At 38.6% G+C, this 130,886-nt stretch overlaps 4 protein-coding genes and 1 long non-coding RNA gene across 7 annotated transcripts; 3 read left to right on the top strand and 2 right to left on the bottom strand.

The window, feature by feature from the left end:
• Positions 1 to 10,367: 10,367 nt before the first annotated feature.
• On the bottom strand, positions 10,368 to 82,631 carry LOC122979577. Its single transcript, XR_006402879.1, has 3 exons — positions 82,454 to 82,631; positions 82,107 to 82,251; positions 10,368 to 11,114 (listed from the first exon to the last, which is right to left on the bottom strand). It is a non-coding gene; the product is annotated as an uncharacterized LOC122979577 (long non-coding RNA).
• On the top strand, positions 55,943 to 84,484 carry chs1 (chitin synthase 1). The gene is made up of 35 exons (XM_044347126.1): positions 55,943 to 56,364; positions 56,547 to 56,639; positions 59,992 to 60,127; positions 61,927 to 62,112; positions 62,958 to 63,159; positions 64,192 to 64,352; positions 64,661 to 64,736; positions 65,288 to 65,406; positions 66,652 to 66,829; positions 67,158 to 67,254; positions 67,560 to 67,656; positions 67,910 to 68,031; positions 68,522 to 68,617; positions 69,043 to 69,207; positions 69,320 to 69,467; positions 69,966 to 70,031; positions 70,127 to 70,302; positions 70,488 to 70,546; positions 70,905 to 71,105; positions 71,234 to 71,402; positions 71,643 to 71,758; positions 71,970 to 72,149; positions 72,267 to 72,371; positions 72,467 to 72,584; positions 73,628 to 73,709; positions 73,800 to 74,035; positions 74,385 to 74,503; positions 74,668 to 74,749; positions 76,342 to 76,495; positions 76,777 to 76,881; positions 77,064 to 77,174; positions 79,424 to 79,561; positions 79,714 to 79,793; positions 80,381 to 80,447; positions 83,131 to 84,484. Exons 2-35 carry the CDS (start codon positions 56,593 to 56,595, stop codon positions 83,206 to 83,208), a joined length of 4,272 nt encoding a protein of 1,423 aa, XP_044203061.1. The 5' UTR covers positions 55,943 to 56,364; positions 56,547 to 56,592; the 3' UTR covers positions 83,209 to 84,484.
• A 561-nt stretch (positions 84,485 to 85,045) lies between these two features.
• On the bottom strand, positions 85,046 to 94,882 carry ddx21 (DEAD (Asp-Glu-Ala-Asp) box helicase 21). Its single transcript, XM_044347113.1, has 16 exons — positions 94,711 to 94,882; positions 92,436 to 92,669; positions 92,098 to 92,238; positions 91,888 to 91,963; positions 91,269 to 91,447; positions 91,045 to 91,162; positions 90,651 to 90,836; positions 90,287 to 90,432; positions 89,748 to 89,897; positions 89,301 to 89,462; positions 88,838 to 88,957; positions 88,422 to 88,495; positions 87,986 to 88,145; positions 87,633 to 87,767; positions 86,361 to 86,405; positions 85,046 to 86,163 (listed from the first exon to the last, which is right to left on the bottom strand). Exons 1-16 carry the CDS (start codon positions 94,792 to 94,794, stop codon positions 85,900 to 85,902), a joined length of 2,274 nt encoding a protein of 757 aa, XP_044203048.1. The 5' UTR covers positions 94,795 to 94,882; the 3' UTR covers positions 85,046 to 85,899.
• An 8,047-nt stretch (positions 94,883 to 102,929) lies between these two features.
• On the top strand, positions 102,930 to 104,825 carry LOC122979563. Its single transcript, XM_044347109.1, has 2 exons — positions 102,930 to 103,365; positions 103,705 to 104,825. Exons 1-2 carry the CDS (start codon positions 102,930 to 102,932, stop codon positions 104,217 to 104,219), a joined length of 951 nt encoding a protein of 316 aa, XP_044203044.1. The 3' UTR covers positions 104,220 to 104,825.
• Positions 104,826 to 117,893: 13,068 nt separating this feature from the next.
• LOC122979543 (globoside alpha-1,3-N-acetylgalactosaminyltransferase 1-like) lies at positions 117,894 to 129,802 on the top strand. Of its 3 annotated transcripts, XM_044347087.1 has the most exons (12): positions 117,894 to 118,105; positions 119,907 to 120,040; positions 123,473 to 123,514; positions 123,767 to 123,889; positions 124,218 to 124,250; positions 124,518 to 124,652; positions 124,857 to 124,965; positions 128,322 to 128,435; positions 128,697 to 128,813; positions 129,025 to 129,155; positions 129,362 to 129,439; positions 129,536 to 129,802. In XM_044347087.1, exons 2-12 carry the CDS (start codon positions 119,976 to 119,978, stop codon positions 129,681 to 129,683), a joined length of 1,095 nt encoding a protein of 364 aa, XP_044203022.1. In that variant the 5' UTR covers positions 117,894 to 118,105; positions 119,907 to 119,975; the 3' UTR covers positions 129,684 to 129,802. The 3 variants fall into 3 exon arrangements, with proteins under 3 accessions (XP_044203022.1, XP_044203005.1, XP_044203011.1); XM_044347070.1 differs by lacking the exon at positions 119,907 to 120,040; XM_044347076.1 differs by lacking the exon at positions 117,894 to 118,105 and having other exon boundaries at positions 119,839 to 120,040.
• Positions 129,803 to 130,886: the final 1,084 nt, after the last annotated feature.

The following is a 130,886-nucleotide window of genomic DNA, read 5'->3' as shown; positions in this document are numbered from 1 at the left end:
AGTCTTTTAAAAATAGTTTTTCATCCAAGTTTGAGATAAACAAAGTTTTTTGGTTTTTTTTGCATTTCCTTATGCTTTCTGTCTCTGTTTAATGTGTATTAAAACGTGTATTTGACTCAGTATTCACACCTCTTCTGTATGTCTAATTCCCTCTGTTTTGTGTACCTACAGTGAATTTGGATTGGGCACATAGCTCTGTTTTAATTAGCTCATCCACAGGAACAGTGTGTGTGTGTGTATGTGTGTGTATGTGTGTGTTTGTGTGTGTGTGATATTAGTATGCCAGGCAGAGGGACAGACAGCTAGTTCCAATATCTTGTTGTTTGGCATTGATTCAATGTCAGTTAATTGTCACCATGTGCATGTACTTGTACGTGTGTGTGTGTCAGTGGAGGCTGGTCCATAGAGGCAGAAGAGGTTGATCCTCTTCTATTTTTTGAGAGGCAAAAGGGAGATCAAAATATAAAAAAGAATATTTGGTTGAAGTAAACCATTACAAATCTCAATATTATTTATAAAGTATTTTTTCTCTCTTCTTTGGAAAAAAAACATTACTAAAATTCTGTTTAAAATGCTTCAACAGCGACACCTGCAGGGCGGGAGGAGAAAGGGCAGTGTGTGAAGTGGAGGGGGGGGGGCGGGGGGTGGGGGGCAATTGGTGGAGGTGGAGTGGGGGACAGGGGAGGACAGGTGCCTGCTGACCTCCACAGGGCGGGATCTCTTACATTGGACTTAATTTAATTTTTTTTCATGCTAATCTGTGATTGGCCATGACACATTAAATGACGCTCCAAGGAAGGCTGTCCTCTCTAACCAATCAACAACCAGAATACAATATTGACATCAAGTTGGTCCAATGATAGTTTCCAGATTTCATCTTTAATTCTCTCCACTGTAAGGCAGAGTAGCAGCAGTAGATAGCTCCTTGCGTTAGCCAATGCAACAGCTGGCTTGTTGTAACAGCCTGAGGGACTCTTTATACATCCATGGAAGGACTGTTAAGGACTGTTGTTAAGCTAGCGGGAGAAATGATCTGGATTGTGCAGCGCAGCAGCAGCAGGACACTGCCGGGGAGGCTGGAGAGAGAAGCAACCAGGAGAGTTAGCTTGTTTGTCACTGTTGCTAATGATATCAGACTGGTTAAGCAGCAGCCATGAAGTTCTGTAAACTAACAAACAAGATGACCAACAGTCACAAATGGACATTATGACATGAATACTTCATCTCCATGATAGAGAGAAGAAGACGTCAGATAACAGTCAGATACAGCTTCTCTCTCACTGTCTCTTTGGTCGCTAATTTCATCTCTGATGGTTAAATGTCTCTGTGTGGCTGTTGTGTGAATTTATCTCCTTAACAAGAATGCAGCAGAGATAATATAATATGTTGTGGGTAACGTTAGTTTGCTTGTTGAAGTTACAGTGAGCTGTCTGGACTCACTCATTCATTGTTTTTAATTGAGTGGTTGTTCAGTCACCTGTTGATGTTGTGTGATTAGTGAATGAGTGCAGGAGGTCTGGCTGCTTGCTTCTGACAGTTTCTTTAGTTCGTTTTTAAGATGAGCTGTATATTGAGTAATAAGCTTAAAGTAACTGGAATAACAAGTGTTAACTAGTGGTGTAACTGATCGTAGTTGATCCGTGATCCATATGGATCGCCCCCCACAGTTCGGCGGGCATATGAACTGCGCATTAATTGCAAAATTTAAGGTCTCATTTAAGACAAAGTAAACAAACTGCTGTAAGTACAAGTCATGGACAGACAGCATGTCGCTAACGTTAACAGGGATTTTGAAGAGCAACGATCAAACCAGCATCTAACGGGTCCGATGTGACATTTGAGTTATGTTTACCTGCTGTTTAATGTAAGTTATATTTGTCTCCCCCTTTTTTTTCGCTGATCCTAATAATTATCTGATCCGTGACTCAAATCTGTGATACAATCCGAACTGTGAGTTTTGTGTTCATGTTAACACCCCTAGTGTTAACATGTCAACTTTGTAGACTATATTTTGTATGTCATGCACATAGATCAGAGTGTGTAAGTCATGTATTTGATACATGCATTAATACTTTCTGATGTGAACCAACACTTTTAGGTCTGTGAATGTTTTTAGTGTTCAGTCTTTCTTGTATTCAGCACTGATCTGTACCTGTATCACATTATAAGCTTTGTGCTACTTTATATATTTCTGTATACTAAGAAAATATATAGGAAACACATGTAAATCATGTGATATGTTGTCTGTTTTTGATGAGAACATAAATTTGTTGTCACAAAGAACAATACTATAAATTTGAATTTCACTTTGTTGGTAAAATGACACATTTGATCCACTCCGTGGCTAAAATGAGCTCTTCTTTGTTTAGAGACAATATGTATATGCTAAATGTCTTTAAAGAAGCAGCCTTTTCACCACTCAAGCAAATTGTTTTATTGGCATATAAAATTGCCCCCCACCCCTCCGATTTCATCAGGTGGGACAATGATATAGTTTGATGCGGTTTGTTGTAAGATTCCATGTTGGTTTTCCTCCTGTCCTCCCCAATTTTTTGAGTCACCAGCCGCCACTGGTGTGTGTGTGTATGTGTGCGTGTGCATTCGGGTCTAAATGTCCTCGTAAGAATAAAAACATTTTAAAAATCTGTGAAAACAGAGACATTTAATCAGTACTCACTTTGAAAGGGGGATGAAAATAAGTCACTAGAATGTCCTGTTTGTCACTGTGAGTGTGTTTATTTCTGTAGTTGTATGTGTGCGTGTATATGTACGTGTATATGTGTGTGTGTATGTGTGCGTGTGAGTGATTAAACAAGAGCTTCATAGTCCCAGTGGGAGTCTAAGATCAAGTTCTCAGACATGTTATTCTCAACCATGTGTGTGAGAGAGAGAGAGAGAAAGTGTGCCAGAAATGTCTTTTGTACAGTCTCCTCTAGAGTGTAGTTAACAATATATCATTTATATAAGCACTAGCTTCGTTTTATGGGAATTATCATCACAGTTGGACATTTGGACGTTTCTTGGCTGAAACAACCTGTTGATGAATGGGCTGAATTTATGTTTTCTCTCTGTCTGAGGTTTTGATTTAAAAAAAAATAAAAAATTTTTTTTAAAAAACAGAGTTTGGCAGCTAAGTGTGTGTAAAGATGGTAAATACTAGAGTATGACAGACTACGAATGTCTGTGAGTTGTTACACAGCCATTCAATAAGTGGAAGATGTTCACCAACTATTAACATAATATTTATTATATACTCAAATCCAAAATTGAGATTTTAAAATGCATTCCTGGTTGTGTCTTTAATTATGAATTAGGCCTCTCACTTACTGTAGGCTAAATTTGTTAATCAAGGGCATTAATCTCCAAGATGGTTTTGATAGTATTCTTCCTCTTCCTATTATTATTATTATGTACTTAGTACAAGTGGTAATTACAGAAACAACCAGTTTAATGTGGTGATTAGTACAAGAATAACTAAACATGAGCAATTATATGACCTAATTATATTGTACTAAACTGAGATTTTTTTTTTTTTTTACCTTTTGACCAAGCTGCTATTATTAAATAAAGATAATCACCAGTGTCATAAAAAATTCTGTTTAATCAACTTCCTCTCCAAACCTTTTCCCCCTCTTTATGCTGCGTGGGTCTTTTATTTGCACTTCACTTCATGTCTTAAGATACCTGACTTTTTATGACATTTTTAAGTGACATTTCCAGACAATCAATAATTAGTTGTGTGTTGGAATTTAAAGTGCGACATCACATTTAAAAGGCTGGCAACCATCTGGGGTTTGGGGTTTGACAAAATAAATTATTTGCCGCCCTCCGTCTGTCTTTCCAGATGTCTGTCTGCCCTTTAATTTTCTTTTGCTCTGTCATGTGTGTGTGTGTGTTTAACTCTTCAATTACTAAATGTAGCTGCTGGTCCCCCCGCAGACCGAAAAGCTTCGTTTGTAGCCACGTTCAGGGTCTCTTTAATGAAGGATCCAACGGGGAAATCATATGTTCAATGTTTTACATGCGTTTGTTTAAACTGAGAAGAAGAGCTTAATATAGAAGCCGCCGTCATACATTCTGTCATTATAAAACAAGCTTATGATGGTGAAAAAAAATCAATCTGGAAAAAAAATAGCTGATAAAAATTGAAGGAAACATATGTGGAAACATGCGCGCACACGCACACACACACACACACACACACACACAGATTGGAGATAAATCGTAGATGATAAGCAGCGGTTGCTTCAATCATAAACCGCTTAAACGTACCATCATCATATTCATCAACATGCACAATTCTCACACAATCACGCTTTCACTTAAATCCCTTTATTTCCAGGTTGACAGCCTGCGTGTATGGCAGGGGAATACAGATAAAGATAACACCATCAAACACACACACACACACACACACACACGGAATATAAAAGGCACACTATGTAACAGCCAACGATACATCCATGGTAAGGAAAAAGCATAGAAAATACACAGGAACAAAACGCACACATACGATTATCAGAAATTTTAGGACTGCTATAAACCATTTTCTTCTTTGTGGCAAAGCGGGAAAAAATCTGAAAAATGTGTGTATGTGTATGAGAGAGGGAGAGACTGAGTGGGAAATACACAGGGACAGGCACTGAGAAAGAGAGAGGGAGGAGAAGTGCACACAGAGAAGCTATTGATAAACAGAGTAACAGTAACGCTCCCACCAAAGGAGGAAAATGTTAACACTTTCTTCTCTATCTATCTATCTATCCATCTATCTATCCATCTATCTGCCTGAACAGCATCATCAACCTCCTCATAATGCATCTCGATCACAAAATTACCACCAGCATAGACCTGCTGGGCTGCTGACACACAGCATCAATCCAACAACCACTGAGACAACTGCTCCTCTGTGTGAGTGTGACTCCACAAAATCATGTTTCACTGTGAGCATGGGATTTCCTCTCTGTATGCCCTGCAGATGAAATTTCACCCCATCTCTCCCTCTCTCTGTGAGTCTCTGCTAATTTTGGAGACACTAACACAGGTTATTTAGTTCCTTGAGCCAAGATTTGTCTTAAACCAACTGTGTCTGTATCAAATCCTATGTCTCTGGTTTAAATGATCAATGATTTATTTTTGAACTAGTTCTGTTTATTTAGAAGAATCTGCACAGCATGGAGGCCCAAAAAATGAGCATGTTCTCCAGATGTAATGTTGTGCACAAGTTGGTGGGTACTGCTGCTGCACACTCTCTCTCACGCACAGACACGCGCACACACAACCACGCACACAAATCCTGCGCGTGCACATACGGAGGCAAGCTCTCATTCTCTCTTTTACACTCTTTATCTCTCTCGGTATCTCAAACACGCACACACAAAAAGGACACACGCACCCAGAGCTGCCAGCGTGCGCATCACACACACATATTCACGTAACTCTCTCCCTCTCTCTCGTACACACACACACACACACACACACACACACACACACAAACGTCCGCAGCAAGAGAGCGGTACCAATTAACCACCTTTCTTTCCATCTCACTCTCGCGCGCGCACACAAGCAAAAACACCGACCTGCGAATATTCTGATCCCCTCCGACACACGCGCACACACATAGGCTACGTAGCCTATACATACGCAAGCGCGCGGGCACGCACGCACACAAACATACATACACACACATACACAAATCGAAAACCTCCAAAACTCACCCTTGGACGGGGAGAAATCCCCGACGAGGAGCCCCAGCAGGAGGAGAAGCGGGAGGTCGCGTCTTAGCCTGCCCGTTTTCTTCACATTCAGCCTCCTCCTCATCAGCAGCATCTCCGGCGCTCCCAAATCCGTCATTTTGCTGTTAAATAAATCCAAGCTGGCTTAATTTTAAAGCCTTCTCCCCACCTTGCCGCTCTGCTTGGCTGAAGGAAGCGGAGGGGGGTAAAAGAGGACGGCCGCCCCCCCTCCTCCTTTTTCTTTCGTTTTTATATAAGAAAAAACTAAAAGAAAAAAATAGGCTACATACAACCGTAAATCAATCACGGATATCCCACACACACATGTCCATGTTAACGTTTGGACAGGATAACCGGTGACGGGTTGACGGTCTGAGATCGGGCAACACGCCACTGGTGTGAGCGGTCATAGCAGAGACCGGAGGACCGGAGCAGAGAGAGACAGAGAGATGAAGAGATTCAGTGAAGGAGAGGAGAGAGATGGTTGGTAGGTCCGCACAGCACAGCGAGCAAGCGACGACTGAGAGAGGGAGAGAGGGGGGAGAGAGAGAGAGGGAGAGAGAGGCAGCATGGGAGAGAGAGACAGACGCAAAGAGAGAGGGGGGGGAGAAAGAGAGAGTAGTCAGAGAAGTAGAGGAGAAGGAGGAAAAGTGGAGGATAGTGAGGAAGGAAGGAAAAGCGGAGAGGGGGGGAGAAAGAGTGGATGGAGGCGGGAGAAAAGAGAGGGATTGAAAGAGGAAATCCGGCAATGGAGAGAAAGAAGGAGAAAGGGAGGGAAAATGATGTAGACGAGATGGAGGGGGGAGAAAGAGAGACATTTCAGGAAAAGTAGGGGGAGGAGAGAAGTATAAAAGGAGATAGGTAGGAGAAAAGAACAATGTCAAGGAAGACAAGGGGAGGTGGAGCAAGGAGTGATGGATGAAAGGAAAGAGGCACGAGGAAGGAGAGAGGGATATCAGGAAAAGGAGAAAAGGGGGGAGGAGGGATAAAAGAGAGGATGATTTCTAGAAAGAGACAAAGATAGAAGGAATAATGGAAGAAGGATGGCAGGAAGACTTCAGGAAAAACTAAGTGAGGTGAGAAGAGGTGGAGAGAGAGATTTCAAGAAAGGAAAAAGGAGGAGAGAAGGAGTAAAGAGGAGTGAGAGGAAAGGTGGGGGGAGACAAAAAGAGGAGGAAAGAGGAGGAGGAGAACAGGAAAAAACAGGTGAAGAAGGGAAGGAAGAAATGAGGGAGAGAGAGGTTTCAAAGGAGAGGGAAAAGAGGGATGAAAAGAGAAATGAGAAGAAAATTATTTTAGGGAGAAAAGACCAATTTTAGGAAAGAGGTGGATAGAAAAGGAAGACAAGAGTGAATAGGAACAAGAAACAGACAGGAGAAAGAGGGATGTGTGAATGAAAGAAGGTGACATACCAAAGTAGAAAAATAGAAAAAAAGAGGTAAAACAGAGAAGAGGGAAGAAAGAAGGAGGGAGGAGGAGAGAAAGAAAGAGATGGAGTCATAAAGTTGTGGAGAGGAAGTGAAGAAATTGGGGAAAAGAAAGGAAGAGGAAATGAATGAGATGGGTGAGAAAGGCTATGAAAAAAGAGAGGGAACTAAGAAAAAGTGAAGGGTTGGGGGAAGGTGAGAGGGAGAAGGGGGGCAGAGATAGAGGAAGGGAGAAAAGAAGAGAAAGAAGGAAAGAGGAAAAACATTGTGAGGGAGTGAGATGAAAAAAGAAAGAGAAAAGGGAGGCAAAAACACACACTCTCTCTCTCTCTCTCACACACACACACACACACACACACACACACTTCCAAGCACATTTTTAGACTATTTGATTTGAGGTCACATGATGTTAAACAAAAAAAAAAAAAAAGTCCTCATACTCAGTACCTCTTGCCAATCAATCTCAGTGCCATATAAACACCACTCTGATTTTCAATCCCAGTGTGTGTGTGTATGTGTGTGCGTACCCCAAATGGAGCCACGAGCCAGTTATTGATCCCCGGGTCCCTGGTGGCATGTGCAGAGGATCACGCTAACAAGATTACAACGCTACAAACTCGACGTGGAGACTTAGCCCACTGAGCCACAGAGACGACCGGCAGCGGCAACATTTAGAGGCAAATGCAAATTACACATGTCACTCCAAATTGGGCCATTACAATATTTCACAGCAGGTGCCACCCGACACTTCCACATCATGAAAAGAAGGAACGGCAAATAAGCTGGTGAGTGAGTGGGCGCCCAGACTGTGAAAACGGGCAAAGCTTTTGTGACATCCCCCATAGGTCTGTGGGAATTTCTTTTCCGAGTTTAGATTAAAAGCTACCACTTGTTGCAATCTTGGCGGTTACAGAGGCCAATCAGGCAAACACACTGCACCTTTTTCTTTAGCTTAACGGATGTTTAAAGTACTTTTTCAAATCATTTCCACAAAAACAAAGCATATGGAATGTGCTGTACAAAAAAAAAAACATTTTATATTTTGAAATTGTCACTGTTTTAAGGGATTTTGAGCTGCAATTTGTGGTATTCCATCTTAAACTAATTCTTGGTCGAGGCCAACAAATTAATCTCCTGGGGAAGATTTTTTTTTTACTAAACAGATCCGCATTTATAAATTGGAATAATAAGAATACACTCGTGCTGTTAGCTGCTACAGTATGAGATGAAAAACACAGAATTTGAGTTAATCCTCATATTGCTTCAGACCCCTTAATAGCCCCTTGGGTCCTTAGACCACATGTTACAGGATTTATAGGCTACAGCAGCTTGTTTTTGCTTATAGTTTTTCATAATAGATTTGTTGCTAATCTCCCACCATGTTAACCCACACTGATTTTGTTCCACTTGGCAACTTTCATCCTCCTTGTACGAACAGTTAACCATCTCCACTTTGATATCGAAGCCTGTGTGTGTCAATGTGTGTGTGTGTGTGTGTCACATGGGTTTATACAGTATGTGTGTGCCTGGGTGTCGTGCTGCATGTGTTAGTATGAGTGTGTGTCGTGTGTGTTTCAGTGAGTGGCAGTGTGTGTGTGTGTGTGTGTGTGTGTGTGTGTGTGTGGGTTGAGCCATTTCACAGCATTACTGTGAGTCATCCATCAAGCTGGTAGCTCTCTGTGCATTGGGCTAGTTTAGTCATTTTATATATATTTATAAAAAAAACATTTTTTACATGTTCTGGTGGGAGTCTTCATAACAGCATACGCTCCTAAAAAGACTCGTCGTTTTCAACCCAGACAAGAGGGTCGTTTGACACAACACACATCTGCTGCTGCTCTTCAACAGACAGACAGGCAGGCAGGCTGGGAGACACACAGATAGATGGATATATGGAGATATATTGTAGATAGATAAGCATTTATAAAAGACAGAGAAAGACAGATAGATAGATAGATAGATAGATAGATAGATAGATAGATAGATAGATAGATAGATAGATAGATGTAACATTGCTAAAAAACATTAGTCATCCAATCAAACAGCAAGTCTATAAGCCAGCCAGATACTAAGAGAGAGCGTTTATTCAGCACCATGGACAGCTCCTTTCTATAGCTCAGTGTAGTAATGCTGCCATCTACTGGTCATATATAGACTGCAGGAGAAAGACAACAGAGAGAGGAGGGAAAGGGAAAAAAAGGGAAATAGCGATAGTGGAAGCTGAAGTTTAATTCCACACTGCTGACCTTGAATCAGTGGAGAATGAATCAGAATACTATACAATGAACCGTTATTTCTCGGTAGAGTCAGTGATGTGCATCCTCCACAGTCCAAAGGCGTAACTGCATAAACAAATTTGAATCTGAGATCTTTCACCCTGTTGTTGAAACACTGCCATATGAGCATGAACTGAGCTAAATGTGGCAGAGTTGATCTTCTGTGGCCCGAGCTACAGTGATCTCTCGTTTTTCCTTTTGCCATTCACATCCATGGCAAAAATCACCAGCACAGCACACAGCGATCATGTGGTTGCTCAGAAGCCATCTAGGTTTGTACTGTAGCTTGGGGCTGGCTCTGATGTATGTAGTACTCTGAAGAACATCTCTTCAGAAGTGTAAAAGTGCAGTTTCACCGAATAAGAGTCATAACACCCTTGAGGATGGTCTTTGCAGTAATTATGGGAACAGCAGTAATGCAGTTAGACATGAAGTGCAGCCAAGAATAGTATAATGCTATAATATCAGCTGGAACAATGACAATGTAGACATCTAACTCTGTATTGCTGTAGGTGTTGGACAAATATAAAGTCATTAACCAAGGAAACCCTAAACAGTTCCCTTTGATAAATACTGTATATGCACTGAGAACTAATGAAATCATCAGAGGTATTGATGTTTTCTACTTTATTCTGAATACACAAGAGTGGAAAAGGAGGTGCTCTCATTCACCCTTTCTTGCAAGGAGCTGCCTTACAGCAGAGTGTGGAGGATAAATAAATTGCAAACCAGTGTCTGCACTGACATTAATTGAAAACAAAAGTTGTTTTTTTTAAAGAAAATATTGCCTACCACTGCAGATATATTTGTTTGTTTTGTTTTTGACCTCATTATGCGAAAACTGAAAGTACACCCAGAACCGAAACTGTATGCTTCTTTAATGATTCTTATAAGGAAAAAAAAAGATTGGTGACTTTGATAATGGTGTTTGCAACTTTTTCATATGAGCTGTGCCCATTTTTTCACCATATATTCATCTTTTTAAAAAGAGAACATTCTTGTACCTGAAGGTTACACAAAGCAAGACTTACATTCATTGCTAAAAGTAAAACCTTTATTCAACTCCTGACAGCAGTAAATATGGGTTACAGGTTTATTTTTAAAGACTGCAGGCCCTCACTCCAATTATTTCAAAGACTCATAATTACAGAGGACCAATTTGAAAACTAATTAAGTAACAGATTGTCTCGTAACTGTCTTGTGATCAATAGTGTATTAGGTATGTAACACTAACACTCTGGTAATGGTCACATAAGTGGTTAATTATGGCCTATAATGTCAAGGGTTAGCAATCATCAGTCGAAGGCACCAGCAATGTTTTTTTCCTGACAATTGTTTCCTTCAAATCTCCCAGAAGGACAGAGGTTGCATTTCCACTGGAGACCTCTGTTTTCTTCTCTTCTCCTCTTCAGTGGAAAAGAAGCTGTTGTGTGTCCCCGACAGCTTTAAAGTTTAGCATGTTTTCAAGCTCAGAATACAGATGGCTGGAAGTTAAAATATTTCAACTTTTAGCGTAACAGTGCTCTGCTTCAAATGGATTTTCAAAGTCTCTGAGCAACAGCAGGAGCCACATTCGGCACTCGGCCCAACATCTGTTTAGAGCTACTGGAGGATGCGCGGGGTAACTGAGGATGAGTCGATGATGCCAACATATCCCACAATTCCTTGCTTTGTGTCGTCTGCATTGGAACAGAGTAGTCAGAATAAACAGCAAAGCATTACATTTCAACAATTAAGGTATTTTGCCAGTTGAAAAACAGTAAATTGTATTTAACAGTTAGTAGAAGTACTGAAGTTAGACAATAAATGTCTTTACTTTTATCATTCTCACTAAAAAGAAAACACCAGCTCCTGCACCAATGCCACTATTCAATGTAATTTTTATCTTTAGTGGTCGTCTTTTCATCTATGTCATGCTGCCTAAGTCAGTGGTAGAAATATTAGCTTTCTTAGTAGAAGTGCTCAATTTCATCAAGCAAATAATAGAAGGAACGCAAACAGTACTCTTGGCGATCTTTATTCAAACAGAGAAACAAAGGCAGGGCAGCTGAGTTTTTCTGAGACTGTTGTAATCACCCTCTGACAACAGCTCAGAAAAAATTTATACTGTATCTATTATTTATGGTCCCATGTTCCATTGCCCTTCAACACCCTGTAGTCCTCCAGAGTGCACACTCTTAATGTCACTTCAAATCACCAATTTAGAGGTCTGCAGTGACCACAGTAATCAATTACTGCATTTAGTGAGTAATTGGCAAAGCAATGCATTACCTCAGTGTTAGTCCACATTGTCTACTGTGTTTTTAAACGGTCATATGAACCATTATACCTACCTTTTTCTTCAACACTTCCATGCTTCCAGCTTTAATTCTTGGCAGCTAACAGCTATCCTCGCTGCTAGCTTTTACCAATCAGCAAACAATACTGATATTCCTTTCACTGCTTAGTGCTTGTTAGGGAGTATGAATACTATACTGCAGGGCTGTAACTAAAACTATTTTTATTATCAATAAGTCAGATGATTATTTTCTTGACTTTTGATTGTTTAGTCTATTGAATGTAGGAAAATAGTACAAGCTACCTGTCCAAGGTTACATCTTCAAATGTCTTGTTTTTTCTGACCAAATGTTCAAAATCTAAAAATATTCAACAAATAACAATAAAAAACAGAGTAAGGCTGCAAATCCTCATGTTTAAGAAGCTGTAACCAACAAATGTTTGGAAATTTGGTTTAAAAATGACTAAAATTATTCTGGATTTTGACTAAAATGAAATTCAATCATCAAAATAGTTTTCCATAAATATGTTATGTTACCCTTCCTTGTACCATTATGGTGATTGTCATGGCATCTTCATTTCATTTAGTTTACCTGCCAGAAACCTAGATGCCTGACTGAAGAATTCACTATTGTTTAAAATGAAAAAGAGCAATAGCTAAACCATGTCAGAGATTTTACAGTTCAACAGGACTGTTGTCAACAGCACCCAATCGTAATGAACTCTGGGTTCAACTACAGGTTGCACTGTAAGATCTGTTCACGATTAGTAGCCAAATGACAAAAGCGCTATTATAGGCCTGGGTCCCAGGTTCAAAAATCTTTTTTTACTGTGTTTGAATCCCGAGGAGAAGTTAGCTCCAGTATTTCTCACTGAGTCAGGGTCAATGGAGGAGAGCCTTAATTGAATCAACTTGAGTCCCCACAGGTCAAGAAAACCAGCACATTTTAATGAGCGCAGGTCTCAAGGTAAGACACATATTTATTCAACTTGACAGAAAAACTTTTAAGACGCCTCATTCATATGAGAACAGAATGTTGAACTACTTTGCTGTGCTGGACCATACCCAAGATGTCTTCTTGTGTCTTCCCATACAAACACAAGGCCTCTGGAGGTGAATTGTTTTCTGTGGTGTGTATATTTGTGTGTGCGCGTGTGCCTCGATGTGAGCTAATAAAGAACACACCTGTTTTTCAAGACAGCTGAAAGCCAAACATGATGCCTTTTAGAGAAAATGACAGAAAAGGGGAGATAATATAGGAGACAGGGAGGCAACAAGACAAAAACAGACAAAAAGAGTTGGGAAAATAAATAGATAGAGACTGAATTTGAGACAAAGATCATTGTGACAAGGATTGAACTAGGATTTCACATTGAGACATTAAAAAGAAATGATGGAAGCTGGAGAGACAGAGATGTACATGACAAGGGATGGTGAGGGTAGAGGGAAGGAGGAGGAGGAGGAGAAATTAAAGAGGAAAGAAAAAGAGAAGAGGGAGGAAAAGATATGTGAAGAAGATGAGGAGAATGGAAAAAGAAGTCCCCTGTGGTTCCAGAAAGTTCTCAACAAAAACATCTGGCTTCCTGATTAAAACTTCAGCTCTCTGTCTCTTTTACTTTTTCTTCTCTCCAGCAATAAAATGAGTCCATGGTGACTTATCAACCTTGGAGACACCTGTTGATTTTAAATCCCACATAAACTCCTTAATTAGCTGAAGGAAGGAATTACAGCCAGGTTTGAAGTTCTGGTCCTTTTCTGACACTTGCAGTTGAATTATTGTTGCCCTGTAGGTGTAGTTTATGAGATTTGAATGTTCTAATATTTCATGTTCTACATTTAACTGGGCGAATATGATGGCTTGGTATGCAGTTTGCATGTATCCTGACCTGCTAAATCAATCAAAACTGTAATGTCACTCAATGCGAATTCACTTAAATAAAACATACATGCAATATGAGATATGATTGGTTGCCAGGAAGGAAGATAAAAAATAGTTAATGAAAGGGAGAAACAATCTATAAGGATAAAGGGAAACATAATTGAGAGAATGAGAGGATTGGAGGATGGAGAAGGTGAAGCATAATGGCTCAGATGAGGTGCAGATTATGAAATAGGTCAGAGAAGGAGAAGTGGGGAAACAGTGAGGTGTAGAACAAAGCATATACAAAGAAGAGGAGGAGAGGAATAAACGCCAAGTTTGTGAACATATACAAGTCCCTCCCAAAGCTAGCAACCAAAGAGACAACTCTCTCTCCATGATGTTGGCAAGAGACACACCCTGAACTGGCTCCATTGATAATGAATGGGAGACCGTGGCAGCATCCGGAGAGTTGTTTGAAGGGACATTGGCACATTTTCTCATTCTGAGCCATTTGCACCAACACTGGGGAGAAAATAGGGGTGTAGAAAAAAATAGGTGTAGAAAAGCAGGAGAGTAGGACGGGAGAGGAACTTGCGAATTAGGATGCCACTGAGTTGCTACGGGAGGGAGTGAGGCGGAAAGGGAGAAGGGGGTGGAAAGGGTAAACAGATTGGGAGGAGGTGGTGATGATAATGATGAAAGCTGTGTGAGCGTGAGGGCTGGTGGGAAGGAGAGAGGTACTGTAAAGAGGAAAAGTGGAAAGGGATGCAGGGGAGTGTGGGGGGGGTGGTAATGATGATGGTAAGGGTTGATGAGATGTGGTTAAATGAGAAATTATTTACAAGACGAGGAGGGAAGGAGAAGGAGCAAGGAGCTATTTCCATGATGATCTGGGTTTAAACGTGGAGGAGGAGAGTAGAGAAAGTACTTGACAAAAGAGAAGAGGACGATGGAGGAATGGAGGGAAGGAGCTGGAGGAGGGGGAGCGAGCAAGCAAGGGAAGAGAAGAGGATAGACGAGGTGTATGAGTACACAGAACGTGCTATTGACTGAAGGCTTTCCCCGTTAATTGCATATTCCCTGTGATTGCACTGTGAATTGCTGTGCTGAATGAGAATAACTTTCTCTCACTCTTTTCTTTCAGACAGAGAGAGAGAGAGAGAGAGAGAGAGAGAAACAGGTATAAGTCAGAAATGAAGTTAAAGACACAAGGGGACAGAATATATAGAAAAGGGTAGTTAGAGAAATAGAAAAGGTAAACTGATATATAGAAATCTATGTTTAAGCAAGGAAGATGATTGTGTGGAGATAAAGCAAGAAAGGAAAGAAAGACAGAACTTAATATGACTTGATATGGACTCCACAAAGAGTAGTTGTTACCAAGGGAATAACTAATGAAGATCACAATAAACACGATTTTCATATTAACCTTCATCAAAGAACTCCTTTAATAAATCTGGTCCTTTTCTGGTGCATCTTTTATATTAAAATGGCAACCATGTCTCCTACAAAATGATTAAATAGTAATAAGTTGCTTTCCCAAATCAGCATGTTAAGAAACATAACACTTAATAACTTCCTAGATTATGTTCACTTGCAATTAAAGATGTGCCAGTATGCCTTTTTACTATATACCATGGTGTAGGTGTGGGCAATAAGGCAAAAATATCATATCACAATTTTTTTCAGGCAGGATCACAATCCACGATCTTAAAACAATTCTTTTCCTTGTTGGTTTTTAAGACTATTTTGCAAGTCACTGAACAGTACTCAAAATTCAAGATTCATAAAACTTTATTGTCTAGGTTAGGGGCTCACAAACACTATAAAAACATACACCCATGAAAGACTCACATAACATTACATTAACACACAAACAATTCCATAAATAAATAAGAGCAAGTCTGCAAAGCTGCATTAAACAGTAGGAACAGTCTATTTGGCCTTGTTTAAAATGGATATTGCAGTGTGAAACACTACAACCAAACTAATTTCACAGCTGAAAACGAACAGTTGATGTTTTATAGAGGCATTACTGTGTTGTTTCGGATAACTAGCAGGATGTGCACCATTAAAAAAAAAGGCACTAACACAGTACACCAGAGCTGACATCACTCTAGCTTGCTGTTTACGTAGCACAAAATCATCAAATCAGTTTTGGCTCCTGATGTGAACAGTGCAGATAGTTTGCTCTGCTGTGAGCTCGTTTTTATCTGAGATCCTTGTCACTGAAGGTCATTTCCTCCAGCAGATTGGAGATGTGGTACGAAGTGCTCACCATGTCAGTGCTGTCACCCACTAGCCTCCTGCTAACAGACTGTGCTCTATCACAGAGCTGAACTGATACAATGTGCACTGTAGCACGATACTAACAATCTCTCTGTAAAGGCACATTGTGGAGACATTTTAATCATTCACGATCTAATATCATTACATTGCACACCCCTACCATGGTGAAACATTTTGCCGGTATCAATACCACCAACCCTTTCCACTGCCACCATTACCGTGATTATCGCTGTTTTCAGAGGACACTGTGAACACAGAGCAGCACTGCTGTCTTCATTAACAGTTTGATTTTGTTTAGCCACAAGGAAAGAGCTTTCTACTGGTCACACAGAGGCAGAATAACTACAGCACCGAGAACTTGGCTCCTATCTGTCCAGCTCTGGCTACTCTGGACATGACTTTCTATAATAATATCAACTGTCAATCCACTGAAACACAACAAGTTTAGTGTTTAGTTGTAATGTTCAGTGAGACTGAGAGCTGCATTTTACCTGACTGACAAACTCCCTGCGTCAAGATCGCACACATCACGTTCTTCCTGTTCAGCTTCAGCTCTGCTGGTGTTTGTTAGTAGTGATATGGAGAGGCTGTGTAGCAGCAATCAGCGCTAGCGGTCTGAGCCAACAAAACTCTCTGCCTTTTAAAAATGTATTTAAATGTTAACACTCGACAGATAAAACTTACTACAAAGTTCTTGCACTCTTGCAATCAATTCATGAATTTTCAAAATATGGACAGGTGTGTACAAGAGACACAGATGCTGAGCTGAATTTAAAGTGATTTCCAGTCAACAACCTACTTTTGTTTACAGTTTAAATTGTTTTTGATTGATTTTATTTCTTATGAGTCCAACAAAGCTGCAATATACAGACCACTGTTCAAAGGATAAAATTCCAGGTGATCATGGTGTAATTTAACTATATTTTAGCACCAATAGTAGGATTTCAGAAAACTAATGATTAATGTGATAATGTAATTTATTGTGATATTTTTACCTACAATAATTGTAGCATCAAAACTTGTTACTGGCACACCCCTGCTTGCAGTGTTCCACTCTTCCAGGAGGAGCAACATTTCTATACCACAGAGAAGTACCAGGAAGAAGTTGGAGACCGTAGAGTGCTTCCTGAGTCCCATGGTTTTTAGGCTACTAAAACACTTGACATTACCATAAAAACTTTATTCATGCCTTAGTTGTCACATGCAAATATGAAAAACAAATGAAAAGGTTGACAGTGACCATTTTGAGATACGTTCAGAATGAACACTTGGTGTTGTGAACAGTCTGCAGATATGTGAATATAAAGATTTTCTTGTTATTTTGGTTTAAAAAACATGATTTGGAGGCATCACGTTTCCTAAAAAAAGTATTTGCAACTTAATAAAAACTGCAACTTAGCTGTATGAATGTGATTGCGAGGAAGGTCTTAAAAAGTGACACCTTGACAGTGGAATTTAGACAGCAGTCTAAGTAACTATTAAAAAGTGTTAATGATCTTTCATAATGTTTCCAAAAATAATAGATGGAGGTCAGAGGTCATGCTCAGTTACAGACCAGCACTGCCTGGAGCCAATCCTGACTCTGAATCCATTTCTCACTAGTTGAAGGGCACTCACTGCACTCACCGCACTCACTGCACCACCCTTATTTACTTATTCAAGAAATATCTTTAATAATAACTAAAGTAAAGTAGAGAATATAACGGCGAACCAACTCTGCTCTCTAAAGAAGAGAATTGTTTACATGCCCTACAAAGATGCCTGGCTGCTTTAAAACTGCAAACATTAAAAATACATTTCAGAGACAAAGATAGAAACCTTTCCACAGTTTTGGAAATTCCAGCCCTTCAAGGTTTGTTAGATCTTAATAATACAAGTTATATCATCAATAAGTCCTAGGGAATATGTAGAGGTGAATGCTTCTGAACTTTAGTAGTAGGTAGGTAGTTTGAAGAACTTGTTTCACCTTAATGTGATCTGTATGATTTAGGTATTCATTAAAGAAACTATGTCAATTGATTGTTATGTAATTGTAGATACTGTAGTCTTTTAGTAGACATTCTGTACTTTTTCATTTGTTTGCTAATATTCATTGTCGTACAGTGGTGTCTCGAGTGTTCTATTGTAGCCTTCCTCAGTAGAGTTCTCTGTCTGAGGACAGAGAGTAGACAAGGTAGGAGTGAATAGAATAACAGCATCCCTGTGTTCCCTATGAGATGGGAAACAAATTATCTGGAGATTAAAATATATGCACTAAACTAGTGTTGCACAGTATAGCGATACTAGAAAGGTATTGCAATACCATGTCCACAGCTTGTTGACAAAGCAGACGCACAGGGCAAAATATGGCTTTAGTTCTCTTACATAGCCGGCAGTCAGGGCAAACCCACGGACGCAACAAAACCTGTCTGTAAAAGATGTTTCAAACCCACGCAGACACAACCAACTTGGCAAAGTGTCTCGCACAGACATGCCGACCTGTTCAAGGAGTTCAAAGAGCGACAGGTTACCAAATGTGATAGATAACATAATTACATGCCCTCACATACAGGTCAAACAAGTGTGATTTATTTTGTGACAAGCAAACTTTTTACAACATAAGATTTTGATCTGGCTTTCGCTTTTAAGCTAACTTACTATTACTAACTTACTATTACTTAGTAATAGAAGTTACTAACTACTTACTAACTTCTATTATTAAGCTGGACAACGTGTTATTAGTTAGTGATTTTAACCTGCACATCAATGATGAAACTAACTGTGTAGCCACTGAATTTCTTAATATTATCGAGTCTTTTAATTTCAAGCAACATGTTTCCGGCGCCACTCACATGGATGGTCATACTTTAGACCTCGTTTTTATGCTGAGACTAGATATTGATCATATCCGTTGTGAGGACCTACTGATCAGTGATCATAAATATATTTTCTTTGATTTCTCTATAAATGTTGACCTTTTGTGTCCTAAATGAACTTTGCGTTCCCACATCATTACTCAGTACAGTTGATCAGTTCTTAGTGCAATTTGCAGTGACATTAATACTAATCTTAACAACGTAGAGTTTTTAGTGCAGTCTTCTTATGAGCATTGCTCCACATTGCTGGATAAAGTGGCACCTTTGACGGTTACTAGGGCTACCTGTAACACTTCTCCGTGGATGACCAACACTGTCCACTGCCTGGCTGTCTAGGCAAGAAGTGCATCGCCTATATCTCAAAGATCTCTGATACTCTTTTAATGCACTAGTAAAGGAAGCCCAGACTGCTTACTTTGCTAACTTAATTTCTTCTTTAAAAAGAAATCCTAAGATTTTATTCAACATATATAAATAACATTATTTCACTACCATTCTCTACATTACCTTGTTTCTCTATCCATGATTGTAAGTTCCTTACCTTCTTTGTTGATAAGGTAATGACTATTAGGTCCAGTATTCACCCTGGGACTTGCCCATCCAACTCTAGCCTCTTTCTATCTCCTACTGTTCTGGACTCTTTCCAGCCTATCAGCTTACAAGATCTAATAGATTTGATTAGGAAAATGAAGCTATCCTCTAACCCTCTGGATATGATACCATCTTCTCTATTTTCAAAAGTTTTGCCAATTATTGGCCCGCTGTATCAGCTATTGTTAATTCTTCCTTGTTATCAAGATGTGTCCCTTCCTATTTTAAGCATGCTACTATCCAGCCCATATTAAAGAAAACTAACTGAGAGTCTGCTTTGTCCAAGAACTATAGGCCTATATCTAAGCTCCCATTTTTGTCGAAAATTTTAGAGAAGGTTGCAGCCAATCAAATCACTACTGTGTTGGAGAGACACAATATTTATTATAAGTTTCAATATGTTTTGATGGTCCACCAGCCCAAAAACGTATTTTTTGACAGTCCACCAGGATTTGTCACAGTATGCCCGATGGCCAGTACACCACTGGCTGTAACCTACTGTTGCAGCTGTAAAACAGTGGATAAGTTGTTTTGAGTGTCACACAACCCCTGCAAAATGACTTCTATCAGTTTCACTATCAGAATTTGATCCATTCGGTCCGATAACATTTGGAAAGTCTAGAAGAGCCGCACGATTAATGGTCAAACGGCCAGTGCAGGAATGCCGTGCCCAACATGATATTTAAAAACTCCATAAACTGGTGAAGTACAGAGAGATTTATCTGACGGTGATAGGCTTAATCAGCATTGTCTGAACTAATTTGGCAAGGGCTTGAATGTAACAGATGTTCATTTATATGTAAAATTCCACACTGCAGGTTTAAGAAATATTAGTAAACTGAGATCTGTAGTTTCAACTGCTGAACTAGAGATGCTTATACATACCTTTATCCCATCTCCCATTGACTACCGTAACGCGCTTTTCTCCTCACTTAGAATGTCTCCTCTTGATTGTCATCAGACAATGCAGAATGCTGCCACAAGACAACTCACTAAGTCAAATAGACGGTCTCACATTACCCCTATGCTTAAATCTCTTCACTGGCTCCCTGTTGTGCATAGGATCCAGTTAAAAATTCTCATTCTTACTTACAGAGCATTGCACATGCTCTCTTCGGTCAAATATGCTAAATTTGCTGTCTGTCCCATGCACCCGCCTTAAGACCCATGGTGATCGAGCTTTTGAGGCCGTAGCACCTAAACTATGGAATGCTCTGCCCGCACCCTTACGGTCTGCTGATTCTGTGGATTCTTATAAAAGCAGGAAAAGATATACCTTTTTAGACAGGCATTTCTGTCAAAAATAGCCAGGATAACCACTGACAATGCCTCTAACAACAAAAAGGTATTTGAGAGCTACACCTGGATACCATGTTTTGGCCATAACCTTCATTTGGCTGTAGGCAAGGCTATAGGCCTGGACTGTGTCTCAATATGCTTGTCCAGGCTCTGGAAAACCTTGTCTGCCTTTTCCAGGTCAAACAAAATGATGAGGAGCTTAAAGGAGAAACAGAAAGACCTTGAAGCTAACTTAGCAAAAGCTCAGAGATGGCAACACTAGAAATTGTTAGAGATGTCCTGGCCCCACTAAGCAGCTTCACAAATGCATTAAGTGGAGAGAAGGACCCCACGTTGTCTTCTGTGCTGCCTCTGAAATAGAAAATATTTTCCTGTCTGAAAGTGAAGGATGGAGAAAGGACTCTTTCATGTGACATGAAAGACAAATTAAGAACAGACTTCAGAGCAAGATATGAAAGCAGACTGCTGGACACTGACACTGTCCTTAACACTGTGAGGTTCCTCAACCCAAGATTTAAGGACACTTTTGTTACCATGGTGGAAAAGGTGAAGGCAATACCTCTCTCCATGACAGCCAAAGAAGCAGGTCCAAGCAGCAGAGTGGCAGCAACAGGAAGATCAAGGAGGGGCAAAAAAAGAAAATCAGCCTGCTGTCCACCATCAAGCTTGAAAAGAGGGAGGAGTCAGGAGAGGTTGGTAGGGCTGAGGGGGGGACGAGTCATTCCACATCCCATGCTGACCAACTTACAAGTGAATTCTTGTTGTACAAACAAATGCAAGAGATAAGTGCTTCTGAAGACCCACTAACCTAAAGAACCATGCAGCCACCCTGCCAACTCTTGCACATTTTGCCAGACAGCTTGAGGCTGCGCGTGTTCAGCACATCAGGCATTATCGGCATTCCTAAGCCGTATTCACATATGAACTCCAGACAATGTCCAGAAAATCAGGTCCGGACATTTTCCCAGAGTTGCCCTTTCAGACATGCAGCACACAGTAGGAGATCGTCTGTGTCAGAGGCGTTCTCACCTACAGGAAATACTCTGTTTGGTTTAGGTGAGGGGTGCAGAAGGCATGACGCAAAAAGTATGTTGCAGTTCCGGGTAATGTCCAGAAAATTTCAGGGTTGCAGTGCATGACTGAGGAGCACGCTTGTTTTCCTGAAGAACCGAAGAACCTAAAAACCTTGAAGTGGCCAAATAATTGTTCGGGTAATAGGTTAGAGAGAGAATAAGAAAGAAAAATAGAAAACACATGTAGTTTTCACATACACGTTCTGTGACAAAAATCTTTCTATGTGAACCAATTTTCATTTTTTAAACATTGCTATAAAGCTCAGCACTTGCAACAGAATAATTTTTTGCTAAAACATGTTCAATGGCTATATAGCTCAGCAGCTGTGACAAAATATATTTTTATTTATTCATTTTGAATAAATAAAACTAACAGTAACTTTTTAAAGTTTAAACTGTCAAAATATTTTCTTTTTAATTAATGAAAAAACAAATCATTTTGCTGTAAGTTCCATGTTCTGACATCTAATATATTGTTCCATTACTTTTTCTGATGTTTATTTGCTGTGGTGTCATTACAGTATCAGTATTGAGATATTTAGGCAGGTATCGTATCGAAGTCACAATTTTGGTATTGTGACAACACTACACAGGACACTGGTGATACGGCTTGTGATCAACTCCTGTTTTGTACAGGTCTGAAAGGATCCTGAAATCCCTTGGGAAATGATGGCTTACAAGCCATCAGTAACACTGACAGGGGAGATTAATATCCAGCTCTTCAGGTCAGGGGAGATGGATGAGTCAACAAAACACTGAATTTATTTTTAACCCAAACCATGATCTTTTGCTAAACCTAACCAAGTGGATTGTGTGCCTAAACCTAACCAAACATTAATAATAGTGATAGTTATTTTACAACAGTGAAGAACAGTTTTGGAAGGCACAGACAAAAGATGTCATCCTGCCAATAGGTGCATCAGATCAGAAGACCTGTGTTTCTTCTGGAGTGCATGGACCAACAACGTATTTTGTCATTTGATTTGGAGGAGTTGTTTGAGGGTCTGTGTAAAAATAAAACTACTACATAATGATGGGGGGTGGGGGTTGATGTAATGAAATATAATATACAAATGTACCTCAGAACCCCCACTTGCAGCTGCTATGAACCACCATAATGCAATTGTTTAATTTTAAATCCTGACATGAAAACTCATGTTTTGTCCTCAGGAAGTAAACTGCTTATAATTATAATTTTCTTTGCCTGTATAACAGCATAAGAACATCTAGCTCATGAACTATTGACAGATGAAAAAAAAAGCATCTCCTACATGTTTTTTATAAGACTGTTACAAAACTCATGAGGAAAAGCAAACACAGTTGTGTGAGAGTAGATCTATGGTATAATCACTCAATCATCCGCTTTGTGAAAGAAACATCTGCCTCCGAAAGTATTCAGGCGTCAGAAAACACCAGGTGCTCTGTGTTGTGGAAAGCAATTTATGCCCATGAATATCTCCAGTAGGGCTGGGCGAAATGGACAAAATCAAATATCACAATATTTTTCACCAAACCCCTCGATATTGATATTGCAACAATATTGTAGGGATTACTATTGGTGCTTTCACTAAATATATACACGATGAAATTTTTGATAAATAATCATCAGTAATATGGATATAACGGATAAGTGAGTAAAAGCAAATAATAGAACAGTCTGGGAAGTTCAGAAAATTACATCACTTTCATGTAATGCAGCCTTTAAAACAAGGGAAATACAACACTTTTGCCATAGCACGATATTACGATATTCAAAATCTAAGAGGATATCTAGTCTCATATCACCATTAAGATATAATATTGACATATTGCCCAGCACTAATCTCCGGTATGATTTCAACACATCACCTACCACTTTCTTTTGTCCTCCAAGCATTTGTACCATCACTGAATTAAAATACTTAAGCCCGCAGAAGATGGATGATTTGTGATTTTATTTGTGATAATGATTTAGGATATCGGATTATGATATGCTCTCACTCATGCACACACAAACACATAATCAATATACACAACTCGAAAAACGGTGCTGAAAGAATTGGATAGATTTCAACATGCAGATGGCAACACAGATCAAGTTCTTTTTCTTTCCTGTGGATGTGCTTTAGAGGAAATTAAGTTCAGCCAGAGTTTAAAATGTTTGACCCTGCGGTTTCAGTATATGAAACTTAATCAAATAGTATGTGACCCAGCAGTAATAGCCATTTGAAAATATTTGACCCTTATTAAATAGTATCTAACCAAAGTTTAGATGTGTGTGTGCTGTTCTGTCTCTGCCTGTTTTAGTCGATCACCCAGATGATCTGTGTCTGCCTCTCTTTAATATGCCTGCATGAACACACACACACACACACACACACACACTACACAGCTCGTACAGATATACACAGCCATGCACCTACAGTACATGCTTGTATATCCTGACATGACAGGCACCAACACACACACATACACATACACACAAACACACGGACACACACTTGTCTCTGGGATCAATTTCAATTCTCCAGTTAGGGAACAAATCAGTAGACAGCCTTTCATCTCCTCAGCCTCTCTTACTCTTCCTCTACACTGCCCACTTCTCTCTATTGATCTCTGTCACTCTCTTCGTTTCTGTGTCCCTCCTTCTCCTCCTCCACCCTCTTTTTCAATAATCCTCTTTTTTTGCATGTTTATTTTCTCTCCATCTCTTATTCTTCCTCTACATTGCCTTGATCTGTAACTATTTGTTGAGGTCTCTCTCCATCCGTCTCCCTCAATATCTGCTCTCTGCCTGGTTTTCTGTCCCCCCCAGGTGCCTCGCCTTTTACCTCTCTGTGTTCTCACGGTCTCTACCCACCTACCTCTCACCTCAACACACACACACACACACATTAAATGAAGTTAATTTCCAATGCATGAAAAGCTATTGACCCTCTACAGAGGTTGCACACACCGTCAATTTGTATCGAACAGAGAATATCTGTATGCTTGTCTGACTGTTTCTTTGATCAACTGTCTACCAATCCTGCAGCATGTCTGCCTGACTTGAGCAAGCATCGCATCGTCTTACTCCTGATGATGGAAGTGGAATTTATTTACCTAAGCTAATCCCTGAATGTTTTTCTCTTTTTGTATAATTTCTGGTGATAAACTGTCATTGCTGTGACGTTCATGCACAGCAAATCCTTTAGATCACCCATTAGTCAGCACGGGTAACATACAGTGATGTCTTTTTATATGGACTTTCTGTTGCTCATGTTTAAATTTTTGTGGGAACCAAACTTCCTCTTCTTCTGTGGATGTCATAAATAAAACCTTCAAATGAGGATCTCCTAATAAGGAGCAAAAGGCCTCCTCCTTTAATGAACACAGACTTCATAAATGAACTTCATATAAAAGTGACACAACATCTGAATGCAGCATGAAATGTTAACAGTTAAGACACATCAGTTGTTTGAAGTCTTTCTAAAAAATTAATAACAACTGTGCAGGCCCGGGCTTTGTTTTTCGAAGATAAGGAAATGCAGCCAATGATGTGTGTGTTTGTGTGAGTGCGTGTGCATGCATGTGTGTATGACTGACAGAGTGAGACACAGAGAGAAAGAGAAGTGACAAGAGAGGGACATAAAGAAAAATGATGATGGAAAGAGGGTTATGGTAGTGTGCTGCTGACCCTTTGGAAGACTTGTTGATGAGACACCAAAACATAAAACAAAATATCCGTCATGATACTTTCAACTTAGATAATATCAGTATTACAGGTTGCTGGAGTAATTAAGAGTCTGTGTATGCCTGTACTCAATGCTAATGCTGCAATTTTGACCCACCCCAACATAATTTATCCCCGATTCACCCTTCCCAACAATCGGAGGAGAAATCTGGTCTGGGACCTTGGTTGGTACTGATGTTCAGCCCAGATTATCTGGTAATGTGAGGCTTTACAGATCCAATCTTAAACCTTCAGAATTGCTCGCAGACTCATCTGGGCCGCCCTGATAATTTCTAACATGTTTGATATTTAGGAGTTAAAATCTGGATGATTACATCACTAATTTCTGAGTGGGACCACAATAGCCAATGAGAGAGACAAGTCTACAAGGAGACAGAAGTGTTACAAACCAAAGTTAGTCCCTGAGCAGCTGATGGTGTTGCCAAGCAACAGTAAACATTATAGCCCTTGAGGCTAACGTTAGCTAGCATACTAGTTGACAGATATTAAAAGTGACAGTTAAAATCTTACCTCCAGTTCTTGCTGAAGAACAGACAACCCGTGTTGACCGCGTCTCCCCAACCATTTTTTTCATCCAGAGTCGCTTTGCCTTCTGCTTTTGTTTTTTCTCACTGCAAAGCATTACTAAAGCAAGTTGTTGCACCATGTCAGTCACCATTTTGTGAACATATGCTTCCCCATGAGGTCACATGAGATCAGGGTGCATTGATCCCTCTAGCACAATAATCTTAATAATATCCTGTCGTGTGTGATATGCCATTATTTTCAAATCTCGTAGTGTATGCATGAGATTTAGAATACACTAATTTAGTATGCATAGATTTAGCACAATTAGAGAGATGTGAGTGAAGTAACACAATTTCAAAATCAATTGGGATTTTAAAACTCCTCTAGTCTGAGCCCGGCTTTAAACATAGTCAAAGTTCCAAAACTTGAGGAGAACGTATGTAAAAGTGCCACCTTTAAGTCAGAAGCCAGGGGTTCAACCTGCTCTGATCGTTTCTCTACTTCTCTATCGAACAGATGTCAGATTGTCACAAATGGCCATCCATTCTGTTGTCTTTGTTGCTATGTTGTCCACGTGCATATTTCGGATCGGATTCAGGCTTGAATATGTACCAACGTGTATTTGAGAAGTTTATATTTCAAGTAAAGAACAAGAAAAAGAAACAAAATCAGACTACTACTGTTTGTTGAGGCCTACATAGCCTCTGGAGAAGGCACAAGTCTTCCAAGGGGCAGCTTCCAGGAGCTAACCAATCAGAATAGAGTGGGCTCATCGGGAGGGGGTAGGGGGGTGCTGAAGGGCTGCATAAAGGGCCAGTATAAGATAAATAAAGAGTTTTTGAACTGTAAAACATGCAAAAGATATTCCAGTACAGCACCAGAATAAAAATATAGATCTGGAAATGTGCATGTTAGGTCCTCTTTAACACTAAACAGTGACTGAAGGCATATAGTCACTTGGGTACTTCAAAGGATATTATAGTTGTCTGTGAACAGGTTTGTAAAAATGTGATTTTATCATGTTTTATTCAGAAAACTGTGTTCTTGGTTAATAAACTCCACATAGCCCCTTGAAAAGTATTGCTTCACATTGCTTTTATAGTGCCTTTGGCAGTCAATAAAAATGAACGCCTGAATTATCTGAATCTGTTTATGCAGTCGAAACCGCAACAGCTCTTAACTTTAAGTTTGTGTGTTTCATTTTATTTTTGTCCTTGTGAATGCTTCATTGTCTGGTTGGATGATGAAAAGTAATCACAGTGACTTCAGCGTATGGCAACATCAAGTGCATACAGTCTTTTGTGTGTTCTAGCCTCTGTTTTCATCTCTGTGTCTGTACCTTTGTTTATTCTTTAGTTTGCTCATTTATTCCTTGTTTACTGCAATTAGGACTTCAACTAACAATTATTGTCACTATTGATTAATCTGTCAGCTATTTTTAGGATAAATAATTTATTTAATTCAACAATCTTATCACAATTTTCCAGAGCCCAAGGTAATGTTTTCAAATTACATTTTGTTTCGTCCAACCAACAGTCCAAAACCCAGCATACAGTGACATCAGTTTACAGTGATATTAAACAGAGTAAAGCGGCAAATTCTTACATTTGAGAAGCAGCAAATGTTTGGCACTTTTGCCTAACAAATTACTTAAATAATTAATTGATTATATATTATCAATTACTATTAATTATGGTTGACTGTCTGGTCGATTAATTGGCTAATTACTTAAGTGCTATGTGCAATGCAAATGAAAAGTTTAGAAATCACAAAAAGCATGCATTAGGAACACTGTTGGATCCAACAATCTGATACAGTAACAACAATCTCCAACAATCTGTCTTTTAGACACTGAACCTGCATTACGATAATTTCGAAAAATACCATTGTGTCACCAAATCAACTAAATTCAACACACAAGTATGATTCAATACAAAGGATTAAATACGTTTTTCAGATTTTTTATTGTTTTCACAGTGTCACGCTGACACTTAAAGACAAAATATTCAGCATGAGTGTTTTTACTGAGCCATGATTATCTTTGGTGCTCATTGTTCCTGCCACTCATAGCTAAAATAGGTTTTGTAAGACCAGATGAGGAGACCTGGGTTACAATGGAGCTGAAAACAGTTTAAGCAGATTAAAAAGTATAATCTAACATGGGTCGATACACCATCATACTGATCAATATGAGACACGGCTAACTAACCTCCTTAACCTCCTTTGGAGCCTGCTACAATCATGTTCCTATCTGATCTTTTTCTATTTATTAGAAAGCAATTTACACTCTCATATGAAACGGATAGTCAATGGGCAAGAAGTCACCGGTGTAATGAAGCACAAGGTCATACAAAGTGGCTTTCAGTGGGAAGATAAGAGGTATGTTTCCACAATATGGAAAAGAGCAGTGCTCCAATGCATTTGTGAGAAGGGCTGTGATGGTGTATTGACCCTTTTACAGGTTATCACTGAGCTGAATGGAAAGAAATTATCATGCAGTGTCGGGTGTGTGATGGTGGTTGGGTTACAGTACAACTTTACAGCAGGTTGGAAGCATGTGAATCAAATCTTACAATGCAGCGAGTTGACATTCACTTCAAGACATGATGAAGCCTCCATAGGCACAAAAAAAAAACAAAAAGTGAAATTCTCACCTCTCGTCTTCTTTTCATGGACTTTTTAATGATGTAATCAATAACAATCCCTATTTCCTGGAAAGAATTTCAAAACACTAGGTCTGTAGTTTTCTTGGTGCATCTTTCATATCCTCACTGCTAATTATCAAACATTTAGAAAGGGGCCTTCAGCAGTCCCTGCTGGGTTAGACTAATGGCCCGTGTGCATGAAGTATGACAGCCTTCTAAATTAAACCCTTTGTCCAAAGCAGGTCAGCCTCAGAGGTAACCATGTGCTGTCTTGGCCTAAAAAAGCTTGAAGTTTGATATCCATAAAAAAAAACCCCATTAAATACAATATAATCACACTGACTGGCATGTGTGTGTACTGAATGAGATGCTAGTTGCAAATTTATTTTGGCCAAGGGTTGCCAAGCAATTATGACTAGAAAATGAATTCCCTTGTAAGTCCCAATCCTGTTTTCTCCTGTCCCTCACACCATTGTCAAAATACAGCAAACACACAATGGCCCAGTTCAGCTGTTAGACGAAAAGGGCAGACAGTTCATATGTGACAGGGCTTGTCCAGGAGGATTCTCTGAGCAGATCTTAACTCCTTGTCTATGAGAGAAATGCATTGTTGGTGGATGGTAAATACATCTGCTTTCTGCTCTTTTAATGTTCTGCTCATCAAGATTTTAGCACTAAACACAAAGTACAGCTGAGGATGATGCGATTGGTTTTGCAGGTATTTAGACATAAACCAAAGTATTGCACAAATTGAAAATTTGACCCGGATTAAAAATCAGTACATCAAAGTTATTACCATTCATTCTGAGAGGGAAATGAATGTCTGCACCATATTATACAGCGATGAATCTGATAGCTGTTGAGACATTTCACTCAGAACCACAAATGTAAACCTCATGGTGGCGCTAAAGGAAAAGTCAGGAAAATTTTGAGCCAATCTATTAGAAGTTGGGATATTTCACAGTGTAAGTGAAAACTTTGACTTGCAGGTGGCGCTAGTGACCAAAGAGATGGAACGACCAACAAACAGATGGACCAACGAACTGACATGGGCCGAATTATCCTATATCAACATTCTTACCATAGTGACAGGGTTGTAAAATCAAGGTGTAATATGATCACTTAATTAATGATCACAATATTCAATCTGTGTTTCTGAATTTTACTGTCTATGATGTATGCTCCATACTGTACCACCTTCCTAAGGTTCACTGGTGGCTCCAAAGACCTTTATTTGTGCCTCTCTAAAATTACAAAATAGATTGCAAAGAGCACTTAGTAACAAAGTTCATGAAAATCAATGAAGCACAGCAAAGATATTTATAAGATCTCCAATACCTTTTAATGCTCAGTGAAATCCAGACTGAATTGTTCTCATATTGGCACACATCTGACTGAAATTCGTTTACGCATATGAGCCACGCTGCCCCTCTCTCTGTCTTTGTTCCACACTCTTTCCTTTCCTCTCTTCTCACACTTTTCCTTCCTCTTCCCGTCTTTCTCTATATCCCCCAATCTCACGTGTACATAAAATTTCAAAATAAATAAGTAAAAAATGCATATAATCTAAGATAATAAAAAGCCACCCTTAGAATGTTGACTGAGACTTGATTGGATACTGCAGTGCAGTGACTTAGATAAAGCTCAAACAACCAAATCAAATGTTGTAGATTAAACTTTGCAGACACTCTGCCTCTCTCCTCTCTCTCTTTCCCCCTTCTTCCTCCCTGCATTTCTCTCTCTCTCGCTCTCTTCTGGTGGTAAAGGCATATGTGTTGAGAGATGGTAATAAATGCTGTGCTGTGTGCATGTGTTTTGGTATGGGGTACTTATTAAAGTATATTGAGTTATAAAATATAACTCGCATCTCATGGTTCCAGGTAAGTTTCCTATAGTAAAATACATGCTCCCAATTAACACTAGAACTGCCTCATGTTTTTCAATTGTACATTACTATGTTTTAATATAATATTCATGTCCCCCAGTCTTTGACTTTTCCTAAAATAATGTTGTGTAGCAGCCCCTATTGTTAAAAATAGTGAAGGTGAATCCAGATTTAAAACACAGGCGTTTATACCTATAACCTTCACTGTGTAAAATTTACCCATATATGAAGGGCATTTATTTTCATACAGTTTATGTTTAAACATTGTAAGTTGCTAGGGAACAGCGTTCGTTGGAGTGTGTGATCTGACAACTATGTCAAGTCATAATTAGATTATAAAAAGAGCAGAGGAGACTTGCATGGTGAAGGCACAATGCAAGCAAAAATAAAACCTTCGCCAGGTGCCTGAAGTGCAGGCAAGATGACTTAGCATACTCACAAATGTTCATTGTGTGTAAAACCTACTTTATTTCATTGATGAGTCATTCATTTTTGTTTTGCCATGTTCCATTTATTGTTTATAGGCTTTTTAGTCTAATTTGCCTGTTGCCTTACTCTGTTTTCATGAATGGAACACCAAAACAGAAATATATATTTGTGTTATGATTTTATAAATAAAAACAGCGTTACCTCAAGTTTCTCAGTGATGCTCTCTCATTCACACATTGTTAAAATGATAAAATTAATAACTGATTGGGTGAAATTGTGTGCTTGACTTCATAATGTCAATTATGTTGCGACATTAAATCACCCATAAGTGGTTGTTTATTGTTATTATTGAGGCTCATTATTGTCTATTTAGGGTATTTAGGCTACTTTGGTAATTTATATAACATGGGTTATCTAATTATGTGATGAATGTCATTTTATAATAATATCCCACCATCCAAATGTGCAAATATTTTCTTCTGTTACCCATTTTCGGTGTTATTTTTGACTGAACTATACTGATGGCCATGCAAAGCGATTCACGTTCTTAAAGATACTTAAGATTATAAAACAAGAAGACCAAAACACAGGTGATGATTAAACAAACTAATGTGACTTTAGACATTTCTTTGTGAAGACAATGCCTTAATACAATTTAATCTTAGAAATGCGGTAGTCAGGTGCAAATTTTACCCATTGGCGGTTTTAGGTATATGGCGACCCTTGGTGGCTCTAGCGTTACAACCTAACCAACCTAACAACCTTAAACAATGGGCAATTGTACAAACAGAGAGAAGAACTTAAATAATATATTTTTTAAAAAAGAGGGGGGGGGGGGGGGGGGGGGGGGGGTATCTGTTCCATTTCAGACTATATCTATTAATCTGCTACCATTCCAAGCTGAGAGAACTATACATGTGCTGGAGGTAAATCAAAAGATTTCCCCTCTTTAACAATGATCCTCCTGCTGTGTGAATCCAGTCTGCTTAAGACGTAGGGAGGTTTCTTAGTGGTGATGGATCCCCCTCAACATATAGACTAGGTGTGTAAGGAATATCTTGGCCTATTATCTGCCTTATATTTTCATGAATAGCACACCATAAAGTCTGTACTTTGGGACATTCCCATAGGAAATGACTAAGTGTACCATGGTCATCCCCACATCTCCAGCAAGTCAGGCTATCTCAAAGTTTAACTCCATGCAGTCTTGTCAGTGTCCAATATACTCTATTAATTATTTTAAATTGTACTAATTGAATTCTAATATCGTGCACCATCTTTTTTGAGTTACGCAGAATCATTTTCCATTCCGTATCGATAAAAGTCTGATTCAGGTCGACCTCTCAGGTCTTTTTTGAAGCCTCTCCCTGGTCTGTTATTAGCATTGAATAATATTTTGATGCCTCACGTCCTACTCTAAAAGTGGTTAATATTGCTTTAAGGGGGTCCAACTCTGTTAGCAGATTGGGGTAAGACCCTAAAATTGTCAGTAATAAGTGTCTGATTTGAAGATACTTCCAGAAATAGTTATGTGGAAGATCATTTTGTTCTCTGAGTTTTGTGAAACTTTTCACTGTGTTTCCCTTGTATAGGTCCTTCAGAGCCAGGATACCTTTTTCTGCCCACAGCTTCCAGAGAAATATCTTTTATTAATGAGGAGTCTCGGATTTAACCAAATGCTTGAAGATGGGTTAAGGTAAAAGTTAAATTTGAAAATAAAGGACAATCTCTTCCAAACCCATCATCGGTGAAGAAATAGGGGATAATCACTAACAGCCTCGGGTAATTGAGCAGTAGTAAAGTATACCGGACGAAGGCTGTCACAGAGATAGTTCTCTATTCGGAATCAGGGTGAGGCTCCCTCAGGGGGTAGGCAAGGTGTCTCATACTAAAAGCATAATAGTAGAGCAATATATTTTGAATGCTGATCCACTTGCCTCTGCAACTTTTTCAAAACCAAGTCTAGGTCATTTGTTGTTCCATTAAAATTGATTACATAGTTTGTCAAATTGTTTGGAATATTTCAGTGGGATCTTAACTGGGAGGCCTTGTAGGAGATAATTAAATTTAGGGGCACAATTCATCTTGAGAATATTGGCCCTTCCCCATAGAGATGAGTTTAGAGGGTTCCACCTTTCTATGTCTTTCTTGAACTTATCCAAAGAGGGACTATATTCACACTAATCAGATCTTTAATAATGGGGGGAAACGTTATACCTAAATAAATAATTCCGTTTTTAGGCCATTGGAATGTACACACCCGTAACAGGGCAGTAAGTTGTCAAAGGGAGAGCTTTAGACTTTGTCCAACTGACCCTATATCCTGAAAGTCTTGAGAGTGATCCTATAATATCAAAGAGGACAGGCTGCAAGACAAAAATCAGAATATCATCTGCATATAGCATGATTTTATGAGCTGTCTCTCCTATTTGTATCCCTAGAAAATCGTGAGCCTTACAGATGGCAGTGGCTACAGTTCCAAAGGCCAAAGCAAAAAGGAGCAGGGACAGAGAATCACCCTGTGCAGTACCTCTGCATAAATCAAAATTATGGGAGATGATACCACTAGTAAGAACTGATGCTTTGGGGTTAGCATAGTGAAGCCAAATCCAGCTAATGAATTTTTGACTAAATCCATATTGTTTATATTGCACTCAACTATCGAACGCCTTCTCCACGTCCAATGAGATTGCTGCCATAGGACAGTTGTCACTATGAGAAGACCACATAATCAATGGCACCTTGATGCATGGGCTTACGGGGCTTAAGCCCTAAGCCCACCAGGGGCCACCAGGGACATAAGCTAGAAAATGATCTAAAAACAATAAACAACAACAACAACAATAACAAGACCGTAAACATGATGTAGGAGAGTAAAAGCTACCTGTAATGCGGCGACAAACATCATCAGGAATGAATCCTCTCACTGTGCTTCAACCTTGTGAAAAATGTGATTTACGTCATTATGTCGTGTTTGAACATGGTGGTGCAGTACCATACAGCATCACAAGTTTTCATCCAGCTCAATGTCTAGCTGCGTTTACTTGTCAAAGTAAAGACATCGAAAGGGACAACAAAAATATCACATGGACTTGGAGGAGGACTTTGTGGTAGAAGTGATTCAGTTTCCGGAGTTTGTGTGCAATGAAATAAACACATCGGCAGTTGAACTGCTCAAAATCTTGAGGTGAAGAAAATCGCAGAGTAAAGACATAGCTCTACACCTTTTTCTTACCATTCCAGTCACCAACGCAAGCGGAGAGCAATCTTTCTCTAAACTTTCCTTTGTTAAAAGTAGACTGCGGTCAACTATGCAGCAAGAAAGACTGTACATACGCCCTGTACATAATATTGAGAAGACCCCTGATATTGTCCGCAAAGCTTCTTGAACAAATAAAACCGACTTGATCAGGGTGGATTATACTTGTTATAATATTATCAAACCAAGATTTTTGAAAAGATCTTTCAGTTTTGTCCAAGAAAGGAAATAGGTCTGTAACTTTTACAGTCAGAAGCCAGTTTACCTCTTTGAGAATAAGATAAATTAGAGCCTCATTCAGAGTGGGTGGTAAGGTGCCCTTCTCCATTGCTTCCTCAAACATACTTAATAACACTGGAGAGATTTCATCAACGTAGGTCTTATAAAACTCAGTTGTAAAGCTGTCTAAGCCTGGAGCACGCCCACTTCGCAAATTTTTAATGGTCTCTTTAAGTTCCTCTATCGTAATAGGCATATCTAGCAGCTCAGACTGCTCTTCGGACAAGAAGGGGAGAGTTAAACTGGTGAGAAATGAAGAAATCTCCTGAGAGTCTGCCTGCAGTTCTAATTTGTATAGGTTTTTATAGTAGTTTCTAAATATTTCATTAATTGAAGTAGAACTGGACTGTAGAATGCAACCTTTGTCTGTGACCCCTAGTATAAAACTTGCATTTTCCCGCTGTCTGATGTACCTTGCTAACATCCTGTCTGTCTTATCCCCTGCCTAAAAATGCCTCTTATGCCTTGCACTAAATACGGCAAACTCTGCTCTTTGGGTTAATGTGGAATTAAGTTCATACTTCAGGCAAGTGAGGACCATAAGTCTATATGAGGACATATCCTACTTGAAAGTACTCTCTGCTGTTTGAATCTGCCCCTCAAGCTCCAGATATTTAGCCATACTAGCCTTTTTTTTCAAAGATGCGTACTGAATAATATGGCCTCTGAGAAAAGCTTTAAGGGCTTCCCAGGTAAATTAATTTGGTTACGCAGAGCTTCACTAAAATTAGCATCCAAGAGAACACTTGAATTAAGCCTCTACCTAGGTGTCCACTACCAATAGTGCATGATATTGTAGAAGAAACAATATCATTTGTAACAAAAAATAATCAATCCTGTAGAAAGTGTTATGAGGGATAGGCTTGCCGCGGTGGTCGATGTTACCGGTGTTACACGCTGTTGGGACATACACTGAATACATTACTTGCCCACTGCCCATACTGTAGTTTTGCTTTTTTCTATAGAAACAAACCCATTTATTTAATTTTCGCGTATCAGCGCCCACATTCATCAAATAAAAAAACTACAATTTGTAAAGTATCAAGCGTGTTATCGATACTTAGTCGGACGACGGACACTACATTTATAAACTGACTGTCTGCTCCGGGAGCATCTGCAGCAGCAACAGCAGCAGAGTTGCAGCAAAAAGTAGCAGAGTAAGACGTCTGTTGCTGCTGTAAACAAATGTAACGCTAGCTGTTAACGAGCAGCTCCTCTCATGTCTCCGGGTGTTGGTGCTTGTTTTCGGCAGCAACTCTTCCGTTCTCTGCCTGCTCAGCCTGCTCTCGGTGTGTCTCTCTCTGGATGGCAGGCGAGTTGCTCCAGTTCTGGTTCCAAGCAGCAGTTGTCCTCCGGCTCATCCCTGTCTCTGTGCTTCGCAGCCTGGCTATACACGGAGGACAACCCAATGGCAGCAGCCTGAAGCTCGCCATCACTAACTCTTAAATAGGGGCAAGAGCTACAGTAAAAATCTAATGTTAAAGATCATAGTAAACGCTCTTCGGATGACCATCATTGACGAATATCTTATTTTGTAAAATGTCCGGTGTAACCGGTAATACCAGTGTTGTCACGAGTTTAATAGTCGGTGGGAAAATTTGCTCACCATCACATCCCTAATGAGTGGAAGAATAAAATGTAAAATCACTGGCTGATGGTTTATGGATGCACCAGATATCAGCAATCCCCAAGTCATCACATATAACCTTCAGTATGTTTGCGGAGCAGAGAAGGTGAGGAGAAAGTGGTTTACAGCCAAGAAGAGGGTCCCCCCCTAAGATAGCAGGAAAATTGCCCATCTCCCCGATTCTTCCCTCAGTTTCTCCAAACCAGTGTGAACCCCTGTATTTCCACTAAAATCAATATAAGTCTCCCTGAATCATCTCTTTTCTCCTTTATGCACTTTGTGCCACTAGACACATAGATGTGCCCCACCCAACCAACACCTAACTTTTTATCCTCTGCTACTGCTAGATGTGTTTCTTGCAGGAATTCCATGTCACATTTTTTAGATTCAAGGAAAGACACATTTTTTTCTTTTGGATTATTCAATCCCTTTACGTTCCACGAAATCCGGCAAAGCCCCTTATTATTGTAAGCACACAACATAAAAATTTTAAGCCCTCTTGCTAACTAATATAGCCGCACAGTAGTAAACAATACAACAATAAAACTCCAAGAAAATAAATAGAGGATGAAAGGAAATAATAATCTCACTGTAACTCCACATCAAAAGGATGTTAAAACCAAACCAAAAAACACACTGGTCTGTAACACACAGAGAAAACTGCCATCCAACCCACCACCACTTAGTAGATAATAAAATAAGAACAAAGAGAAACTGTTTACATGTGGACAAACAGTGTAAAACTGTGACTCCCCCCCTTCCCTTCTTCCTTCCCCCTTTATTTATCTTCCGTCTTTCTTTTCCTTCCCTCTTTCCCCTCCCCTCTCATCCTCTACCTTCTAATACTAATCAAAACAAAGTTAGCAGCTGGTACAGAAACCGATTGACAAAGCAATACATTATGGAAATAGACTAATGTTAGGTCCAATGTCTTTCCAAATAGGCCCATCCTGTTGCAGCCTTTAGCCCAAAATTATATAACATAAATCAGACTATTATCTGAGGACTCTGTAGAAGGAAGAAGTTCGTGAATAAACATAGCCCATAACAAACCAAAAACGGGGACCATCTTAAATTGCTCTTCAGGGGAACAAGGCGAAATTAGGGGTGTGCAATATGACGATATTAGATCGTGAACCATTAAAATGTCTCCACAATCTGCTATCGTGCTACAGTACACATTTTATCAGCTCCATGATGGAGTGCAGTCTGCTAGCAGCAAGCTAATAGGTAACAGCACTAACATGGCGAGCGCCTCGTACCATATCTCCAATCTGCTGGTGAAATCTACAGCACTGTTAATGTCCTGCTTGAAAAACTCACCTGCTACATATCATGTTAAACAGCTGGGCTGCCAGTAAACACCACGTTTTAGTGGTTAGCTCGCCTGCTATCTGGTAGCACTATCTTCTGTCATGCCGCAAGCTAGCATGATGTCAGCTCTGGTATACTGTGTTGGTGCCTTTTTTGAATGGTGCACATCCTGCTAGTTATCCGAAACGACACACTAATGCTTCACACAACATCAACCGTTTGCTTTTCAGCTGTTGTTATGTGTTGTTGTTGGTCCATCAGACAGCACTGACTACTAGATTCTTGGGGGGAGGGAGGCATGTTTACCTTTTTTATGTTGCAGTTGAAAGTGCAAAGACAAACAGGAAACAAGGTAGGGAGGAGTATGACACACAACAAAGGTCCATGGCCAGAATCCAATCGCAAATGTTGAGATCATGTATTAAGCATCTCAGCCAGCAGGCTAAGATCAGATGTTTCAGTACTTGCATTTCTTAAAAAGAAAAATATGGAGAGAATGCTAATTTAAGCGCTAATCAATCTGTAAGTCAAACTTCAGCAGTGTGCAGGGACAGGATAAAGGCAGAACAAGTGAGAGCTAGCTAGTACTGAATTTTGAAATCTTTCATGTGTGCAAAAGAGATCGTTTCACTAGATTAATTCCCAAAGTTTGCCTTGCAGACTGTTTACACTGATTTTTTTTTTTTTTTTTTTTTTTTTGCTGTACCTTGTCATTAATAATAAGTAGAACTAATAATTCTACAGCAGCAGGACCACAGGGGAAAAGTAGTAGAGATTTAGCATCATATCACCTCCACTTGGACCCTCAGGAGGAGAGCAACTCACCTGCTGAGTGAGACAGAGGGCAGTGAAGTTGCAGGGGAGACCAGAGACAGGAGAGAAAAAAGTGAGACAGAGAAAAATGGGGGTAGACTGAGGACAGGAATAGAGAGCGTAAAAACAGAGAGGCAAAGAGGAGAGAGAGGTAGGAAGGTAAATTGACTTTGAGGAGGTTAAACTCTGAGTCTATGCCCAGAAGAGACTGATTATGATAAGGAGAAGAAAGGTAGAGAGAGGAGACACATATTTCATTAAGGGATGGGAGGGGGGAGGCGTGGGGAGGGGTGAATGTTGCCTTTTTTTTTTTTCTTTCCTTTTTCTACCTGTGTTGTTAGACAAGCTAATTAGGTTAGCAGCTAATTAGCTTGTTTTGATACACTAAGTCACCTTGACCCAAGTTTTGACATATTGGCTACTAACTGAATAGACACACAGTATCAGGCAGGCGAACAAACACACACACACAAAGACACAAATACAGACATACACAGACACACACAGACAAAGACATCCAAAGAAAGATACACATGCGCGTGCACACACAAACACATGTACAGACACAAACACACAGACCGTTGGGATTCCTGTATAAGTAGCTAGCAGACAGTTATATTGGATTTGTTCGGGGGGGTCAGGTCCAATGAAATTAATCAAGTTCTGTTCCGCAAGTACAAAACTCTCTGGCTTTCTCGCTGTCTGCATCCTGCCTCTCTCTCTCTCTCTCTCTCTCGCTCTCTCAAACACACACACATACACTCACACACACACTAACTCACACATACACAAAGGCTTTCCAGGTGTTGCATTACTGTAATAATAAGTTTATAACTCCCGAAGTGTAATCAGATCATGTCTTATTGTAGCTGAAATCAGATTACCCATTATTGTAATTTGACTGCACTCAGATTGAATTACACTGTGAAAGACAGTTAGCAGACCACAGCTCAATTATTTTATGAGTTCCTCAGAGAAACAGAGTCAGAGAGAGGGGGACAAAAAGTAAAGAGGTGGTGACAGATATCAGAGCGGTGTATGTGTACATGTGGGAATCAAACTTGTGCCAGACAGAGTATATGGATTTCTTTCAACTTAATTATTTATCGAACAGGAAAGTGATCGGAAAAGTGATACTGTTTCTTAGTGTTTGGTCATATGACAATATACATATCATGAGATGGTATGGATAAGTCAACTGTCAACATTAACCTGTTTTAAGGGGGGCCAGTGGCAATAAGATGCTTGTTGTTGGTCCCTGTATTGACGCTGTAACATACCCTCACACACCCTCACACCACTTAACATCATTTGAGATAGCCAAAAACAGACTTTTTTATGTGTTCATTATTATGTCATCCATTAACAGTTTCTCAAAATTATTTATTATATAAACATTAGCAGATGCCAAAACTGAACATTTTGTTGTTTCCAATCATTAAGGCACACAGAGCTGTATCATGTGCTGTAAGCTGTACCATGCTTACAGCACAGAAAACTAACATGAGAGGGAATGACTGACATTTATGATGGTGAAACTGACACAGACCCACACACATACAAACACACATCCTAACCCTTTTTCCTTTCTTCTGTCCTCTTGTACACACACACACACAAATCTGGAGAATATAAATATTAAAATGTTACACATTTCATTTCTCTTCTACTATTTTGTTTGTGTGTGGTTTTATTTATATATGTGTAGGAAACACACTCATTAACACACTGACAAACACACACAGAGACTGGTGAAATGGTGCATGATTTAAAAATGAATGCTAGCTTGATGATTCAGAGGAACTGCCAGGATGAGGATGTCAGGGTTGTGTGTGTGTGTGTGTGTGTGTGTGTGTGTTTACAAGAGCTGGGATAGATGTTTTTGCCACTGAACTAAATCAAATCAATACATAGTTTTATTGCAGCATTTGAAAAAAAAATAGATGGAGGGACAAAACAGTGACATTTTACAGAAAAAATATATTCAACAAATAACAAACCAAACAAACAAACAAAATACTTTTGGATGATGTAGAAATGGAAAGTACAACCTTTATCATTGCTGACCGGACATATGGTACACACCCAGACCAACTTTGGGTAACTAAAGACCAATCAACTGTAACAAATAACAATTACATTATAGCTTTTCCAATGTACACCTATATCACTACTTTCATCTGTCTGACTCTCAACTGATGAAAACTGTGCTACCAGTTAGGGCCGACAACAAATTCAGAAACCTATCGGTGATAAGACCGTCTCAAACATCGAGACGTATAACTTTCCCTGTCCTATGTCTGTGATGATGGTGCACAAGGAATGATTTTGTAGTTTGTCAGTCGCACTCCGTTTTTCGTCTTAAGAAACCTGAAAGTTTACTGACATGTAAGAGCAGAACCACAGAAGGCTCAATAAGCAAACTGTCATATTGGTCCAAGGATGACCAGGACTTGAGCTTGTGCTGCCAACCGGCTCTGACCAGGTCAGTGTCATACAACCCAAAGCACAGCTGTGGTCTGAGCCATATTTATGACTTAAGTTGTTGCAAAAGTACCTACTATCACTTCCCAAAATCACAAAAAACCCTTTTATGTATGATTAACTGCATGTATGTTACACTTTCCCATTCAGTTCTTCAGGTAAAGTGAATTCAACTAAAAAACTTCTTCTTTACCCAACAGTCCTTACCTCGTGGTTAGAGGAGTACTACTTAGAAAAAGGATAGAGGGAGATGGATTGATGCCAGTCCTGAACACACTCACTGACAAAGTTATTTCTCAAAACCCCACTTGACTGCATCACAGGTGAACCACATGCCTCTAGCTGCAGAAATACCAGATATAGACACCATGCCCTGTGTGATCTTTGCAGTTGACTGCACTTTGCACCTGTGCCATTGCTTCCTAAAAATATAACAAAAGACCTTGACCAAACTCTCCCTCGGGCCATGCTTCATCCGTCATCTTTATCATCATCCAGTCATGTTCATCGTTCATCATGTCTTCATCACATCATTTATCTTAATATTGACAGTTTTATCTTGGAGAGAGGAAGACGGAAAGACAGGGATGAGGTTCCTGTTCTAGAGAGACCGCTTACTGTTAACACTGGAACGCAATATACAACAACAACAGTTTTTACATAAATAGTATTTTATATATACAGTATTTTAAGTACATTTTGACAGTTTTTCTTTCCTCATTTGTAGAGCGAAGCAAAAGAAGACTAGTTGTAGCTGTGGAGGAGAGAAAGGCTTGTGTGAGATGTCATCATTATGAATTTGATATTCCACAGATGGAGTTGTAGTTACTATATTGACCCGAATATAAGACAATATTTTATTCAGGAAAATATGTTTGAAAAAGTGAGGGTTGTCTTATATTTGAGACAAGACAATTACGTGTTCACAAGATCAGATATTCTTTTTGAATGGAGAGAGTAACACTGGCTCCTTTTCAAAGTGTTGCATTATGGTTTGGTTATAGCCTTAATGTTGCTAGGCTAGTGAATGTCTTCAAGTCCATTTACATTAAGTCTTTTAGAGTTAGTCAGGCCTAAAAGTGTTCCATTAGCCCAGGTTGACCTGCAGGATTGTCTGAAGGCTTGTGTAACATGCGGAACGTGCCACGGAGGAATTCAATTAATGACGAGTGAAAACGAGTCCAAAGTGTCTTCCAACGTCTTTACTATAGAAACGGAACAACTGACTGCTATCAAAGATGATGAAAAATGTTAACTGCTGGAGAAATAATCATTTGGATCGTTTCCAAGAGCCTGACAGGAGAGTGTGTGAGTATATGACAGCTAGACAAGATACACAAATGCCGGATTTACGTTCTGCTTTGATGGATGTATTTACGAGAGAAAAAGCTTCAAGCATGAGGACTCTCTTCTCTTTGAATTAAAAGTATCTCAGGGAAACTTTCTCAACAGGACAAGGGTCAAAGTGTGCTTTATCTTCAAAGTCTTTTCCCAAAAATAGGTGCTAGAAAAGGGGATTGGGCCAATATGGTAAATTGTAGGGCCCAAACTGTAACATCCACAGAGTCTTTGGAATATTAATTCTTATACAATGCGTATAGTTTAGCTGCTAACCTGCTACCGCAAAACATCTACATCTGGTTTGTTTGTAAGCTCTCATTGTTTCATAAATTGCATCACACATAGCTCTAAAGCTTGTCAACATATCTCACTTTACAGGACCACCGCAGATGTTGTGCTGCGCTCAAGAACCAGTGCTTAGAGAGTGGACATCTGGGCCTTCGCATGGTGCATGGTCTCCTGTCTCAGCTTCAACTACAAACCCCCATTGTGTGGTTGCTGTGTCTGGCAGGAATGCCAGCCTTTGTATAGTGGACCTGTGCCCTATCCTATATATCATTCCCCGACACCTCATTGTGCCTTTCTGTGAAAATCATTATGACAGATGAGATCGTTTGCAAATGCAAGCGCCATATCAGGTGACTGCAAGTGGTCAGAAATGAATTATGTGATACAGAGGTCCTCGAATAATTAAAGCTGCAACAGAGCAGAAACCTCCACTACCTTCAGTGTTTCCACATGCATTTCATCATCTGACTACTGTATGTCCTGTAGCAGCATGGATTATGTGCTCTACTCTCACAGTAAAAATATATATAATATATAAACATATACATAAAATTTTAGCCAAGAAATATGTGGAATTTGGTGTACTCAAGTTAAGTACAAGATTGAACAATATGAAAATATGGCATGATGCCTCTGTTCTTGTATTATTGCCTAATGAAAAACACACACACACACATGCAAAACATGGTTGTCTGAAGCCAGAAGCTTGTCAACTGTGATTCAACTTTCAGCCTGGATGAACAAGAGAGGCCTTTCCATCTGATTTCACTCTTTCATTCCATCACTCTTTCAGCCTCCCACTCCTTTTTTCCCCTCCTCTCTTAATTAGGGCCCAAGCCCCAAGTGGTGCAAAGACCCTACTGTATTTCAAAGAAATATTATTATTATTATTTTTCTTTGCCGAATTCAAACGCTCACAAAACTTGATGCACATGCATCAGAAGTGGCTCGTCGGTCTTGGGCTACAGTGTGGAAGGTTTGCTCGGTAGCACCCCCTAACAATTTTCAAAGTCAAAACCCCCACCTTTAAATCTGACGTATATTACTGAAATTTGGTAGGCAGATGTAACATCTCCAGACTTACATTCACAGGTGTTGTATTTTATTTTAAAAATTTTACCAGAGCAACTTCAAACATCTAAATACCTTTGTGATGCTAAATTGTGAAGCTTTTGAGTTTTCATGGAATGCGCTTGACCTGGCATGCCATTCAATTTGTATGTTTTGCCATAAAACAGGAAGTTCTCCACTGGACTCCAATCTGCCCCCAGGCTTGATTGGAGCCCAGGCCTGAAAACATCTACATGTCAGTATTGAGTCATAGTCATAACGCCACCAACTGACAACAGGAAGTCAGCCTTATGTGACAAACATCATCCGAAAACATGAAAACTACATGGTATGGTGTACACAAGATATACAGCAACATGACTAATAATAATAATAACAATAATTAGTGGGTGTTCTCTAGTGCCACATAGTGGACACAGGAAGTGATATTTAACTCCTTCGTGCAAAGTCTGATATTCATGAGAATGCATATACATGTCAGTCAACCTCCACTAACTTCCTTTAGTTACAAACTTCCTTTGATTTACATAAAATTCAAAGTGTGTGGTCTACATTTGATATGCAGCATCATAATGTACATTTAGTGCGTGTTTTCAAGCACCACATAGTGGACAAAAATGAAGTGATAGTTATCTCCTACATGTAATGTCCAATATTCATGAAAATGTATAACCATGTCAGTTATCCTCTGGTAAATGTATTGTTGCATTGTGTTGATCCACAATAACAGCATTTCAACTGTAGCTCGCCCCAACATGCAGGAAGGTGTGAAGGCTCGATCATTGCTGCTTGCAGATTTAATTTGTTTTGCTACCCTATCTCTCCTTCTCACTCAGTCTCTCTTTGTCTCTCAAACACCTTTTCCACTTACCCAAGTCCAGACTTTTCTCCCTCACTTGCTTTCAATTAGTCCTCTTGTCCATTTCTTATCAACTGCCCTTAATTCCTCCCTCTCTCCCGTCCTCCTTCCAATTCTTGCTTCCTTTTTAATTTTCCCCATTTGATTTTCCCTGTTTGCTAGCAGAATTTCTCCCCTCTCATCTCTTTCCCTCTGCCTCATTATCTCTCTCTCCTTCTCATCTCTCACTCTATCTCCCTCCCTTCCTCACTCACCCTGTTTTTCATTCCTCTCCGCTTCTGTCCACACCCCCACCCCACCCCCTCGTCTTGATTTACTATACGCACATCATTGCTCTGTCATCCAACCATCCATTTCTTCATTCCTTCTTTTGTTAATTCTCTGCTGAGTAAGTTTGGTTTTCTAAAACAAAGCAAACCCCAAGTGGAATTTTAAAAAATTGAGAAAACTTAAATAAAAAAAAAAAAAAATCCAATATTGCTCCCAGGCAGCACAGTGGTTCAATGCTTATCACTGTCACTTCACAGCAGGGTCCTGAAGCCCTGCTGTGTGGAGTTTGCATGTTCTGTGTATGTCTACGTGGGTTTCTTTCTCTTTTTAGTCTCTTCCGACAGTTCAAAAGCATGCAGGTTAGGTGAAATAGACACTCTAAATTGCTCATTGATGTTAATCTGTCTATGAGTGTGATAGACTGATGACCTGTCGAGGTGTACCTCTTTCCCAATGCATGCTGGAATAGGCTATGGTATAATGGATGGATATTGCTCCCTGGGCTAGTTCGTAAAGTAAAGGCTCTGTGATTGCATGCATTAATTCAAACCAGTAAAATGCTTTTTGACTGAATTTAATTCAAAATCATTCATATAACAAATGTAGACCCTGCAAAAATGTAAATGTTTCATAATTGCATGCAGTCCAAGTCTATTATATTGAGATGTGTTTCTTCTATTCAGTCCCCCTCATGAATGTGCAGTACCATTCAAAAGTTTGGACACAGTTTCTCATGCTAGTGAATGGGAAGGTATGTCTTAACTTTAAAGCAACTCCTCTCTGACCCAGTGTCAACTGAAATCGAACATTATAAGCTTCACAAAGATATGACTTATTGCAGGGCTGTTGTATTTCATTGCATCTGATTATACAGAATCTGTTGGCTCACAGTGTAGTCACCTGTGGGGACAGAAACGGTAAAAGACAAGCGACAAACTCCCCAAGACTGCAACAGAGCGCACAGATTCGCAGCTGTTTTCATGACACCATAGGAGACCTCAAAGCATCATGCACTTGTTTTTGAGAGGTGCTATATAGTCATTATTATTACTTTTTGTACACTGAGTTTGGCTGAATTTTTGGTTTGACTACAGTTTTGATTGTCAGTGTGATCTCTGCCTTAAAGCACAGCATCATGCAGTTCAAGAAAAACACAAGTAACACTGAAAATAGTTGGAGGAAAAAATGAGAATACATTTTAGTTCTTAAAGTATAAGACACAGCTGTCAGCATCGGTTTTAGACTGATCTTTTTTTTGATGCAGCTGCTCATATGAGAAGCAGTAAATAAGGAATATTGTCAAGAAAATGACAACCAAGAGTAATTATTTGCAAGATTTTCACATGACTGAAGCAGTTACTGGTGGAGCGACAAAAGTCAGAGTAATGACTGTTTGCTTAAGAAAATGAAAAAAGACTGAATTAAGTATGGGTGAGGGAAGGAGAAGGGGAACAGGACAGGTAATACAGTGCGGTTGTTGTATTTATAGCACTTCAAAGAAAGTATGAAAAGTTTATAGAGTGACAGAGAATGTGAGTCAGTGGGCAACAAACAGCTGGTGGGTGAAAGTGTGTTTGCGACACAGTATGTCAGCACTGAACCAATTCACTTACTGTTCAATAAAAATGACAAAAATTTCTATTCTCTGGTGATCAGTCTGTATAATGTCACTTAAAGTAGCACTGACTCTCTGTACACTCATAATATATTTGTAGAGGTGATGTATATTTATTTAAGAATATAAGAGTGGGAGCTTTGACAAGCCTCAGTGGTGACAATTCACCACCAAGGCAAAACAACAGTGCACACTTTTTCTTATCAATCTGATATGCTCATGGTTATAAATTTGACCAACATTATGCTATAGTAAAAGTTGTACCCAAATCCTTATGTGATTTTGTTTATTTTTGTCAGAAAGGTAGAAAAGCAGAGAAAAAAATTAATAGAAAGAGTAACACAGGTAGATACCTAGCAAAAGCTTGACTAAAACGGGGCATGCAACATGAATATCCTATTTGTGTAAATCACAATTCCTATGATATCATTCATCCAAACTCTTCAAAAAGAACCTGCAACTACATTTAAATATATACAGCAAACAAATTCCTGATTCCAAACTCAAAGGCAAACAGAAACACAGAGGTGAGTGCACAAGAGAACAAAGCAGAACAAAGAAGCTGATGCCATCTGGCTTGTTGGTCTTCATTATAGCTGTTACACACACACACATATGCACACACACACACCCTCCAAATACACCCCCACCCTCCCCCCCCCATCATCTCTCTCTCTGCAGGAGACTGACAATATTTTAATGTGATTCTGTCCTGAGATGAACAGAAAGTGGAATATGTCACTTTGGGACTTGATAGAATTGCAAATGACAGTCAGAGTCGACAGAAACAGACTCAGAGCTTGTTCTTGACTTGATCAGAAAGTTCACCGACTGTACATACACCGCCATATGACATTTACGGGGCCTTTATTACAAGATGCATACTTCATGTCCTCTGCATCGGCCGAGTCACATGTAAAGCTGTTGTGAGATACCTGACTGACACACACATATGACATATTAACAAGGGAAAGGTACTTTTTTTGAAGAAAAGAGAAGAGAAACTCATATCTAGCAATTTATCCTCATTTCAATTTATCTCTCTCCTTAACTCTCTTCTGAGAGAGGATCTTTCATTTAATGTGAAATATTTGCTTTATGTTTCCCTCTGAAATTAAATGTCCTGCTGCCCTCTTATATAAAATTGAAATAAATAACATTGTCTCTCTTTATCAATGTCTTTCTGTCCAAGCTCTCCTGTACAGTGTTTAATTTGTGTTTGATAAGTGAGGAAAAATGTCCGCTGCCCTGAAAAACATTTATTATATGAGGATGATGCCTCAATTTATCTTCAGCAAGTCTGCCCTTCATCTTTGCCATTCATTTTAGTATTACATTTTTAGTAGTAAAAAAAGTCAGATACACTGTTCAGTAGTGTAAAAGCAGAGAAATCTAACATACACAGGAGACCTACATGGCAATTTTAGCTCAAACAAATCAGACATTTTCTTACTTTAAATGTAATTTTTAATATCATATCTCAATATACTATATAGTTTATGATACCTTTGGTATCATCAGTATCATTGGATAAACAAACAACTGAAATAAGTTCTGAATTGTAGCAGCACTACATGTTTTGCAGGTTGTAAGCGAGTCCCAGGATATGAGATATCTTATTCTAACAGATCCCTTGGATTTCTTTTTTGAGTGTGTGTGACCAAGATACATATTGAGAGGGGCATTTTGCAGCATAAAAATCAACTTGTCATTGCACTCTGGTTGACAAACTATGTAATGGTAGAATCAGGAAGAACTGTCTGGTGAATGCACCCCAAAATCTTGGTGCAAGGGCAAGGATCAAAGTGAAGATAACCGCACACAATGATTTTATTATACGAACAATGTTTTGACCACACTTGGTCTTTCTCAAGGCAAGTTCAATACACATGTCAGATACAGCCTTGTATATATACACATCTCACGTCTGATACTGATCCACTACCAGTTACATAATTTAAAAGGGTACACCTTTGTTAATCACAATTCACTGAACACTAGAAAAAGTAAAAGGGAAATTTCGCCACACTTTATGTGGATGTCCAATCAGTGTTGATAGCAAATGGAGTCAATTGTAGCAATAAATTCCTCAGTGCGTGCTATATTGACCAAGAAAGCTGCTTTTTCCTACTCATGGGGCTGTGCTGGCAGTGCCTACATGTACCAGGATGCACTGCGCGCGAAACTTCTGATGCCCAACCCCCAAACCCACTCTTGCTTGAACAAATACGGCTGAATATCCGAGTTAGCCAAAACACTGTTAAATGTACCCTCGTCCATAACATCCTCTGCACTCATATTTTGGGATGCCATTTTCACATCTCAAAATATGTAAATTTGGAAATGTAGCTAGTTTGCAAAACAAGCGAAGAAAACAAGGAAGTCTTCTTTTTGAGCAGCATCTAGAGCACGCACCTGGGCTACTCAGAGGCGCAGACTAGAAATTCAAGCTAAAATAGCCCATAGTTCTTCCTTGCCCCCAACTGCGTCACTGCACACATCAAATGACGGTGCTGGTGCTGGAAGAACAACACATTTTGCAGCTGCACCCCAGAGACAAAGAACATCGGCAACAACTGCAGGCATTTTTCACACTATATCCCTGATTCGAATAGCTACAGATAAGGTTGAAAATCAGCCAAAAGCTCCATAAACATTTTTAACACTCACAGATAAAACATAAAGACTATACATTTTAGAACATGTCCTTGAAATGTTCATGTCTCAATAGCCCTGCTTAAAGAAGATGACCTAAAAGTAAAGGCTACATAGAAATGTACACATGGGCCTGTATTTATCTAAATTTTTATTTTAATAAATAAATTATTTTCTAGTGGTCAATGATAGTGATGAACTGTGGTGTACCCTTTTAAATTACTGATGAAGTCACTGATTGTGGATCAGCATCAGGTGTGAGATGTGTAGATATAAAGAATATTATAAAATCAGTGGAGTTTAGTGTGTGGTCGTCTTCTCTTTGAAACTATGTAATGGTGACACCTCAAACCTAGTTTGGCATGTCTACAATGAAATTACTTGTTACTAACTGACCAACACATACACCAACACCAGTATTTGTGCAATGGGCTAATATTGGCCGATGTGACTCCAATGAAGGCTACAGTGCATGGTACATGGTACATGCTGTTATCTGTTAAATTACATAGATTTGTGTAAGGCCTGTGCTGAAAAATAAAAACAATGTTGTTGCTATGTTGTTGAAGGTGCCTTAGAAATCTTTGGACTGGTGGATGATTTACTATCAAGCCTGAGTTGTCCGAGGCAAGTCTAAAGTCAATAATGGAAAGTTGCACAATTAATCTAAAACCTGTGTGGGTTTTCATCTGGGTCACCAAAATGAGAGCACATCTCTCCCTAATGAAATGTTAATACCATTGACCTGCTCATCTCCAGCAGTTTGGGGCACAGTGTCTTGCTCATGGACACTTCGACATGTAGTCAGGAGTCAGGTACTGAACCAGCAAACCTGCAATTACTTGATGACTTGCTGTACCGCGTGACCTTGTCGCCTGTATAATTTAGTGTGAAGTGAGGAAGTGAGAACACAATGGCCTTGTAAACCAGGACAGGAACAACTCCACAAATCCAATTAACATTTCTCAATAGCAGTGTATGGAAAGGTCGGTCTCACACATACATACATACATACATTAATGTACAAGAACATTTTAAGCCAGTCAGTAAAACTTGTCTTTGTTTATCTCTACCAAACAGTCAAATGCTTATCTATTCTAAATTCACTCTGACTGGTAGAGTAATAACAGTGCCACTGGCTGGGGAATAACAGGGTCAGTTTCCTGCTCTGGTTAAGAGCCTATTTTGTGATTAACGGTTGATTTATGGTCTCTCAGAGAATTAGATTCCCCTTTTCGCTTCTGACTGTGAAATCATATCATAGAAGGGGAAAAACACTGTCTAGTGTGCCATAGAGTGGATAGATTCAATCATGTTTGGTCAAGGTGAATTACAGAGCCACAGCGCTGACTGTTTCAGGCCAACATAAAGTTCTGCAGTTGCTCCTCTTAACATTTCTTTTTAGCACCCTCAATTAAAGAGCATAAAAAAATACCCTGTGAAAAATACAAATCCCAGTACGACCTGCAGTAATGAATCATATTCAGTTTTTGTTGACTGTGTCAAGGAGGTGTTGATTTATTCCTATGATGATTTTTGAGGCTGCAATTTGTGATGGTGTTGTATTGTATTCAAAAGTGTATCTAGTATTAGACTAGCCTTTTAAATCAAATCAGGATTTTTCTCGGCAGCGATACTGTTGTTTGCATGTGCAGAGTTTATGACACCTGGAGCCTGTACTACGAAGCAATTTCAACATACCCAGGATATCTTTTCGTTAGTTGGCTTCACTGAGCCTAACATTGGCCATCCAGATAACCAGAACTACGAAGCTAATTATCAACCATGTCAGTGAACTCTGGGTTTTCATATCCAGCTACGAGCATGTTCATGTGAAAGAGGCGAGGTTGATAATTACGAGTGACATCATGAAAACCATAAATGAAGTACTTTATGATGTTGAAACAGTGATACCAAGTACCTGTGGAAAACTTCTGTTTCAGAGACAGCAAAAAGTCAAATTCAACCAAGTGAAATGTAAACAATAGCCTGTAATCATACAACAGAATCTAGTAGAAACACTGGAAATAATTTCCACATATTAAAAGTAGGCTAAGGCTTAAAATACATGGTGGAAATTATAGGTATTATATATGACTTAAGTATAGAGGGAGTATTTTTGCTATTTAGTTGGATGATGAAGAGACCGTTCTGAATATGTCAAATAAAAAAACTTAAAAGTGATGTCAGACTGTTTCTGCTGCTGAAGCAAAGAGTGGAAAAGTAGTTAATGACTGATGAGGTGTATCTGACTGCATTTATAATCGTAGGAGCCAATTAACAGTGTGTGGATTATTTTTCTAATAAAAGACAGTCCTTCGTTTTTATTTCCAATTATCATCACACAGTTGTCTCATGTTATTCTGAGCTTCAACGATGGAATCAGACAGTAAAATCATCCTCACTGTCAGCTGTCACTCCAGGAATAAAATACATTTTGCACAATTAAAATGCAGCTAAAATCATTATTATGTGTTTAGTGTCATAGTGTTGAGTGGAAATAGAAAGTCTGGAACAATAAAATGTTTCTGCTGACCAATAAAAATATATATTGCTCTTTTTTTCTCATCACTTCATTGTAAACTCAGGACTTTTGTCCATGTCAGGATCCTGTAGAAATGATGAGAATTTTTTTCCAGTGATCTGATTGGTCAGTGGTTGCAGTGTTGACAAGTTGTGATCTAATTCTCTGGAGGTTCAGATTATATATTAACCTGCTCCAGAGCAGGTTAGCTGTTCAGCATAAGTTGCCATAGCGACGTACCCTGATAAAAAGTGAACCACCATCGTAGGACTGAACACCCAAAGATAAACCTGAAGTTACCGTGCCAAATCCTGCTTCGTAGTACAGGCCCCGGGACCCATATTTGCGCACACTTGCTTAGAACTACCTTAGAATTGTTCCAGATAGGTTTATTCATGTTAACAGAGTCATCTGTGTGTTAATTTACTGGGAGCTTTTGACCCCAAAAGGGCTCTGGAGGCCCAGATAGCTGTAGTTGTAATGAATGTCAAAGAACTGAAGGCATCAACACAGAAAATTTACACTATTTTTATTGAAGATAGATATAAATAGATAATATAAACACTACACTACAACAGCACTAAACAGCGTCAGTGGCATAGGAAACATCATGCCTTGGTGCATTTGACAGAAAAGCTTGTAACTACTTTGCCATGGACATTCGGAAACACTGACTTTGTTGAACTAATTTCTGGTCCTTATATTGTTATTTCACTGTCATTGTCTAAGAAGTTAGCTAAATAAAAGAGGAGCAGTGTTCCCATTCACTCACCACCAGTTCCAGTTGTGCCTGAAGCAGAGAAAGTGCGTGTGGTTTGCATTTGTCGTGATTATTATGTACAATGTGAAATTTCAGCAGCAGTGTTAAACATGTTGGGGAAACACTACAAAACCTACAACCCTCAAGCTCAGTTGTGTATGGTGTTGACTGAAATTTTTAACTGTCACAAAGTTTAGATTTATTGCAGAGCTCCTTGTATAATATTGCATTGTATAGGGTTTCTCTGTTTCTGGTCATTGTATGTAACATGTATGGTTCTTATTTGACATGTATGTAAGAAACATCTTATTTGTCCAAAAAGCCAAGATTACATTTGCATCATTTCATCTTGGCTTATCTTTTTCCTTTTTTTTTTTAAAACTGAACTTTTGTTTCTAATCATCAAAGTATGCAGTACATCATGTACATTCCAGAAATTTGTCAACCACTGTGCTGCACTATGTATAAAAATCATTCTTCATTTGCTGTCATCTCATTGCATGAAATTTTACTCCCCAGCCTCAAAACTATATCCAATAAATCACATAGAAAATAGCATTCTGTAATGAAGATTTCACGGCATCTTTTTGTTGCTTTTCTATTATTAGGATTGTGCCAATTGTGTTGTGTCAATCTGTCAGACAATTTCTCTCCTATATTTAGGATTTATAAGCATTTCTAGTCAAACAAGTGTCATTTCAAGTCAAGTAAAGCCATGCAAGATAAAAGACATTTCTTTTTTTAAAAGGAGACTGTCCTGATCCTAATTTTGTTTTAGACAACTTACAAACACATTTGCAGAATGCAGTTCTAAAACACTTTGATGAATTTGATATATCTGAACATGTACCCTAATAGCACTCTTCCTTTTTAAGTTGCTGCTGAGAACAACTTCTTTGTGTCCTATAGTAATAAGATGCCTATATATAGCTGCTCTTCAATTGTTTTGGTAGACTCAAGACGTCAAACTGCATGTTGTCAGAATAACCTGGATTTAAGCTGTTTTATTCCTCATGTTCTCCACCACAGACTTTAAAAAGAAAGGGCAGTGACAAAAAACACGACCTTGCAATTAGCTGCCCGGTTTGTAGAAAGTTTTATGGGACAGGAGTGGCCGATGGATGAATCAACAGTGTGTGTATGTCTATGTGTGTACTGGATTGAAGTGGCCTTACTTCAACTGATTCTGGCCTAAACATATTCTTTCACCACAATCAGAACTGATCACTGCCCTCAGGCATGTATAAAACTCTTGCTGTGGATCATTTAAAAAAAAAACAAAAAAAAAAAACTCTTCCTGTTTGTGTATTTTTCGTTAATGATTCTTCACTGATCAGCAGTACTTCCTGCTGTGTTTTTCCCCCTCAGTGGCATTACAATCTCCTCTGGCTTCTGAATGTACAGTATCTGCTCGAACTGTTGGAAACTAAATGTACATCAATGGTACTTTCAAAGCTGCCATTTTTGCCTGCTACATGGAAGAACACAAAACAAACTCAGTCACAAACACAAAATCCATTCATCAAGTTTTTATGGAAAATGTACCAAATTATTGCCCAATACTATTAATACATCAAACAAAAAACAGAGTAACATGGATTTCTCATTGGGGTCTTCTTTCTGCCTACCTTTCAAATGTACTGCATGTCTTTATTATTATATATTTAGCTGCATTTCAGCTTTGGTTTAGTCCACCAACTCTTGAGAAACACATCTACTGTGTGTCTCACCAGGCTTGTTTAATGTGTCTTTTCACCTGTCCCTCATTTACTGCAGCTCTCCACCGTTTCACTCCAGACAGGTATCGTACAGTCGGCTAGAGTGACCTCTACAGCTGGAAGCAGCTGCCCACAGTCTTATATTATAAAGGGGAACTCCTTACCCTGACCAGAAAACCTAATTTTTAAAAACCTGTTTAAATGTTAAAATTAACTTTTAAATTGAATTAAACAATTGTAGCTTAAAGAGAATGAAGAGGATATTCACAGCCAAATCTAGGGAGTTTAATCAAACATTTCATTCATGACCTAACTGCTTCCTTCCCATTTTACAGCCTCTGAACAGCAGATAAATAGTGAATAGCCTCTCCATGTGTATCTACAGCAGGTAGTTATTCTCAACACAGAGTCCATATGGCTACTAATTATAGTTTGGCATTGAACATTTCAGTGTGTCCAAATCAGAGCCAGGGAGCCAGGGCTACCTCGTTACTGACCTTTCTGTAGATCTGAGAGGCATCAGCTGTGAATAGCAGTAACAATGCCCTTGGTGACATTACCATTGTGATGTGAACAACATTTCACAGATCATGGAGCAGGACTGTCAAGCTGAGATGACTGCTACTGAGAGACGACAGGCGCCAAACTCTTGTCTGACACAGCTTCCTATGGTTTGTTAGTCATGTCTACCTCCTTTTATGAACAAAAATAAGACAACATGAATGAATAAGAGGTCTTTTTTGGGATGTTTTTAACTTGCTACTTATCTTGCTTTTACAAATGAAGCCCATGAAATCTCACTATCCCCCACCTTGCTCTCTGGTTGCTGTGTGTTATTATTGTGGGACTGTTCTCAAACTCAACCACCTGAAAGCGGGGGGGTGGGGGGGATACCACCGCCATGTTGACCATATGGCCAACTGATTATGCACTGGCAGAGCATCTTAATGAGAGTCCACAACCTGACAGAGACATTCTTTTGAGCCCACACCTCACATACACACTGACACGGAAGCACACACACACACACACACATACGCACAGACACATTAACATGCAGACACATGGGTTCATCGATGCAATCACACACAGACTTTTGCAAATGTGCGCTCACAGCTTAAAACACACGTGAAAATTAAATTCACATCCATAAATTGTGTACACAAACAAAAAGCTCTTATGCATAGTCCATATCTTTCACACAAGCACACACACACACACATTACGGAAACCTGTTAAAAAATAATTCAAGCATAGGTGCAGGCTAAAACCAAAGCCCAATACTGACACCGAGTGGTAACAGTCACACACTAAATCTGTACTGGCCAACAAGGTCAGAATTTGAGACTATCTCATCAGAGGTTTGTGTTGTTTTTCTGTGGGAACAGTACAGCCAAAATGATCTATTACATGTGTAAATGGTGCACAGCCCACAAGAAACATGACTATGTTTACAAAAAGTTACATAACATTAGAATGCCGAAGCAATGAGCACCATTACGTCAAGTGTGAAACCATAAAACTTGGTTTAGATAAAGTTATTATATTTAACATGATGCTGGTAGAGATCTAGGTGGGGCGTAAGCTTTAGCCTACATCCAGGGATACAGAGTAGATAAAACTTTATTTTAATTGTTTTATGAGCCATTGCTCATCAACCCTTACAAAAACAATTGTATATACATAGAAACCAAACAACACTATACTGGACATCCTGGGTTAATGTACAGGAACGGCATACAGTAATATCAAGAGGAATTTCTTGTAGAATAAAAAGGAGGCAGCGCTTTTTTGAGACCCCCGAAAACAACACTGGTGCACCCTCCTTACAGAATTTTCATAGCTCAAGGTTATCTTTAGTTCAGAACACTAAGCTAAGTGTGGGTCCCAGTTAATTAAAACACTTTAGAGAGGGAGAGAGAGTGTGTGTGTGTGTCCACTGTGAGGTGCCAGCTATTGTGTGAAGTAGTGGAAAAACAGGTGGAGATTTGTGTGCACGTGTATCTTGCTGTAAAAGATCCTTGTACCTTTTTTATTGCCCCCCCCATAAAAATTGGACAGATAAGTTATTTTTGATTAATGACAATCTTTGATTTGTCATAGACACATATCAAAATCATATACCTGAGTCATGTTGGGTGGTTACAGTACATCATGATATGTCATACTAGTTGTTCCCATTAGTCAAACCCATTTACACGCTTTTTGGTTTGCTTAGCTTTCAGATGATCCCTGGAACACACACACACACACACACACACACACACACACACACACACACACAGACATACACACCTGAAGGGGCTGAACATGACTGTTTATATGGGTGGCTATTACACAAGCTGATGATAACATGGACAAAGGACAAACTGACTGACAGATTGATGGAGACTTGGACGCAGTCGGTTTTCACGTAGAGGTAGAATTACATTGCTACATTTTACTTTATGTGGAATATCCTTTCTGTGGATACAAGTTTTGTGATATTCAGACTGACTTTTTAATACGAGTTTGGGAGAGATTTTGTGAGTTGAAGCTGAATTGGAGGTGGAAGTTGCGTGAAAAACACACAAAGCAGCAAGAGGAGGATTGCTGAAGACCAGAAGAGAAAAGTATCAATATAGCACGGTAAAGTTTCTATGTTTTCTTTAATTTCAAAATGAGATCAATGAGCCATAATTAAAGGAAATTCAATTATTTGCTGTTAATTCATGTTTCACTGTAAAATACATAGTAATTTAAGGTAATTCATCAGAAAAAAATAACTAACTTCAGCTCCATGTTTCAATATTTATTTGTCTTTGACACAGACTCTACATAGGCCACCATAAGACAGCAGCGGAGTAGACGAGCAAGATGGAGGAGTTGAAAGAGAGAGGAAGGAAAAGAGAAGGAAGACACAGGTAAGAACTAATCTACAGTTTGTGCTGCTTCTTAAAGGTCATCACGTTTCATTTCTGCTTTATTTAAAGAAAGTGACCAATGCTAAAGATTCCAGACAGACGATAATATGCAACATGAGTTGAATTTAAATACACTGAGCTCAGCTACCATAGTTTGATCTTAATTAGCCTGTCTGATTAAATATATACAATGGTGGGGGGAAAAAATCTGTCTTACTGACATTTTCTTTTTAGGCAGCAGAAATTCATCTTCTTCTCTGGGGGCTACTTTTATTCTTGAGCCCCGTGCTGCCTTTGAGAGGCTTTTTGGTAGACTTGTTAGACAAAATTGGCTCTGTGCTGTGGACGCAGGATATCTTGCTGTAGACATATACTGTGGAAATTTGAAAAAAATAATAATAATAATAATTTCCATATGGCAATAGTTTTGTTTTGTTTATTTGTACTTTCACTCATCGTTTGTGTACAGTAATTATAGAAAAGAGGTAAAGGTTACAATTTGTACTTAACCACAACAATTTACTGGAAGTAAAAGAATTACACTGTGAGAGGTGGATTTTATCATGCCATTAAGTTTTAAAGTTATATCTGATTGGCTCCAATAGTGAGACAGATTTAGAAAGGAATAGATTCGACACACCATGTAGCTTTGAAATAGACGTCACTGTATTCCATGCAACCAAAGTTGAACTTCTTTATCATTGTTAGGTGGTTAATTGTTAACAGAATGGATAGTGGTAATGGATATTATTATTAAATTGTTCTCCAAGTGATATATCATGAAGTATTGTATTACCAGGTTTCTATTTGGTATAATTTAGTGTTTGAGGAAACAGTTAATTTCCCCCGTGCACTGCTGTGATTCTCTTTATTGCCGTGGCTGATAACATCCCCACAGACACTGACTGCTGTTAGGGGAGTGCTGCTCCGTTTAATGTGTTAATTAATAATGTTAAATACATACTAGAATTTTAAACACAATTTTTACCCCTGTGGTCAAAGTGTCTGTTTGTTTCTAGGTTTAGAATATTTTTAATTTAATTTATTTTTGTGCTATATGTTACATATGATGACACAAAAGTTTAATCAGAAAAACAACTTACATTTTCAACACATTGTGATTTAAAAAGTCTAAACCTCAGAAAAGCAAAGTCCATGAAAAGTCTGAGAAAAATGGCAAATGGCTTGACTAGAAAATTATTTAGTAGTACACTAAGTACTAAGTACACACTCAGTACATTGAGCGTTCTGTAACTGTGATGAGTGATGAGAACCAATTTGCTATGTTCTGAACTGTGCAGAGGCCAAGAGAACAATAAACATTTTATACTAAACAAATGGCAATACTACAGTCAGATTGGTGTTACATATTGATACATATGAGAAAAGCTTCACTGAAATAAGAATTATCTTTACTCAGTTTCTTGTAAAAGTAAAGGAACATGCAATGTATTCCAATCATAGACGGTAAAAAATATGGACGTAGCCACCGTAACGTCACCCAGTGGTTTCTGAAGGGCAGTTTTGAAGGTCAAAGTGGGCTGCTCCAGCCCTTGCCATTTTGGCAGTACCTGACTCCACCTAAATCCCGGCTAATCCAAAACGGGCAAAGAGGTGGAGCTGAGGCGGGCCGAATGAAGCCTGGTTGCTGCAACAAGCCACCTAGCAACTAGCAACCTTTTCACTCAAAGCGCCCACTTCCTCAATTACGACTAACTTTATGGCTTAATAAAATTTAAACAGGTGAGTTTCACCCCACGTACTGTTGTCATGAATGGGGAAATTAGCTAGAGACCAAAACCAATTTTTGTACCAGGCTGTAAACGTGTTTATTTCTGCTGTAAAGGCATTTTAACATGGGGGTCTACGGGAATTGACTCGCTTTTGGAGCCTCAAGTGGCCATTCAAGGAACTGCAGTTTTTGGCACTTCCGCATTGGCTTCATTTTTCAGCCCTGGAGATTGCCATTTGATTCCAATACACATTTACAGCAACTGACAAGTATAACAAATATTATTGTAGAACCAGGCAGGCAAATTATTGTAGCTTAAGAGCAAAACGAATACCAACATCATTATGATGCCAGGACATCTAGTAAACATTTCACAGTATGAAAAGCTTAAAAGCTAAGTGTTTTAGCTCTTCTCAAATCAATGGCCTATCATGGCGAATTGTGTAGTGACTACTGATTTATATGCAGTCAAGATAAAGAATGTGTCACTATTCACGAACATGCACTCTCACCTCACATACACACCTAGTGCCAGCTTGGCTGTGGTCATACTGCAGAGCAGGTTTCTCTAAAATTGCTATAGCAAAGATAACAAACTCTTATCAGTTCAAGGTAGGGAAAACACACCCTGATGATTAGTCAGTAGGACACCAGAGAGGCTGATAGACACTCAAATGTTGTTAGTTTGGTTTAGAGCGCCACAAAAGACGGGTTATAATCAGAGGTATTCTGGAGGCTCAGTCAGATTAGACGCCTGCTAGAGTATATACCTGTAGTGTCCTGGGTCAGAATGCATCCATTCACCTTTCCCTTCATCCCAACAATACCCTTTCATCTCACAGTAATGCAAATTGACTACAATAGTACAGACAGACAAAAGAAATCTAATCATGAACAGAAAGAAAACAGGACGTGGATATTGTATACAGTAGGAAAGCTAAGACAAATTGTACCCAAAGACTTGAAGAGGAAATGTACTGTGTTGGTAAAGAGTTACTTTATTGTGGATAGACTAATAAATGATTGTTTCACTGAACCTCCTGGAAACGTGACCTGTATCTTTCTGAACGCATTGATTATGACCTGCATCAGCCAGTCACTGAATTATCATTATTATATGATCATAAAAATTCTGGTGATCTCATTGGCATCCTCTCAACAGGCCAATGTACCTTCTGGTTTATGACTTTCCCATCAAAATCAACCTCTTCCTCACTGCCACTGAAGGATTTCCAGTTACTTTCCACCATATAAAAGTTAATAAAGCAAAAATAACACATTAAGACACTGTGACCTCTGGTCTTAGGTCAGTAAACTGGCATATTCAGCAAACTAGCACAGCACAATGTATGTTTCAAACGTCTTAATTTAAATTCCATAATCAAAAAGTCCAGCAGCAGTATATAATACGAAGGTTCTCACTGGCGTTCTGTCATCTTGATCAAGTGAGTTGAGACTAACTCTGGCCTAAATACATTACTTAAGGTTTTTGAGATTATTCGGCTGCCATTTTCATAGCCCATTATCATACTACCATTCTGATTATCCTGGCTAGAATAACTGTGATGACAGCTGAAGTTAATCAATGTGTGTGTGTCCATGTGTGTGTGTGTGTCTCAGAGATACATGGGATCCATTCCAGCTGAACCCCATAGGAGCTGAGAAGGAAGCTAAGAGAAGATGTTTCCAACTGGCCCAGTACCTGGTTGCTGTAATTGTGGGGTTAGCTGTCCTGACCAGTGCTGTTATTTCCAAGGTATGATTATCTAGCTATCTGTCAATCTATCTGTCCATCAATCTATTTCTAAAGTTATTTATCTCTCTATTTATTAAATTATTAAATGCTAAAAACCTGGGGGTCATTTCTGATTCAGATTCGATGCTCACACGAGAAACACCACCAAAATTGCCTTAAATCATCTTCGATAAAAGTCAAACTACGGCCTTTTCCTTCACAGACAGACTCCGAAAAACTGAAAAAATATGACTTTGTCACAATTAGGTTCACTTTCTGCAATGTATTTTTTTCTGCTCTAACCAAGAAAGCCTTTCAAAAATATTATTTTAATTTTGGATGTCTCTGAAATTTAAGGTATTATATGAAGCATTTATTTTGAAATGCAATGCAATTTTGAATGAAAGTACTCTGAATTATTTGATCACTTGTCCATCAAACAGTATTGCTGGTACTGTGGCATCTCTTGAGTTTTCTTTAAGGAGGGTTTGACTTTCTGTAGGTGTTGTTTTTTTCTCAATCTGCTTCCCAATTTTTTTCCTTTGTTTGCTCAACACAATGTAAAATATATTAATGCGATGTTTCATAATTGGTTTTGTTTTTAAGGAGACTAACAGGATTTTACCTGTAGTATAAATGTTGCTCATTGGCAGCAGTGTTTGAAGCTGTTCCTGTGTTTTGACATATTGTATTTTGGCAGATTAGAAATGTGGGACATTCTGTGATTGTCACAGCTTTTTAAAAACTTTTTTTAAATGAAGAAAAAACTTTAATATATGTTATAAACGTTAATATGTGCTTTTGATTTTAAGTAATACACTTCCTATAGCATAGGTCTGAGAGTTGCTGTTCCTGAGAAATATATAACTAATCCTTGCAGTTAGAAAACTGAATACTATACTGCATACTGAATAAATGCATGTTACAAAAGGTTAAATCAGTCAGTCCTAAACAACAAAAACTAATTATTTATATGAAAATGTTTTAGATTAGTATTTAATTAGCATTTTTCAATTACAATTTTTCAATTCTGTTTTTACACAGTGATTGTAGTTCAAAAATTTTCCATCACAACTTTTAGTTTACAAAAACGTACGTGTCTTATCTCTCTGTCCACAAGGCAACATGAACAGAATTATTGCTGTTTATTGTAGGGCAGGGCTGTTGATACTTGATCCCTTTGTACCCGGTTCTCCCTCTGTTGTTTGTATCTTTATCTGTATCTCTCTTCTCTGGGTGTATCTCTCTCTCCCTCTTTGCAGATATCATTTAATGTTCTCTCCAGCAATCTCTATCTCTGCAGTATGTGCATGCGTTTGCATTATATGTCTCTCTGCTTCTGATTTTCATTGCAATTTATCATCTTCCTTTTGGTCTTGTCTGTCTCTTTCTTTCTTGATGACATCACAGGACTACTCTAAAACAATGCATTCGCTAACTGTTACTGTCTCTGCTTGATTATGCTGATTTTATTTCAACCTGATGAACTTCCATCTTGATTCGAGGGCAAATGAGGGCAGAGATGCAATAATGTATCCTTAAAGGTAATTTACAGTAGGTGCTGGAAGCAGGAGGGGGTTTCCAGTAAATCACAGTCTTTATTATTTAAGTGGAAGCAGTACTACACTCAATACTTTAACTAACTGCACTCAAACCAAATGACAAAGTCAAATGTGTTCTTTTAGGGTCTATAAAATCTCCATCTAAAGGAAGAGAGAAACCCCCATCAATTGTATGACGTGATAAACTGTAAGTTTACTTTTGTCTAATCTGCCTCTCTGGTTGTCTTTAACTTGAACTTTTGGTCTCTGTCCAATCAGGGCTCTCTCTTGGTGCTGACGACGATGTCCAGTCCAAGCTCCATGCGCTCCCCAAAGGAAAAACAGTTCTATATGCTGATGTTGGTGTTCTGCCTGGTCTGGCCCAACTTCCTGGTGTTTATGAAATCACTGTGGAGATGTGCCTTCAAGAGTTTTGTACATCCCAACATGAACACCATGCTGTTTGTACGTTTTTCTAAAGCATACATCATTTATCATGTAACATGCTTGGCATGTAATTATAACAAATCAGAAAGTATATCATAAATCCTTATTTCCAATATTATATAGTAAGATATTACAGCAATAGATTTGCAATCTGATTTTATGACTCTGCTCCTCTGTTCAGATTCTTGTTTCTGAGCTACACAACTTCAGCACATCAAATACTCAGCTTTTCTAAAAACATGACCATACACAACTTTTTTTTTTAACTTAGCCATTTTTTAACTTAACTACTTAAGCTATTTTAAAAATAAAATGTTAATTACATATTGCCAGTACATGTGCATTTTGCAGATCTTGGCCATACTACGCTAGTGAATCATACTTTTCATGTTTCTGGACACACACAAATATAATACACGAATGTGCCATTTTGCGCACATTTAGATATAGGCTATGCTTCTTGTGGTTTTCATAATGTAAACTGCACACAGGAAACACCAGAGCCTCGGTGCCACTACAGAACATTCAACGGATCCACATAACACAGGAAAAGACAAGTAGTTCAATATCCTCAATGTTAAATCAATCCTGGACAGAGGTGTATTAATAAAATTGTAGTAGTGTCAGTACGGTTTAAACACTTTGATGATAACTGGTGTCAATCATTTTAGTTAAAGCTGTTATTATATCATTCCATCACATTCATAAGAACAAAACAGCCATCTGTATCAAAAAGCATTCAAAAAAGCATTCTACATTTACAATCTTAACTGCTTAAACTTGACATTTTCATGGACCTGTAGCCCATAGAAATACATAGAAATATGTGGACATAATGGTGTCTGTATGTGTCTCTTTTTCAGATTTTTGCCATTGAGTGTCTGGTGTCTCTTGGTACCTCAGTCCTGGTGCTAGTCGTTATGCCTCAGTTTGACGTATTGACTAATCTCTTCATCACCGGAGGTGTCTGCATTGTGTCTGCGATTATGCAGATTATATTCAGACTACAGAGAGAAACTTGGAAAATCCTGTTCCCAATCTGCTCCCTCATTCTCACAGTTGCTGGTAATGGTTTTAATATTTACTGTATCTGCAAGATTGTCCGTCTGCCTGTCTAACTGTCTCGGTCATTTCAGGACACTGGTATCACTCGAAACAAGGCACACAAAGCAGATTGATAAATTCTGCTTTTACAGACTCAAGATGGTTGAGTGTTACATCCCTCTTTGGTTTGTTGTTATCCCGATATGAGAAACGAAAATCTGATTCTGACACAGTTCTTTAATTGATGGACTGAACAAATTACTCCTACATAAAATTTACCTTTGTAAGTTTCTATTTGTTCATAGGTCATTTGTCCTGACACGTCTTTTCATGTCCTAAATTAGACCTAAGGAATTAATGGAGCAGAAAGTGGAACAGGACAACAGTTTTCCTCTTCCTCCTACAGTACAAAAAATGTCATTCTGATTTTTTTTTCCTCTGGTTCCCCCACTTGTTTTGAACACATTGCAGTTGTAGTTTGTGTCTTCAGGTTTTTACTGAACTGAGGTATCCCTCTAATTATCAGTCAAGGCAGCTCTTTCACTTTCTTTCCATTGTTGTGTTTTTGCATACTATATCTAGTTCAGTAAAGCTGCCACCCTAACTATGACAACTGTCTCAGATAAATGATGTAAGATTTACTAACTGTCATGACTGCCTACACTTAAGTTCTGATTTGAGCATTCAAAAATAAAAATAAGTTGCACATCTCATGGTGGAGAAAAACAACTCGCACTGATTATTACTGACCCACTTTTTGCTGTAATATCAATGAAGTCTAACAAAAAAGTATGTCACTTATTGACATGCCAGCTAGATAGGTGATCACCTAAGTTTCTGTGTAAATGACTGAGCAGTTTTTTGGGGTTTTTTTTCCAATCAATTACTCAGGAAATCAACTGACAACTACTTCAATATTGCATTGTGGAATTTGGAAGTAATTAGCTTGCAATTGGACTTAATGACATGATGAACAGAGGAACATACCTAATAACTGCCTAACTAACTGCTTCACCAATTAACTAACTAACTAACTAACTTACTAACTAACAGGTTACTGCCTCCTGGGAGCTGACTACTATGTGCGTGTATCATCATATGTGGATAGACAGAGCGACGACTGCTTCATCTACGTTGGAATTGGAATTTTCTCTTCACTCCTAGTATCCCTCTGCTGGTGGGAAAATCCACTGCAAGCTACAAACCGCATGCAGGTATAGTGTTTTTCTATGATGTGTTTCCATTCTTCTACATTGACTGCACCAACCTCCAAACTGGAAAACCATTTCCTTATCAGCTCCATTCACCCCACTGTAGACTACAAGTAAATGACATAAGAAAGCTGAAACCTTCCACTGACCCTTTAACCCCTCCATTTATTGTGAAGATGTAAATTCAATGAGGGAGGGGGGGGGGCAAATAAAGGAGTTTTTGTGCTGTATATGTGTAGTGTGTATATACAACATACTGACTTGACATGATCAGTGGGACTCTTTTCTCATCTATTTCTGTCTCCCTACAGGATAGATTGTCAGAATTGGACGGTTTCAGGGACTTTGTGTTTGTCATCAGCAGTATTCTGAGGATACTGGTGATAGGTAATTATCTTCCATCACTGTCTGGATCAACATCCAACACTCACAAAACGTGCTGACAAAATTACATGTTCTCTTGAAATGTCTTATCAACACCCAATGACAATATGTTTTGTCATGCTTAGATTGTAAAAATCCCATTTCTCACATTCTCACGGGAAAACCAACAGATTTCTGTAATGTCAAAGGTGGGGATTAATTGCAGATGATGTTCTCCAGCTGTTCAGTTGTTGTTTTCAATTTTGTAAAGCTACACTTTAGATGCAAGTTGTTTTCTATGCTGCACACCTCAACACCCCATTTATTCCACTCTATACCGCAGCCTATTTTCCTTATATTTACTTGAAACCCAGGGTTTCGTACAATATCAATAACCACACTTCATTTCATATTAACCTATTCTAAAATGTATTCTATTGTAAAATGCTTTTTGTATCATTTATTGGATATTATATATTTTTAAAAATATTAAAAGTTATTATTCTGTACATATTTACCTTTTAATGTATTAGATTGTCTCTTTTACATCAGTGATACATTGTATTCTTTTGTAGGCGGGGTATACCTGATCTATCAGGTCCTTATTCAGAAGTCAATTGTCTGGCAGGACTTTAACCTACAGGGTAATGACTGGGAATTACTGCAGATAGGACTCGTGCTGTTTTTCTTACAGGTAGGTAGAAGGAAGAAGGAAAAACAGATAAAAACAAGGCTGAATAAGCCCTTGTACTTGGTTTTCAAAGTTAATGTTTGAATGAAAAATGACAAAAAATTTCTGGCAGACGGCTTGGTGTTGGTTGGCATGAGGCCAGGGTGGGTAAAATATAATTATCTCAGTTTTAACCCTGTTTAGATGGAGAAGGATACAAAACATTCTACACTTAATATCATTAAAGTAGTAATTTAGGGCAACAAAACTACAAGAATCAGTAGGGTTGAGAGGACTATCTTATTGTGTATCATCTGCATAAAAATTAAACAATACAGCGTATTGTGTCTACTAATTGTATGACCAAGGGGAAGCATGTAAAAAGAGAAAAAAATATGGCCCAGAATTGACCCGTGAGGTACCCCACAAGTTGGTTTCGTAGGCAAGAAAATAAAGTTACCAAGTTCAATACAAAAATGTCTGTCAGAGAGCAACTGATCCAATATACGGTTGGGTTATGCAATATGTATTTTAAGGCATTCCTATTAAGAGATGCAAAATATGGGAAGACTGAGTTTACATTTATGTCTAAAGTCGTCTGAGAGAAGCAGGGGTAATATCGATGGCACTGTTTTATAAGACACACGCTGAGGGGGAACTGAAATGCAATATATTTTTCATGTGATTTTACCTTTCTGTTTCTCTCTATGTCCTAACTGAACATGTATTATTCCTTTACTAATTTACTTTTAATGCCTAACAGCAGGTCCACTGTAGATAAAAGTAGCCAATTAAATACTGTTTTTTTTTTCTCTGGTCAAATACATTTAAAAGTTGTAAGACCTACCACAAATCTCCCATACTGATTCTTTATAGCTCTGGGGTTTAGGATTTATTCCATCCATCTTTTTGTTGAGCTAAAAACTTTAGGTTATTTAGATAAAAATTTCTTCATGACATTTTCTTACATTTCCCACCGTTGCTGAAATTTCCTCATAGTTTTCTTCTTGAGGGAAGAATGTACGATTTCAGTTACAAATGTGTTTTCTCTTCAACCAATATTCCAAGTCAGAAGCACAGAGCACAGAGTATTTCATTTGCACTCCATTGCTTCCCAGACATGTGCAAATTGTGTCTTCAACAAGATCCTATTTAGCAGCACTTCATGCAAATCAGATATTGATGCAGTAGTCTTAGTACTAGCCTGCTAAATTGAAAAAAATAATTTCATATCCCTGACATTACTTTGCCCCTTGTCTCCTTTTTCAGGCATTGTGCTCAGCAGCCTGCCACTGGTTTGGGGTAGTGGCTTGTAAGATTCATGCAGTCAGGATGAGTTTTGCACTGCCAGTATGCTGCACAGGACCTTTTGTGCTACTGTTAGGATTGGTACTTTTTGCAGCCCAGGCAAAAGAATTGGGGGACACAAGCCATGAGTCCATCAAAGGTGAGTTTCTTTTTTTAACATTAACTGAATACTGAGAATAGTTTCTGTGTTGCTTAACCTCATTTAGATTTACTTTTTTAAATCCAATTTAGTTTATAGTTATGCATTTCCCAGTGTTTCCCAGTGTGGTTAAATGAGAGTAGTTGTTGGGTACACGTTACTTTGGAAGGCAAATTTATTTAATGGTGTTACTATTATATTTTATTATATTTTATATTATACTTTATATTGGTAAGCTTCAGTATGTGTAAAGACTAAGAAACTTACTACTTGAGGTGGTAAGACATCATAAAACAACCTAAAACCTTTACCTATTTTTCCATTCTAGAGCTTTGTGGAAACTTGGTGCAGTTAAGCCATAAGAACACAACCCCTGTGGTCTTATTAGAAATCACAAGGAGCATCTGTCGGACCTCACTTAACAGGTACATATCTGTATGTCAATGTGTGTGCGCGTGTTTATCTGTGTTTAAGTCAGTGAGTGTGCAGTATTTTCGCTCACTGTATTTCAGCAGCAGGTGTGCCACTTATAATTCATACAGCCTTAATGGATTACAAATGTGTTTAATGTGGGTAAAATGTCCTAAGACTACATATCATTCAATGTCCTATACACAGTATATATTAATATAGAGTTCTATATATGAAGTGATGTATGTATAGGCATCTATATACAGATTTTATCTATGTATATTTTGCTCAATATGTCGATGGACTTTTCAATTGACAGCCACTACTTGCAATGGCCTTTTGCCATGCTTGGACTCGAGGGAATGTGTATGTGGTCAGGCTTCGTCACATGTACTTACTACGTATGGAAGATCAAGGTATCTCTCTCTCTCTCACACACAAACACACACACACACACACACACACACACACACACACACACACACACACACACACATACACACACGCCCTCTATTACATACATGGCACACGTATTATGACATTACCATTAAACCTAAAGTTTTATTTCTTTTATAAAATTTTAGGTTTACTGGTAATGTCAGGGGGCTCTTAAACTAAGATCAAATAAAGACATACACCTAAATGCCTCTTTGGTCCACCATCCCTCAGGTCCAGCGCATAGAGAGAACCTCTCAGCTCTTTGTTCGTCGTCTCTATGAATCTGCTTTCATTGACCTGTCTCTGCTGCTCAACACAAAGATGAAAGTGCCACGAGCCAAAAACCAAGACAGGTGAGAGGGATCTACGGAGGAGCTTCCCTGTTTATTTCACTTTTACTTTATGTTATTATGGCCATATGTTAAGAAAATAGTTTGCAGATTTTTATAAAACTAGAAAAGAGTGGAAAAATGGTGGGCGTATATTGCTAAATTAGCTGTATGTGTTCATGTGGTTATTTAATGAAATCATTGACACGAGGGTATAAAATTAACATTTTTATCCACTGGCCCAATGGCTAGTGAATGTTCAAAGTTTACCAGCCACTCAATAGATTGCCAATGTTTTTTTAGCTGGTGAGTGAAGCAAATCTACCAGCCACTTGCATATTTTACCAGCATTCACCTGGTAGCTCATGTGTGCCCTGATCGGCAACATGGGTCTACAACAGTCCCCCACCTAAATGACATAACAGTTTAAGTTTATTCCCTAGATTTTTAGGATGTGCATATTTAAAACCTATGCTTACAACCTCTGGTCTCTTCTCTCCACTCTTCGCTGCAGCCAAGATGACATACAGAGCTGTGTCATCTATCTCTGTGCAACCATGTGGCATGAAACCTATGATGAAATGCTGAAGATTCTGACTTCCATGTTCAGGTTAGAGACATTGTCATTGTAGCCACCTAAGTGTACCAGTATCAAAGTCACAACACGGGTTTAATTTATTTTCACATCCTTTTAAAGAGCAGCTTAACAGCAGTTAAATATCTTTGCTGACCTCCAGTGGTTCAACTCCACTAACCAGGATATATAACTACACATCACTGGTGGGTGTGGTTACAGGCGCAACAATAGCACACTTCTGACCACAGCAGCATCACTGATGGCTGTGGTCAGAGAAGTAACACTTGAAACCAGAGCGGGCAGTGAGATGCTGCTTTTCTGGTATTACGTTACTTTTAAAAAAATGTACCGAAATTGCAAAATGTAAAAAAGATAGTATCTTGTAAGATAATAAATTGTTTTAGGTAAATAGGCTCTTGCTTTACAGTATTGTTAAAGTGATTTGTTGCTTGTTTCAGGTTGGACCGCTATCGAGGAGATCCAAAAGAGGACCATAAGGACTGTTTTGACTTTGAGTGTCACATTTTTGTGGATGATGCCTTTATGACTGAAAAAGAGACAGGAAAAAGGCTGGTTAACTCTTACGTAGATGACTTGATCAAAGTTGTCATAGAGGTTTATAGGTAAGACTGTCAATCAATTTCTACATACGTAGTGTACATACAGTATATTTGTCTGTACATCTGTCGATCTTTCTAACCAACCATTTCTCCATCCATCCATCCATCCATTCAGGGTGTTTACCAACAAGGAACCTGATGATGTGTCAATCATTGACACCCCCTATGGTGGCAGGCTGATGTTTGTTATGCCAGAAGGCAACATGCTCTATGTTCACCTAAAAGACAAAGGTCTCATCAGGAACAAGAAAAGATGGTCCCAGGTATGGAGGAGTGGTGGTGTTTTTTGTGTCTGTCTGGTAGTGTTTGTTGTGTATGTGTGTAAATCCAGAAGGTGCTGCTGTACAAGATGCTACTTGGTGGAAAACAGTAAAAGACTAGATTATGCAGGACATTGCTGAAAAAAAGGTGTTTCTTTTGATGAAAAGGGGCAGATACTGCAAATAGGAAGAACTCCACTAATTATTCCAAATACACTTTATGGATATGTATCAAGAGTTCAGGCTTTTCCTTCAGTAAATCTATTGTTAGTATTTTATTATAAGCATGAAAACTGGGGAAGTATGTTGTAAATTAAAGGTCTCTTCAGATATATCATTATTCTGCAGTATATCTGTCAGCATACTTGGACATACTGCAAGATCCACTATGAATTACTATAAATGATATTGTAGTTATAATTATATTGTCTTTTCTATATGTATCATGTTCCATTAAATGGATTTTTACACCATACATTTTGGTATGTGACTGTCTTTTAGATTATGTATCTATATTATCTACTCGGCTGGAAGGGCTACATCGCCAAGAACCCTCAGAAGATCCAAGTAAGACTTTTCTGCCATCTGTGTAAAATGTCTAGTATTTTGACTGTATGTGTATAACATATTTTAAATATGTGCACCTGTCCTGTTTTGTCCAGCGCCAGAATAACCCATGCAGAGAAAGTCTGATCTCAATGTATGGCGAGATTTACATGTTGCCCCAATATGACAGCGACAACAAGAGAAGACTCATCTCAGATGACAACACGTACATCCTGGCTCTGGACGGAGACACTGACTTCCAACCTAAAGCTGTGATTCTGCTCGTAGACAGGTTAGTTGTTAGTTAGGCAGACAAATTAATCAACCGACAGATTTGTTCTATAATCCACGTTTTCAATATAAATCACTTAAGTGGACAGGAATTGATGTAGCTAGTTTGTTTGTCATTCGGCCAGTGTTTATTCAATATAAAACATGTTCAAACATAGTAATTAAAACATGCATTGTGATTGGCAGGTTGAGGATGTATGACAATGTAGGTGCAGCCTGTGGTAGAATCCATCCTACTGGAATGGGTAAGTAAACTTTTTAAAATGTTAAACTGTTCTGTAATCTGTATGTTTATCCATGGCACATTTGCTCAGTGAAATTCAGTTTGGGCCTCTATAGCAGAAGGCATTAATTTGATCAAGGTTAAGGTTTCCCAGCACTGGTCATGTCTTTGTGGAGTTTAAGCTGTGAATGGGGTTGATAAAATGCCTGTCTGTGTGTGACAGACTGGCAACCTTACACTCAGTGTATGCTGGGCTAGATTCCAGCTATTTTTGCAAGAAGATCTGTCATTTCTCCCTTCCTATCCCCCCATATTTAATTTTATTTTTTTCTCTATCACTCTGTCTCTGTGACTCTCTGCTCACCATCCTGCCATCCCAGGTCCCATGGTGTGGTACCAGAAGTTTGAGTATGCTGTGGGTCACTGGCTACAGAAGACAGCAGAACATGTGTTTGGCTCCGTGCTGTGCAGTCCAGGATGTTTCAGTCTGTTTAGAGGGTCGGCCTTAATGGATGATAATGTCATGAAGAGATACACGACAACTGCAACAAGAGCTTCGGAATATGTGCAATATGACCAAGGTTGGCACACGCCGACACATGCAAATGCACCAGTCGTTCTTTCTTCTTCTAGTTTGGCCTCTTTAGCTTTACTCTTAGTCACTTTATATCTATCTCTAATTTCTTTTGTCTCTTATATACTTTTCTAGGGGAGGATCGTTGGCTGTGTACTTTGTTACTTCAACAAGGGTGGCGTGTTGAGTACAATGCTGCATCAGATGCATACACCAACTCACCGCAGGAGTTCAAAGAGTTCTACAACCAGAGGAGACGATGGGGACCCTCCACACTGGCTAATACACTGGACCTTCTGCACAGGTTAGTGTAATTTATTAGCAGAGTTTCCATTTGATTGTTTGTTTGGTTAATTTAGTTTATTGGTTCTTTGTTTGACTGGCCCGATGAACTTTCTCACTTAACTGGTTTAAAAACATTAAAATGACAATTTGACTTTAGTAACCTTTATTCTAATTTGGATTCTAATTTTATTTTCTTGGGTTTCAGAGTCATATCTACAGGCTAATGTGAACTCTTTTGTGGTTGTCATTTAAATTGCAGTGGTGCAGAGACTGTGAAGAGAAACACCTCCATTTCCAGGCTTTATATCTTCTACCAGATGTTCACTGTTGGTTCCTCTATCCTTGGACCGGCCTCTGTGACTCTCATGATAGCAGGTATGATCAGATCTAGTCTAATGCTATACTAGCCCCATTATTACTGCTGGTCATCTACTGACTGCATTCTTAAAATGTACCACTGCCCTCAATCAAAACAGACTTTAGCAGTGTCATTGTTTAGTCTGCATCATTAACTTCATCCATGTCTATTTACCCGCATCTGTCATGTATGTATTTGTCTCTGTCTGTCTCTGTCTTTTCCTGCCAGGTGCTTTTCAGTTTGTCTTCAAAATGACTGGTACACTGTCCATCATCGTTGCAAGCATTCCTCCTGTGTTCTACATCATCGTCTGTTTTGTAGCCAAGCCAAATAATCAAATAACCATCGCTGGCATCATGAGTGTTCTCTATGCATTCCTCATGACTGCATCCTTCTTTTCTATCATCGGTGGGTAAAAACTCTCTGTGACTTCATTTTACTGTTTTTTTTTCTTAAAATTATGATTCAGTAAATTTTTATTAAACATCCAAATGTGTACACACACACACCACCTTCCCCTTTTAGGTGACATGGTGATTCAGGGAACCTTCCTGACCCCCACTGGCTTGTTTTTGGTTTCTATGGCAATCATGTACCTGGTGACAGCTTTGTTACACCCAGAGGAGTTTGGTATGGTCATAATAGATAATTATAAGCATTTTTCACATTTGTCATGTCATGTCATGTTATGTTATCATTTTATTTTATTGTATTTTCTCCTCCAGGGATGATTATCTATGGTCTGATGTATTTCATCTGTATCCCCAGTGGGTACCTTCTATTGACCATCTACTCACTGGTTAACATGCACATTGTGTCCTGGGGCACAAGGGAATCCAACAAGTACTGAACTGATCATTATTAGTAGTGAAACTAATTGATTCATCCTTTAATTACCTAATTTTTGATTTACAATGATTAACAAAAGAAACAGCAAATCCTCACATTTGAGAAAATAATCATCAATTAATCTTCAGAAAATCTGTTTGTTGATTAACTTACTACTGGTTTCACCACTAGCAGTGTTAGTAGAAGAAGCAAAGATAACTGTCATAAGAGGATAAGAGTGCTAAAATAAAAGTAGCATTCAGAGGAGCAAAAGCATTAGAAATAATAATAGTCAATGTAGTATTTTACCACTAGCATCAGTGCCGATAGTGGAAGTGTTACTATAATCCATTAATTTTAAGTATGGACTCTAAAGTCAACATGGGCATACTCCAATGATCCTCATTGTAATCACGGATACCTCAACATACATACATGTGTCCCCGAGTATCAACATCCTAAATTTAAAGCATACATAATGTGACACACTAATAAAAAATCTAATCGTATGGCATATATAAGCTAATACAGACATACATATGGGATATGAATAAAACATGAAACTTGTGAGTTAAGTAGAAAGTAAAGTAGAAATGAGAATTGTTCATATCAAAAATTCCCAGTTAACCTGACAATCGTGCACTTAATTAAAGATAACACTTCAAAGTCAAGAGAAAAAATATCTTCTGTCCAATATCTGAAATACATAACAGTTTTAAAAAGCTGTTACAAACTGCAAAAAAAGGTGGACAGAGGGTATGATGACTTTATGATGATATGTAGTCACGTAGAATTTAAGCCAACCAAATCTATGAATTCATCAATTGATCCATCCATCCATTTTCCGATGCTTATCCAGTCCAGGTCACAGTGGGAGCAGGCTATTGTTCTCCAATTATTCACTTATCCATTAAGGAATTAAATATTTCATTTTCATTTAATTAATTTTATTTGACACCAATTTGCATCCCCCAATAATCAACGAGTGTGTCTGCCTGTATACTAGTGTGTGTATGTTGTGTACCACATATCTGATTGTCCTTCCTTGTGCATTTCAGGGGAGATGGAGAGGTGAAGAAGAACCATAATACTCTGTGTGACAAGTCCTGTAAACTCTGCTGCTGGGACATGAAGATACAGGTACTGTTGACAAACATCTACAGACTGTCTTCCAGTGGATGGATATGTATTGATGGATGGATGAATTAAGTGTATCCTCTTCATCTATAGATAACCCAGGAAACAGAGAATCTGATTGTTCAACAAATCACAGGCCCGATTGCACAGCAAGCCCCTCCACTTCCAATCACCAACCAGGAAACAACCGAACAGGCAGCCTCAAACCCAGAGCCCAAAGCCAGACTCGACACCACCACAGAAGAAGCTGAGGACAGAGCTAACAAACCTCCAACTGATGAAAACAAAGGGAGAGAGGAAAGAAGTTCTGACCTTGCATCCAATGGAAGGTATTTATCTTTCTTCCCTTCTGTTTATCATTATTCTATTTGATCACTAAATATTTCAGTTAATCTATGAGAAATCTGGTCTGCTATTAAGTCAATCGGCCGTTTAATCTGTCATGTTATCTTTCATGCAGAGACCATGCACACAAACTTCTCTATTTGATGCTGAAATCAGACATAGTACAGTTCATGTTCCACCTTGTGGACACTTGTTTAATCCTCGTTTTGAAAATACATGTTTTAGGCTTAGATTATCCTCTATCCTTGTAGAGGGACACAAACATGTATACAGTTGAACCATAAATTCCATACATACTAGCAGTCACAACAATGTGTGTTTGTATGTGTGCAGTATTGACAGTGCTGAAAAAAGGAGCATATCACCAAGTATATCTGACGATGATTATGATGAAGATGATGATGACAACATGATCAGTAACCTGGAGGAGACAGAAGAGCTTCCTCTCAGTGGTGAGAAGCACTTTAACTTTTCCTGAATAATATAAGAGATGGTGCAGTGTGTACAACATACTATCATAATGTTGATGGTGAGCAAACTCAATGTGTGTGTGTGTGTGTGTGTGTGTGTGTGTGTGTGTGTGTGTGTGTGTGTGTGTGTGTGTGTGTGTACGCAGACTGGGTGACACCGGTGAAAGAAGAGTTTTTGAAGAAGCTGACTTGTTCCAACATGAAGAGGAACTTACAAGAACAAATCCGGTAAATTGTTAACATTATACAGGGGAAGTGCTATTTTTTGTAAACACCAGGCTTTTGTCACAATATCAATCTATCTCCTAAAGGAAGGAATCTCTGTCTGTGCGTCTGTATGTCCTTCGCATATTTCTTGAACCGTCCATCCGATCGACTTGACACTTGGCGGATGTATGGCTGAGGAACAAAGCCATACACTTGCCAAGTGTCAAATTTGGTGCAATTTGGACACGTTCAATATTAATAAACTTTGAATAAACCAGCCATCAGTGGGCCGCAGGGCGGAGCTTCGGGGCTCTGCCAACTCGAGCATGTAAGAGAGACCAGAGACAAGAGCTTTTAGTCAAGAATGGACACTCTTACGCCGTGTCTAGGCAGAAAGCGTAGAGTTAGCAGCAAGTTTAGCAGATCAGCAACAGCGAGTGACTACACAGGAGGCGTTCAGGAACATTGTTGAGTGTAGGTCGCCCATGTTTTAGAAGCGCACAATACACAATGACTGTAGTTACGCATGTAAAACAGAGCTTCCATAGGCAGTTCAAAACCAGTTTGTCTCATATGTTCCAAGACGATTGTGAAGCGCCACCACAGACAAAGCACAAATCTTTGGTGCAAACGTAGCATGAGCCACATGTTTAGCAGATCATCAGCAGCAACAGCGTGTGAACCGTTGGGTCTTCACAGGAGGTGTTCACATACATGGTTGAGCGTAGGTCAACCACATTTTGGAAGTGCTCACAGCCCAATACACGATCATGGACGTGTGTATAAAGAAGGGCATGGGCAGTTCAAAACCAGTTTGTCTCATGCGAAGCGCAACTACAGAAAAAGGACAAATCTTTAGAGTAAACATACCCGCTCAACTGAAGGCACAGAAAATAAACGATATAAGAGCCCAATATGATCGATCCACTTCATTTTAGGATGCAAATTATCTTATTTTTAAATGCAGACAAATGACAAAAGAACATTTATTTACTATTAGAGTGCTTATAATATATAACATTTGTGTATAATAGAATGTTAGTTTCTTTCCTGTTGTTGGTGTATATACTCATTCACACCTCACATCAACTGTATTCATTTTTCAATGCCTTGAAGTAGCAGTGGCTTTCTCAGCATAATCTTAATTTTGCAGGGACTGTTCAATCCAGGAACACTTGGGTTAATAACATCTTGCAATGGAATATGAGGTCCTGACAGTAAAAACAGTGACTTTCCTCTTGGTTGTTAGTCCATGGAAAAACAAATCTGTGTCACCAAAATGAATATTGTTGATGAAAACACAAACAAAAACATAACAGAAAAACATACAAGTTTATTTAAAAAAAAAAAAAATTCCAAGATGCAAAGTCAATTAGTGGGTCTCGTCTAATTTTTCAAACTCTTGGCACATCGGTAGAACTGACCCGGTCCACAAAAAACTGAGACACTGAAAACAAATAGATGAACTATAGCAAGAAACTTTACATGAGCATGTATGTTATTCATTATTCATGTTTGTGCACTTGTTGTGCTCTACGTTGGTTACGTTGTTGTATCAGAATTGTAGAATTATTATGTAATCACAGTTGTTCTTGTCCTTTTCTTGTCCTCAGATATGCACTCCGCAACAAAGCTGAAGATGATGTGTGCGAGGAGCTGGTCATAATGTTAACAGACACTCTTAATGGAGCGCTAAGTGAAGTGGGGCCTGAAGATGTTCTGACACAAAGCCAGCTGGAAGAATTAGAGGATGCACTGACAGAACATGTAATAATAATAATGATAGTAATAACACACAAGGGCTTGATTTAGTTAAAAATAGTAATAATGTGTTAAAACAATATGTGATAGATTCGGCAGCACTAGTTCAGCTATTTTGGTTTTACCTGTTATAACATATGCATTATGAACAAAATGTTTCTTTTAATTATATTATATCTGACTGCTTCTATTTCCCAGGCGTTTAATTTCAAGATACACAAACTTAAAAGCTCTTGCAGAGGAGGCATGATTGAATCACTGAGTAATTGACTTTTTCTGTCTCCCAGGCTCGGCGCATCCTTAAGACCAGTCATGTGGAGAGATTAGAAAAGAGAGTAAAGGTAGCCATCCATAAAACACTCACTGCCCCGCAGGTGCCAAAACTAGATGAGGTAAGATACAGGGGAAATGTAAATGTATTTACATTCTTCTTTTCAATTTCATGATTAATTTTGTGATGGTGAGAGAAAAAAAATCTAACGTGCAAAATGGAGCTATTAAGCTGAACAAGTGGCCCATTTATTTCCTCTTTTACCTTGATTGTGTGTGTGTGTGTGTGTGTGTGTGTGTGTAGGGTGAGCACGACTTCTGGAACAAGTTACTGGACCGCTACTTGAAACCTATTGTTGACACTAAAGCACATCAGGAGGACGTCACGAGAGAACTAAAGTCACTGCGCAACAAGGTCAGTTATCTGCATTTACTGTTTGTGCAAATGTGTGTGTGTGTGTGTGTGGCCTCAATTTTGGCTCACATGAAGTGTGCATCTTCATAAGAAGAATAATTTATTAATCTCTAAGGAATTTTAAGTCACAACAGGACTGTCCAGCACACATCACACACAACAACTGAATAAAATAAAAGAAATAGTAAAATAGAAAAGGTTATTACTACACATTGTGCAGTATTATGTGTATAGTATATAATAAAATGAGGGTAGTGAGATAGATAAAAATAGTTTTTATCCATTGTGCAATACATAGTATATCATGAAATATGACAAAAAATAAAATGATAGTAGAATTATCACTATTATACGGTGTGCAATGTGTAATAGAAACATTTTAATTATTATACATTGTGCAGAACGATAATAATAATTTTATAGTGCAGTTCTTAACCAGTTATCAGTTATATGAGAAGGAGGAAGCATAGGGCAGAAGTATCAGCCTAATCCCATGTTGTGGCAGACGGGAGAAGTTGTAAGGTTGATGGCCACCGGCAGAAATTACCTTCTGTTTCGCTCAGTGGAACATTTGGGGGAGATCAGTCTGTTGCTGAAGGTGCTCTTCTGTGTAACAAGCCTGTCATGGAGGAGATGGGAGGTGTTGTTTAGAATGCTCACCAGTTTGGTTAGCATGCTCCTCTCCGCCATCGCCCTCCGCATATGTCAGAGATGGCCTTCCTCCATTCATTGTATTGTATTGTATTAGGACTGACTATTTTCAAATTGTTTATTAAAACATTATTATATACTGGTAAGTAGCTACAGAGGGAATAGACAAAAGACAAGTGAATCAAACATAAAATCTGTCAACTAATCGTGACGGTCATTCAGTCTGTTAGTCAAGCCACTTGCAAACAAAACCTCTATTACCCTATAACTAAAGACGTATGTGCAAATTTTAATATCCCAGTAGTCTCTCACTTTAAATACTTAGGAATAAATGTATTTGCATCTTTAGAAATTCTAAGAACTATAGTAGTACTCTCAATATGATAAAACTTGATTTGGAAAGATGACATAAATTTACCCATTTTCCTATCAGACAGAATATCAAAAATCAAAATGAACGTGCTTCCTAGAGTAGAGTAAGTTATATCTTACCTCCAAGATATTGGAACAAAATACATTTTAAATTGTATCTCCAGGCTCTCAACTTTCGTCTCTTAATAAATTTGTTTAATGGAAACACTTCAACACCATGACTGAATATCAAGAGGTATTTGCTGGCCCCAGTTCCATTGAATGTTAGAAAATGTGGACTGAAGTATGGTCTAATAACAGCTGATGCAATTCAAAATTTGCAGAAAATAGAAAAGATTTGGAAATCTAACTGGCACGCTAACACACCAATACTTTATAAATCTGGAGGACAATATTTTATCCCACCTCAATGGTATAATTCAGGTATACATCTCTTAGGAGACATTATGAATGATACTACTTTAAGAGGCTTTAAGGATTTGAGGGAAACATACAAATTGTCATCTTACTTCTTTTTTCTAAATTTACAATTATGCTCTGCCATACAGGCTGCAAGTATTCTGAGTGACAAGCAACCTATTACTCATCCAATAATGGATTTATTTTAGAAACGATCAGGATTAACTAAAGGACATGTCTCTTTAATTCATACCACTATGTTAGATCATACACAGACCCCATTAGCAATAATGGCAATATGGAATAAAAACTGAATCATCTAGACTGGGCCAGAGTTTGGAGGAATGCCTCTCGTTCTTCACAAAATCCAAATCATAAACTAACAAACCTGAACTTCACATATCAAACTTTTATGATGAGTTTAACTACTTCTGTACCCTATGTGATTTGAATCACATGGGGACATTTTTACATCCATCAGAACTACATCCAAACTGTTATGTGTAAGTTCTCCCTGGAGGACAGACTGTGCGATGATGACTATAATTATACTGTATCTGTGATAAGCAAACATCATCTGATAATAGCCACCATCCAACTTATAACTCACTCTAAACAGAATTTAAATGTGAGCTTTGTTGGTTATTAAACAACTCAAAAAACAAGGGCTTTTCAAGCAAAGGAATGCTTTGAATGGGAACAACAAGAAGCAAAGAATCATGGGAGATTTTATATCTTTCAGGGACCATCATCTCAGTTCAAATTTCTGTCCATTTTGTAATATGAAGAATTCAGAAACAGTGTTTGCTTTTCCTTCCTCCCCACAGGCGGTTTTCCTCTATTTCATCATCAACGTGCTGTGGGTGGTAGCTACCTTCTTCCTGCAGGCCATTGGAAATGACGTCATCAGCATCAAGATCCCTAAATTCTATCCAAACGGAACTGAATCTGGAGAATATCTCAAGGTTGGGACAAACACACAGACACTCAACGTGCTGCAGAGACAGAGATAGTTAAAGGAGGACTATTAAATCTATATGACACACTACAAATGTCTATCAGTTACTGCTGTAACTCCTGCAAAATGTAATCACCACATCTACTGTTGTGTTGACAGGTGGAACCACTCAGTTTGATGTTCCTGTTGTCTTTTGCTGTTCTTCTCATCGTCCAGTTCCTGGCCATGTTATATCACAGGTACAAACACACACACACTTGTTTATGTGTCACATACCCACTTCACATTCAGTTTTTTCACTTTTTTTTTCCAGCTATGAAATGAGACTTGTATTCGACAGCTTCACTGCTATCACATAGCAGATACATGTATCTGACAACACAGACACGGATGTGTGTGCAGATACATGTATATACAGTATGTTAGGATACAGGCGGGGGAATGAATGTTATGTATTTATGTGTGTCAGTATGTTTGCGGCATGGCTATCTGTACGCTTCTGTGTGGAATATGTATAGGTGTGAAAATTTCCTGCGGGACAATAAAGACTATATCTAACTCACAGAATGACCTTGAAAATCAAGCAGGGAAATGTAATAACTTTCAGATACTGCGGGTTTGATTCAGTAGCAGGTACCAAATATTTTCTCCCGTTGTAGACAGAAAAGTTTTGTTTAATAAATTCCTGTCTTATATATGGAAACGGAGAGTTATAATAATATGTCCTGAGCATTGTTCTTGGAACTATTGTGCATCTATTTCTTTCTCATTTTCATATATCCACATTTTCTACTCGTATTTCATCTTCGTGCCTCCCTGTTTGCAGGATCTACACTCTGATCCATGTGGTGTCCTATCGCAGTACAGAGAAAGACTACAGGCAGAGAGACGATGTAAGTAACGACACACACACACACATATGTATATACACACATTAAACTGCAGGGAATTTGTTTTTTTACTGTAATTGAAATCCTTGTCAGGTACAAAACTCGCAGATTATATGCAGACACAATGCCACTTGGGCCCTTCAACATAAAATTGTTGGACTTGTCATCATAAAAACAGAAAAAGCAAAATCTACATTTCACTATCAAATACTAATACAAAATGACAGCTACTTGAGACACACAAACACTATGACAACTTTCACTAAACAGGCTATCATGTCAACATTTGGAATACATCAAAAATCAGGCCAACACAACTGGCACACAAATACTCCATGGTCTCTGACAGGATTCACATATGCTATATTCACAACAGAATATACATTTAAATATTAATTGATACAGACAGTGTTCACAATATATAATCTCCCGTGAGATTTGCGAATCCCAAATGCAGTCCTTTAGTGATGTGTCAATAAAAAAATGTAAGCCAAGTGACATAGAGTGACTGTATCTGCACTTAAGATTTGAAGTGCTCGAACCACATATTCTATTTCCTTAAGCTGCAGGATGCAGTTTGGACAACAGTATTATTTTTCTATTACAATAAAGCACATATCATACAGATATATGACTGACACACTCCATTTTTCCATCTTCTCAGAATGAACGTATGGAGGCTGAATTGAATAATGATAATGACTATAATGACTTTTACAGAATTTAACTTTAATCGATTAAAAACTTAGTGGCATCTAGCAGTGAAGTTGCAGACTGCAACCAACTGAATACCCCTACCTCTCCCCTTCCAAGCATGTAGTAGAACCTATGGTGGCCATTAAACTCGTGAAAAATGCGAAAGGCCCTCTCTAGAGCTAGTGTTTGGTTTGTCCATTCTGGGCTACTGTAGAAACATGGCGGTGTAACATGGTGGCCTCCGTGGAAGAGGACTTGCTCCCAATGTAGATATAAAATTCTAAGGTAACTAAAACACGACAATTCTTACTTTCATGTGATTATATACTTATTAAAACATATTTATGAATATTATATTTAATTTCTGCTAATATTTCTGCCAATAGACCCCCCTAAATCTGACACACTGGTCCTTTAAGTTAAGGACGTGTAAGCCACCTAAAACATTAAATGAGCAGCAAGATCCCACTCAGCTTCCCACCATCACAAAACAGAAAGCTCCAATTTCAGGCATATACATGTAATCCTTGGCAAATTTATTGTTTAAGCTGATTTCTCTTCACTCACAACTTTAAAGAAAAGACAGGATGAAAACTGTCTACCAGTTCTAAACCACAAATCACGCACAGCTAAAAAGGAGACTTGACAACAAAAAAAATGACAAAAATGAATGCGAATAAATGCAAAATTTGGGAATTTCTAATTTCTTCCAAGCCCCACCAGACTCTCTGCATTTATTGTCTTTGCATTGAATGGACAAACTCGACTATCCCTGACTATAATTTCACACAAACACTCAGGCAAACATGGCTCATTATAGTTTACCTATTACAAGAAATATAACCACAACAACAACAACGGCTGAGTGTACAGTAAAGTTTATGTTAGACAGACACGGCTGGCCACTTGCCACCATGAAAGCCAAGGAATAGGCAGACAGAGGAGGGGTGTGTTTGACTCACTCACCTGTATTAGAAGTGAGCTAATGTCCTGCCTGTGCTGTGCTCACTTCGTCTTCTTCTTCTACCCAGGAACAAATCCAGTTTTTTGGGGGGGTCGCTCGGCCTCCCATTAGTTTCTCCCCTCAGTCATTTTCAACGGCTAACGTTAGCTAGGAAGTCCCGCAAAACCACGGCATCATTAGCATGACCGGAATGACGTTTGTAGCTATGTAAGGTTTAATTTGTGTTGAAAAAAGCCGCAGTGGTTTCTCTTTACGGTTCTTTCAAACCAGACTCTTCACTATGCACGCACTTTTCCAGTAGCGTGAAGTTTAACTCATCAAGAGACGCCAACTTTAACTTTGAACTTACCGTTTAACGTTACCTGCGCAATTAAAACCCTCAAGTTGATTGACGTTTACTTAATACATGTTGCACTCCAGAGGGCGCTGTTTCACTAAGATAGATAGATAGATAGATAGATAGATAGAAAAAAACAAAATATTAGGAACACTTTGCGTATAATGCGCTCCAGTACACCACCTCCGCCCACTAGGACTTCAATAATAAATATAAAGTAGAATTATCACCTTTTTGACAATGTCAACAAAAACTGAATATGTATAAACTTTGTAAAAGTTGAATTTATGGCAGAGCTGTATTGGATTGCAATAAATTGCACAGGTGTTCCTAATAAAGTGCTTGGTGGGTGTATTTTTTAATAACCTGGGTATAGTTAAGACATTAAGATAACATTTGTCGCTGTTGCCAAGCTGTAGTTGTATATTTAACATAGCTCAAATCTTCTGTCACTAAGCAGCTTTTCAAAAGGGTCTGACTCTGTGTTTTATTTTGTATTTCAGTAATCTAAATGTGTGTTGCGTAGAACAAAAACTATATGCAACGAAGATGGCCAGAGAACAATTAACTCATAAAGCTACACACATCCTCATTCTATTGACAATGTAGTCAGGGACAGTGTGTTTATTTTCTTGTCAATGCAGCCCATGAGATCATTTTCTGTGTGTGTGCCCCTGTCTGTTGTCTAGGATGACGATGATGATGAGGGCTTAACTCTGGGGAACCCCGCCGCCAGGGGACTTTCCATTACCAGTGAAGACCTGTAATCTGTAACAACCAGTTACAACCAATGAAACCCAGCAGCAAGCACGCATTGACATCACCAGCGGCAACCATCCAATAGATTGTTTACCACCTCAGGGCTATTTCATTCACCAAGGATTTGCAAATGACCATCAAATAATTCTTTTTCTAAATCACACTAAATGCATTTTAATGATGGCAGCCTGTCAGACAGTCTTTGACAATGTCTTAATCTTGAGTTCAAAGGAAACCATAAAATCTTTAGTTATTCTGCAGCAGATGTTTTGCCCCATTAGCGAGGACTGAGTGTTATATAGCTGGGGAGGCCAAATGGCACAAGGGAAATCAGTTGTAAGAGATCTAAGAAACTTTGTCTGACAAATCAAAAATGATGAATTATTAAGATGTGAGCTGAGTTTTTTTCTGAACGTGATCTCAGGTAGGAGTGATTTAATGAAAAAACACATCAATTATTTATTTGTATGTACTTGCCCTTAAGACTGTTTCACTTTGTTTTACTAATGTTGTTTTTATTCTAATCTCATTTATATGGATAGAGGATGTTGTAGGATGTGCAGATTGTTAAACCCTCAGAGATGTAAATGCAGCTGCCTTGACTTGAACATGACAGTCAAACACTCGGCCTATGACTGACAGAGGCAGTAGCAGAATCAGGTTCAGCCAGGAAAACTGTTGCTGGTTTCAAGTACAAAACCTTTTCACTCCATTCTGGCAAGAGGACAATCTGTGATTTTATGCTACATCCCACTGTCGATTATTTAGAGGAGCTTAAAACAAAATACATTAAAAGCTCAATAATTTCAATCAGTGATGACTCAGAGAAGATACAAATCACATAACTGTCAGAAAGTTTACAGAAAAATCAGTGTAATCTAGTGATTGTTCTTTTCGAGTACGTGTCTGTGTCACAATCAGTTTTTCTTATAAATTACATTAATGTGCTGGATCCAGAACATTTTCAATTGTTTAAGAAAATGTATATTTCAACTCCTTGTTGATACTTACTGCTCTCAGGGATCTACAAAGCCCATCCTTCCGATGGATTTAAATGCTGTATTTGCATATTAAATACAAGTCATATTTTGAACATTATATTGTTAAACTTTATATATTTAGCACTTTTCTGATAATCTTATGATGAAGTTCATAGCGTTGCTGTTAAAGGTTTTGGTCAAGATTTTATCCGTATAATTATGTTTAATATTGCACTTTACAAATGGGGAGAATTTGTCTTGTATTTTCCTTTTTCTTTTAACTGTCAGGAAAACTAATGAATTTATTAAAATAAATTTATAATAAATGGACAATCTGTGTGCCTTGTTAAAAAAAAACAAAAAAAACCCCTACATATTATGTCATAAAGGCATGTATGTATAAAAACTGCAGCGACAGTATGCACCACACATCCATTCTTTTTTTTTTTATGTAACTATCTGATTTTTCTGGTCTTGACTTAACCATTGTATACTACTAACAGGTCAATTAATGGGATGGAGGCAACCAGCATCATATTTACCATTGATATTAAGTTTTTGTTCAGTGATTTAGTGATCCTATTAGTTTTTTGTAGGGTGGCATGATGTGTTTGGTGCAGTAGTCGCTCTTCATTCAGTACACAGATGGTGCACTCTCTTTGTGCTCCTAACATTACAACCTAAAACTTTATGGATTGAGTATGTGTTCAGTGATCTATTCATTCATTTATGACTGCCTCTTCTTAAAGGTCAGTTAAAGCTAAAAAAAAATAAATATCAAGTTGAGGCAGTAAGATTAAAATCCATAACGTTTTGTACAGGTAAATGTGCTTAACACCCCTTTCAAAAATAAACACACCTTGGCTGAGTTGACCTTTTTTTAATGGACACGTCAATTCATTCAAATGAATGAGAGCAATAGACACAGTAATTAAATAGAGGCAATTGCAAAGCAATCATCCAATATATTTTTGGGGACAAAGGTTTCAGCTGAGGTAAGGCAGCAAACTGACACTAAGCACAAGTGTAAAGGTCGATGCCATTTCCATCACACTCCCACATGACAGTGTGTGCAGTACACCTACACACTGACTGGGCTGTCTAGTGTCGTCACGTAACTAACAGCATGTTCACTTGTTGTTTTGTCAGTTGTATTTTGAACAAAGGCTTTGGTCTGCTTGCTGCCACTGTTCCCCAAACACCCAGTATTAAAAAAAAAGAGCAACACATTACCTAAAACTCAGTGGATAACGTATTCCATTACATACAGCTTCACTTTTACCAGAGGTTAATTAGCCCATGTTTTTGATTCTATGCCCTTTAAGACATGGAAAATGAATAATGTAATAATTTGTATAGTGAAAATTCAGCTGTTAAGAACATGTCATTTCATGAGTTTCAGTTAATGCATCGCCTAGAAGAAGCACATATCAAGCATTACAAAATGGCTGCCAGTGGTATTGTACACAGAGAATCTGATCTTAAACTCTTAGGAAATGGCCACTTGGAAGTATAATTGATTCCTCAGAAATAATGTTTTGTTTATGTTATATTTGGAGAGCCAACAATGGTAATTTAATGCACCGTATACAAGACAGCTTACAATTCATGGAGATTTCCACCAGCCATACATCGATATCCCTCTCACTGACAGCCAATAAAAACCCCTGTCAGCCCAGAGGAGTGACAGCCAGTCTTATCAGTCCACAGGTTGGCACTTCAGTAATCAAAAGCTTGACTGAAGCTGCGTTTGTGTCCCCCTCTGTTGTTGCCATAGCCACCACCACCGCTCCGGAACCCGTTACCACGGCCACCGTTTCCCCCGAAATTCCGGCCTCTTCCACCTCTGAACCCTCCTCCTCTGTCACCGCGGTAACCGCTACCGAAGCCTCTGTCGCCACGATTACTCATCTGCTTCTCTTCCAGCTCTGGGAGCTCTGTGGCTACGGTCAGTTGCCAACGGCGACCGTCTGTCCAACTCTCCTGTTGAATGATCAAGTGGTGTGAGAGGGATCGTTAGCAGGGCTGCCACAGTCTGCCAACTTCAACCAGTCAAAATATCAATATTTTATTTTGGATTATTCTTTTTCACACATTTTTAGCTTGGAGACACTTTAAATTATCCAAACAAAGTTCACCACACATCTTGAATAGATTGGAGTCTTTGCTGTTCTTCTTACCTGAATCTCCTTGATTTTGTCAACTGGGACATCAAAGCAAACTCCCTGTTGGAAACATAGTAAGGGTGAGATGGTGAGTGTTTCAGTCTAACTCTGCCTTTGAAAAGAGTATCTATGTGCCTGCTGTGCTATGAGAGAAAGAGCCACAACAGGCACGGTCACACCTAAACAAAGATTTCACCCATTTACTTCTTGCTAACAGATGTTTTGCTGTTCACTTGCTGTGAATAATTAGTTGTGTACTTTGACTAGCGTGGCTGTAGTAGCTGTACTCCAGGGATTAAAGCGAGAAAAGATTTGTGAGCCTGAAAAGTTGTCCAGGAGGAAATATGCACAATGTTTTGAATTAAGTATTAAATGAATTTAAAACTGCTCTATGCCTGAAATCAGGCACGGTGCCTGAGAACTTTAAGCCCTTTGTATTCACATACAACAGTGTTTTAAGGAAGAAATTACAAGGACTCCTTTCTTAATTTGCATTTTGATTTACAGTGGCTTTCCCATTTACTTCTCCATTTGCCAACTCTATCATCATTGTTTATGTGGCACTCTGGGGGTCTTTGTTTGGAAAGACAACTAATTCAGGTGGCATCTAACAACAACACTCATTGGTTATCATTTGGGCCCAATTATTTGTGCCTACATCCATGCTCTCACTTTAAAACTGAATACACACAATCAAATATTCTCTTTCTAGAGGAGAAATTACTCCAAATCCTCTTCTTAAAAAGGTGTACTCCGCTAACTTACCATCACAATTCTATAACATTGCCACATGGCAAAAAAGTATGCAGAACCAGAGATATTGTCTTTTTTGTTCCTTGCATTCTTCTTCCTTAGCAAAACCTGGCGCTTACATTACCCACAACGCAACTTGGCCACTGACAGTTCAGTCAGAGATTTGGGATGTTACGCTAGTAGCAGCTAATGTAGCCTAAAGCTGCTAGCCTCAGGCAGGGATCAGGAGCGGTCTACAGAGGTCTGCTAATCTCACTTCTCACCAACTCCACACACATAATTTTTTTTTTTTTTTTTTTTTTTTTAAACAAAACTGTAGTCTTCACCCCCAAACAAACACATGTGCAGCTCTCTCTTGTGACTTATACAACTTCTTTAACATACGCAGTAGTAAGACCCCGCTCCTTAAACCTTGACAGTAGAATGTGACAAGCTGAACCTAAGAAGTTCCTAATGGCCAAATAATAAAATACAATGCGATCTAGACTTGAAAAAAAAAAATCAAGAAAAGTACATGTTTGTGTGTGTACATACTGTTTTGCCTTTGAGGAAGGTCATTCTATGAATGTGGCTCTCAATCTCTTCTCCCAGCTGTTCTTTGAGGGTTCTCCAGGCGTAACCAAGATTATGCATTTCTTGAGAACACACCAGCTGCAGAGTCGTGTAACCCTGGAGAAAAAAAACAACAGGAACAATATGTTAGGTGGAATTAGTGTTATACAGCACTTAAAAGCAAAACAAAGTCATGAAGGAAACTAAATGAGGACAATAACTACATTCTGAGTGCATAAAACATGTCATTTGGGTGTATGTGCATCCAAGGGCTGCTGCAGTTTGAATAATCTTGCTGTTCTTGTAATTATACATGATATACGTATGTCACTTACAGCATCAGAGTTGAGCAGTGACCTCTGCTCTAGACTTGTGGCTCCAGAAATATGTGCAAGAGCAGCAGCTAGTGCATCAACTGCTCCTCTCTCTTCAATCAGCTTCTCTGCAGACTGTCTGAAGTATCCGATAGCTGTGACTGGAACAGAGTCCAGGAACCTGGATACAAGAAAGAAATAAAATCATGACAACTGTACACGCACACACACACACACACATATATATATATATATATATATATATATATATATATATATATATATATATATATATATATATATGTGTGTGTGTGTGTGTGTGTGTGTGTGTGTGTGTATATATATATATATATATATATATATATATATATATATATATATATATATATATTAATAAAAAATAAAAAAACACTCTCATGTTGATTTCTACAAGCAGAATGTCACTGGAATGACCGACCTGACAGCGTCCTTGCTTGATGACTTGATGATATCATTGGCGGTGGGAACGCCGACTCGTCTGAATGTGATGCCCTGCATTAACAGCAAATAAATTGTTTTTCAATTGATAATCAATATTGAAACACCGGTGGTAGAGTCACAGAGACTGCAAAGAATGTCAAAGAACATTATCTCCTTCAACTCAGCTCTCTTTGATGAAACACTCTCACTCCTCTACTTCTCTGTTTTGTACTACTTTCAGTCTCTCCTTCTCTTCTCTTCAGTCTTCTTGTCTATTTCCACGTCACGCTAAGCACAGATGACTGGAAGTTTTGTGTTTTAATTTTAGCATTGCTGCTCCAAAAACTAAACTTGACCCTCTTGTTTGCCTTTCTGAATTTTCCTCCTCAGACAAATTTTTAAAAGAGCACTTACAGCTTTGTTTTCTACGTAGCGCAGCTGCTCCTCTTCTTTCCTCTGGTAGAAACAGATGCAGACTCCAGTCCTGCCTGCACGGCCCGTACGACCTGAACGATGGATGTATGACTCCACATCCTGACAACAAGCACAGATGAAGAGAAAATAAAGGTGGTTCAGATATTGTAAAGCAGACAGGAATTTATGGTTTATAATTTATGACACAGAGTTAATAAAATGCCTACAATAAGTCTACATAAGCATCATTAACCATTTTCTTCTTTTCATGAAGCTCTACACCTTTTTAAGAATGCTCAATCTAAAAAAAAGGAGCAAATGATAATCACTTTTAAACGTACTGTTGTATGTGGTTTAGATCTGAATCCTAATTTCAGAATGTATTTAGAAATATGAAATATAACATCTAGCATGTCCAAAAATTTTTTAAAAAGTCAGAACACAGTCTGGCAACAAATCTCACCTTGGGTGGAGAACACTGGACCACCAGGTCAACTTCAGGGATATCTAACCCACGGGCTGCAACGTTGGTGGCAACCAGAACCTCAAATGTACCATTCCTGAATCCCTTCAGTGTCATTTCTCTCTGTTTCTGAGGGATATCACCATGGAGGGACTGGCAACTCTGAAACGGTCAGACGATAAACAAGCGAACAAACCAATAAGAAATTAACACAAGAAAATGTGGATGTGACAATTCTTAAACTCAAAGTATTTTAAAGAACTAGCTTGTTTCATCATAGCTGTTTCTTTCCATTTTGACAGCATTATCCCAGAGAAACTAAATTTTAATTTTCTGCATCAAAAAATTGAAAATGCGAGCAGATCACATGATTCTTGTTATGAAATTATGTGACGTTTTGTGGATTTTAGTCGACTGTTTTACAAAGTAAACGTGCACATGTTGTACCTGTTTAATGGATGCATTCATGGAGAGTTCGTTGGCCTCTTTCTTGGTCTCACAGAAGACAATGGTTCTGCCGTGGCTGCCGCTGTAAACCTGGATCACGTCTCCTATCACCGCCGCACGCTGCGACCAGTGGCAAGCTATGGCCAGATGCTACAGAAGACAGGACGGAGACAGAGAGAGATAGATGAACAGAGAAAGAGAGAGGTGGAGGTAAAACAGGGGGTTTAGAGGAGAGATGTTTTCATTAATCCTGCTGGCAGACTTCAACGTCTACTTCATTATAGTTCCACTGGTGCTGATGATGATAAATACAGCAATTTTTTTACAGCAAATGAACTTACTGGGCTTTCCTGATGGAGATATATGTGACCTTATTTTAAAGTCTCCATCATTTTAACCATCCCTGCTTACAGGCGACTTTGAGAGATCCAAGTGCCTAAGAACTAAGGTTGTCTTAACACTTGTCAAATTGCACCCATCACATGCCCAACACTGCTTCTCTCTCTCTCTCTCTCACACACACACACACACACACTTACTTCCACAGTTGTCGCAGCTTTCTGTGTTTTCTTGCCAATCAGGTCAACATGTTTACATTCTGGTCTCATGTATTTCTTGGCCACCTCGTAGACCCAGGGGGGGCAGGTGGCCGAAAACAGCAGAGTCTGTGGGTTGGAGTCGCTGTCTGGAGAGGAAAACACAGACACACAGACACACACACACACATTGATGTAATTGTGGGGGGAAAAAAACCCATCAGATTCTCACATCCATCACTCTAATCAAGTTCAACTAGTATTTATCACGTCACATAAAACACACACCCCAAAAAATGGTTACACACTGCCCCATAAACACAAATATGAACACACACAGGACACAAGACAAAGATGTGTTCTTTACCTTTGTTATACGATGAAGCCAAAATTTCTTCAACCTGTTCTGCAAATCCCATGTCCAGCATTTGGTCGACTTCATCCAGAACGACGTGTTTCACTTTAGAGAGGTCCAGTTTATTGTTCTGGAGGTGGTCTTTGATGCGACCGGGGGTTCCAACCAAAACATCGATACCATTGCGGATAGCGTCGACTAGACAAGTGTAGAGGAGTTATTATTGATTTATTACGTATGTTCTAAAAATATAGTCAAAATACACAATACAGACAAAAGGCATATTAAAGACAATATGAGCTTGCATTTACAAGATCCTATTATGCATTCTTATCTAGTTCATTACACCGACTTTATACAGAATTAAAGCCAAGTTTGTGTGCATGCGTGTTTGCGTAAGACGTACTCTGTGGGTTGTATGAGCTGCCTCCATAGAAACAGGCGATAGAGACTCTCTTGGAGATGTCTTTGAAATCCTTAGAGACCTGAATAGCCAACTCTCTGGTGGGAGCTAAAACCAAGACCTACAGACAGACAGATAAGAGACTTAGACATACACCAACATACTCAGAAAGTAACGGGGTCTGTAACTGATATACAGCCAGGAAAAGGTAACTAATGCATGTTCACCTTAGGAGGCCGGCCTCTTTTATTGTCCACCGACTCCTTCTGGAGCTTCTCCACCAACGGGATGGCGAAGGAGAAAGTCTTTCCTGTTCCTGTTCGGGCTTGGGCAAGAACGTCTTCTCCATCATACACATGATTAAATGTCTTCACCTGAATGTCAAACAGGTAAGAGACTCCCCGAGCTGAGAGAGAAGAGGCAGAGAATGAGGAGGGGAAAAAAGTGGGACAACAGGACGGGGAGAAAGACAGACGATCGATGGCAATTTGTTATTTAGCGCACCCCAAAGCAGCTGAGCAACTGCAAAGCCCACTGATAACACTCTGAAGTACATTTCCAGTAAAAAAAACAAACAAACAAAAAAAAAAACATGAATTAATGCACTTATTTCAGTCCATAATGGTTATCACCAATTGTCAGATTTTCATGATATAAAAGAATAGACAACGTACTGTCCGATAACTTCTCGATAGCAAGTTGTTCAGACAAAATAAATATGTTATAAAGTAAAGTTCAGCATGTACACAGTATAACATGTTTATGTTACAGCACACGGTCTCCAGCTTTGTTCCTTCAAACAGTATAATGAAAATTAAGGCAGAAAAAATGAAAAACAATGTTTACCTTTTAGTTTCTCAATAGTGACTTGGGAGATTCTGAAGTTGGAAAAGGCTCCTTCTCTCTGCTCAGGCGTCTCCTCCTAAACAAATAAACAGAGTCTGACTGTAATCTTACTCTACAGCTTATCCAACAGCACTCACGCCTCAACAACTAGTGGGAGACAACTCCCACAAAAGTCATCGTCATCTATAAAAACCCCTCTGCAAGGCTTACCGGTTCTTTTTCACCGTCACTGGCCGAGTCGTCACTCGACTGGGACGGTGTCTGGATGGGGGTCTGAACAGGGGTGTTTGGGTTGGAATGTCCGTTGGTTTCCGCCTCAGCAACTGCTTTCTTTTGCTTCTTCTTCTTTTTCTAAACCCCAAGAGAAAAGATAAGTAACGACAGTGTTATACATGATGATTATCTAGTGTCCCCCAAAACAACTGGTTGGATAATAAATATATTCTGTTGTCCATTTAGTTCAAAGACTATGACTTTGTAAGGAAATCTACCCAACTTGTAGCTACATATTACTAGCGATTACTGCAATTCTCCCTCACAATACTGACCTCTGTGTCTGCTTCAGTGTTCTTCTTAATCTTCTTCTTTGGTGTTTCAACACCATTACTGTTGCCGTTCATGTCTGTAGTTTCATCCATGTCGCCATTCTCTTGGTCCACTACCAGCTTGTCTTTTTTCTTTTTCTTCTTTGGTGCTGGAGGTTCACAGTCTGGCTCCTCCGTCTCTTCCTGATCCTCCAGCTGCTTTTTCTTCTTCAGTTTCTTGCCCTCCTTGGTCTTGTTCTTCACGTTTTAAAAAAAAAAAAAAAAAAAAGCAAAGAGGTTTCAGATAAACTGAATTTGTTTTGTTTTGAAATTGTTTTTGTATTTGCTTGCTGACTGATATGACTAAAACTCAATATGACAACTCATTGAAACACTGACAGAACTGGGTAGCCTGTAAATTTTGGTAACTAAATACATATGCTATTTTGTACAAACTATTTGACATAAAGCAGTTGTAAATTAAACATTTCTGAATCTACAACTATTTAATTTTCAAGCAAAAACCTATTATTTGATGTTTCTGGGTTCTCAAATGTGAGAATTTGCTGCTTTTCTCTGTCTGGTAAATTGAATGTGTGTCTGGGTTTTGGACTATTGCTCAGACAAAACAAGACATTTAAAGATATCACACTGTGCTCTAGCATATAGTGATGGGCATTTTTCTGCCGATTTATAGACCAAATGATTAGTTGGTTAATCAAGGAAATAATCAGCAAATGAATTGTTAATAAAATTTGTTAATTACAGCCCTATTTCTATTTTCAAGTTCTTAACACTTTTGATATTGAACTGTATTAGATTATATATTAATCTCACAGTGTTCGAAGATGAGAGCATATTGTATTTAATTTGCGAGAGAAACACAACCTTCTATTTATATTTAAGACTCATCTATCGAGAGAATCCTATTAACAACAATTTTTATAATTAATTAATCAAAACCATTTAGACTTCCTGGACAATTGCTAAAAAAAACTTATTTGAAAACTTATTTTGACTTTAAGAACCTATGACAGGCATTTTTCATGACTCAGCATTTTATAGAGTAGGTCTACGCAATTAATAAAAGTATATATCAAACATTAACGTTCATTCTTGACCTTTGAAATAATTTGACATTGAGTTGACCATGAAGTGGGATTTTTCTGTCAAAAATACTAACACATTAATCAACAATAAAAAATAATCATTTGTAGCAGCCCTGATGGGGTTCCATTGTTTTAACTGTTATGAACAGATTGTTTAAGCATACAGAAAGTTTACAGAGCCTTGTGTACAACTTGAATCTACAATCACAAACACGCTAGGGGGACTAAAAGTTGTTTTAATTAATTAATTCAAAATAAATAAATAGTTTAACTTTTAACAGCTTTTTTTGTTTGTACATTCAGATATTGAAGAAATGTATTGTTTGATGTGGACAGTCAGCTCTGAAAAGTTTGACTTTTTGCTTAAAAATTTGGATTTGTTAATATAAAATATAAACAAATTAACCATCAACATTATCATTAACAATTTATTAAACATTAACTTTAAGATTAGTGTATATATTGATATAGTTTCATCTTGCACTAGTAATATTTTTTCTTTTACCTGACTCTATTCTATCTTACTTTATCCATTTACTTATTTTATTGTTGATCTCTTGGATATTCCTGCACAGTAACTAAGCATCCCCTTCATTTCACTGCATGTTTTACTTTGTTCCTCTGTTAATGTGAGAAATACAACCCCTTAAATCAAACAGAAGGGCGAACAGAGATTTCTGTCATATCCAGTGAATCCAAACACATTATATTTACATTACACACACATTTTTCCATAGTAATAAAAAAGTGAGTGTAGTGTTTTGTCTACCAGCTGTACATTACGTCATCAAGCTGCGTCCACAGCGCAGACGTACACGTGTGTGTGTACAGTCGTTTTTAGGGCTTTCACGTTGGCAAACCACACATCCGCATTGTTTACAGATCAGCTCAGTAACACGTGGGCTCGCCATGTGACGTCCCTGCTATACCAGAGACTGTATATGCTTTAACTGCTGGACTAAATGGCTACGTTAACAACGTTTAACTAACACGACTTAAACATATTCACTTTCTGTCTTCATATGGTTGTTAATAACACTGCGCTGGTGACATTTCTCTAACTTTACCAGTGTCACGACACAGAGCGAGCTCACGTTAGCTTGCTAAGTGTCAGATTAGCTCGTCCAGCCACATGTCGAGACAACTTCGATTTAGGAGCGTTTCCATGGCGATAACAAAAGTCTGCTCACCTTCAGGGCTTTAGCCTCCGCGACCGTGTCCACAACTTCGTCCATGTCTTGATCCTCGGTGTCAAAGATGATTTTTGACGGCATTTCTCTCCCTTGTTGGAATCCCTCAGCGTGGACACACAGGCAAACCCCACGGGCACGCGGATAAAAAGGAGCGCGCCAGGGTGCGCGAGGAAGCGAGTTCACGAGCCAGACATAGAAATAGAAGTTATAGATTACAGAGCACAGCTGATTACCTGGAGATGCTACAGTGCAACATACATTACTGTGTAATTCTACTAAAGGCACGGTGTTTTGTACGATAAAATTACTTCATTTAAATTGACAAAGACTTATTCTTCCGCTCTTGAATGTAACTGTTTTTAACTGTGTTTGTTTTTGTTTGTAAATATTGTTTTAATTGTAGTCATTGTACTCAATTGTATCACTGAAAATGAAGGCATGTCGTCAATGATTCCTGGAGATTTAAATAAAGGTTGAATGAATGAATGCATGAACGAACTGACTGAATTAATAATACTTAATCTCTAATCCTCTCATGAGAATAATTATTGTAATAAATAAGGATTGTGCGTGACAAATTAAGAGTCTTTCATGTCCAGTTTTAGCTTATTTTTATTTTCTATTTGATTCTTTTAAATTCTATGTAAATGTGTCTTTCTGTAATGTTTTATGTAAATCACTCTTAATAACCTTGTTGCTGAAAGGGGTTATAAAAATAAACTTGCATTTGCCCTACAGAAAAACTGCTGAAATTTCAACCAAATAAGCCTAAAAAAATATTCCATTCACTTTGTTGATTAACCAACAGCAGAAACGGTTGAATCATAGCAGATATCACACATCTGCAGTGAAATTTAAAACTGTAATGATAATGAATGTCCGACAGATGGCGCACTGCGACCTGCTCTGGAGGGCTTTCTCCTTCACATTTTAGAGTAAGTACCAGTCTACAGGTGGAATTCCAGTGATGATCTTTACACTTAATTAAACAGACTATGTGAATCGAAGTGAACTGGCAACTTGTTGTTTTACAAAATACATTTCAATCTGACTGTAAAAAGTAAAAAACAAACAAACAAACAAACAAACTTACTTACCTCTAGTAGTAGGCCTATCTAGCCACACAGATATCAATTTGTTGTTGTTGTTTGTTGTTGTCGCTGCCAGTTTACTAAAAGGACACGCTTGATGGATAAATGTATGAACTTTTTGATTAAAAACTAAATAAACACATTGTAAAACAATAATATAGAACAGACATACAAACAGGCAGGTTGGCAGACAGCTAAACAAATATAATGCTTTTATCATAAGCAGAAAATTATGCTTGTGCAAATGTAGCAATAACACTACACTTGAAATTAATATCATGCACTCATAAAATTATAGGGGCACAACCTCAAGCGATTAATTAATTAATTAACAATTAATTAATTAGGAGGAAAAGGCCAAAACTCTAACTACAGCCAATAAAAATTAAATTTTTGAATAGCTCTTGCATCAACTCTGAGACAGAAGCATGGTAGATGGTTTTCCTATTGTTTCCATGGTGATGAGGAACTTCCTGGAGACAGCCAGATGAGGACCGTTGCAGTAGGTTCAGTGAAACAGTTTGGTTCACTGCTTCTCAGGAAGATGAATCCAGTATCAGACTAGCTGAGGCCATGTAGTGGACACACACGGCAGAGAGGTGTTTCAGTCACTGTGCATCCAGTGGTAGGCTGCAGAGTTGGATACATGAAGCTCTAGCTAATCAGAAAAGTCCTTGGAAAAGTCTTTAAAAAGTTTAACTCCTTAAATTTAATGCAACATGTATCAGGGCCAACCTATAACCATGGTCACACACTTGATCTGGTTTTTACTTTAGGTCTGAATCTTAATATCCTATGCATCGATGAAATTTTCGTGTCTGACTCCAAATGTATTGTTTATGTTGTCTTCAGTGCTAACACCCAATCCATCAAATGTACATCCTGTTCTCACAATCTCAGCAGCCACACTGCGGACAAATTTGCCTCTGTCTTTGGAGACCTTAAGTAAATAAGGATGTGGCTTTCCCTGCCCAGACTAATGACTCAGCCTGCTCCTTTAATAACCTCTGTTTGTCAACTCTAGATGTTGCTCCACTTAAAACCAAATCCATTCATACTGTTGACTCATCCCCTGGGAGTTTTATTCACATGACGGAACTACTTTCATCTTTTAATAAGAAAGTGAAACAGGCTTACAGATATATATAAAGTACCACAAAGCTTATAATCTGATACAGGTACAGATCAGTGCTGAATACTAAAAAGATTGAACACTAAAAACATTCACAGATCTAAAATTGTACGTTCACACCAGAAAGTATTATTGCATGTATCAAATACATGACTTACACACTCTGATCTATGTGCATGACATACAAAATATAGTCTACAAAGTTGACATGTTAACACTCATTATTCTAGTTACTTTAAGCTTATTGTTCAATATAGATTCAGCTTAAAAACAAACTGATGAAATTCTCACAAGCCAGCAGCCAGACCTCCTGCACACTCATTCATTAATCACACAACATCAACAGGTGACTGAAAAACCACTCAATTTAAAACGGGATCAATTCCAAATGAATGAGTGAGTCCAGACAGCTCACTGTAACTTCAACAAGCAAACTAACGTTACCCACAGCACATTATATGAACTCTGCTGCATTCTTGTTAAGGAGATAAATTCACACAACAGCCACAGAGACATATTTAACCATCAGAGATGAAATTAGCGACCAAAGAGACAGAGAGAGAGAAGCTGTATCTGACTCATGCTATCTGACATCTTCTTCTTTCTATCATGGAGATGAAGTATTCATGTCATAACGTCCATTTGTAACTGTTGGTCATCTTGTTTGTTAGTTAACAGAACTTTGTGGCTGCTGCTTAACCAGTCTGATAGCATTAGCAACAATGACAAACAAGCTAAGTCTCCTGGTTGTTTCTCTGGTTGCTTCTCTCTCCAACCTCCCCGGTGGCGTCCCGTCGCTGTTGCACCGCACAGTCCAAATCCACTCCCCTGTTAGCTTAACAACAGTCCTTAACAGTCTTTCCATGGATGTATAAAGAGTCCTTCAGGCTGTTGTGTTGGTTAACGCAAGGAGCTATCTACTGCATGTTATCTACTTCATCTACTGCCTTACAGTGGAGAGAATTGAAGATAAAATCTGGAAACTATCATTGGGCCGATGCGATGTCAATATTGTATTCTGGTTGTTGATTGGTTAGAGAGGACGTCCTCCCTTGGAGCGTCATTTTACGTGTCTTGGCCAATCATAGATGAGCATGAAAAAAAATGAAGTACATTAAATTGATGTAAGAGAGCCCACCCTGCGAAGGACAGCAGGAGCCTGTCCTCCTCTGTCCCCCATTCCCCCTCACTCTCCCCCACCACCACTCCACACCATGGATGTATAATAAGAGCTGGATACCAGACTAAAAATGGCACCCTTTCGGTCCTATAGGAATTACTGGCCTGGAGCATACGCCAAAAAAAGTTTCTAGCTTCTGGGTTTGCTTCCGCGTTGTGCAGCCCACTCAATATGAGCAGCAGTGTTTCCCCCGCTGGCTCCGCCCACGAGTTCCTGCTCGGCCCATAGACTTTACATTGTGATGACGTCACAGATTTTTAAATTGCTCGGCTTGAGGAAAGTTTTACAAATATAAAACCTCCATAAATCAAAAGTTCATAATAGAAATAGTCATAAATGTCCTGTCAACAGTTTTACAGATGTCTGTTTTACAATGGTGGTCTATGGGGAAAAAGCACTGAAACTGCTGTGCTTAGGGCTTCAAACGATATTTTAATGCACGCTGATGATGGGGAATGTTCAGTTCTGTTACTGCTTGATCTAAGTGCAGCTTTCGACACTGTTGACCTCTCTATTCTCCTTAGTAGGCTTCAGCAATGGGAGGGTATAACCGGGACTGCCCTTGACTGGTTTGCCTCCTATTTGTCAGACAGAAGTTTTTCTGTGGCCATTGATCATTACATCTCCTCATCTGTTCAGCTGACATGTGGTGTACCCCAAGGTTCAATCCTTGGTCCTATTCTTTTCTCCCTGCACATGCTACCCCTTGGTTTGCTGATCAGTCGATTTAAGTGTATTTCTTATCACTGCCATGCGGCCGATACACAGCTATACTTTTCTTTCAATTCAAATGACCTTAGCAATCTCTCCACCTTGCAAGACTGCCTAACAGCTATTAAGGACTGGATGTCAGATAACTTCCTCCATCTTAACCCTGACAAAATAGCAGTCCTTATTATAGGCCCTGAGAGCATTTCTGAGAAAATTCAGCAGTGTAGCAGTAAATGTTAAGTGAGCCTCAAAAAACTTAGGTGTTTTCTTTGACCAACACATGAACTTTGAGTGGCACTTAAAAAAGTGGTCCAATTCTGTTTCTTCCAACTAAGAAACATTGCAAAAATCAAGGCTATGCTATCCTTTGAAGATCTGGAAAAAATCATTCATGTTTTTGTCTCCTCCCGTCTTGATTATTGTAGCTCACTGATCACAACCCTGAGTTGTTCTTCTGTGTCTTGGCTCCATTTGGTCAAAAATGCAGCCGCCAGACTGTTAACTAATACACGATGTAGGTCACACATCATGCCCATGTTGGCCAATCTACACTGGTTGCCCATAGAATGTAGAGTTGATTTTAAAATTACCTACAAAGCATTACATGGGCTGGCCCCACTTTATATTTCTGAATTATTGTGTCCCCTGACCACGGCGAGATCACTGAGGTCTACTGACAAGTGCCTTCTGGCTGTCCCGAAATCTAGGCTTAAAACCAAAGGTGACCGTGCTTTTGCAGTTGTGGCCCTCACCCTCTAGAACCATCTTCCCCTAGTTATAAAAACACTGTGTCAGTCGATAGTTTTAAGAAGCTGTTAAAAACTCACCTGTTTCGTAAGCACTTTGTCCTGTAATGTGCGATTGCCCCCTGTGTAGCTTTTATTGTTTGAGTGTCTGACTTCTGTGTTTTACCTCCTGTGTAGTTTTATAGTTTTTATTGTTTTTTTTATTTTCTGTTTTTATCTATTTTTTTCTCAATTGTTTGCATTGTACAACACCTTGTAATTCTGGTTTTGAAAGGCGCTTTATAAATAAAGTTTACTTACTTACTTACTAGTATTAACTTGAAAAAGCTTAAGAAACTCAAGTTCTACTATTGAACTGTGAACTGTGAATGAAACTTTGTATGTATGTTCAAGCAGGATGTCTCAGGCATGTTTTGAACGTACACAGTTCATCCGATCATCTTCAGCTCAACTTAAAATTGTAGTCTGCTAAACCACTAGTGCTAGTGCTAAATCACTACGGATGTAATATATTTTTGTCTGCTGGCACGCGCCCTTTAGCCATTTTGTGAGTTTTCGACGTCACTACACTTTTCAGCGCCAGTTTGAATGGTGGATGGACGGCTGACATAGACTAGTGCCACGCTGTGTGGAAATTGCTAACCGGTAAGTTATGTTTAGTTGAATGAAAAATTGAACAGTGAACGAACAGGTAGTTATATTTTGCCTTGGCTCTGTCTAAGGTTTCTCTGTTTACGTTACCACTATAAAGTTAGGGCCTAGTCCTAGGTCTTGAGTTTGTTGTGTCGACCAGGTTAAAGTCACCGTCACTTTCGGAAGAATTAAATATAACCTTATGCTAACGTAACCTGAAACAAACAGTTAAAGATGGTTTATTTACACGTTAGCTGGATGTGTTATTGTTTTAACGGTGTCTGGAAACTGACAACTTAACGTTAAGTCGAAAGCATTACTGTGTGACGTAACGTTAACGTCCATTTAAATATGGCGAAGCGTACCAGTAGCTTGTTAACGTTAGATATACTCTGATACTATTTTACACACAATGCAAGAATTACACGTTAATAAACTATGAATGAACCTGCCTCATTTAAATCTTGTAAATTCGTCGTGTTTACATTTAACGTTATGTAGTCGCTGTTTTAGTGTTTTAAAGTTAAAACCAGAATCAGAATGTACAGGTTTACTTTACTGTTTTTTGTAAAACCACAGTATTGTTTATTTGCATACCACACATGTCTCTGAGGGTTTTTCATACGATGCCATGTTGTGCACAGCTTACTACATATCATGCATGCTTCATGGTGTCACACGTTTATGTTAACATTTTAGGGAATGTGGAATCTGTAAGGGGAAACCCAGACAAATAGAGAGAGAAAATGCAGATAGGCCGAAATAGAAACTTCCTAATCCCTGCTCCCCATTGAGCCCCTATATATCAACACCTCTTATAAAAACGCCTGTCTGTAATGTATAAAAGGACTAAATTCTTTTCTTCATTACAGGTAAAATGCGCAAACTACTTTTCTTCCCTGGGAAAATTAGTGTCACATTTCGCAAAGGACCACTTGGATACCTGCGCCAGGATCCTACTGATGCAGCCTAACTGTTAAAAGACAACTCGTCTCCACAAGACAAGTCTGCACCTGTGAAAGAAGAGCTGGTGAAAACAAATGCTCTCACAGTGGTCTGTCAGAGAGGAGGGGATGCCTCAGACAAAACAGAGGTGTTTGGAGAGTACATCCTGCAGTTTGGGAAGTACAAGAGGAAGTCTTTCCGCTGGCTCCTTGAGAATGACATCGGGTATACCATCTACCTACTCAAGAGTCATGAAAAGGAAGAAGCTGCAGGAGTCTTCATGGCAGAGGGACACAGCAAGGACAGCCTACTGTCATTTGTGAGCTATGCCCTCAGCTTTAAAGAAATCCAGTCTCTCCTCAGCTATGACTCCAAAAAGCCGGTTTTGACAGCAGCAGCAGCATCAGAGGATGACCGGCTGGTTGGTTTTGGCTCTCGCGCCAGCAACACCTGGCGAGAGATTTGGGACAGCAGGGATGATGGCTATGCAGCCTTTATACTGAAGAAAGGCTGTGCTCCAGGGACTAAGATGCACAAGTTGCAGCGATACCTGCAAAAGAAGCAGCATCCAGCCTATGACCCTCCTCTGACGACACCAACCTCACGTGCTCCTGCTGAAGCCATGGGTGGGTGTGGGAAAAGTTAAATCATTTCAGTGGTGATTTTATTCATACTAGCTTATGTACAGTGAAGACATATTTTAGAACATTATAATTCTTGTCTGTTTGCATCACAGTGATGGATGAAGATGAAGAGCTGGAGACAGCGATGCTGAGTATCTCACCTTCCAAACAACCTCAGAGCTGTGAGTAAACATTGGTTTTCCTTATTGTCATTCCAAAAAAAAATTACAGTTCAGCTTGCATGCTATTAAATGTATTTTATATTCAGTCTCTACTTTATTATTATTCTTTTATGTCTTACAGCTGTTGCTGCTGCACCCACATCATCAACTGCCAGATGGCGACAGACTTCAGGACCAGAAAGAGGTTCTTAACGAAAAACGTCCTGCATCAACGGACAACTCTGGGATCATGAATTTTATTTTTTGTTTCAGGGATTGCTGTGCAGCATTTAAGGTGGCAGAATCTTGTGCAGGAGAGCATCGAAACTGGGACGCTTGGAGAACAACTGATGCCATTGTTGCTGAGGCCACTTCTGGTAACCTGCTGAACATGTGTGCATCAAGATGCCATTACAATACGAACATAACCATTAAGCTGGACTTCTTCCATTGTATGAGGCAGTTCCTCCGTGAGTGTGTTTCAGAGCATCATCTCCTGTACAGCTCTTTTGCCCAGTTCCTGTCTGCAGCCTTTTCTGTGGGGGATCAGGAAGACCTGCAGAGGCTCAAAGACGCCTATACCTTTTGTGGAATTCAACCTGCCAACCCGACAAAGAAACACATTCGCGGGCACTGCAGGACTAAGATTCCACAACCCGAGGAGCTTGTCCAGAGAGTTGAGCGAGTATTCCAACACTTCTACCTGGCCAAAGATCCGAATGATGTCCCTCTCTTTAAGCTGTCCATGCTGAAGGCATGGTGGATTCAGCGTGTGCACATCCTGTGAGGTTGCCTTAGTGATCCCCAGGTGGAAGGTGGGATCTTGTACAGGCATGGAGGAACAGTGCAGCTGAACCATGTGCAGGGTGAAGGAGCTAAAGTTCCTGTTTGGATCCCCATTAGAGGCACATCTCAGCAAGAGGGTTACCACTTCCATCAGGCTCCATGGGTGACTGGAACACACATTTCCTCAGAGCTGTTTCAAGCTCAAGGGATGACGGTTGTGGCACGGTGGAATTACCAGCGGCTGGTGGACTTGAAGCAGCCAGATGTTCGTCTTCCAGCTGTCTTTGATCCAGCTTTGATTGCAGATCTCAATGCAGTCTCTGAACGGGTGTTTGGGGAAGAGAAGTATCCTGTTTTTCATCTCTCTAGCAGAGACACTGGTGAAAAGTTTGGGCTAGAGTATGTTGAGCCTGATTGCCACCCAGTTCCTCTAGACTGGGATAAGCACAGGAGCAAGACAGACTCTACAGATGCCCTAAGTCCACCTCCTCAAATCAGCCCGCCCCCTGTGCCATCTGAGCTTCCTCAGTCATCATCCACGGCTCCAACCAAGTTGTTTCAGTTCCCTGTGTGCCCTCCTGCTGATGTTGCTGTGAAACCAGATGTGGATCCAAGTTCAGCTCCTGATCCTCAGACAGAACCAGGTAAACATTTGACTGACAAAATGGTGAACAAAACCTAAGCATCACTGCCATCATTGCCTGGATTTCAATCATAGTTATTTTTATAAACAGCCTAATCTCAGTGTGTTGTAAATTTCTTTTCGTAGAGATGTGACAATGTGGGGACCTCATAAATTGTATTATTTGATAGACTTTTACATAAACATACCAGACAGCGACAATAAATTCAGCTAAAATTATCTGACCAACATTAGCTTCACTGCTTGAAAGTGGGTTTTCCCACATACAAGTGTGTAAATTGAGTTTTCTTACTTATGCAGGCCAGAATTACTTATTATACTCTGTCTTTTGTTGTTATAGAAACTACATACCCAACATCTCTGCCCCAGCTGTCCTCACCAACTGCTGCTCGCACTGGACCTGTGAAGACTGGTGGGAGAGTCTTTGTGTTAGACCACAGGCGCTGGTCAGCCCCCATGAAGAAGGCCATCGACGACCTGCTCAACAAACACCGTGGGCAGAAGGACATGCTCAAGCATGTGGACAAGGACTATGCTGCTCTCGTTCACAGCTCGTGTAATGACCCAAATAGCATGCTCCACCCAACAACCAAATTACACATTTCACAATATTTAAAGCACCTGGCCAAGTTGATGAACACCAGCTCCTCTTTAAACACTAGCCCAGAAAAACTCCAAGACAGGCAGCAACTCTGGCACTCTCTGACATTAGGGAGTGAAACCACAAGTGTGCCAGTTGTTACCATGCCTGTCGCAACAGTAAACCCACCTCCACCTGCTCAGACCCTGGCCACACCTCTAACCCAAGACTCCATCGAGAAGATCGTTAAAAACATCATGGAGAGGCAGCAATAGCCACAACAACAACCAGGAAAAAAGAAGCCACAGACAAAAACGTGTCTTTTCTGTGGCCAGCCAAAGTCCAGATATGAGAACGATGGTTCCTCCATCCACTTCTTCTTCCAACAAGGTCCTGTCAGATACTTTTACTGCTCCAATAAGGTTTTTAAAACTTATGGTGCAGAAGGTTTGACAAACCCTGAAATGCCCTTCAAAGACTTTGCAGGGACAGAATTCTTTCAGCGGGAACTGGATGCCACAAAGAAGAATGTGGAGGAGAGAGGACAACAGAAAAGAAAAAGAAAAAGAATCGCGGCACACAGGTCGAAAGTGTCGATTCTGTAAAATGGAACTGAAGCAGGGCCCAAACAGTCCTCATATTCATGCAGGCTTCCCTGGAGTGGTGGGGAAATACATTTAATGCCCAGCAAAAGTCTTTTCACTATACAAAGATCAGGGCCTGGAAAGAGTTCCAGGAGTCTCATTTTTATGAGATGGAAAGACAGAGATGGGAAGTTGAAAAGGGAAAATGAGACAGGGAGAGGGAGAGTGTTTTGTCATGTGTGTAAATATCTTTTGCTCATTTTATCCTTATTTAAAAGTACTCATTTTTCTATTTAGTATTTTCAAACCGCGAGTTCTGCAATTTCAAATCTTTCTGTATATTGAATTAATCTGGTTACCTTTGCTGGACCCTCTGGTGGCTCACTCATTTCAATTATTTGTGTGCCTCAGAAGTTAGTTTTGCTCTGTCAAAGGACTAGCAGAACCTGCAACTATTTAATATTCTATTATACTAGTGCTGCAACAGTTATTCAATTAATCGATTAGGTGTAGACTATTAAATTAATCTATTAATAGTTTATATTAAACTAGTTTGATGATTGATTAATCATTTGGAGTCTTTCTTTTTTAAGAAAAAAAAGACCAAATTTTCTTAGTCCAGCTTCTCCAATGTTAATATTTTCTGGAGAACACCCTCAGTCCAACAGTCCTCAGCAGCTGGAACAGGAACACAGTCAGGAGGACTGTCTTGGAGAGAGAGGAGAACGAGGGTGAGAAAATAGAGCCAAAATCAAGAAAGCAGTGTGTCTAAATACATTAAAACAAGGCAATAAGTTCAACAAACCATTTCAAGTAGAGTTGCAATGATTAGCAGATTCATCAGTTAGTTGCCAACTATTCTGATAATTGATTAATCGTTTTGTCATTAAAAAAAAAAAAACAACTAAATTCTCTGATTTCAGCTACTCAAATGTGAATATTTTCTGGTTTCTTTAGTCCTCTAGGAAAGTAAACTGATGTGTGGACGGGACAAAACAAGACATTTGAAGACATCATCTTGGGCTTTGGGAAACATTGATCAACATCAAGAAAATAATCAACACAGAAATCGATAATGAAAATAATTTTTAGTTGCAGCTATATAATATATTTTATTTTTTATTTCAATTGTGTGTGTGTGTCTGTTTATGACTCAACACCACTGGTTCTATGTGTTTGATCAATATTATGACTGTTATAGTTGTCAATAGTGTCTAATAAACAATATTTAATTCATTAATGTCTACATGTCTCATTGATAAATGAATAATAAATAATAATTTAAACGTGAGTAAGAAAACTCTGTAATATTATTTAATAGCCACTTGTAAGTCAGGTATTTGATATAACCAGGCCATTAGGCCACACTAGGCCAAGTTTTGTTTTGCTTTACTATTTTTGTCTTTATGTGCTAGCTTTGACTTCAGGGCTCATTGCCACCTAGCTTTCTGCCACTACAACCTAATGATAAACTGAAGAAAAAGTGCACAACAAAGTAGCATTCATGTTTATTGATTCTAAATAGTGATTTATCTTTTATAATGTATAACAGGCATTGCCATGACCAGGATTCGAACCCACGTCCAGTCTGAAATTTTCATGTGAAAACTGCTGCATGAGAAAGCAGTTCAGCACCTTGGACAGCGTGAAAAATGCTGCAATTTCATTGGCTGTCACTGTGTTCCACCTATACGCGACTGGCCTCCGCGGAGCTCCGTTTACAAGGTCTCGGAAGAAGTGGTGTGGCTGGAGCAGAGGAGCTGACAGCTGCAGGACTTTCTTTCCCCCTCGTGTCACAGAGAATTTGAGTATCCCCCTTCCCCTATCTTTTTATTGGCCCTCACCATTGGAACAGACATTTTAAGGATTTTTTTATTCCATTTTAAATATTCTGTGTTACCACAAGCTTCTTTTAAAATAGCTCATTTTTCGCCCTGTTTTAACAACTTGTGAATAAAATTCCTGAATTGTCACTGTGCGTGCGTTGTATTTTTTAACAGTGGAAATTCAAGCTGGTATTTTTAAAAGAACCTCACACTTGTGTGACATGTACACTTAATGACACAATGTTACCTTCATAATGTTCAAAACAACAGGAGCACCTGGCAATGTAAAGTAATCCCAAAATACTACAAACTATGGCCCAAAGAATGGAATAAAAAAGGAACATTTTATATTTTACTGCATAGTTATTGTATTGGATTGCAATATATTGTCAGGTGTGACTCTTGATTTTATGTACAACTTGTACTGTATGTATCTAGTAAGATTGCCCTTTCTGGTTAGCCGGTATAGCTGCATTGACACCACACATTGTCACATAATTGACAAAGTTAAGCAAAAATGCACTGTTCTTGGTGGTTATGATGACAGACAAGCAGCAATACCTCACAAGCAGTAGCAGACCTTTCAACAATGCTGGTTTCCAAACATATACTTCCTTTGTGTTGCAAAGGAAGATGACAATAAACTTTCAGTTCCTTGTTTAAGTTGCAGTTAAACATTAACTTACTGGATCACAGAGGCAGAGATATGACTGCCATTAATCATTAATCATACCTATCTAGAAGGCTAATTACCCTCTCTGCAGCTGGCGTCATCAAGAACGCCCAGGCCTGGCAAAAGTAGCAGTTATCAAACAGTAACTTGCCCCACATTTTTGTCTCCATCTTTGTTATATCAGATTTTACAGGAGAGCCAAAACAAACTTTGATCAAAGTTGAATCAGCTACCTTTGCCACATACTGAACACAGTATTTGATATTTTGTGTTAGCAGATTGAGCATCACTATAAAAACAATATTGCAACAGCTTAAGTTGAAAAATACACCTTTTTGGCACAAACATTTTTGTTTACGGCCTTCCATTTAACTGAACAGGGTGCTCACTGTGATGTGTCAAGGTTTATATGAAACAGCCCCCACTGCACTCAGACACGGAGCTGAGCAGCTTGCTGTTCGCTTTATTCAAAGTTTGCTAATATTGAATGTGTTGCGTGTCCAAGTTGCGCCAAAAGAGCGTCTGAGCTCGCTCGCCCTCTTTTTAAAAATGAGTCAGGAAACCCACAACAAAGCCCAACTTTTAATGTTATCAAACAAAGAGAGATGTCGTCCCGTCCTCTCTCTCATGGTAGGGTTGTACAGCTCTGACTATGCCATGCAGTCGTAGAGCCCAGAAGCCCCGCCTCACTGCAGCAGAGCAAAGCGGCTCACTCATCACTGATTTATTCCAAGTTTATTAATATTGAATGTGTCGAGTGATCGAATTGCACCAAATTCGAAACTGCACTCTCTTATATCCACAGCAATACACCCACCCAAGTGTGAAGTAGATGGGATGAATGATTCTTGAGATATGTGAAAGAAACATACATACACACAGACAGACAGGGATTCCTTGCTTTATATAGAGAGACTAGTGCAGTGCCTGTTCAAAATGTGCCTGTTCGGAATGGACCAATTTCTTAATACCTAGAGAGAATAGTGCTCATCCCTTAAATGCCTCTCATGTAGACTAACTGTAGACGCTACAATTCACCAATGTTCCCTAAATGCCTTACATGCAGAATATCTACAATTTTGAGTTGAGTTGAAGTTGATAGGATGAACTGTAGTGCCTGTTCAAAATGTGGCTGAGACATCCAGCGCTAAGTCTAGAATGTACATGCCAAGTTTCATTCACAGTAACATTACACAGGTCAATGGTAAAGCTAGAGTCTCTTAAACGTTTTCAAGTCATTAACACTATGGATGTAATCCCACTTTTGACCACAATGTGGGTTGCAATGGTAGAGTGGCACTGTCCATATTTCTGCTCGTTGATGCCACAAGCAGAAGAAGAAGCGAATCAACATTGTTTATGAGTTTTTTTATATATTTCTTGAGAACTGCTCATCCAAACAACTTCACAGATCAACATTGCACTTTCTTGATTCCCCAGCAATCCTCCTGCCAGGTATGAAGTAGATCAGATGAACGGTTCTCGTGATATGTGAAGGACAAACATACATACATAAATACAAACACACATACATACATAGAGGCAGACAGACAGACAAAGATTCCTTGTTTTATATAGAGAGACGAGAATGGAGGACAATGTAGTCCATGTTGAAAAAGTTTTGTAAGTGTATGTCAGCTACATATATTTAGGGCCCGAGCACCGACCGGTGCGAAGCCCTATTGAAACTGAAGGAGTTATTATTATTATTAGGGCCCGAGCACCGACCGGTGCGAAGCCCTATTGAAACTGAAGGAGTTATTAGGGCCTGAGCCCAAAGGGCGAAGACCCTATTGTTTTTCGTGTGTTTGTTTCTTTCTTCTTTCTTGTTACGCCACTTTAACTCTAAATTTGACCCCCTAAACATGCTCAAAAACTCACCAAATTTGGCACGCACATCAGGTCTGGTGAAAAATTTGATAAAATGTAAAAATTAACCCCCAAAGTGCCAAAATGTGCTCAAGAGCGCCACCTATGTATCTAAAACGGCCGCCACGGCCCGTAGGAATGTCGTAGAGAGATCGAACCAAAACTCAATTATTCGTCTCATCAAGACCTACAAATCATATGCTGACACCCCTGACCTAAATCCAACAGGAAGTCCGCAATCTCAATTTCAAAGTATCATTTTTGGCCAATTTTGGACCTTGAATAAACACGATCTCCTCCTAGGGCATTAATGGTATCGGCTTCAAACTTTAATACATGACTTATCACACTGTGTTGAGCAAAAGTTATTAAAAACTTTGTAATAACTCGAACAGTTTAGATTTAGTAAGCCTTGAAAGTTGGAGTGCGACATTACACCTTACAATGTAAACCAATGGGGAGGCAATCTCTGGGCATGGAGTTTGTGCCAAACTGGGGCATCTGGCGTCTAAACTATAAGTCCTTCAGAACACAGGACAGAACAGATCTAAAATAATAAAAGAAAACCTATACAACACAAGTTACCCTTCCACTATATTTTAGACATAGACTTTCAGAACTGTATATTCATTTTCTGGTTGGTGGAGAGAAGCTGTGGCGCCTCACTCTAAAAACTGAATATGTGACAATGCATGCATATTATAGTTCCAACATGCATGTATTGTCACGTGCTTTCCAGTAATCTGCGCAGGACTAGTTCTTGTCAAACAAGCTCTTATTTCCTCTGTGGTTTAGTTGAACAGGAACACGCTCTGCAAAGCTCTGAGAGACTCAGACACAAAGAAGAAAAACTAGGGAAACAGAGGAGGCAAAGCAATAATCTTTATAAACATTATTACTGTATTTGTTTGAAGATTTCCTCTTTATCATTTTCCACCAAGAGAAGACTTATTGTATCTTATATTTGTATAATCTTAATAAGTACAAATCTTTCTTGTCATTTTTCAGACTGCCAGGGTGTTGCATCCATTGATCTTACTTCTCTTATTACAGTCATGGGGAGGTAATTTCAATGAAACATGCTTGAGTAACACATGGATGTGTGTGAATGTGCTGGAAAGCAAAGAAGATTTAGTTTCTCTGACTGTTCACCTGCGGCTGCTGAAATAAAATGTTGCACTGGTTGTGGTTAGAAACACAGGAAAGTCAAAGCGTGAGAAACAGCATATTGAAAGCCACTGACTTCACTTTATAACTGTCTTCAGTGTATCATATACAGTATAATGGCTGAGGGCTTTTTTATTCCTGATTGAATGATGACATATTTGTTAGTTTTCTTTTAACTATTTTGAATTCACAGAAGTTCAGGATGATTCACCTGACTGATGGACAGTTGTTCAGAGCTTTGCTTTTCCATCACACCATTATTTAGTAAGGCCTGAGCATAGAGTTATGAGGGGCTGTTAGGGACATTAATAGGGACTGAGCCCAGAAGGCACAGGACCTCATTTTACTACTGAGCCCCAAAGGGGTGAAGATCCTCTTGTATCTGTTCTGTTTCTTTCTTTCTGTCTGTCTTTCTTTCTTACTTTCTTTCTTTCTTTATTATCTCGCCACTTCAGACCTAAATTTGACCCCCTAAACATGCTCAAAAACTCACCAAATATCAGATCTCTTGAAAAATATGATAAAATGTAAAAACGATCCCCCAATGTGCTAAAATGTGCTCTATAGCGCCACCTATGCATCTAAAATGGCGGCCACAGCCCGTAGGAATGTCATAGAGAGATCAAACCAAAACTCAATTATTTGTCTCATCAAGACCTACAAATCGTACACTGACACCCCTGACCTAAATCCAACAGGAAGTCCACAGTGTGCTCATCAAAGTACGATTTTGTGCCAATTTTCGACCTTGAATAAACGCTATCTCCTCCTAGGGCGTTAATGGTATCGGCTTCAAACTTTAATACATGACTTATCACACTGTGCTGAACAAAAGTTATTAAAAACTTTGTAATAACTCGAACGGTTTAGATCTAGTAAGCCCTGAAAGTTGGAGTGCGACATCACACCTCACAATGTAAACCAATGGGGAGGCAATCTCTGGGCATGGACTTTGTGCCAAACTGGGTCGTCTTACGTCTAAAATATAAGTCTGACCACTTTCAAACCTGTATCAATGGGTTCGCGACGAAAATTCCTACAAAAAAATGTCATTTTTATGGAGGATTTGGCCAAAGTCAACACAAGTAAACATCTACTGCCTGTGACAGAAGCCCTTGGACTGCTCCACACTCCACTAACTTAGTGTTTCTACACATCCGACAGCAGTGTTCAATCCTTACTTTTTTTTCAAGGAGTACATGTGCTCCTAAATGAAACAAATTAGGAGCACACATATAACTTTAGGAGCACACTGAAAAATGTTCAAGTAACAGTTTCTTAAAGAAAACAATTACATACATATTTACAATTTATCACATACATATTTAAACTCTTTGTGTGTGTGTGTGTGTGTGTGTGTGTGTGTGTGTGTATGTAAATCACAATTTATGTTGTTTTTAGGGGTGCTCAGTTATGGCAAAAATCATAATCACAATTATTTTTGTTCAATATTGAGATCTTGATTATTTAACATGATCACTTTTTGACTGTCATTTTTGCCAGTTGCCGATGTTGATATATGCACATATTTTTACACTTGGCTGAGGAGACTATTATGCATGCAATCATATATTGTACTAATGATCAAGAAAGACTATAGCCTATATGAGGGAAGAACTTTAATGCTGAGCTACTGAACTCCAGTCTTCCTAAGTTCTTCCTTCATATATTGTCTTTCTTGATCATAGTATAATCTATGCTTGCATGCATAATAGCCCCCTCAGCCAGCTGGTAAAAATATGTGCATATATCGGCATCAATCGGCCACAATGAGTTGGAAATATCAGCGTATCGGATATCAGCAAAAATCTAATGTCGTGCATCCCATGTTAAAAGTCTTTATATTCCTAAAAATAGACTTGATGAAAATTAGGAAATTAATTTGTTTTACACACAAACTCATCAAGGGTTTTCAATTTACTAATTGAAATTCAAGTGAATGGGCACAAAACTTGCATGATTTTTATGACAGAGGTGTGAGCAAGGCAGACATGTCTCACTCTGCAGAAAATTCTGATCCTCACACAAATGAGATTTGATGTTTCGCCATGACAAAGGAAGTTGCTATAACTTTATTGTAAATGCTCCAATCTGCACCAAACTTTACATGGTTGTTAAGACTCCTGGCCTTAACGCGTGTACATGACAATATTCCATCAGTGATGCAAACTGGCTGAATAGCGCCCCCTAAGAAATTTCAGTAAAGCAGCCCCAACAGCGGGCAAAATAGTGGACAAAGGAAGTGATATTCATCTCCTTCTTGCACTGTCTGAAAACAGCCCGGGTCTGAAGACATCTACATGCCCCTCACAGAAGCCCTTCGATTGCGCCGCGACCCGACGTGCGCAAGGGTGCGAGGGCCCGTTCAACGCTGCTTGCAGCTTTAATTTGTAATTTAAGTTTTTATCTGCACATATATAAACAGAGAGTATTATCAGTTTCAGTTATGTGATGGCCGCACTTGCAGCCACAGAGCTGCTTTGAAGTTTGTATCCCAGCTGGCATTCACACTTTGGTCTCTTTTACATTTGTAGTTCATTTTTTCCTCAGTTAGCTAATTTAATTACATTTCACATTACATACAAATAAATAACAACACACTGGATTTTGTTTCATACATCATACTCATTTTATTTTACAGTTTGGCAGTACATTAGTTTCTATTTGTAGCGTGCACATTTGGTTAACTTTTGTACAGTCATTATTATTTCAAGTTTAGTCATATTGTTTGTTTCTCTTTATTGAATGTTTAGTTGGGTATTTTTGGTTTAGTTGATTTAGTTGAATTAACCTGTTTTGGGGGGGAATTCTGTTGTTTATTGCTTAGTTGGTAGTGTTTGTCATTTGTCAGTTACCCCTCTTGTGTTACGGTCTGATCAGCCAGTATATATGTTCCCCTTTGTGGTCATTTTGGAAGGTCTGTTAGTAGAGATAAGTTCACTTTAGTTGAGTTCTCTTTATTTGACCTCTTTTATGGGCCCTGAACTTTATTTACATATTTTGTCATTTCTACCTTTTCTTTGCATTTTTTGGGTAAAATAAAAACCCTCTTTTTTGAAACCACCTGAGTCTCCTTACAAGTTACAACATATTGAAAGGCCTTTAACAAACATGCATATTTGGAGCAAACATTTGGCAATTACAACAATGCAATCAGATCACCACCCTGTCCCAGCAACTCTATGAGCAAATAGGCGGTCCTTTGACCTCTTAAAGCTCTCGTTTTCATTGTTAATTTTGGCTTACATGTGTTCATATGATACTATTCCTAACATGCATTCAATCCATTGTTTAATATCAGGAGAGCATGTACTTCCATAATCTGAGGATCACTCTGGCGACTGTGATCACCCCTACCTTTATCACTGTGAATCATATATTGATATGTTGGGCAGTTCTGTTTGGTCTCCTAATAGGCATATTCTTGATGATACCGGTATTGTCAAACCTAACTGTCTCCCCATGTGTTCCAGTACTCTCTCCCAGAATGGGTAAACTAGTTTACACTCCCAAATTGCATGTATAAATGTTCCTATTTCTGTCTAACATTTCCAACATAAATTATTGTTTAAAAAGCCCATCCTGTGAAGTTTAGGAGTAAAATAAAACCTGTGTATTAATTTATACTGAGTGAATTTCCCCCTAGCTTCCTCCTCCTCCCTCCTCCTATATTTTCCAGTATTTGACAATATTTTTAACCATTCCTCATTGCTCAGATTGCAACCTAGATCCTTATGCCAACCTGTTAAATATTTTATAGAACATAGCAGCCCTGTGTGTTATACAAGGTAAATCCAAAAATGCCATCACTGGATTCTTGTCCTGAGTGAACTGGTCCTTGTTGATACAATCTCTAATTTGCAAATACCTCCAAAAATTAGTGTTGCTGTCCAAGTCATATTTTTGTGCAAGTTCTGAGAAGGATATCAATACTCCATCCAGGTACAGGTCATTTATGTTGTGTATCTTTTTTATAAGCCATTGATTCCAATAGACAGACTTCTTCCAAATATGTATTGCATATGGTTGTCTTAGGTGTGACACAACACACATCTTGTGTACTTCCTTTTTAACTTCCTTAGAAAGAGCTAGTACTGGGTTTTGAAGAGTACAACCCTCCTATGTGTCTTGATGAACACATTTTACTCATGTTGATGCCTTGGTCTCCTCTGATTCCAGAGAAAGTCTTTGATAATTCTGTCAAATTTTTGCTGTGGCAGTATACTAAAAGGCATCATCATGGAAACATAATTAAATTGTGGGGCAACCACCATTTTGATCACGTTAATTTTCCCCCGTAGAGTGAGTTTCAATTTTCCCCATTTATCTAAGTTCATTTTTATCATCTGGAGGAGTGGTTCTCTGTGGGGAAATAGGGTACTATGAGCTCTTTAAGATATAATGGTGCCTGACCATTAAGGGCTTTTTATGTGAGGAGAAGGATTTTAAATTCCATTCTTGATTTTACTGGAAGCCAATGCAGCAAGGCTAAGACAGGGGAAATATGATCTCTTTTTCTAGTTTTAGTCAGCATACGTGCAGCTGCATTCTGAACCAGCTGGAGAGTGAGAGATTTTTGCAATATTAGTATAAGGCAGTCCTTGAAATTTGTTAACCATACAAGAGTGGCATGTTTTTGATATAGGCAAACTTTAAGATAGGTCCTTGGAAAGTCAAGATAAAACAGAAAAGCAATGTCACACCCCAGCCATAAATAACGAACAATCCCTTATCAGTTTCCCTTTTTCATGGTTCTGTCACTGACTTTTGAGAGTGTGATGTGGACAACAGGAAGTTATGCTTTTATTAGGCTGGAGCCCTGTGACTAAACTGATGCACTTCACAAAAACCTTTTTAGTTAATTGTCAAATAATTAACATTTGAAAGTTTCTAGATTAATTTTCTGGAATTGCTCTAAAATTTCTAAATCTGACCCTAAACCAGATTTCAGTAACTCAGGATTTCAGATTTGAGTAGGCTCTGCACTACAACCTCAGGCTGTTTCTATTTGTTTCTTTTGTTCCCAAGTGCTCAGCTGATCACCAAAATGAGTAAAAAGTCCATATTTACAAAACAATAAGTGTGTTTTTACATGGGTTTAGTGCTACACCCATATCCTTCATTAACAAACTGAATGAGGTTTATATCACTGTGCAGTGTCCTCTGCAAGTTAAGCCTCTTTAGCTTCAACATTTATATACAATAAAAACGTAAACAAAGCTCATAGGCTGGCATTTGAAAAGTTATGAAAACGTGCTCGTGTTGTATGCCAAGCTCCCTCAATAAATAATAATAGTTAAATTTTCTTTCAGCTGCTTTAAATGTAAGTTGTTGTTTCATTTCTTTTAGAGTGTTCTTTCTCTGTGTGGTTGGTTTGTGGAGAGCCAGAGATGTGTTGCTAGAGGATGTAAACTAGCATAATGTAAGCAGGGATTTGTGCTCACTCTGATGCAATTGAAAGTAAGTGATCTTTTCCCTTGTAGTTTTAGTCTGCCATTTGTAAAAATCCCCTTTTCAGTGTTCTCTTAAAATCAAGTACACTGCAATTATGTATATTATGTATGTATAACAGCTGTTTCTCTGTCATAGGTGTGTGAATAGGTAGAGGTCTGTCTGCAATGAGGTGATGAGTAAAGTTTCAACTCAGTAGTCAGCACAGTCTATGATCTAGAGACTCAGTTCGAGACTCGCTCCTTAGTAAGCTTATTTATTCATCAACACTTATTGTAACACTTTAATTTATTAAAAGCATAATAAAAACAAAAACAGGATTTTTAAGCCTCTTTCCACTTTTATTCGAATACAAATACAAATACACATAATTTTGCTGCCTCAACAAATACAGATACAAATACAAATACTGAGCTCTCTGCACATCCCTAGTGTCTACATGCAGGCTAGATACTAACTTTGCAGCTACTTTGTTTGATCCCACTTAATCAGCTTATGATTTTGTTTTGTGGGTGCAGGCCCACCCATTCGAACCAAATGTCCAGCCAGTTATCTGGCGCTGGGACTGCATACATACAGACAGACAGACAGAGATTTGTTGCTTTATATAGAGTGATAGAGAGATAAGACATTGTGCCAATGGCCTTCAGTAGCAGGACAAGATTTGTTCTAGCAGTGACTGAAAGCTTAGGGAGAGCGTGGTGTCTATTCTGAGACAATGATTTAAACCCATCTGGGACGTAACTTAAACCAATTTGTCTTTAAATGAGTGTGAGGCTTTACTCACTGGGCCCTGTAGAGGACAGGGTTTTAGAGTTTGATGATCGTACTGGATCAACATGTTAATACCAGGTGTAAACAGGGTCTTAATGACACTCAGATTCCAGAAGTCAATACATCTGGTATTAACATCCGTCTCGGGTGATCCGATCACAAGTGGACAGCTCTACATACAGGTGTAAACGCACCCAAGACGCATTGAGGATGGATTGAGATCCGATAACTCAGACCACATTCGGAGGTGGTCTGGGCCGCATGTGGCCACATTCATTTGGCAATGTAAACGCAATGCGTCCTGGACCACATTGAAGGACGGCCTATTCAACTGACGTCCTCTATTTTCCAGCAGACTAGGCAGGGAATTGCATTGCTGCCTTGAGGTCCAAACCCGTTCAACTTGTTTGATAACATGATAAACATGTTTTTCATGTGAATTAAAAAACATAACCCGCTTCCCGTTTTTTCCTGGTTTTCCCGTTCCCCTAACCGGGTTCCCTCTTCCCTCAATTAGAATAGAAATTAAACCAAAACCAGAAACTAACTTGTTTTTCGCTTGTCTGTCTAAAAGAAATATTTCAAAACCTAAACGTTGCTGGATGGTGTCCTCTTTTCTGTCAAGTTGATAACGACAGTTTTTAGTTTTGCTGCGCTGCTCGACATGATGAGCTCAGGATTTATCAGGAGGGCGACTGCTTAGCTCCAAACAGTATGAACCTGGACTGTGTGTGTGTAACAGCTGACCTATTGGATGTGTAGAAGAAAACAGAACATTAGTAACAATACATCCTGACCGATCCTGTCGGCATGTTGGAGATTTAAATAATCAATGAAGTTATGCTGCTGTGTCTCGTGCGTAAATGCGCACAGCGTCTCTCAATGGAGAGCCGCAGCTGCGGGGAGATCGCTGCATATAACTCTCTCTCTCTTTCACTTTCTCTCTCTCTCTCCCGGTTCTCTCGCCGGTTAATAAAGAACGATTTTGGTCGGAAATCATGTCCGTGTTTATTTGCATATAGAGCGGGGAGGTGAGACACGATCACAAGTGGTCACTCAAGACGCACGTGGAGACGCATGTTAATGCCAGGTGTAAACAGACGTACTTAAAGCTGTCAACTTGTGCTCGGATTACCCGAGACGGATGTTAAAACCAAGTGTAAACAGGGCCATAAATTCACATAGCGACTTGTATTCCTTTATCCATAGAGCTGAAATTGTTTTAAGTTTAATTTTATTTATTTATTTAGTGTTTTATTTACTGTACAGTGTACATTTATAAACATATACATGTCATAAACATCTAAATGCACCAGAATTAGCCAAAAAGCAATTTTCCCTATCAGATAATTAGTCACCTCCCAAAAAGACTATATAAGATCATAATTCTTCTTCTTTTTTATTATTAGTTTGTTCTTGTAGTTATAATAAGCTAGTAGTGCTATAGTAATGGTATAACAGTATAATTTATAGGGTTTTTTTCTATTCTATTTGCTTTTATTGTACATGTAGTCTTTCAGTGAATGTAGTTGCCATTTCAAGCAGTTTCCTGATGGTTATCATCAGGAAGGCTATGAGTCCCTCCCACTCCCCTCTCTGTCTGGTATGAACACAGCATTATTTCACCTCATGTCAAGTTGAACGAATAGCCAGTGCAATTTCTGTGGTTTGGTTATTTTTTAGGTTTTTGATCTTCAGTAACAGGCACAGTTTGATTGGTAAGAAGTGCTATAGATTATCCAGAGAGTTGATATGTTGCGTCAACTTTCCAGGACTCATATTTTAATCAGCTTTGCCTTTCTTCTCCTCTTTTTGGGGTAAGTCTTTTACTCGTTGATAATTAGAGCCGTACTTCTTCACTGCACTACAACTGCAAGGTTTTTTAGTATGAAAGGAATAAAAGTGGAAACCATCAAACAGTGAAAGCAAAAAGTTTTTTAAAATTAACCTATAGGTAGATGATGATTAGAGTATTCTGTAGCAAGGCCTGCCAGTCAGATACTGTATTTTTACAATGTTGCTATTGCAATGCACATTAGCAGTTTCTAACTGTAAATGTTACAGTAAATGACTGAAAAGTTTCCTGCTTATTCATATTAATAAAAACAACTGTAAATTACAGACATATACTGTTAATAACAATGTGTCTTCAGTCTTAATGGTCCAGTAATGAGATCAGCTCAATTTTACATTTAAAAATGCATAACCCTTAACATTTAGCTTTTGAACTCAACTCAACTTCAGTTGTGATGTGCTTTAGATAAAAGGCTATTTATCAATTATGAAAGGCAAGTTGGATAAACAAGGTGTGGGCATAGATAAATTGGGTCTAACGTTAGTGTTCAATGTCTAATGGTTTGTAATTTCTGATTAGGTTACATGGAAATATTTGACTTGGTCTGTTCACAGTCCAAGTTGAGTGGGAGCTATGCAGTGCCCCTACTGGCCCTGTAATGTACCCATGACAAACAATCACATTAATGGGTCCATGTCATCTGCAGTTCTTCATGTTGTAGGCTATGATGAAAAATCCCATTTTTGGGATTTCCGAATTTCATTGTCCTAAGATGTGCAAAGCAATTAATGCATGGACCCAAATAATATGGCTCTTGATTTTCTTAAGTGCCCCAGTTTAAATGACATGAGATTACACATTACTATGAGATATTAAAAATGTAATTGGTAATTAAATTTAATTGTTTACATTAAAGGTATAATACGTTAGTCTTTAAATTAGTGTAATTGATAATCCATTAAAGGAATGCTTAAAAAAATTGGTCTGAAAAAGGGTTTAGATAGTGACAAAAATATACTATATTTAACTCAGAAAACAAGTACAAACAGTGTTTAGTTAGGTTGAGTGTAGAAGGACATCAAAATAAATAGATAATAAAATTAATATTTACATAAATATAAATGGAAATTAATTATTAATATACTAATACAGCTACTAACAAATAACACGTACATGGAAACAAAGCAACAGCTGTACACTACCAAATCATAATTAACAATGATCAAAACATGGAAATGATAGACACTATCATCGAAGAAACTAGTCAGTTATATAGTCCTGCTAGAAATATTTTTGGGAAAAGTTGTAAAAAAAAGTATTTTTTTCCTAAACTTATTCATATCAAATATGTAACCCCATTTACCTACTTGCTGAGGTAGACGAAACAAGAACTGTTAAAGTACAGAGGTATTGCAATAGCAGATTCTAAACTATTGGCCTTATTACTTCTATCTTCATCCTCAATGAGGATTTGACTGTTAAACTGTCATAGTTTCCTGCAGCATGGGCAATTATTACGCTTTATTAAATTACCAATTTGGCTGGTCAGTGATGTGTTACTGTACTCATTTTTTTGTTACACGTATAATTATTTTGTGACTTTGTGAGCGTCACACGGTGTGTAGTACTTTTGCTGAGATCACAAAAGTAAGAAATTACTTCCTGTTGATGTTTAACCACAAAGTTTTATTTTACAATGGTCTTTCGGAGTTTCGGAGTCCCTCCCACTCCCCTCTCTGTCTGGTATGAACACAGCATTATTTCACCTCATGTCAAGTTGAACGAATAGCCAGTGCAATTTCTGTGGTTTGGTTATTTTTTAGGTTTTTGATCTTCAGTAACAGGCACAGTTTGATTGGTAAGAAGTGCTATAGATTATCCAGAGAGTTGATATGTTGCGTCAACTTTCCAGGACTCATATTTTAATCAGCTTTGCCTTTCTTCTCCTCTTTTTGGGGTAAGTCTTTTACTCGTTGATAATTAGAGCCGTACTTCTTCACTGCACTACAACTGCAAGGTTTTTTAGTATGAAAGGAATAAAAGTGGAAACCATCAAACAGTGAAAGCAAAAAGTTTTTTAAAATTAACCTATAGGTAGATGATGATTAGAGTATTCTGTAGCAAGGCCTGCCAGTCAGATACTGTATTTTTACAATGTTGCTATTGCAATGCACATTAGCAGTTTCTAACTGTAAATGTTACAGTAAATGACTGAAAAGTTTCCTGCTTATTCATATTAATAAAAACAACTGTAAATTACAGACATATACTGTTAATAACAATGTGTCTTCAGTCTTAATGGTCCAGTAATGAGATCAGCTCAATTTTACATTTAAAAATGCATAACCCTTAACATTTAGCTTTTGAACTCAACTCAACTTCAGTTGTGATGTGCTTTAGATAAAAGGCTATTTATCAATTATGAAAGGCAAGTTGGATAAACAAGGTGTGGGCATAGATAAATTGGGTCTAACGTTAGTGTTCAATGTCTAATGGTTTGTAATTTCTGATTAGGTTACATGGAAATATTTGACTTGGTCTGTTCACAGTCCAAGTTGAGTGGGAGCTATGCAGTGCCCCTACTGGCCCTGTAATGTACCCATGACAAACAATCACATTAATGGGTCCATGTCATCTGCAGTTCTTCATGTTGTAGGCTATGATGAAAAATCCCATTTTTGGGATTTCCGAATTTCATTGTCCTAAGATGTGCAAAGCAATTAATGCATGGACCCAAATAATATGGCTCTTGATTTTCTTAAGTGCCCCAGTTTAAATGACATGAGATTACACATTACTATGAGATATTAAAAATGTAATTGGTAATTAAATTTAATTGTTTACATTAAAGGTATAATACGTTAGTCTTTAAATTAGTGTAATTGATAATCCATTAAAGGAATGCTTAAAAAAATTGGTCTGAAAAAGGGTTTAGATAGTGACAAAAATATACTATATTTAACTCAGAAAACAAGTACAAACAGTGTTTAGTTAGGTTGAGTGTAGAAGGACATCAAAATAAATAGATAATAAAATTAATATTTACATAAATATAAATGGAAATTAATTATTAATATACTAATACAGCTACTAACAAATAACACGTACATGGAAACAAAGCAACAGCTGTACACTACCAAATCATAATTAACAATGATCAAAACATGGAAATGATAGACACTATCATCGAAGAAACTAGTCAGTTATATAGTCCTGCTAGAAATATTTTTGGGAAAAGTTGTAAAAAAAAGTATTTTTTTCCTAAACTTATTCATATCAAATATGTAACCCCATTTACCTACTTGCTGAGGTAGACGAAACAAGAACTGTTAAAGTACAGAGGTATTGCAATAGCAGATTCTAAACTATTGGCCTTATTACTTCTATCTTCATCCTCAATGAGGATTTGACTGTTAAACTGTCATAGTTTCCTGCAGCATGGGCAATTATTACGCTTTATTAAATTACCAATTTGGCTGGTCAGTGATGTGTTACTGTACTCATTTTTTTGTTACACGTATAATTATTTTGTGACTTTGTGAGCGTCACACGGTGTGTAGTACTTTTGCTGAGATCACAAAAGTAAGAAATTACTTCCTGTTGATGTTTAACCACAAAGTTTTATTTTACAATGGTCTTTCGGAGTTTGATCGTAAGATCAGCAAACAGTGTTTGCTGCTGGAGCCACTGGGTTTACACAAGCTCCAAATGTCTAACAGATGAGAGAATCAGAGGGAATGTGATGGACTGTAAATGCGTGTGAGAAGAGAACAAATTACACCAGTGATCTAACATTTTCCAGAGGTGTTGGGAAGATGATGCTACCATTTGTTAATTTAGTGACTCACTGGGAGCCAAAATGGGAGGAGGGTTGAATGAGGCATTTGTCAGTATAAATCCACCTGATTTAATTTAATTAAGACTAAAATGAATTAAGTATAATTTAATTGTAAGTGCAGCTAGCCCGATAATAGCTACTGCATTATTTGAGCCACATTCCTGCTAACATGTATTGCGCTCTATATGGCATACTATATGGATCCCCTAAACTAAGACAAAACCCAGTAAAACAGTGTTTGAATTATAGGTGGGCTTAACATCCCAAAGAGACCTGAGCTCCCCTGAAAATAACAAAGCCAAAGTCCTGTCATGATTGTTTTTGTCAATAACATAAGAAATGATTAGCATGGACATGTGCAGGGTGTTTTCTATGAGCCATAACTGCTTTTATCAGACAAGAACAGACATTCCCACTTCTCCCCACCATCACCTCCTGCCAGTGAAAACAATAAGTGAAAACCTAAATGCTCACACACACACACACACACACACACACCTCTTGTCAGGTTAAAAAAAAATCAAACATTCACAACAATCATTCCACGGCATGACAGATTGTTAAGAAACAGGCCCAAATTTCCCACAAAGTGATGAGTTATATTTTTGTATTTCTTTCTTTTCTCATTCCCCTCCTGAAGCTGGCCATGTTGTGTGGAGAGAAAATACGATAAAGATTATATTATATTATTAAAGATATTATATGCTTCATTTTGTACGTGCCAATAACAAAAAATGGAAATGGAAAATGAAGTAGTTGAAAAATAAAATAAGCTAGTGAAAGATAGCAGAGTAAAATAAAGTACAGAGATCAATTAAATTTTAATTTATTCTATCCACTGATCGGTGGTTAAGGAAAAAACAAACACTTTTCCCCAAATGATTGCAGGTTAAAGAAAAAGCATAGAGCTGTCTTTTTTCTGTCTTTCTTTTTACACTTTTTATTATTCATAAAAAATATTGATGCATATTTAATGTCTGATAACCTTTTTCTAAATTTTTGTCAGTTTCGGAGACCATACAGTAACAATATTCCTCTAACACTCAGAAATTGCTCGCAGAGAACCTGAACACATTACCAAATATATCAAATGTGGTATTTTTTTTACTGTCATCACACCTACATTTGCAAATGCTAATCCACAGTATACCATTACTTCATTTAACCTTTATACAGGGTGATCGACAAAGCCACAAATCCAACTGTTAGAAAGACATAAAACTTACAAATCTAAAAATAACTTCCTGCTGAAGTTTATTCCATATGAGTGGAGAAAAACATTTAAAGGCCTTTTTACCATACTGAGCTTTGAGCTCCATAAAGAGCCACTCCTGAGATCTCGTAAAGCAATGCCTTAACTGTAAAAGAGATGAAAGATATATGGGCTTTTTCCCCAGAAGTGCTTTATAAATTTACACAGTAACACAATAACATCGAAGCTAGATTTTTAACTATTGACCTGTACACTCCCATGTGGCAAGCTTGTACATTCCACTGACTTTGTTTTTACTGGCTGCTCTGTGATTAACCTGTACCTTTGTGTCTTCACAGAGCCGTCTATATCTACTCAGGACATGACATCTCATCCTTCAGGTAAGGTCTTAGAGGTTGAGGTTTCTCTGGGAGGAAACAGAATATGAAACTAACTTAAGTGAAGGAGTTATAAACCTACTGAACTGGCAACCCAAGAGAGGATATGAATATAATATGTCAAGTCTAACTCCCTCCAGTCATAGCAGACAGTACTCATTAATCCTTCCACTGCCAACTTTATTATTTTGTTATCATTTTTTTTACTTCCATCCTGTCATAGTATTAATACATTTTGTGTGTTTCCCTTTTAAGAGTTTGCCCACCATGTGAGGATAACCCTAAGCCGGAGGTGACGTATGTATCACAGGATGTGGTGATAAATGATTGTCCAGTCACCGACAGCTGGAGGATTCGAGACCTAAAAATGCAAACTGGGTGAGAATCCATCTTTTGTTTTGACTGAAAGAGAGGAACAGCAGGTTCACATACACCTTTACATTTACACCAGCTATGTTCACTTCCATTCATAAGTGCCTGCATGTGCATGCACAGCACATTCCATATTAGGGCTTACCTCACAACAAAAATGCCTCTACCATGCTTGTTCCTAGTTTAAATATATGCTGGAAATGGCATCAGACACCCAAATATCTGATCAGGAATGTAGAGCTGCCTGGATGAATGGATAATTGGATAGTATGATTTTAATAGGCATACTACTTTACAAGACGTTCTGTAACACATTTTTGCTGTTCTTTTTCAGACTGAAATATGCTCAGCCAAGTACACAAAAAGGGTAAGATATTCAAAGGAGATTATCTATTATTTTGCTGTGTAAAATATACTAAAGCATTTATTAAAATAATGGATCTTAGGCATCTCACTTTGGCAATGTTGTAGCAAATTTAATGCAGCATTTTCTGCAGTTTTATGTAATTAACAAATCATATCTCTTTTGTTTAATCCAAAGAAAAACTGAAGTGAGAAAACAACTGTCAAGCACAATATAATGATGCATAGCTGAAAATTATGGATGATTCCATAATCTCTTTGTTCTTCTCAGACGTACTGATGTGAACTCAGTGACAAACTGGAATGCTCCTTTGGTTTGGGAGGGTACCTTTGATCCAGTGGTCATCGATGCAATATATAAGAAAATGGACCCAAGAGTTGCTGTGGTGGTGTTTGCGGTTGGCAAGTAGGTACACAAGATATTCTCACAGGATACTATGAGAGTGAGGTTGTCCTGATCCTCTGCTTTGAGTTGAAATCTAAAATCTTGCAAACAATGTAGCCTTACTTAACATAAATGCTGCATATCATCATCTACAGTATATTGTATTATTTGTGTTGTGATGTGTTGTGTTTCACTAACTGAGAATCCTTCTCTCCATTTGTTCAGATACACCCGTTTCCTGAAGGGTTTCCTGGAGTCGGGTGAAAAGTACTTTCTTGTTGACTTCAGGGTCACTTACTACATCTTCACAGACCACAAAGAAGAGGTTCCCAAAGTGAGTTGCTCTGTATTATTCCATATTAAAGTTGTTTTGTGCTTGGGAGTGCTACACAGCTGAACATATAACCATTTAACTGTAAATGTTACAAAATTATGTTTCTACACTGTTCATACTGCAGCAAGTACTGACCGGGGAGTGGAGCCATTGTTAATTTTATCAGTCACGCCTGTGCTTTTCCTGCTTTGACTAGTCAAAATATCTACAGTGAAAAGGGTTCATAGAGGGCCAGACGGGAAGTGGCACATGTAATGCAGACATTTTTAAATTCAAATGATGCGACAACAGCCCCTGCGAGATGGGTTGTGGAGAGACGCACATTATGATATATCTGATCATTTTTTAACAGCAAAGAGAACAAAAAAGGATGGTGTGTTCTGATTTTGTGTTCATTAACTTACCTCAGTCTAGTGATTGGGTTGGGATCCCGAGATCTCTCTCTACTCTATGATACATTTATACAGAAATACAATAGCCTCTGCTACCATACAACAGAAAGTTAGTAATGTGTGAGAAATATTACATCTAAAAGGTGCTTCTCCTTCACTCACCTATGGTGAATGTAGCCTAGGCCAGGAGGAGTTGATGTTGTCAGACAGTGTCCAACATTCATTGGGTATTTCAACCCTGAACCATAACACCCTCCTGTTGGTGGGTCAGCAGTGGTGGCCAAATCGCTGCCCATCTCCTCCTCCTGGTTTCCAGCTTCTCTCCTCTCTCCTGTTCCATAGCCAACAAGAAGCTCTTTCTGCTGCCTCCCTTATCTTGCGAGCAGCTGTCTTCCTCTCCTTTCCTGACATTCCAGTGGCCATGAGCATTCTCCATACTGACTGAGTGAGGAATCCTCTACAGCCAACCTCGACTGGGAATAGCCATGCCTACCATTCTTTCCCCCTGCAGTCTTGCAAAAGGTTCTGGTATTTGGCTCTCTTCCTTTCAAAGGCGTGGTCGCACTTCCCACGGGACTGTAAGTTTGAGCGGAATGATTTTCTTTGCCTCATCCGACCACAGGACTGCATGGTTGCAGGGTTGTCTGGGCGACCTGGGGGAACTGTAGCCTTCCTCCCAGGTCCACCTTCATATCCCATGATTGGGCCTTTTGTAGTAGGTTGTTTTATGTTCTTGCTGTGGTTGATGGCTTTTCTCCCTCCCTCACAAACTTAATTGATGGTGTTGGTTTCCCATATGTTTGGCGTTTTTTACATCTCTCCTGCTCTAGGGTGCCAGAATACAAATACGTTACTCGGCAAAGCACAAATAGTGGGTTTTTCTTTTTCCAAATATTTGTTTCATACAAATATTTTAAAAATTGTTTGTTTTAGAGAAGAAAAAAAACCCATGTTAAATACCAGTCAGCAGGTCGCAACGAGGGGAGTCACATCCACCTGCTACATGACGCACATTTCCTAACTTGGACATCACTCCTGGAGTTGAGGGTGTTACCCAGAGACAAAGCTGAGCTACTGACACACGCGGAGTGCTCCCAAGGGACTCTCCACAACCGGTTGTTCCCCTTCTGCTTTCCACAGTTAGGTTAGGTTGTAAAAAAGTTAGGTTGTAAAAAATAGGCAATAAATGAAAAGTGCAAAGCAAGAATTGCCTTTGAAGTTCCTCCCTACACGTTACATGCTGTCCTGTCTCTGTGTTATGGGTGCATAAAGAAGTAGAGGTCTGTCTGCAATGAGGCGATGAGTAAAGTTTTAGCTCAGTCATCAGCACAGTCATCTATGATCTGGGAGACTCCAGTTTGAGACCCGGTATGGGGACCTCCTTCATAAGATAATTTATTCATGAACACTTATTGCAATTTAATTTTCTAAAATTAAAAGTGTAATAAATACAAAAACAGGGTTTTTAAGCCTATTTCCACTTTTATTTCAATACAAATACAATACAAATCATTTTGCTGTCTCAACAAATATAGATACAAATACAGATACTGGGCTCTCTGCACATCCCTATTAGTAAGCGTCATGAGCACCTTGTCATGGCACCATCTATACCTGCCTTGGGTGAGTGCTGTTTTACACTCTGACAGGATGTGTGCCATGGTGCCCTTCTCTCCACAAAGCTTGCATAGTGCAAATTTGTTGGAGTTGGGAGTGTGTCATACACCGATCGCAGCAAGGAGGAGATGGATGCGGATGTGATCCACCCATGTGATCTTCCTCTTGGGGAGGTCCCATTTGGTCCAGGCTCCATGGCACACTAGCTCTGCAGCCCTTGTTCTTCGTCTATCATCCTCCAAGTCCCTGGATCATGGCTCCTCTCTCCTTTATCGTCTGTCTTCCCCCATTGTTAGAAATGGGAAGTTCTGTCTTCCTGTGCATGGCATTCCAATGATGTCATATAGCTTCAGCATGCTTTCTGCTTGTGCGACAGAGGTGTCGGCTGACCACTTGTGTCCTGATCTTGTAGTAACGCCTGCATGTCTGACTTGTTCATCCTGGGAGTCTCTGTACATTATTACCACTCTGCACTCTATTGATGGAATAGTCTCTCCCTGCACTTGCATCTTGAACTTGTTGTTTGAACTTGTTAATGATGTGTTTTAATAGTTTCATAGTTTTAATAGTTTTTAGACAATAATGAAGTTCTATTGCACTCATTGATAGTAGTATGTTATATTAGATATATTTCTCCACAAAAATAGTTGATTATAATAAAAAGATAAAATAGTATCTGTCTTATCCTTTAAGCTGAGTCCTTACTGGGCACACTGATCTGTCTGGGGGAAAAAGATGGGCCTACACAAGGCAAGCTGACAATCTTTGTATTCCCTGCCTCAACTCTCTGTATCTAGAAGAACGAACACTAGACTTAACTTGACCATTTCTTAAAACATAACATAATATTCAAGTGGAAAATGACAGCTGATACATTCTGCAATGCACAATGAGAAAAAAAGAAGACCAAAATATCTCCACGAGTGGCAAAACTCCCTCCAGATTAACAACCAAAATAAACTTGGTCCAGGCTGTGACTTCAGTGATTTGTATATAAAGGTATTAAATGCCATGAAGCTACTTGAACAATCTGGAAAATTGCAAGTTCATTTATTTCCAGAATCTTTTCTAATTGATTCATTTTTAACCTAGAATTTCTGAACACATCAAAGTGTGCTTTGACTTAATAACTTGCAGATTATGAACAGTCCTCCATGTAATACTGTTCATTATTTTATCTCAGTATGCTGTTTCAACTACAAATACGTCAATTGAATGTGGCAAGAAATCACTGAAACTTATTTTCCAGATGACTTCAGTTGTTTTATATGTATGTAATGTAATTGGATGTTTCTGGAAGGTGCTATTTGTAATTAGTTTTTAAAAATATTTTATCTGACTGCTCAGATTGAACTTGGTAAGGGCCGGAAGATCTCAGTTGTCTCTATCCCTAGTGCCACCCGCTGGCAGGATGTAGTACTTGGCAGGATGAAATGGGCTACCATCACCATTGACGAACAGGTAAGATGTGATACCTCACAAAACATGACATACACAACATGACAGCTGATGTTTTAAAGTCGTCACTGCTCAATTTTTACTGGTTAGTCAAAATACATAGCTGTCAGAAAAACAACAGCAACAAAAAAAGATTAATGAACTGTCAGTCATAGAAATAAACATGGTGCTGAGGTGTTTATTATTCATATTGTTAAATCACACATCTCTTAGACATTTTAGTCTCTCCATAATACATTTAGTCTCACCTCTCATCTGTTTCAGATCCGTAATGAATCAGATTATCTTTTTATGATGGACATTGATAGTGTCTTCCACAACCGCTTTGGAGCCGAGTCCCTTAGCCAGCTGTCTGCTGTGCTTCACCGTGGCTACTACAAGGTTTTACTCTTTGTCCTATTCATCTTAAATTAATGAAAGTCTTTACCTAAATATTCTATTTTAAAAATAATGTAATGTGATGGGTTGTTATATTGCATGTTTTCATTGATTCACCTGTAATACCATGCTGTTTCTTTTCAGCTAGTCTCTCATTGTTTCTAAGTGAAAATTCTTTTTCCTATTTTTTTTCCCCAATGTTTCTTTTTCTCAGGACTCAAGGAGTCGGTTTCCATATGAGCGTCGGCCCGAGTCCAAGGCTTACATTCCTGTTGATGAAGGAGACTACTATTACACTGCAGCTGTCTGGGGAGGATACCTGGAGGAGATGTACAAGCTAGTCAAGTAACCAAAACCTAATCATCTTTTAAGTTACCTTCATGCTTTTTCTAATTAAGCGGAAAGACATATTGTAAAAAAGTATTGTAAAGAACAAAGTACAAAAGTACAAAAGTTTTTCAAGTTTTGCTACTTACATTACTGTCTTTTGGAATAAAATGTAACTGTAGCAGCAATATCTTGTCTCAGTTCCGCCTGTTTTATTTGGTCAGATACTGCTACATACAGTCGGAGGAGGATGCCAAGAATAATATTGAAGCTGCATGGCAGGAAGAGAGTCACCTCAACAAGTAAAGTGTCCAAAGCTTTCCTCAGTAGTTTGTATCTTAACATTTACATCTCATCTACAGTATACACCTCAGCATGTCTATCTCTTTATCATGCAGGTACCTGCTGTACAACAAACCAACCAAGGTGCTGTCTCCAGAGTACCTGTGGTCAGACTATGATAGGGTACCAGAAGACATCAAAGTCGTCAGGATCTCCCAGTTGGTCAAGAACTACGCAGAAGTCCGGCCCAATGGTGGACACTAATTTCAAATCAATAATATTCAGGACATAAAACTACTTACTTGGTAAAAAAGAAATAAAATGATATGACATGACATGACATGACATGACATGACATGATATAATATAATATAATATATTATAATATAATATAATATAATATAATATAATATAATATAATATAATATAATATAATATAATATAATATAATATAATTGGGATAGCTGGTATGGGTTGCTTTGTCTATTTTGTCTATTTTATGTACTGTAAGGTACAAATGAAGGGTTTAAAATGTTTTTTAGTGGATTTCAATCTTGGTTCCTGTCGACATGTATGATACTATGATGCTGTCTTTGTGGTCAACACTTGTCACACCAAACTATGTGCATGTTTCATACCATGGCCATATAAAAATGATTGTTTATGTTTGGTTGTCAGATGTCTGCCTCAAACCTATCATGATCATTAAAGGAGTGATGTTAATTTTTGGGGTTTCCGTCCAATGTGTTCCTGTGAGGGCAGGAGCTTCACATTGTGAATGAGTTCAGTTATCTTGGGGTCACATTGAACTCCACATTAACCTTTAAAAGTCATGTGAAAAAGGTTTCAAACAATAGTAAACTTCTTTCACACATAGATTACTGTTTTACTAACTGGTCACTTATTTAACAACACTTAAACCAATAAAATTACTCTTCAAGGAAGCCATAAAAATTCTTGATAAAAAAACACACTCTCTTCCCATTATTGTAACATCCTGGAAAAATATCATTTATTGAGTTTTGAGAACTTTATTTATTTATTTTTTTTTTTAAATATGCTTGTGTTATGTATATGGCTTTGCATGGGCTTGTCCCACCTCCTTTACATGAATTCATTAAACAGAGGGCTGACATTTGCAATAGCACCAGGGCCACCACTAGAGGGGACTGTGTGGTGCCATATAAACACACCATATCGGGACAAACTGCGCTGTCAGTTAAAGGAAGTGAATGTTGAAATGCCCTACCACCTGCAAGAGGGGAGTGCCCCACATATCCCACCTTTAAGACTCATCTCAAACAAAGTAAACCAGAACTGTGAAGCACTTTTTATATTGTGCTATTGCCTCATCTACCTCAGCTAACAATTTGCAATATTTGTGATGCATGGATGGACTCAATATACTTCTCTGGCTTGTGCAAAGTTTGCACTATGTTTTGCCATGTTCTTGTATGGCTGTTGTAT

This window comes from Thunnus albacares, chromosome 1 (assembly GCF_914725855.1).
Source record: "Thunnus albacares chromosome 1, fThuAlb1.1, whole genome shotgun sequence".
Taxonomy (NCBI): Eukaryota; Metazoa; Chordata; class Actinopteri; order Scombriformes; family Scombridae; genus Thunnus; species Thunnus albacares.
This window is presented reverse-complemented; position numbering and strand designations above follow the sequence as displayed.

Bases quoted from the DNA above. Each gene is read 5' to 3' on its own strand.
- chs1 (XM_044347126.1), top strand. From the start codon at position 56,593: ATGGAGGAGTTGAAAGAGAGAGGAAGGAAAAGAGAAGGAAGACACAG. The intron at 71,403-71,642 runs GTTAGTGTAATT...TTTAAATTGCAG, and splicing joins ACACTGGACCTTCTGCACAG to TGGTGCAGAGACTGTGAAGA. The intron at 79,794-80,380 runs GTACAAACACAC...CCCTGTTTGCAG, and splicing joins CTGGCCATGTTATATCACAG to GATCTACACTCTGATCCATG.
- LOC122979543 (XM_044347070.1), top strand. From the start codon at position 118,041: ATGTTGCGTCAACTTTCCAGGACTCATATTTTAATCAGCTTTGCCTTT. The intron at 124,251-124,517 runs GTAAGATATTCA...TGTTCTTCTCAG, and splicing joins CAGCCAAGTACACAAAAAGG to ACGTACTGATGTGAACTCAG. The intron at 128,436-128,696 runs GTAAGATGTGAT...CATCTGTTTCAG, and splicing joins CCATCACCATTGACGAACAG to ATCCGTAATGAATCAGATTA.
- ddx21 (XM_044347113.1), bottom strand. From the start codon at position 94,794: ATGCCGTCAAAAATCATCTTTGACACCGAGGATCAAGACATGGACGAA. The intron at 92,239-92,435 runs GTCAGTATTGTG...CTTGGGGTTTAG, and splicing joins ACACTGAAGCAGACACAGAG to AAAAAGAAGAAGAAGCAAAA. The intron at 91,964-92,097 runs GTAAGCCTTGCA...TTATTTGTTTAG, and splicing joins GTGACGGTGAAAAAGAACCG to GAGGAGACGCCTGAGCAGAG.
- LOC122979563 (XM_044347109.1), top strand. From the start codon at position 102,930: ATGACGGTTGTGGCACGGTGGAATTACCAGCGGCTGGTGGACTTGAAG. The intron at 103,366-103,704 runs GTAAACATTTGA...TTGTTGTTATAG, and splicing joins TGATCCTCAGACAGAACCAG to AAACTACATACCCAACATCT.